Here is a 103,548-nt window from a genome sequence, read left to right on the forward strand (position 1 = left end):
TGGGGGATAGTATTGAAACCTACAAAATACGTAAATGAATAGACTGGGTAGATGCAGGTAATATGTTTCCTTTGGTTGTGGAGTGTAGAACCAGGGGGCACATCCTTAGAATAAGGGAGATGTCACTTACGACCAATATGTAGAGAAATGTCTTTACACAGAGGGTTGTGAATCTATGCAGTTCTCTACCCAAAGGTCTGTGGAAGCTCAGTTATTGAGTATGTTTAAGTTAGAGATTGATAGATTTCTGATAATGTAAAGGGTAATAGGGATCGAGTATGTAAAGGCATTGAAGTGTCTGATTAGCCATGCTCATATTGCATGGTGGAACAGGTTCAATGGGCTGAATGACCTACTCCTTGTTCCTATGTTCCTAAGCAGAAAGCAGTGTATATTGCGATTGCAGTTAGTTATACTTAAAATGTATTGAAATCTGCATTAATTTTAAGTCTAAATACGATTACATTTGGTGTAATTTCTGGATTGGGTTTAATTAGTCCCATCATTTATGACTTGCGAATCTGCTTAATTGCACAAGTCTTTGTACACCTGTTCACCCACTGTGGGGCCCAAATGTTCATTTATCTGTGGTTTCAAAAATAAAACATAGCCATCTTTAAAAATTGCCGAAAGAAAAAAAACTTTTTTAATAAAGGAAGGTGTCCCTGAATAATTTCCTGCAGTAGAAAGCGTGCTGTGGGCATACAATGTGTGTTGGTGTTTGTATACAGGTGCTCCTTACTGCTGAGATTTAATTCCTGATCACAGAGCGCCTCCACTCTCAAGTGAAATAATGACAGATCTTAAATTGTTCGTGTTTTATTAAACAATTTCTCCAGTAAATTTCTCTTTAAATTTATTAAAAACATAGTTTTTAATTCCCTTGATCCTTCATACCTATAAAATTTTTGGATGGCTGAAACTTTTTCCAATCAACTCCCAGTGTAAAGTATGTTCATCGTCTGTGACTTCGCTGTTTGCAATGTTTCTCGGGAACTAAACCCCCTGTGAATGGTGGGGCTTTGCTGTATTCACTTAATTAGGCCAAAGATTCCAGTGCAATTAAATAGGGTTACACCCATGTCATCATTGTGAATTTGTCAGATTTCTTTTTCTGAATTTTCAATATAGCAAGTCACATTCTCTTATGTTTTGAAGATTTGACGAGCTGGATCAATTGTGAATTGTGCATCAGGTTGCAGGAGAGACAAAGAAACACAACACACCTTGGTGAACATTCTCAAAGGGTGCCATGTTTGACTGTGGTTAGAGATGGGCATAAAATTGATTTGAGGGTTCCAAGCATATTTGGAACACAGGAACCAGAGTCAGCCATTCAGCTCATCGAGCCTGTTCCACCCTTCAATGAAATCATGGTTGATCTGTGGCCTAACTCCATATACCTGTCATTAGCCCATATTCCTTAATACCTTTGCTTAACAAAAAATTATCTATCTCCGATTTAATGATAGCAACTGATCCAACATCAACTGCTGTTGGTGGAAAAGAGTTACAAACCTCCACTACCCTTTGCGTGTAGAAGTGCTTCCTAACATTTCTCGTGAATGGTCTGGCCCTAATTTTTAGACTATGCCCCTAGTTCCATCATCTCCAACCAGTGGAGATAGTTTATCATTATCTATCCTGTCTTTTCCTGTTAATACCTTAAACTTTGATCAGATCACCCCTTAACTTTCTAAATTCTAGAGAAAAGAGGCCTGATTTGTATAATTTCACAATTAAACTCATAAAGTTATCATTCTTGTAAACCTACACTGCGCTCCCTCCATGGCCAATATACCCTTCCTAAGGTGTGGTGCCCAAATATGTTCACAGTACTCCAAGTGGGGTCTAACCAGGGTTTTGTATAGCTGTAGCATAACTTTGATATCCTTATACACCAGTCCTCTCGAAATAAAGGCCAGCATTCCACTAGCCGCCTTGATTATTTTCTGCACCTGAAGTCTCTTTGGACATTTACTGTATTTAACTTCATACCTTCTAGAAAGTATCTAAGGATAGAAAGTTATCTATCCTTTTCCAGTCCAAAATAAATAATCTCACATTTGCTTAGATTGAAATCCATCTGCCACAGTTTTGCCCATTCACCTGGTCTATCAACATCTCTGTAATTTTATGCTATCGTCGACACTGTCCAAAATGGAGGATAGGCATTGATGTGGGAGGTGACGAGATATTCAGATATTTTGAAGAGGCAACAGAGTTTGGAGATGAGTTAGACAAAAAAGGAGTGATTAAGGTGATGTATTTTTTATGAAGAGTGTGGTGGTGATAGTTTTGAATGTAGGAGAATAGTGGCTGAAGAGAGGGAACATTTACAATGCTGACCAGCATTGAGGTCAGCAAGGAAAATTCAATGTCTGGTGGTTTATATTGGGAATGGGTAAGAGGGAACAGGAAGTAAATGTCATGACAGGATAAGCTTGCAGAGAGGTGAGTGTCACTGGCTAGGTCAGCATTTAGTGCCCATCCCTAGTTGCCCTTGGGAAGGTGATGGTGAGCTGCCTTCTTGAACTGCTGCAGTCCATGCAGTGTAGGAATACCTACAGTGCTGTTTGGGAGGAAGTTTCAGGATTTTGGCCCAATGATGGGAAAGAAACTTTAGAAACAAAGGTCCAAGACTAGAACTGAAGTGGGATTGGGAGGTTTAGCTTGATGGTCAAAGAAAATAGGAGAACTATGAAAGGCAACAGAATAGATAGTTTATGTATTGATAATGAGGAAACCCATAAACTCCTCAAATTTACAATTGAAGGTGAACAAAACAGAAGGATAAGTTAGAAATAGGGAAAAAGAGCCTGTAGTTATCATTGATCTCCGCAAGTCTTATAGTAGTCACCTTTGGTGGAGAACGGGATCTGGTAATGACATGGCCCAGGCAGGACTGACTGGCTAAGCCCAGTGTATAACGCTACCTTACTGGAGATAGCAAATATGGCCAAGATTGGCTTTGCGGTGATGGTTGAATGTTTTTCCACCACACATTGAGATTCCAACTTTCTTCCCATATTAGATAATGAATGACATGGGACTGAATTGTTGAACTGCAGCTGGCTGTTGTGCTGACTGCCAAGGAGATATTTCTAGGAGGCTCAAAGAATGCAGTATTTTTGTCAGCTTTTAAACCTGTTTTTTTAAAATAACAACTATAGGGTTCGTGGTGGGAGATATAGGAAGGATATCAGAGGTAGGTTCTTTACGCAGAGAGTGGTTGGGGTGTGGAATGGACTGCCTGCAGTGATAGTGGAGTCAGACACTTTAGGAACATTTAAGCGGTTATTGGATAGGCACATGGAGCACACCAGGATGATAGGGAGTGGGATAGCTTGATGTTGGTTTCAGATAAAGCTCGGCACAACATCGTGGGCCGAAGGGCCTGTTCTGTGCTGTACTGTTCTATGTTCTATATAAACATAAGGCAGTGTAATTATCTCACTTCTAATGAAGTCTATAACTGGGTGGAGAACCTGTGGAAATTCTCTGCCAGAGAATACTGTGGAGGACAAATCATTGAATACATTTGAGGAGGAAATAGGTAAGTGTTCTACACTCTAAAGGTGTCAAGGGAAGAATATTGGAAAACGGCATTGAGACAGAGAATCAGCCTTGAGCATGTTGAACGGCAGAGCAGGCTTAATGCCTCATTCTTGGAATATGGGTTTGCTTTGCAAGAGAAGCAATTATTTCCCAACCTTAGTTTCTTCAAGGTGGTGGTACAGATGCTTCTTGGACAGCTGTAGTTCAGGAAGTGAAGGTACGGTGAGGGAGGAAGTTCTTGGATTTTGACATTGACACATAGCACTGACGAAGGCAAAGATGGAATGTGACTTGGTGGGCAGAATTTGGAGGTGATGGTGTTTCTGAGCCCTGTCCTTCCAGGAAGTAAACTTGCAGGTTTGGGACGCACTATCACAGCTAACTTGAAATTGCTGCAATTTATCTTATAGATAATACATTAGGCACAATGCACCAATGTTGGAGGGAGTGGATAATCAAACTGGGGGATGGGCTGCTGATCAAATAGATTGCTTTATCCTGTATGGGTTTGAGCTTCTTGTCTGTTGTTGTCGATACGTCATCCATGCAAATTGAGAATGTTCAATCACACCAAATACATTTGCGGTCAGAATAGTTTAAGTTTCAGGTTGCAGAAAGTCACTGAATTAGAACATAGAACAGTACAGCACAGAACAGGCCCTTTGGCCCACGATGTTGTGCCGAGCTTTATCTGAAACCAAGATCAAGCTATCCCACTCCCTATCATCCTGGTGTGCTCCATGTGCCTATCCAATAACCGCTTAAATGTTCCTAAAGTGTCTGACTCCACTATCACTGCAGGCAGTCCATTCCACACCCCAACCACTCTCTGCGTAAAGAACCTACCTCCGATATCCTTCCTATATCTCCCACCACGAACCCTATAGTTATGCCTCCTTGTAATAGCTCCATCCACCCGAGGAAATAGTCTTTGAACGTTCACTCTATCTATCCCCTTCATCATTTTATAAACCTCTATTAAGTGTCCCCTCAGCCTCCTCCGCTCCAGAGAGAACAGCCCTAGCTCCCTCAACCTTTCCCCATAAGACCTACCCTCCAAACCAGGCAGCATCCTGGTAAATCTCCTCTGCACTCTTTCCAGCGCTTCCACATCCTTCTTATAGTGAGGTGACCAGAACGGCACACAATATTCCAAATGTGGTCTCACCAAGGTCCTGTCCAGTTGCAGCATAACCCCACGGCTCTTAAACTAAAACCCCCTGTTCATAAAAGCTAACACACTAGATGTGCGGGTTAGGTTGATTGGCTAGGTTAAAAATTGTCCCTTAGAGTCCTGAGATGCGTAGGTTAGAGGGATTAGCAGGTAAATATGTGGGGGTAGGGCCTGGGTGGGATTGTGGTCGGTGCAGACTCGATGGGCCGAATGGCCTCCTTCTGCACTGTAGGGTTTCTATGATTTCTATGACACTATAGGCCTTCTTCACAGCTCTATCCACTTGAGTGGCAACCTTTAGAGATCTGTGGATATGGACCCCAAGATCTCTCTGTTCCTCCACAGTCTTCAGAACCCTACCTTTGACCCTGTAATCCACATTTAAATTAGTCCTACCAAAATGAATCACTTCACATTTATCAGGGTTAAACTCCATTTGCCATTTTTCAGCCCAGCTTTGCATCCTATCTATGTCTCTTTGCAGCCTACAACAGCCCTCCACCTCATCCACTACTACACCAATCTTGGTGTCATCAGCAAATTTACTGATCCACCCTTCAGCCCCCTCCTCTAAGTCATTAATAAAAATCACAAAGAATTGGTTTGCTATTGTGAAATTCAATATTATCAAGTTGAATGAGAAGTGTCAATCTTGGTTGCTCTATTTGTTACTGTGCAGAAAATAATCCTCTCATCATTTCAGTTGATGTTCAACAAAATCAGGGGGTTTGTTACCTTACTGAAGCGGTGTTGAATGGGAAGTTTTGAGATTGATGAATCTTAGATGCTAACAGGGTATGTAAAAAATGATGTTTTTCAACAAACTCTGGACTGCAATATGAAAATACACTTACCCTCTTGTTGACTAAGTTGGAACATTTGAAACAGAGAAATCACATTGATAATTTAAAATGATTTTGCCAATGAAATGCCAGGTAAGTAGACCGTGCGCCCCACTGACTGGCTGATTGAAACAAGCAGCACATTCCTTTGGTTGTTCGTAATACGCAAAGTACAAATTGTATTCAACCAGCCTGTGCTTACAAATCAACTGTTAAGATGTGATTCTGCAGTTTGGCAGTACTTGCCAAACAATCCTAAGTGAGCTATTGGCTACAGTAACAACGGTATCTCGAGTCTTGGAGGAGGATCCTCCCCCTTCTCCAATCAGCTTGACTCATGTAGATCAGGCCCAGGACAGGGTGGTTTTGGTCTCCCGTCCTGTCTTGTCAGCCTGGATCTGAAATGTCTCAACTTGTTGAGACTCTGAATTGGATTTGATTTGAATGAATTGGAAAAGTATTAAAAAAAACAACAGTATCTCGGCCTTTTGGCTAAGATGCAAATGAGATCAAGCCTTGGAGGAGGAAACCTCCGCCTACTCCAATCAGCTTGGCTTATGTAGATCAGGCCCAAGACAGGGTAGAGGGTTGCATGCCCTGTCTTGTCAGCCTGGATCGGAAATGTCTCAACTTGTTGAGACTCTGAATTGGACTTGATTTGATTGAATTGGAAAAGTACAAAAAAAAAACAACCAATTTAAGATAATCTGTCAAGTCATAACATGGGTTATTTATGCTTCTTAGAAGTGATATACATTGACACGCAGTGAAACATGCACAAACCTAGAACCATTATTTGAATTACTTGGGAAGCCTAGAATTGCCTGTTGAATTCTCCATGCAATGCCTAAGCCAGAGCTTTCTTGTTAAGCAATCATCACCCTTTCCCGTCTACTACAATTTTACATTCTTGCACTTGTCAAGATGAGTGCAAGACCAATAGCTTTCTTTTCAGCAATATTCAAGTTCACAGAATCGCTGCAATACAGCAGGAGGCCATTTGGCCCATCAAGCCTGCACCAACAACAATCCCAGAGGTCCTATCACCGTAACCCCAAGTATTTAACCTGACAAACCCCCTGACACTAAGGGTCAATTTAGCATGGCCAATCCATCTAAACTGTACATCTTTGGATTGTGGGAGGAAACTGGAGCACAGAGAAAACCCATGCAGACACAGGTAGAATGTGCAAACTCCCAGTCACCCGAGGCTGGAATTGAATCCAGGTCCCTGGAGCAGTGAGGCAGCAGTGCTAGCCACTGTGCTGCCTTGATGGTTCTGTAATACTAAGCGACTGATTTTTTTTTTGTAATTCTAGGATGCAGGGACTGTCAAGTAATCTTATTCCAGATACAAACCGCAGATAAGCTTAAAGACTATAATTAATCCTGCAAACCTTCATTCACAACATATTCAATGCATCATTGTTCATGTCTAAGGGTTGCTGTAGTCTCTTGCATTTGTTCATAACATACAATGTTATTTTCAATATTGGTGCCAATACATAGATGGGTTCCTTCAATCTTAGTCCATTAGCTTGTTGATAGAGCCATCCATCCAGAAATAATTGTAAGTTGCTGATTTTTTTCACCTCCCAAGTTCTGATGACTGTTTGAGAGAGATTGGTATTAAATCTTTGCAGCAAAACAGGACTGGAAGAAAGACCCACCGAACTGGGCAGTAGCCTGATGGTGGTGGAAGACTCTTTCAAAAGCTGAGGTTATGGGAGTGGATAATGTACCCAGACGCAGTGTTTGCCATTTGGATACTGTCATTGGTCAGAAACCAAATTGTAGGGAAAATCAGCACTAATTTGGAACTTGACATTTTCAAAAGTTTGAGATGTGTTTACGTAGCATCTTTCACTATATTGGTGGGTGGGTCCTTTTAAATGTAGTTATTGTTGTAATGTAGGAAACATGGCAGCCAATTGGTAAACAGCAAGCTCCCACACTCAGGAATGTGATAATGACCAGATAATATTTTTAGCAATATTAGTTGCGGAATAAATATTGCCCAGGTGACCTGGAAGGCAGCCTTGCTCTTGTTCCTAAAAGTGCCATGGGATCTTTTATGCCCAGAGAGGGTAAAGGGTACAAAAAAGTTAACATTTCATTGATGGTATCACCTTCAGAGCTGTACGGGAGCATCAGCCTAGATTTTGTATAACGTCTCTGGAGTGAGGCTTGAATCCACAAACTTCTGACTCAAAGCTCAGTATGTTGGTAAGTTTGCCGACGACACGAAGGTTGGTGGGGTTGTGGATAGTCTGGAGGGATGTCAGAAGTTACAGAGGGACATAGGATGCAAGACTGAGCGGAGAAGTGGCAGATGGACTTCAACCCAGATAAATGTGTAGTGGTCCATTTTGGCAGGTCCAATGGGATGAAGGAGTACAATATAAAGGGAAAGACTCTTAGTACTGTAGAGGATCAGACGGACCTTGGGGTCCGGGTCCATAGGACTCTAAAATCGGCCCTGCAGGTGGAGGACTGGTTAAGAAGGCGTATGGTGTGCTGGCCTTTATCAATCGAGGGATTGAGTTTAGGAGTCTGGGGATAATGATGCAGCTATATAAGACCCTCGTCAGACCCCACTTGGAGTACTGTGCTCAGTTCTGGTTGCCTCATTACAGGAAGGATGTGGAAAAGATTGAAAGGGTGCAGAGGAGATTTACAAGGATGTTGCCTGGATTGAGTGGCATGCCTTATGAGGATAGGCTGAGGGAGCTCGGTCTTTTCTCCTTGGAGAGACGTAGGATGAGAGGATACCTAATAGAGGTATATAAGATGTTGAGAGGCATAGATCGGGTGGACTCTGAGGCTTTTTCCCAGGGTGGAAATGGCTGCTACGGGGTAGGTACAGGGGAAATGTTAGGGGGAAGTTTTTCACACAGAGGGTGATGGGCGAGTGGAATCGGCTGCCGTCAGGGGTGGTGGAGGAAAACTCAATAGGGTCTTTTAAGAGACTCCTGGATGAGTACATGGGACTTAATAGGATGGAGGGCTATAGGTAGGCCTAGAAGGTATGGATATGTTCGGCACAACTTGTGGGGCCGAAGGGCCTGTTTTGTGCTGTAGTTTTCTATGTTTCCACTGAGCCATAACTGATAAAGAGGAGAGTTGTCAAGACTAGTATTTTCAACAAAATGCATCAGTGAAGGCCTTCAATTGGATTTCTCTTGTTCTGTCAGTTTGAAGGAGTGGATTATGAGCAGTATAAGAACACAAGAACTAGGAGTGGGCCATTTGGTCCATTGAATCTACTCTGCCACTCAATACCATCATAATTGATCTTCACTGTCAACTCCATTTTCCTGCCCACTCCTCATATCCCTTAAATTGTTAAGACATCAAAATATTTTGTCTATCTCAACCTTAAATATATATGATGGAATAGCCACAATCCTTTGGATAGATAATTCCAAAGATTCCCAATGTTTTGAGTGAAGAAATTTATTCTCTTCTCATCCCTAAATGATAAGCCCTTTACCTGGACACCCGTGTTCTAGATTCCTCAGTTAGGGGAATGTAACCTCTTAAGTTCTACCGTGTCCAGTCCCTTCAGAATCTTGTCTGTTTCAACAAGATCACCTGTAATGTTTCTAAACTCCAGGAGGGTTTATGCCCAATTTACTCACCCTCTTATCATTGGTCTCTGGGATAAGAGGGTTAGTCCAATCTAATAAACCTTTGCTGTACCACTTCCAATACAAGTATATCCTCCCTTAAACATAGAAACCAAAACTGCACAGTACTCCAGGTGTGGTCTCACCAAAGCCCTGTACAGTTGTAGCAAGACACCTTTACTCTTGCACTCCACCAATAGATATGATTATAAACAGACCTCCAGTGCTACCAACCTGCAACCAAAACTTGCTTGTTTTAACCTTGATAAAGTCTGCCTGACTCTGCAACATAACAATCCTGGCATCAACTCAAATTACAATGAGGCAGTTTGTGTAATTAAGAACACTTTTCCATGTCAGAAGCAGAAAATAAATTCATGGCAGCAGACATACCAAAACTTGGTGTCAATTTATTGCTATGGTGATACTCTAATGTATAAAAATTTCAAATGCACCAGAGCTGTAGCCAGCTCGTGTTGTGTATATATAGATTTAAATTATATACAAGATTTGGTCACATTTCTAAACATCTTAAACTTTGGCCAACAAGAAAGTGAGAGACAATCTTGCTGAAAGAAATCAGTCCCTTAATCGATTTCACTGAGCTTTAAACCGCTTCATAATTTTCAATTCTAAAATCTGACATTAAGTAAATTGTAATAGAATTCACAAGTACACAATTTCCCTTTTTTGAACCCATTGTGCTCTGATGTAGTTTTCAAATCACATCATCCTCCACCAGAACAGATTACAGATATCTAAAAAGACTACTTTGTATTTTACTACCGGTGATTTACACATTGGGCTACTGCTAAAAGGTTTTACGAAAGATTTAAAATCTTATTCTAAAAAAAAAATCAGCTGGTAGATGTTGCATTTGGTGTTTCATTCTTGCTGAAGCCATAAGGATTTTGGGATTGCCAATGCCACAAATCTTGACCTAAAATACAAAGAATATTAAAACTCAATGAACAGTCCAGCATTTAACAATGCTATAGTACAGTTCTAAAATGGAGGCTTGAAAAATAGTCACACATTTTTTAACTACCCCAACACACAAATTAAAAACAGAAAATGCTGGAAAATCTCAGCAGGTCTGACAGCATCTGTGGAGAGAGAATAAAGCCAACATTCTGTGCTGATGAAGGGTCACCCTGACTCAAAACGTTGGCTCTTTCTCCACAGATGCTGTTAGACCTGCTGAGATTTTCCAGCATTTTCTGTTTTGTTTCAGATTCCGGCATCCGCAGTATTTTGCTTTTACACAAATTAAAATGTTGCTTTAATATGAAACATCAAAATTACATTAAACTCCCAGACATTTTATTACACTGAGTGCTTACACATCTTATCAATCCCAAACTCTGCCTTCCATCCAAGCTCCTTCTCTGCGAGAGCTGGATTGGCAAAGCAAGAAGCAATATCTCCTTCTCTCCTCGAGACAATCTGATATTTAATCTGCAAAAGATGAGAAAACCAAGATTTTTGTGTTAATCTGTGATTCAAAAATGGATCAATTAAGTGTTTTAATTAATTATCAGCTGAGCCAAAAGGTGGCATTACAGAAGCTCTGATTACCAGCACATACCTCTCTTCCGGAAGCTTTCTCCATCGCTTTTACCATCTGTAGAACAGAGTAACCTGTTCCAGTACCAAGATTATACACCTGGACAGAGAGAACCATATAATGGTTATTGTGAAAACATGTAGCCCTAGTGCAAGTTATGTAGTGCTGAAAAAGGACAAAGTCTTGGGAGAATAGAAGAAAAAGGATGGGGTAAAGATACCAAAGAATTGGAAACAGGGAACTCAAATTGCAGAAGGCAGCAGAGACAATAGTCTTGCAGACTAAGAACAGTGTTAAAGCTGCCCAGAGTGCAGCTTTCAATAACAAACCTTGCAGCTGCATTTCTCTTTAAGCTTCTTCAGTGCAGCAATGTGTCCCTTTGCAAGATCCACAACATGAATGTAATCCCTGACACCTAAACAGCAAGACAAAGCTCTTATTTGCCTGCAATCATGTGCATTCAGATCCATAAACAACTCATATTCCTAGAAACGAGGACAGTTTGTTTCCAGTATCATGGTCATGCTCATCAAAACACCCAGAAAAGCCTTAGCTGCAGTACACAGCATTTTAGATTAGACATCTGCAGCACAAAACGATGTCATTTGTCCTTTTATTTAGACCAGTGGTTCCCAAACTTTTTTCACTGGGCCGCACTTTCGGAATAAAAATTTGCTCGCACCACACCGAATTTTTTATTGATTACATTCAAAAACAAAAAAAAACTCCTAGCAGTGCTTGATTCATAACATAGAACACGACTACTTTATAATATGATCATGGGACATCCAGAAAGTATAAAACAATGCTTGTTTAAACCATGTTTAAATGTTTCTTTGATTGTCCTTGAATCTTCCCGTTTGCCATCCTCTCTCGCCCTTTGGGAACCACTGATTTAGAGCCATCAAAAACTATCCTCACTGCCCAAATTCCTCCCCATAGCCCTGTAATCAGCATTTCAACTTGCATCCATGTCTTGGCATCATCCAGGTGATTCTGTGCTGTTATGGGTATAGCTTTAACATCTTTTCACCCAAAAATGCAGAGTATCTTTATTGTAACCTAACTGTTGCCTTTTACTAATTCATCTTAACCTATTTGCTCCTAAACTCTATTATGACAATCAGGTTTTCTCGACATATATTTGTCTTTGTGCAAATACAGCACTCAGTGTAAATAATATACAGACCCTGATTATCAAACACATTTGCCCAAGATGTCCCGAGTGCAAAAATCCTGCAGAGTACACTTGACCGTGTAAATGTACACGGTAAGACAAGTGCCAATACAGCACCGCTAGCAGTAATAGCAAGTCACCCATTTTCTTCTGCCATGGTGCTTTATTCTCAGAGGTTATTGGCTCTGTAGCTCCTCTGGACATAAACCGACTCCAGCTAATACAAGCATAGATGCAGGATGCTTTGGCAAGCATGTTCACACAGGAATGGATCAATGTGAATGAGTGGCAGAGGTTTCCAGTGGTAATATTATCTGGTCAGTTAAAGACATTGGAGCTGCTCAGGGCAGTTCCCCAATAAATGAAGACACTGGAGGTACAAAAAAAAAGGAACACATACAAGGAACACAATTGGAACAAAAAAAACCCCATTCCACAATTCTCTGAAGACTTTTATCTCACTTTGAGCGACACCCATTATTGAATTTAGTGAATCAGTTTATTCTCCCTCCCCAAAATTTGAAGGACACTTGACTGCATTTGCTTTCTGTTTTAAATAAAACATGCCCAATTATAAATATATATTTTGTACAAAATAGATAAGACAAAGCTGAAATTATCCAGAGCTGCAGAGTATGTGAATCCAAATTCCAACAAAGGAATTTGTGCTTCTCCATAGGAATTCTGCTCAGCACTGTCTTTTAAACTTTGTGTTACGGATAATATGTTTAAGTTTATGGACCCCAGGAAACAGGAGAAGTCACCTCCTTGGTGACAGTGTGAACCCAGAGCCATACACCACACCCTTTTGGAGCATCTGTCCTTTGTGTTACCATGTTGATTGGTGTATACCTGAATCATGAGTCACAAGATAGAGTGATCTTACCTGTGCCATCACATGTCTCATAGTCATTTCCAAACACATTCAGGCACTGCCGACGCCCAATAGCAACCTGAGAAGAAAGACAAACATTTAGCAACATCCATGATGCAGCTGCTAGTGAAAGGTTGAAGCTTGAAGGTTGAAATGCAGAATACGGAGAGAGGCAAGGGAGAAATTGCTGGGGCCTTGAAAGAAATCTTTGTATCCTCACTGGCTACAGGGGAGAATAGCCAATGTTGTTCCTTTGTTTAAGAAGGGTAGCAAGAATAATCCAGGTAATTACAGGCTGGTGAGCCTTACGTCAGTGGTAGGGAAATTATTGGAGAGAATTCTTCGAGACAGGAATTTACTCCCACTTGGAAATAAGTGGACGTATTAGCGAGAGGCAACATGGTTTTGTGAAGGGGAGGTCGCGCCTCACAACTTGATCGAGTTTTTTGAGGAAGTGACGAAGATGATTAATGAGGGTAGAGCAGTGGAAGCTGTTTACATGGAGTTCAGTAAGGCCTTTGATAAGGTCCCTCATGGCAGACTGGTGTAGAAGGTGAAGTCGCCTGGGATCAGAGGTGAGCTGGCAAGATAGATACAGAACTAGCTCGGTCATAGAAGACAGCGAGTAGCAGTGGGTGTGTTTCTGAATGGAGGGCTGTGACAAGTGGCGTTCCTCAGGGATCAGTGCTGGGACCTTTGCTGTTTGTAATATATATATGTATGATTTGGAGGAAAATGTAACTGGTTTGATTAGTAAGTTTGCGGATGACACAAAGGTTGGTGGATTTGTGGATAGTGATGAGGACCATCAGAGGATACAGCAGGACATAGATTCGTTGGAGACTTGGGCAGAGAGATGGCAGATGGAGTTTAATGCATTTTGGAAGGCTTAATACAGATAGGAAATATACAGTAAATGGCAGAACCCTTAACAGTATTGATAGGCAAAGGGATCTGGGTGTACAGGTACACAGGTCACTGAAAGTGGCAACGCAGGTGGAGAAGGTAGTCAAGGCGGCATACGGCATGCTTGCCTTCATCAGCCAGGGCATAGAGTTTAAAAATTGGCAAGTCATGTTGCAGCTTTATGGAACCTTAGTTAAGCCGCACTTGGAATATGGTGTTCAATTCTGGTCGCCACACCACCAAAAAGATGTGGAGGCTTTGGAGAGGGTACAGAAAAAGATTTACCAGGATGTTGCCTGGTAGCTATGAGGAGAGGTTGGAGAAACTTGGTTTGTTCTCACTGGAATGACGGAGGTTGAGGAGCGACCTGATAGAAGTCTACAAGATTGAGGGGCATGGACAGGGTGGATAGTCAGAAGCTTTTCCCCAGGGTGGAAGAGTCAATTACTAGAGGGCATATAGGGTTAAGGTACGAGGGGCAAAATTTAAAGGAGATGTATGAGGCAAGTTTTGTTTTTACACAGAGGGTGTTGGGTGCCTGGAACTCGCTGCCGGGGGAGGTAGTGGATGCAGACACAATAGGGGCATCTGGACAAATACATGAATAGGATAGGAATAGAGGGATATGGTTCCCAGAAGGGTAGGGGGTTTTAGTTCAGTCGGGCAACATGGTCGGTACAGGCTTGGAGGGCTGAAGGGCCTGTTCCGGTGCTGTAATTTTCTTTGTTCTTTTCCTGTTAGTGCAGATTGCAATTGAATTATTAGTGCATATGGTCCACATGGTCAATGTGATGTATCTAGTTTGGGCGAAGATGGTTAAATGTGTGTTCTGCTTTTGTGTTAGTTTGCTTCTCATTTTCAGCCTACACCACTGGCTAGCAGCAATGCCAAAAAAAAAAGCATCAAACATGCAAGTCTCTCCATATCAGCAGGGCGGCCTCTCCACCGGTAGTGCTCAGCTTTACCTCCATGGTGACACCGAGAAACTGGATCCCTCACAGCCCAAAGTTAAAGCCGCTGAAGTACTGGGAGGAGATTTGGCCTCAGACATGTATAACCAAATTCCCAGGACACTTGGGAGACTTGAAGGCTAATGAATTTGGACTCAACCGAGGAGGTCGAGAGAATGACCCTGACATTTGGACAGCCCAGGGCATCTATATATTTTGCTCAGGCTTGCGCCTTGGAGAGGATGCTTGAGTTTCATTGCAGTGTCAACACAACACAAGAGGCAGGGTTAACACAGAGCTGACCACTGCAGTGTGAACCATCATCTTAGGAGACAGAAGGCTGTCACTGTATTAATGTATAAACACATTATCAAATGAAGTTACTCAATGTGCTGTAGTGCAGCAAGTGGAAGTGTCACAGTGTGAGACCGAATAATATCTGATCCCTCACTCAACTCAAGGCACAGAACAAGCTGCAGATATCAGCTCTCTTTTAACTGAAACTTCATCCAAAAGGCACTCAGGAGCCCCCCCCAACCCCAGCAGAAGAGGCGGCGCAATGCCCAAAATCAGAGAAAATTAACAAATGAGCACACCACCACAGTCAGGCTGCTTTCACGAGTTGGTATTTCTCTGGTTCAGCACTTGGGGTGAGATAGGCTACTGAGCAAAATCATTTCACTTTACATTAGAGTGTCAAACATTGTTGAGTCATAACAAAGTATGTCAATAAAAGTAAAGAGCTCTTCCACCGATTGTGTTTTAAGGCCAGCCCTCTTTCTCTGAAGGATGTGAGGGGGATTGGGCAATGGGGCTGCAGGAGACAAAACATCACCGACACAGAAGCTCTTACCCGAGCTCTGAAACTAGCTTACGACTTCCTGCTTCCCTCTTGTAAAATTCACACATGAACAACTTGCTTCACGGGACTGTTTTGTTTGGTTAGTGAGTCACACTGGCAGTCAACCAAAGGTGGCTACTGACACAACAGGCTATTTAAATTGTGGTAACACCCAATATCTTTGTAAAATAGGACTCATTTAAAAAGGTCAAAGATTTATCACTAAACACAGCTGTGGTAAAAAAATGATAATTACATTGTTCAGGACATGGTAAATTGCAACATTGAGAGATTAGGAAATACTTCAGATGATGTGGGGTACAGGAATAAGAAGGAGGGACTTTAAGAACCCTTCTGCACTTCAGAAAAATGTAAACAGCCTAACATCTTATTAGCAGACTTTCAGTTATTCATTGAATTACATCACAGAAGGCTATTCAACCCTTTATGTCTCTGCCTGCATGAACTGGGGCTATCCACTTGAATGCCATTTTTCTCCTCTTGCCTCAGATATGCTGACATATCTCTTAAAATGCTGATCTAATTCTCTGTGGAAGTATGCTGCAGTTGATACCACAACAACAGCTGTGGTAAAGCATTCCAAAATTTTGAGCAGGTTGGAACTTATAACTTCCCCCTCAATCGTTCTGGTACTTCCTGATACTAAATGTCACTCGACTAGTAACCCAGAGGCCCAGGCTAATATTCTGGGGAAACGGGTTCAAATCCCATCATGGCAACTGGTGGAATTCAAATTCAATTAATAAATCTGGATTTAAAAGCTAGTCTCAGGAATGGTGATCATGAAATCACTGTCAATTGTCATCAAAAACCCACCAGGTTCACTTTACAAAGAACAAAGAACAATACAGCACAGGAACAGGCCCTTCGGCCCTCCAAGCCCGCGCCGCTCCCCGGTCCAGGATTGAATCCTGAATCCAGGATCCCCACCCAATTTTCCAGCCTATCTACATACCAATATCCTATCCACCGAGCTGTCCCTCACAGCTACGATGCTTTGTTCATTACAACCTATTAACTTACCCCCACCCCCCCATTCCAGACCATGTGATCTCCAGGGAGAGGCGAAAACCCAGAGTGAAAAACCCCAGGGCCAATATGGGGAAAATAAATCTGGGAAATTCCTCTCCGACCCCCTGAGGCGATCGAAACGAGTCCAGGAGATCACAATGGCCCCGATCGGAAAATGCTTCCCAACCCTAGTCATTTCCACTTCCACGAACACCATATGAATCCCCTGCCCCCGAGACAGGTTCCCAACTATCCGCAGTCTCACTCTGTACTGGCACCAGCAAGATGATCGTAGAATGAAGCCTTGAAACGAGAAACCAGGAACAATTAGCCCGCGCCGCTCCCTGGTCCAAACTAGATCACTCTTTTGTATCCCTCCATTCCCACTCCGTTCATATAGCTGTCTAGATAAGTCTTAAACGTTCCCAGTGTGTCCGCCTCCACCACCTTGCCCGGCAACACATTCCAGGCCCCCACGACCCTCTGTGTGAAATATGTCCTTCTGATATCTGTGTTAAACCTCCCCCCCTTCACCTTGAACCTATGACCCCTCGTGAACGTCACCACCGACCCGGGGAAAAGCTTCCCACCGTTCACCCTATCTATGCCTTTCATAATTTTATACACCTCTATTAAGTCTCCCCTCATCCTCCGTCTTTCCAAGGAGAACAACCCCAGTTTCCCCAATCTCTCCTCATAACCAAGCCCCTCCATACCAGGCAACATCCTGGTAAACCTCCTCTGTACTCTCTCCAAAGCCTCCACGTCCTTCTGGTAGTGTGGCGACCAGAACTGGACGCAGTATTCCAAATGCGGCCGAACCAACGTTCTATACATCTGCAACATCAGACCCCAACTTTTATACTCTATGCCCCGTCCTATAAAGGCAAGCATGCCATATGCCTTCTTCACCACCTTCTCCACCTGTGACGTCACCTTCAAAGATCTGTGGACTTGCACACCCAGGTCCCTCTGCGTCTCTACACCCTTTATGGTTCTTCCATTTATCGTGTAGCTCCTCCCTACATTATTCCCACCAAAATGCATCACTTCGCATTTATCAGGATTGAACTCCATCTGCCATTTCCTTGCCCAAATTTCCAGCCTATCTATATCTTTCTGTAGCCTCTGACAATGTTCCTCACTATCTGCAAGTCCTGCCAGTTTTGTGTCGTCCGCAAACTTACTGATCACCCCAGTTACTCCTTCTTCCAGATCATTTATATAAATCACAAACAGCAGAGGTCCCAATACAGAGCCCTGCGGTACACCACTAGTCACAGGCCTCCAGCCGGAAAAAGACCCTTCCACTACCACCCTCTGTCTTCTATGACCAAGCCAGTTCTCCACCCATCTAGCCACCTCCCCCTTTATCCCATGGGATCCAACCTTTTTCACTAGCCTACCATGAGGGACTTTGTCAAACGCTTTACTAAAGTCCATACAGACAACATCCACGGCCCTTCCTTCGTCAACCATTTTGGTCACTTCTTCAAAAAACACCACCAGGTTCGTGAGGCATGACCTCCCTCTCACAAAACCATGTTGACTATCGTTAATGAGTTTATTCCTTTCTAAATGCGCATACATCCTATCTTTAAGAATCTTCTCCAACAACTTCCCCACCACGGACGTCAAGCTCACCGGCCTATAATTACCCGGGTTATCCTTCCTACCCTTCTTAAATAACGGGACCACATTGGCTATCCTCCAATCCTCTGGGACCTCACCTGTGTCCAGTGACGAGACAAAGATTTGCGTCAGAGGCCCAACTATTTCACCTCTCGTCTCCCTGAGCAGCCTTGGATAGATTCCGACTGACAAATCCCCAGGGCCTTTAGGGAAGGAAATCTGCTGTTCTTATCTGGCCTGGCCTACATCCGACTCCAGACGCACAGCAATGTGGCTGGCTCTTAAATGCCCTTTGAAACGACTTGGCAAGTCACTCAGTTGTATCAAATCACTACAGAAAAGAAATGAAACTGGACAGACCCACCCAGCATAGAGTCAAGCACCGTAAACGACAATGGCAAACCCATCTCTGGCAAGACTGCAAAGTCCTCCTTTCTAACATTTGTTTGTTCAAAATTTGGGAGAGCTGTCCCACAAACCAGTCAAGCAACAGCCGGACATGGTCATACTCATTGAGTCATACCTTACAAACAACGTCGTAGATATCACCATCCCTGGGTATGCACTGTCCCACCGACAGAACAGACCCACCAAAGATGGCGGCCGGTACGCAGTCAGGAAGGAGTTACCTTGGGAGCCATGGGGTTTAGACCTCACAAAGTCTAATGGCAACAAGCCAGACATGGGCAAGGAAGCCTCCTGTTGATGACCACTTACCGCCATCTCCTTCAGCCGATGAATCAGCATTCCGCCATGTTGAACATCAATTAGAGGAAGCAGTGAGGGTGACAAGGACAAAGAATGTACTCTGGGTGGGGGACTTCACTGTCTATCACCAAGAATGACCTGGTAGCATTACTACAGACTAAGCTGGCTGAGTCCGAAAGAACAAAGCTGCTAGGCTGGGTCTGTAGCAGGTGGTGGGTGGTGGGTGGAAAAAACATACTGGACCTCATCCTCACCAACTTACCCGCTCCCGATGTATCCATCCATAACAACATTGGCAGGAGTGACCACCACACAATCTTGTGGAAACAAAGTCCCATTTTCACATTGTGACTACCCTTTCTGGACTGTCAGCAAATTTGGCTCAAAGAGAGTCAGCCCATCCATTCAAGTCATTAATATATATGGGCGGCACAGTAGCGCAGTGGTTAGCACTGCTGCTTCACAGCTCCAGGGTCCCGGGTTCGATTCCCAGCTCGGGTCACTGTCTGTGTGGAGTTTGCACATTCTCCTCGTGTCTGCGTGGGTTTCCTCCGGGTGCTCCGGTTTCCTCCCACAGTCCAAAGATGTGCGGGTTAGGTTGATTGGCCAGATTAAAAATTGCCCCTTAGAATCCTAAGATGCGTAGGTTAGAGGGATTAGTGGGTAAAATATGTGGGAGTAGGGCCTGGGTGGGATTGTGGTCGGTGCAGACTCGATGGGCCGAATGGCCTCCTTCTGCACTGTAGGGTTTCTATGATTTCTATGAAACAGAGCTAAGGAATCCCACAACTAATGAATCAGATCTATGCCCTGTGGTCCTGCCACATCCATGAATGGTGGTGGGTAATTAGACAATTAATTGGAGGAGGTGATTCCACCAAATATCCCCATCCTCAATGATGGTGGAGACCAGCACATGAGTGCAAAGGACAAGGCTGAAGTATTTACAACCATCTTCAGCCAGAAGTGCCAGATGGATGATCCATCTTAGCCTCTTCCGGAGGTCCCCAGCATCATAGATGCCAGTTCGTTTATTCCATGTAATATCAAGAAATGACTGAAGGCACTGGATATTGCAAAGACAATGGGCCCTAAAAACATTCTGGCAATAGTACCAAAGATTTGAGCACCAGAACTACAAAGCTGGCAATATGGAAAATTGTCCCAATATGACATGTTCACAAAAAGCAGAATAAATCCAACCCAGATAATTACAGCCCTATCGGTCCACTCTCCATCAGCAAAGCAATGGAAGGGGCCATCGACAGTACTATGAAGGAGCCCTTACTCAGCAATAACCATTCATCGACACTCAGTTTGGGTTCTACCATGGCCACTCAGCTCCTGGCCTCATTAGAGCCTTAGTTAAAACATGAACAAATGAGCTGAATTTAAGGGGTGAGGTGAGAGCGACTGCCCTTGACAAGGCTGTATTTGGAGAAGTGTGGCGTCAAGAAACTCTGGCAAAACAGAGTCAATGGGAATAAGGGAAAATCTCTCCACTGGTTGGAGTCGTACCCAACACCAACAAAGATGATTGTAGCTGTTGGAGGTCAATAACCTCAGTCCCAGGACATCACTGCAGGAGTTCGTCAGGGAACTCCAAGCATCTTCAGCTGCTTCATCATGGTGGCACAGTGGTTAGCACTGCTGCCTCACGGCACCAGGGACCCGGGGTCAATTCCAGCCTTGGATGACTGTCTGTGTGGGTTTTGTCCGGGTGTTCCACTTTCCTCCCACAGTCCAAAGATATATAGGTTAGGTGCATTAGCCATGTTAAATGCAAGGGGTTCTGGGGATAGGGCAAAGTGGGCCTGGGAAAGGCGCTCTTTCGGAGAGTCAGTGCAGACTTGATGGGACGAATGGCCTCCTTGTGCACTGTAAGGATTCTATGAGATCAGAAGGTCAGAAGTGGGGATGTTCGCTGATAATTGCACAATGTTCAGCACCATTCATATCTCCAGATACTGAAGCAGTCCATGCCCATGTGCAGGAGGACCTGAACAAATTGAGCTTTGGACAGATAAGTGACAAGTAACATTCTTGCCACACAAGTTCCAGGCAATGACTACCTCTGACAAGAGATAAGCTAAGCACCTCCCCAAGACATTCAATGGTATTATCATCACTGAATCCTCCACTATCAACATCCTGGGGGTTATCGTTGACTAGAAACTGAATTGGGCTAGCCATATAAATACCATGGCTACAAAAGCAGGTCAGAGGCTGAGAATTCTGCAGTGAGTAACTCACCTCCTGACTTCCCAAAGCTACTCATATCTACAAGACTCAAGGAGTTTGATGGAATATTTTCCACCTGCCTGGATGGGTGCAACTTCAACAACACTCAACAAAGACAAAGCAGCCCACTTGGCTGGAACCCTATCCATCACCTTCAACATTCACTCTCTTCACTACCCATGCACAGTGGCAGTGGTGTGTACCATCTACTACAGGAACTCAACAATATTCCTTTGATAGCACCCTGCAAACCCACGACTTCTACCACCTGGAAGGACAAAGGCATGGGACACCATGTGCAAGTTCCCCTCCAAGTCACACATCATCTTGACTTGGAATTATATCACTATCGCTGGGTCAAAATCCCAGAATTCCTTTCCTTAAAAGGAAGCATAGACCCAGGTGACCATATGCTGCTCTCCCTTGAGGGGGGAGATCTCATTGGCGGCGATTTAACCCGAGCATCACCACACCTCAAGCAAGGGGCAAGGTTGAGAAGGCATGAATAATCTCAGTCGGTACAGGAATTGAACCTGTGCTGTTGGCGTCACTCTGCATCACGAACCAGTCGGCCAACCAACCGAGCTAACCCACTCCCCTTCCTGTGGGTGTAGTTACAATCATATGTAGTTCAAGGAGACGCCTTACCATCATCTTCTCAAGGGCAATTAGGGATGAGTAATAAATGCTGGCCTAGCCAATGGCATCCAAGTGAAAGTATTTAGAGAAATATATTTTAACATCCAAATGTGGAAGTGCAAGAGGGCAGTGGGAAAACTGGCCTGAGCGGCCATGATTTAATCCTCCAAATTAAAAACATGCACTCCAAAATAAAATCAACTAAGTATATGGGAGGTATTGAAGGGGTTTGAGGACCTTTGTGAAAAGTTAAGGCTTAGTCAATAATGATACAATATTTGTCATCTCCATTAGGAGGAAGTCATGAACATCATAGTTATCTTTTTGAAAGGAGAATTTCACGCCCTCTTACCACTGTACTCACATCCCGTTTGAAACCTTTTCTTTATTACCTACCTGTGAAATGTATGGCATCAGATTGTTGGGAATACCTTGGGGATCTTCACCTATTTTTCCTGATTCATGTGCCCCAATAGGATTGAAGTATCGAAGCAGAACTGCATTCCAATCCTGAATAGACCATGAGTTTGTTAATCGCCATCGCAGACCAGAAATTCAAAGCCATTTGAGAACACCATGTGAAAATAGTGTTTAATTTGAAAAATCATGATGCTAGGCATTCATATTCTACGGTTAAAGAAAACTTTGCAAAAATATAGCAACGGTGCATCTTAAAATAGAAATATTGCTTTCCAATTTACAAGGTTTTTGATAAATAGGATAAATCTAACTTGGTGAAACCCTCAGTGAAATCAAGCCGTTTAGCTTAAAACCAGACAGAAATAGGCCGCGATTGTCTTAGTGCAGCGGGCTGCTGGGAGATTGCCACGTCAGCTGATTCGCGGGGTTCACACATCTCCCAGCGCCAGACTTCCGGCGGCGTCTGATCCACACTGGAAATCGGCGGGGAGGCGCCAAAACCATCAACAATGGCCATTTTAATCTCATTTGAATGTGATTAGTGGGCTCAGGACTGAAGTCTCCGGGCCTGCTGGCATCCAACCCCCGCCAGAGTGGTTCACTCCAGCAGGGATAACAGTAACTCCCCACCCAGAGGGAACTACAGCCCAATCCCGCTGGAGTGAAAGGGGGGGGGGGGGGGGCAATCAGACCCCCTCAGGGGGGGGTCGGGTGGTTGGGGGAGATGTACCCCTGGACATTGACATCCTGGCAGTGCCAGCCTGTGTGCCTGGCATTGCCTATGGGGCAAAGTGCCACTGCCCAGGGGGCACCTTGTGGGGAGTGAAAATCAGAAGGGGGGGGGGGGATGGCAGGTGCGGGGGGGGGGGGGGGGGGGTCATGGGGTTGGTCAGCAATCGGGAGGCCACCACGCCTGCGCCTATCTCGGCACTGACAGATTGGCGCATGTGCAGTGGCCCGCTCAACACGCTGATTTCAGCCGCTCCTGAGGGAATAGGCCCCGCCCCCTGAAATTTAATGATATTCACGCTGGTGGCCTCTGAAGTGTGCAGAGTGTGGGAGATTCTTCTCTGAGCTCCCACTGAAAAAAAGTGTGAATTACTCTAGTTTTCACTTAGAATTCTTTGGGGGGGAATTCCTCCCATACTGTCTGCCATGAACTGTGGGCCAGGAGAATAGAGCTAATTTCTAATTACCTGTTCAAACTACAGCACAGGGATTGCAAGTGAAGCTCAGGCTCAAGCTGAAAAGTCCCAGTCCTTCCAAGGCAGCTGTGGAGAAGTTTGCAGTTTGTCCTAAGAAAGCAGATAACCTTCTAGGCGCAGGCCATAATGGAAAAAGTATGGTTTGAGTTGAGGATTTTAGTCTAAAGTATTTGTGGTTGTGTTTTTTGCTGTAAAGTATTTATCCAATACCATATCAAATTAGTAGTGCTTCTTTTTGTTGTGTGAAGTTTATTCTTATTTAAAAATGTGAAATATTGTGGCATAATTTCTTTCAATTAATTACTGGGTGTTTGAATTTCTCTTTAAACATTAGCGGTTCACGGAGATCATAACAAGACATGGGCATAGCACAGATGGATCACAATAACTTGGACAATGTTACGGATGCATTCTGTTAACACTGTATACAGCTTACTTGCAAGTTTGACAACCTAAACAGGCGCCAATGACATAGAATGGAAAGAAATACCTTTTCTGCATGGCAGACATCTTTGATCATTTCTTCAATGAAGTATTTTGATTTTCCGTAAGAATTAGTGCAGCTACCAACAGGATGTGTCTCATCAATGGGCAGGTAACTGGGGTCTCCGTATACAGTAGCCGAACTGCTGAAAACAATGTCTTTGACACCATGTGTCCTCATTGTCTAAAACAACAAAAGAAAAGGAGTACAAAGCATTCTAAAACTCAATTAAACAGAGCATCCACTACCACCTTAACAGATTCTTGGGTAGTGTACTTTCACATGGCTTCTCATTTCTCAATGACAGGTTTTACCAATTTTTAGTGATAAAAGATTAATGATCATTAATATGCAAACCAGATTGACAAAACATTCTCAAAAAAATTTGCACTGAGAACATGTTAAACAATGTACACCAAACTTAAAAGTTTTAAAGGTTCATTAAAGTATCCTGAAATAAATCTGTAATTGTATCTCTGAACTCATCTGAGGCTCCCGTCACATTTAGACATAACTAAAATCCTGTCCCTAATTACAGTTTCAAAATCACCCCAAACTCTGGTTTTAATCAAGTTTTAGCTATCCAACAGTTTGAAAACCATGCTGCTTAATTACAGTTCAATTATACAGACAGCCTTTGGACTTGCGACACAGTTGGTTCCTGGAAACCACTCCTTAAATCTTCCAAACTTGAGGGAATACAAATCTAGTCTATTAAGCAACCTGTCATCAGAAGCTAACCATGTTAGTTACAGTATCATTCCGAAATCTGTATTGCTGCTCTTCCAAGGCCTATATATTGCTCTTGAGTATAGTGCCCAGAACTTAATGCAGTTTTCCAGACTGGGTCTGACCAGAGCTGTAAACAACTGCAGCCTCTTCACATTTTAGCTTCCTTGAGATAAAAGTAGCCTTTAACAGTGTTTTTGTACCCGTTTAAAGTTTATTTATTAGTGTTACAAGTAGGCTTACATTAATACTGCAATGAGGTCACAAGTAGGCTTACATTAATACTGCAATGAGATCACTCCGGCGCCTGTTCGGGTACACTAAGGGAGAATTTAGCATGGTCAATGCACCTAACCAGCATGTCTTTCGGACGGTGGGAGGAAACCAGAGCAACCAGAGGAAACCCATGCAGACACGGGGAGAAGGTGCAGACCCTGCACAGACAGTGACTCAAGCCAGGAATTGAACCTGCGTCCCTGACACTAGGAGGCAGCAGTGCTAACTATTGTGCCACTGTGCCATTATTCGTTTTTAGTTCCATCGGCTCATGTTTTCAAAAAATAGGTAGTATTTTTTGTTGGGTCCCAAGTGGATGACCTAACACTTGGCCACAGTTTTCCCACCCATTTAATCTATCAATATCCCTTTGGAACATGTCTGCTCCAAGTTATACTCTTACTGTGCCACTAAACTTAGTGTCACCAGTATACTTGGACAGGCTCCACCAAAGCAGGAGCCATTACTTTCTGAAGAGGAGAAAGGTTGGGGAAAGGGGAGAACATTCTATGAACTGAATAATGCTCAAAGTCTGGGTTTTATCCTGCAACGGGAATTAATTCATATCTTACTGACATTGTCAATGGGTAATGAAGAGAAAGTACCTCAACCCTGAAGACTATGCTCTTCTACCCCCTACACAAGTTTACCTTATAGGTGAATGAATCATCACCTTCTGAATTCAGTACACTTACCTCCAGCAGTTTAATTGTTCCTGTTAGGTTGACTTTATAATAAAGAAGAGGCTTCTCGACAGACTCTCCGACAGCTTTCAACCCAGCAAAATGGATCACAGCTGAGAAGCTATGCTGGAAAAATAACATGTTACCCTCATTAGTAAAACAGATTTCACTCAGTTGTTCTCATCAAGTCAAGTCATACTTGGAAAACTCTTTCAGAATCATTCTGAATGGGATTTTGAAATAATACAATGGATAGAAGAATATTAATTTTAATCTCTAAGTAGGATAAAATAGATTTTAACACCAAAACGTTTTTCAATTTGGTATTGAAGATCAAGCCCAAAATGACCTTGGCAAATACAACTTAATCACAACTGAACAAACACTTTTAAAATCCTTGTAGCTGTCAGAGATAGGAGCATTTTTCTACATAAATTTCTCTGCCTTCAAACCCAAATCGCTGAGCAGAAAGGACAGTATTGTAATTCACTGAATCCTCAGCACCAAAATTTAAACCAAAGTAAAACCAGTTTTCAATTTGAAGAAATAATCATGCGCTGAAATTCATGACCTTCTGAGTGTGAAACGTTGTATTGTGCTAAAGGTTTGTGTACGGTCATGCAATTATAAGTAGCACTATTCACAATCTTTGGATCTTCAAAATATTTTATAGCCAATTAAGTACTTTAAATGGAGTCACTGTGTGGTCATAAATGATAATAATGACGGATTTAAGCCCAACTCCCAACACTGCAAGTTTCAAATCTCAAACCAGTGACAAGAGTGTACAAATACTCTTGAGGCATTGTATTACAGTGGTAGTTTGGGAAAGGGGGAGGGAAGTGAAGGAAAGAAGGGGAGAGAAAGGGAAAGGGAGGGGAGGTCAGACATTACCGTGATTAATTTATGATGAATTGCACCTGATGCTTGGATTTTGTATTTCTGACCACACTTAACCAAGGAACAGTTAGCAAAGAAATCTATTTCCAAATCCACTGAACAAACAACTTATACAGAACGCCTTTAACATAATAAACCTCCCAGGCACTTCTCGGGAGCGTTAGAGAACAAAATATGACACCAAACTACATATAGAGATATTAGATCAGACAACCGAAAGCTTAAAGTAAAAGTTTTAAAAATGTATTTATTAGTCACAAGTAAGGCTTACATTCACATTGCAAGGAAGTTACTGTGACATTCTCCTAATTGCCACACTGTGGCGCCTGTTCGGGTCAATGCACCTAACCAGCACATCTTTCAGATGGGAGGAAACCGGAGCACCCGAAGGAAACCCACGCAGACAGCGACCCAAGCTGAGAATCGAACCCGGGGCCCTGGCGCTGTGAGGCAGCAGTGCTAACCACTGTGCCACCCATGCTTGATCAAAGAGTTAGGTTTTGAGGTATATTTTAAAAGAGGAACATGAGAGAGAGAGAGAAGGGAGGGAATTCCAAAGCTTAGGACAACTGTAGGCACAACCACCAATGGTGCACCAATTAAAATAAGAGATGCACAAGAGGCCAGAATTAAATTAGCTCATATTGTGGAAGATTGTGTGGCTGGAAGTGATTACAAAGATAGGCGGGGCAAGACCACAAAGGGAATTGAAAGCATGGATGAGAATTGTATTATCAAAACATTGTTCAACTGGGAGCTGGTGTCGGCCAGTGAGCATAGGGGAGAGAGATGCATGGGACTTAACGCGAGTTAAAACACATGCACCAAAGCTTTGGATAACCTCAAGTTTATGGAGGGCAGAGTGTGGGAGACCAGCTGGGAGTACATTGGAATAGTAAAGTCTATTGGCATGAATGAGGATTTCGGCAGCTGATGAGCTGAGAGAGAATGAAGATATGATGGTGGAACTAGACAGTCTGAGTGATGGAACGAATAGCAATGGACCTCTCCATACATGCTGCTAAACCTTAGCTGAAACCGAAAAGATAGGAAAAGCTGATAATCAGCATTTGGATTCAGATTGGTACCTCCTTGAACAGATTTTGCAGAGCAGATTCATCAAGCAGATCAATTTCTCGGAAGATTACATCAGTTTCTGTGATCTTACTGACACGACGAATGCTTTCAGGAACTCCATCCTCACCTGGATTACAAAAACAAAATTCATGTAACTTTTCCCAGTTACAGATAATCTGATCATCCCCAGCGCACAAGTTCATTCCTTGGATGGAACAGCAAGTTTATCAAGCAAGTTGCTGACCAAAAGTAGGGTTGCAAAGAGTTGGATGTATTCCTGGTGGTTTGATCCTGTTTTATCTGTTCACAAGATAATTGCCAACAGTTTATAAATGTTACCCGCCATTATTGCCTCTAACACACTCTGTTCTTGAGCACAAATTGTCTGCTGACAGTTCCATACAATACCAAGTGCTGTGCTGTTGAAGGTGCCTTTTTTGGATGGGATATTAAACAGAGGTCCCATCAGTCCTCTCCAATGGTTGTAAAAGATTCCATTGCACTATTTTTAAGCAGTGTAAGGGAGTTCTCTGCGGTGTTCTGGCAGATTACTTTGTCATTATCATGTTGCTGTTTATGGGACCGGGCTATCTGCAAATCCATCACCACATTTTTATAGGAGTGCACAAACTTCAAAAGAACTTCACCGGCTGTAAAGTGCTTTAGAATCTTCTGAGGTCGTGAATGACAGTGTACAGGCCTTGTTTTTCAACTTTCATAACTAACAGGAGAGAACAAGTGAAAATAGGCTGCTACTGATAACAGATGACGGAGATCTCCAAACTGGAAGACCTACCTTTGATGGCATTCATGTAACAATGAGGATACCAGTCTTGCCGTGGCACATAAAGGGACTTAATTTGACTGAGGGTTGGAATATTCTGAAGGAAGGAGAAATTTAATTTTGAAATTTGCAGACAATCTAACTGCAATCTTCAAAAAATGAAATTCTCTTCATGTGAAATTATCTGAGAATTACAACAACTTCACATCCAACTGCATTTATTGGAAAACAAAAACAAAACAAAGCAAAACGTTCTGACAGATCATTAGCCTGAAACATTAGCCCTGTTTCTTTCGCCACAGATGCTGCCAGAGGTGAGTATTTCTTGCATTTTCTGTTTTTATTTTTTTTTTAAATAGGAAAATGGGGATGTACAAAACTGGAATAGACTCTAGTCCATCTTGCAACTTCCAAAGACCACTCAGCTGCAATGTGGATCCTAGCAGTACAAAGTAAGTTATCTGGAACATTATTACAGATCTTACAATTCAGGATATTCCAAGCTGTTACAAAATTACTGTGCGAAAATCCATTAATTGCCAACATGAATATACTTCTACATTAAAGAACAAAAATACTGGTTGTCCAAGTATCTTTTCCACCAATTGCTGAATTTCATCTCATCCCAGCTGATGTAAACTCCTTTGGATACAGATAGTCTGGATTTGACATCCGAATTCAAAGTTCTCTACTAACACAACCATTTTCCACATGCAAAGCTGGGCAGTGAACAGCTAAACTAAGGTGGCCATCACAGCCCGATCCTGTCTTTAGCTGATCTGCAGAACAAATTCCACTCGCAATCACTGGACCGTAATCAGTAATGGGAATCCTGTCCATACTTGCTGGTCTCTCGCTCGCTCTCCATCACCCCACTCTAAGCCGAGAGCTAATTCCTCAGATGAATTAGTTTTCCATAAGAAATCAGTGTTGAAACATCGATCTAACCCAGGATCTGCCTGATCTTTCGGAACCACAATAATGCTGTGCTGAGGCAGAAGATTAAAAGCAGTACACTGCTGAGGGATACAGCAATCCACCGCACAGATGCATAAATAAGCTCCATACCACAAATATAAAGAAATACAGAACTTTTTCTACCTCGGATTGCATTATGAAAGTTGTCTATCACAACTGGAACATATCCTGTTTTAATCAACTCAATCACACAGTGGCTACCGATGTAACCAGCTCCACCTGTCACTAGGATCTTCTGCGTTGTCATTTTCTATAAGAAAGCAAAATGATTCAGGAATTATTACATTTTTCATTTTCAATTTTACATTTTCAACTGTAGCAAAAGTTTCTTTAGTATAACCAAGTTTCTCTATGATTGTTAGTGTGAAATGGCACAAAGTGCAGCCATTGAAGAATGCGTTCTTACTTATGGCTTGCTCCTGAAATCCAAAAGGGTCTGAAACATTGAAGTCTGTAATAGATTTGTTCAATAACACTGAATCATAAAGTTTATTTATTAGTCACAAGTAGGCTTACGTTAACAGTGCAATGAAGTTACTGTGAAAATCTGCTAGTCGCCACACTCAGGTGCCTGTTCGGGTACACTGAGGGAGAATTTAGCATGGCCAAAGTACCTAATCAGCACGTCTTTCAGATTGTGGGAGAAAACCCACAAACATAATCATACAACCACGCCTAATGGGTAGGTTCAGGATTCTGAGTTCATTATCTTTGGCCTTTATGGATGCAATTACCCATTACAACCTCAGTTTTTATGTATCAATGAAAGTCCACATGTTGATACGTTACCTTATAACATACAACCTGAAAGAACTTAATTGACATCAATAACTTTAAATTTCCTTACACGCCCAGGCTCACACTGTTGAACTTCTTGCTATCCCATCAATTCTTTCAAGCCTTTTCTGTATAACTGCTAGTCAAACACATGAAATCTTTGTTTCGGTATCTGTAGCAAAAATCATGTATTCTCAAGAGATTTATCTTTGCAGAACTGACCATTTTCAACACTGCGATCAAATGATTAAGGAACCTCCATCGTTCTTTGTTATCGATAAATTGTGGATAACAGCAATAGAATGATATGTAATTTAAAACTTACAGACATAAACAGTGCACTTTAAATCTTTACCCGTATTGCAGCCATTCTTAATCAAAAACTGGCCCTTATAGGGAGCACTTGGATTTACACAGGGCACTTTCTACACTGGCCTTTCTTCAGAAAGGTTAGTCGATTAGCTATGAAAGACATTCCTTCCTCACAGGTCAAGTATGCGAACAACCTATAAAGAGGTCAGACAATTACTGAAACTGGAGGGACGCGCTGGAAGGAATCGCACTCATTTACCAAGTTTACAGCAGCCAGGTTTATTACCCCGAATTACCACGTATTTTCTTCCCGAACAGTCTTTTCATATGTCGATTCCTATTCTAGTTTCCTGTTCAGCCTTTTGGTCTTTGAACAGACTCCCGAGTTCTTTCACACCAGTGAAAGCCCAGCCAGCGCTGCCTATGTGTCCAGCAGTGATGGGGGAATGAATGGACTCGTTGTGCAACTCGTTAGTCACCAGGAAGCAACCTGCACCGTGCAGGAATACTGACGTGGCCGGAACCAGCGCCCAAGGAGCCGGGACTAAGGGACAGAGCTACAGGGAGAACAAGCAGCGGCTCCGATGCCTGGAGAACGGGCACGGAGCTGGAGCCTCCCCCACCCCCCCTGTGCCAGTGATCGCCTTCCCAGGGCAAACCTCCCTCCCCCAAACCACACAGAGTAACAGGCCGCGTGCATAGGGCAGCCCAGACCCCGGGAAAGCTCCGCCAGTCACCCGCCGCCGCCACTCTAATCCTCGCCTCTGGGTTAAAGTAGTCACCGATCCCCCATCAACTCCTCTCACCTTGTCTGCCTCCCCCCGCGCGCACTGCGCCTGCGCAACACCCTCCCTCCCTGCATCCCCCACCAGGAATCGAGGCTCAGCCCACCACGCACGCGCATTAACCTCACTCACGCCGCTACTCCGCATGCGCTAAACATCCCATTGTTCTGTCACAGGGGGCGCTGCAACTCGGGGCCGTCATTGATACACTGGAGTTGCTCAAGTCTAATGTTCACCTGGGAGGAAGAAATTGGCAAAAGGTTTGACTGCACACTTGCACCTTCGTACTGCTGTACCACGTTTCACGCAAACGGGTTTAAATGTTTACAATGGTACCGTAGATTTGACCTGTACTAATAAACAATATTATGACCGTAGATAAAAGCAGAAACAATATAATGACCATCCCCAGGAGTGTGTATAGCTTTCAAAAATGTTTCTTCTTTTACCACTAAATTTAATTTCCTCTCTCTTAAACTCGTCTTCAATACATTACTCAAAGAACAAAGAAAATTACAGCACAGGAACAGGCCCTTCGGCCCTCCAAGCCTGCACTGACCATGCTGCCCGACTTAACTAAAACCCCCTACCCTTCCGGGGACCATATCCCTCTATTCCCTTCTCATTCATGTACTTATCAAGACGCCCCTTAAAAGTCACTACCGTATCCGCTTCCACTACCTCCCCCGGCAACGAGTTCCAGTCACCCACCACTCTCGGTGTAAAAAATCTGCCTCGTACATCTCTTTTAAAACTTGCCCCTCGCACCTTAGACCTATGCCCCCTAGTAACTGACTCTTCCACCATACTTGGTATGGTCCCAGACAGATTATTCAACCACAAGGCAGATTTAAACCAAGTTTGGATATACCAATCTAACATTTCATTTCCATCTCGATGAGAAGGGAGACATTAGCACAAAGAAAATGGTTACTTAAATGGCAACAAGACTTACCAAAACCACAAAGCCAGTACAGTGCAACCTACTAATGAACGATTCCCTGAACTGCCAGCAGGTGGTGAAATTTTAGACAATTCAGTATTTCGAATTAATTGATGTATATTTCAGGCACACATTTGGAAAGCTTTAATGCAAAAATTGGTACAAACATTTAATTATATTTTCTTCGGTTGAAACAAGCATTCAATCTTTGACAAGATTACTGTTAATATTACTTTTGCAACAGTTTGACAATTGAATGCACAGAGTGCCGTAGTTTTGTAACATTTTTATTTATCTATTTTGCTTAAACAGTGAATTTTGAACACTTGAATAGGAAACTAGCCAGAAGGAGTTGGATTTATGGAATTTGACAATTTGAAAAAGATTACTTAACACAGCCCAAATTAAAACCACATGTAAAATTTGGGTCTTTAACCTAAAACCAAATACATTTTCTATACAGACGTGAGGTGGCTTTCCATAGTGAAATGGTCTATAATCATCTTGTAACTAGCTGTGGTTTATTTCACAAGAACCCGCAAAATTCAACTATTACAACTTTTTAAGTGCGTACTTTATTCAAAGAATCCCATTAATGAAGAAATATTCTTCATTTAATAATGTTCACACTTTCATCTGCATTTATAATTTCACAAAAGTAAACAAAAAAATTGCAGTAATGAATGGGTCACTTCACTCAGGACAGTCATAAAGATAGTATGTGAATATTGAACAAGAGCCAAATTGAAAGGAAGTTTGTACACATCAAGCTAAGAAATCTTGTTCTCTATCAAAAATTGAAACACAATCTTGTAACTTAAAGCAAAATTGTCATTTCCAAAGGAAGTGGTTCGCCAATACACTGAATATTATTTTGCCTTTTAATAAAGTAAAAAAGTGCAAATTTCAGTTTATCCAATTCCATCAAAGTCAAAATAGGATGGGGTTGCATCAACCCTCAGTGCATTATCAGCACTCTGTGTCTAGGCGGTAGAGGTTGCTATTGTTGGTTATGGCACTGGGAGGAAATGCAACCAGAGATCATGCTGGGAAAGTATGATACCCTTGCCACTTCTGATAGTCAGCTGTTGACCAATAGTAGCCCATAGCTTATTCTTCCTTTTGTGCAGGAGGGAAAATTAAAGAGGACAGGAACATATACCAAAATGGAAGTTTTCAAAAAAGAAATAAAAACAATTATTGCACTGTGCTGGTCTGTAATGACTCATTTAGTGCTACAACCTAAGTGCATCTATGGACTTTGGAACAAACATATTTTACCCATGACAATTTTGGGCTCAAAACCATCACAGTGATACTAATGGCATGTAGAATTTGGAAAAGGGAGGAATGGGGCAGGAGATTGGTCAACAAAAAGTTTGAAAGGCTAATGGAAGTAATTTGTAGTAATATAGTGTTGCAGTATTCAACTTGCATGACCAGAATTCTATTGTGAAATGCCACGTTCGCTAGAAACTCGTAGCAGTAATTAATACAGCACAAGAGTAAAATATTCAATTAAAATACATTTTCTCTAAGAAATGGACACAGAGGTTCTATCTTAGTGTAATAATTTTGATTGAGAAGTCATTCATTTTGTCTGAATGTGCCTCAGGTTCCCAATTTTATTTAGTTCAGTATTCACAAGTCCAGCAGGGAATGTTCGGTTTACCAGATTCATGTTGTTGAATGTCCCTTTTGCAAACACAAGTTCTGAGAAGTTTGGAAACAACCTCTATTTAAAATGAGTTTTCACTGCATTAAAAAAAAGTATTTCCCAATATATTGTCGAATATAGCTCCCTTTGAAGACTTCAACACAAAATTACTCTTTAGACTTAAATAGCAGCGTGAATTAAGGCATGTTTTGTGAAGTTCTCTGAAGTCATAGAATCCCTACAGTGCAGAAGGAGGCTATTCAGCCTGTCGAGCCTGCACCAACAACAATCCCACCCAGGTCCTATCCCTGTAACCCCAAGTATTTACCTGCTAATCCCCCTGACACCAAGAGGCAATTTAGCATGGCCAATTCACCTAACCTACACATCTTTGGATGTGGGAGGAAACCAGAGTACCCGGAGGAAACCCATGCATATACAGGGAGAATGTGCAAACTCCACACAGTAATTTGAGGCCAGCATTGAACCTAGGTCCCTGGCACTGAGGCAGCAGTACTAGCCACTGTGCAACTATGCCGCCCAACTTAAAATGCATCGGGTTAGTCTGATGTACTTTGTTACATTTTAATTTGGGGTACTATCTGAAGAGGTAATTTTAATAGACTATAGTGTGAATCTTTAACCCTGGTTGGAAAAGGTGTTTAGTTCTCAGGATCACATTTGATCTGCAGAATGTCTGATGCTAAACTTCAACTCATTTACCATATACTTAAAAGGCCTAAATAATACCTCTATTATTTCTAAGCATAAAGTAAAACTACACAAGAATTAATTACTTGAGTTTAAAACCTGTCTGTGACAAGGATTTTGATCTCTATTTACTTTACTTGTAAAAATCTTTTAAGTATACCTCATTCAAAAGATGCAACATGGAATGTGCTACTAAATTAACAATAATAGGAATGCTGACAGGCAACTCTTCATTAATCCATCACCGTATCCCAAAAGTTTAAAAGCCTTTTAGAAAGAGGGTGGATGTTGGTAATGGTCTCTTCCATTACCATCTCAGTTTCCAACTTTAAAACATGCTTGAGTTTTCTTAAAAAAAAAATCCAGCTATATTTAAAAAAACAAAAATGAAAGTAAGCTTTTTGGTCCAAATTTATTTAGGTTACATCTAACAGCCAATGTCACAAGCTGTTCAGTTAAAAGGGGGAACCAGGTATTTAAAAAGTCACAACTTCAATATTCAAGATTTCTCACCGCTTGATTTTGCCTACCTTAGGTTTGGAAGCAGGAGGCTAAGAGAATGTATCAGAAAGCTCCTTCTGGATTAGTGTCGCACATATTATGAAGTGGTCAATTAATAGCAGCAGAAACTTAGGGATATGTTAGCAATCTATACTCTTAGCAAGGGTAAATGTGGGAGATCTTAAAGAGAGGGGATGGGAAAAGTAGTCAAAATGAGGTATGAAGTAGAGGGGTCAATTGCTACAGCATCACTTTCTGGTAACAGCATTCTCTTTTGAAGGGGAAACTAAAATGTACAAAATAACTTTTTTTTAATCCAACATTTTATTTTAAGGGGACAAGAATGAGCACACTTGAACAAGGCTACTTTCAGGCAAAAACACATTATAAATAGACTTGATACATGAAATGGAATTACAAGGCTGTAACCCCATTTTAAAGTTTGATTAACTTTGATAAACCTCTTGAGGTTTCCTGTAGGTTTATGCTAAGTTAGCCAAACCGAAAGACTTCAATTCTCTTCCAATTACTCATTTAATATTTTAAACATAATATTTGTGACCATTTCTTCAAAAATGCACCATGTTGTCTGGAGTCGAGGTACTGCCAAATTTCTCAATTCCTTAGAACAGAGTAACCTTAAGTAGCAAGATTACAACATTATGATGAGATGGATTTTCAATTTGCAGTGTAAGTACTGCAAGATTACACTGTATTTACACACAGGAAATTGTGCAAGTCTCTTTTGGAGGGGGATGGGTGGCAATAAGGATCTTTTGGGTACATCTTATAATTTATAAAATGTCAGAAGTTGTCAGTTTTTCATTTTGCTCAATAAAAATATTGCTGATGGATTCTATCATTAGTACAGATGCACATTTGGATTGGATAGGGATGAGTATTTAGTAAAAGGTAATAAGCTATTCCACTGTGTTGAGAAAATAAGTCAATCAACCTACGCTATCCCCATAGTTCTCCATTGAGAACTCAGCACTATCCCCTAAAATTGCTCAGGAGGGAGATGAAGTCAGTATCATGCTATAAACCTCACCACTGGGGAGATATCAAAGTACTAACATGTCATGCCAAAGATTTTTCCCTACTTGAATTTCTATACAGCAATATACTAGTATTAGCTAAATCAACTGTCATGCAGAGGTGAAATGCCTTCTCAGAGAAGAAAGAGTAAAATTAGAAGTTAACCAAAAGCTCATGACATAAGGTTCCAAGAGTGAGGAACTCCAGTTACATGGATAGAATGGAGAACTTGAGGCTGTTCTTGAAGAGAAGATTTGGTAAAGGTGTTTGAAATCATGAGGGGGGCTGGACAGAGTGTTTGGGAGAAACTGTTCCTATTGGTGAAAAGGTAGCAAACCTGAGGATACCGATTTAAGGTGATTGGCCCAAAAAAGTAACAGCAAGGTGAGTAAAAACATTTTTATGCAGTGAGTGGTTAGGATCCGGAACACATTGCTTGAGGGTGTGGTGGAAGCAGATTCAAATTGTGGTTTTCAAATGGGAATTGGATAATTATCTGAAGAAAAAAATGTGCAGGTTGAGAGCAAAAAAGGTAGGGGAAGTGAGATCAAGTGAGCTGCACCTGCAGACAGCCAGCATGGAAATGGCAGCTGAATGGTCTTCCCCTGCACTGTAACCATTCTATGATTACTTCCTCGTGGTCAGAGTGGCATTTTCAGGTCTGGAAACTGGCTGCTCATCTGGTCATAAAATTGTGGGGAGACATGGGAGGCAGGCATTAAAGACAAAAGCTTTTACATATAAAGTTAGATAGCCAGGCACCTTACCATGCAGAATATAACAGATACATGGACTGATAAAATAGAAACTTACTCAAGTAGTTTCATAAGACATCATGAATTCCCGAGACAAACTTAAAACATTTACAGTAGTCATCTAATCCACCACAAAAAAAAACACTCTTGGTATTCATTCAAAATAAACAAACACACTGTTTACATTTCATGTTAAATTTATGTATGCAGTTCTGGCCTTTTGAGTCTTTTAGCAGTTGTCAAGTCAGGAGATGTGTGACAAGGTTTGCAGGAGAGATTTAACCATTAGGCATCATTACTACAATTTTAATGGCATAATAATCAATCGCCGATTGCTAGAAATTCTACATACAGTATAAGATAAATACATTCATACCATCATACATTAATGGCTCTTTATCACATTGTTAAATATTGTTCATGTCCCCTTAAAATAAATCTGTTTATATTAAGTTCAACACTTTTTCCAGTTTGCTTTGTTTTTTTGGAAATGTCGTACCTGTATTTGCTTTGTGCAGCTCAATAGAGGACTACCATTTTTTTTCCTTCTCCTGTAATGCACCATTGAAATAGCACCACATATATTGGTGAATGAACAGAAACTCAACTTCTAACACATTCATAATAATCACCGCTCTGTATCTTGGCCTGAAATTGGGTTTGAACAGAATTACAATACAGTGCAATGATGTACACTGCTCAACAAAGCTGTTGTGACAACATTCTAATAGACGAAGAAAAACAAATCCAGGCAAATTTTATGAACAGACTGTGGTCTGTTCTTTAATGTGCATGAACCATAGCAAGTGAGCTAGGGTTGGTCTTTTCCACAACTGAATAATACAGAACTTAGTGTTACAGGTGAAATATCCGTCTTATTGTAATGGATAGGTGTCTGCTAGCAGGATCTCAAGTGATTTATGTAATTTCAGAATGAACATTACTGATTTTCACACAAAACGATATTAATCCCACAGTTAGTGAAATGGCCAACCTAGTCACACTTACAGAATAAATAACCTGAAAAGGGCCACAAAAGCTCAGCTGTCCTAATGCCATGATACACATTTGGTAATATGTCTGGCAAAATCCTGAAGCATTGTCTCTGCAGCTATCAACTGCAAACAGATTGTCAATCTTTTTAGGTTGACCACTTCATGCGCTCCCCTTCAAACCTGCTGCTACAAAGAAGTACCCCATCCGTATTAATCTGCAATCACTCTCTTGACAAAAACTCAGCCAACATACATGTCAATGTCACATGTTTACTCACAGCACCAGGACTTTATTAGGAGAAATCATGTTACCACAAAACAAAAAGTCAAAATGGCACTACTTATTTCTCTGACTGCATTTCTTTTCCCACAATGTTAATGTAATTTATGAATCATAAATCCTACCCAATGGGACAACCAATGTTAAAATGCCTGAAACGCTGTATAGCATGAAATGCAAAAAAGATTGGCACAATAGTAAAAGAGATAGAGAGAGAATTACGGGAAGAACATTTAAAACCAATACTGCAACATTAATATTGTCTAGGCCTCAAATTCATGGTCATTAAAATCAACTTCTCTTTATGATGACAATTTAAAAATGTAAAGGATTTTTAAAATAGAATGATTAAACTTTGTGCAACAAGACTGGCCCAAGTGTTATTTACACATGAATATTCTAGAGGGGAAATAAAACACTCAGTGCCCCAGTAACAAGAGCTTACATTTTTGCTTCTAAATGTAAAATAATAAAATATTTTTAAAAATAAGATGTAATCCATAGACATCATTTCAAGCACACAAACTGTCTTTAAGTTCTTGGTATTGCAATTTGTACCCTTGTGTTCTTGAGCACATAAAATGGCTCAGAATAGGACCAGTTGATACATCACTATTCAAGGAGCTGGTGATGTCACTGTTCCCTCCATCTTTCAACCACTCATTTTATCTTCGACTAAAACGGTTCTTGAAAAATTTTATTGTTTTTGCCATCATTGGTGCAATTTCTGAAAAAAAATAAAACCAAGGTCAAACGTAACAGTAACTTTCATATAAACTGTGAGATTTTGCCATAAATGTTGCCCAACAATATTTCAGTTTTTGCTCATCCTCCAATTGTTTAGTTTAAAAAGTCCAGCATCATTCTCTGGTGGAATGCATCTAGGCCTCTTCCAATACAATACAGTCTTTCGAGCAGTTACTAGGTGAAGTACATCCAAAACCCAGGGTGACCCCTGCTCTTCCCGAGCAGCAAATGGTTGATTTCTGCTCAGTTCCTCTCACCTCCCATAACTGATTGGTACCAACATCCTCTGCTACTCACATTAGAAGTGTCACCAGTCAATACAATTCCAAAAATAATTCATCGTGTAGGTACACTGGCACTTCGTTGTAAAAGACACTGGGCGGAATTTTCCCATCCCATCCGCCACAGGAATCGTAGCAGGCAGGACATGGACTATGCAAAGGTGCATTGACCTCGGGTGGGATTTTCCAGTCTTGGGGGCGAGCATGGCCGGAAAATCCCGCCCAGTAGCTGTCGAAATGAAAATTACACTTGCATTTCTCCTATTTAAAAAAAATGAATTCCATCACTTTTTACAGCATATATTAAATACATGGATATTAAAAGTTCATTAGATTTTTAAAAAAAGTATGCTTAAACAGTAACCGATGAGGGGTGCAGCTAATGGGCTAGACTGCACAAGTTATTGGTGCCCGCAGTATTAAGGAACTATGGAAGACACAAATTGTTGAAGCAACTAAATTCGATGACTATATATTTACAGACATTAGTTCAACCAACTCATTGTCAGGTCAACGCTGTTCCATGCAAAGATCAACAACTGTGTAAATCAAAAACATTCAAATAGAAATAAACAGTACAATGAACAAAAAAAGATGTTACTCAGTCACAGTTCTTTCAAACTGATGTTTTAGGGAAAAAAAAGAGCCTAGTGATGAATTTTAATTATAATCCTAATTTCAGAATATCCCTATTTTGCTTGTCACTTTTTAAAGTCACCAAATACCTTCTGCCACCCAACTCTTTTAGACACAGGTACATCTTTGCCTGTGATAATGTTTGCAACTCTCTCTAACTGGTCAAGACAATCAATATCTCCACTGGAAAAAGAATTGTCAAAACTTCATTTACAAGTGAAAAACTATTTCCACTGAAGCCATCATGCTGGCGTAAAACAGTGAGCTCCTTATCTGGCAAACTGCGAGTGCTCTGAAGAGCTGCTGATTCAGTGTTAGTGAAAGGCACTGTTTGCCCCTTTCTCAAAGCTTTTAATGTTGTTTTTCTGAAGATAGTCCCTTTTAGTTTCATACAGTTCCAAAGTCCAAGCAACCAGGTATGCCCCAGTCAAGTGATAATTTATTCATGAGTCAATCAAGTCAGTGAATAGGAGAGATGCAGATGAGGGACTGCACGGTGGCACTGCTGCCTCACAGCGCCAGGGACCCGGGTTCGATTCCCGGCTTGGGTCACTGTCTGTGTGGACTTTGCATGTTTCCCCCGTGTCTGCGTGGGTTTCCTCCGGGTGCTTCGGTTTCCTCCCACAGTCTGAAAGACGTGCTGTTTAGGTACATTGACCCGAACAGGTGTCGGAGTGTGGCAACTAGGGAATTTCACAGTAACTTAATTGCAGTGTTAATGTAAGTCTTACTTGTGACTAATAAATAAACTTTAATTTTACTTTATCTCCAACGCTGATCCCATCTTTACCCAGCATCCACATACATACACTTTCTAGACTGTTACTGTGAATAGCAATCCATAGCGATTTTCCTCTGATAATGCATAATTTCTGCTCCAGCTGAGACCATATGAACTCAGATCTAGGTGCTTACAGGTTTGAACAGCTGTGTTACACCTTGTAATGTTTCTCCATCTGAGCTATCGGGGAGTCAGACAGAAGTTCTTTATTGCCTAAGACAGCAGAGTAACTCAACAGAAAGAGGTGGATCTGGTTACTATGCTATGAGTTTCCATTCCTCTGCCATTGTTCTTTACTCAACAAACACAGAATTCACTATTAAAACAAAACGGAGGGTCCTGGAACAGCAGAAAAATATATTTCTTTGGAACTTACTTTTGACTTGGGGTTTCTTGGATTCATGGATTCCCCCTCCACTATTGGGGGGTGTCAGACTTGATGATGTGGAACCATGGCTAGTGCTAGGACCATCAAATGACTGGTTTCCTCCCCCACTGCTACTGCTTACTGCTTGACTATGCATCTTTATCCTATAGAAAAAAAGTTTAAAGAAATAAAACTTTCTGACGGTCGAAACAGAATTTCACAATATGAAATAATTTCTCTAGATATGATTTTTTTCAGCAGCTTTTTGACACCAAAATATTATAGAGTAGAATAAAAATAAGAATAAAGTCCAAAGATCTGCAGATTAGGTGCACTGGCTAAATTGCCCCTTAGTGTCAGAAAAATATCTGGGGTTAGGTAGATAGGGCCTGTGTGGGATTGTTCTCGGTGCAGGTTCAATGGGCCAAAAGGCCTCATTCTGCACTGTAGGGGTTCCATGATAAACCTAAGAGTCCAAAAAAATTTCTTATCCTACCAACAGGCTAAAAATGAATGCTGTGACTAACAGATCAAAGGGCACAATAATTCTAAATGAACATTGGACATTACCTTGGAGGCGCTGAAATCGATATTCCAGTTCCATGCTTCTCCTGTCTGCGCCTTACATCTCTGGGTGGCTTTACCTCAGTGTTTAGGAAGGCCAGCTTTGCCTGACGGCCTGTTTTTAAAACATAAGCCAGTCAGTACTTGGGAGTTAAAAAGGGCACATGCTGCATATTTCTTGGTTCCACTGAAGCATCGCAGAACACATTCCATGAATTGGTACTTGTGATGCAGAGCCTTGCCTATCAGGAATGCATTACAGGAAATCGGGAGTGCAATTTACAATTTTCTGTCATTTAATTCTAAGAGACAAAGGATCACGGTGGGGAGTGTGCTTGCACCCAAATTTCCAATATGCACGCCAGGTGGCTGAATTTAGAAAATTACCCTTTCTAAATCAGGGCAAAATTATACTTGTCAAAATCAATCCAGTTGTTCTTCCCAAGGCCAATAGAAAATATAGATCAAACAGCTTGGATGAATGAAAACCTCAAAGCTGAGTCAAGAGGCAGTACGTCTGAAGTACTCTCTCACAGGTCAAGTTTTGATCCAATTTTTGAAGAGTTGCAGATGGTACAAACTTAACCAAGCACTGCATCCGAGGTCTGCAAAACAGGCTGGTAATTCTGCACCAAAAATACCAATCCTACATTTACAACAACAATATTTATGTAGCACCTTTAGCATGATAAAATGACTTAAGGCACTACACAGGAGCATTACAAGACAAAATATGACATTGAGTCACATAAGGGGATACAAGACACCTTCCTTTGCGATCACAGAAGGTGCAACACCTGTCCCTTTACCTCCTCACTATTCAAGGCCCCAAGCACTCCTTTCAGGTGAAGCAACATTTCACTTGCACCTCCTTCAATTTGGTCCACTGCATTTGCTGCCCCCAATGTGGTCTCCTCCACAGTGGGCAGACCGAGTGACCACTTTGCAGAACATCTTTGTTCAGCCTGCAAGCATGATCCTGTTGCTTGCCATTTTAACTCAGCATCTTGTTCTCATGCTCGCGTCTGTCCTTGGCCTGCAGCAATGTTCCAGTGAAACCCAACGCAAACTCGAGGAGTTGCACCTCATCTTATAGCTCTTAGGATTCAACATCGAGTTCAACAACTTTAGATTATGTCCCTTCCTCCTCCATCTGTATCTTTTTGATATCCCAAAAATTTTTTTGTTCCTATGCAAAAACCCTCCCTCCCCACCAGGCCATCTGTCACTTGTCCTCAAGTTTTGCTGCATCTTTGTTGAAATCTCTCCCAGCTCCCACTAATCACTGTTCCACTCCATTAAGTATAAATCACAATCTTCCTTCTCTTTAGTTTTGAAGAAGGGTCATGCAGACTCAAAAAGTTAACTCTGTTTTCTCTCCTTGTGGATGCTGCCAGGCCTGCTGAGTTTTTCCAATTTTCTCTGTTTTTTGTTTCAGATGCCAGTATCTGCAGTATTTTTGTTATTTTGAGATACAAGATCGGATGACCAAAAGCTTGGTCAAAGAAGTAGATTTTAAGGAGTGCCTTAAAGGAGGTGAACAAAGCAGAGAGACAGAGAGATGTAGGGAGGGTATTTCAGAGCTTAGGGCCCAGGCAGCTGAGGGCATGGCTACCAATTTGAAAAGATCAAAATCGGGAATATACAAGAGGCCAGATTTAAAGGGCAACAGATTTCTCAGAGGGCTGTGGGGATGAAGGAGATTGCAAAGATAGGGAGGAGTAACGCAATGGAGGAATTTGAAAATAGGAATAAAAAAATTAAAATCAAGGCATTGCTTGACCAGGAGTCAATGCAGGTCAGTGAGCACACTGATGGGGAAACAGGAGCTCCTTACTAACATCAGGGAGGCCGTGCTAAAGTATCACAAACAAGTCAAGCCTGACATAGTCATACTCTCAGAATCATACATCTAATTCCCCAGACATCACCATCACCATTCCTAAGTATTTTCTGTTCCACTGGCAGAACAGACCCAGCATAGGTGGCAGCACAGTGGTACACAGTCGGGAGGGAGTTGCCCTGGGAATCCTCAATATTGACTCCGAACCCCATGATGTCTTGGCACCAGGACAAATATTGGCAAGGAAACCTCCTGCTGATTACCATGAACCATTTCCCCTCAGCTGATGAAGCAGTACTCCATGTTGAACACCACTTGGAGGAAGCACGGAGGATAAAGAGGGCACGGAATGTACTCTGGGTGAGGGCTTCATCAAGAATGGTTCAGTCGTACCACCACAGATCAAGTTGGCCAGATCCTAAAGTACACAGCTGCTAGACAGGGACTGTGGCAGGTGGTGAGGGGAACCAACAAGAGGGAAAAACATACTCAATCTCATCCTCACCCATCTGCCTGCCACGGATGCATCTGTCCATGACTGTAGTGATAAGAATGACCACTGCACAGTCCTTGTGAAGATAAATCTCATCTTCACATTGAGGATGTTGTGTGGCATTACCACTGTGGTGGATGAGATAGTCTTCAAACAGATCTAGCAATTCAAGATTGGACATTCATGAGGCGCTGTGCATCATCATCTGTAACCTCACGTCCCGGCGCAACTCTCATTCTACCATTACCAATCTGTAGGGGAAGCCAGGGGATCAACCCTGGTTCCTTGAGGAGGGCAGGAGGGCATGCCTGGAGCAATGCCAAGCATACCTAAAAATGAGGTGTCAACCTGATGTAGCTATAAGCACAGAACTATTTGGATGTCAAACAGCATAAGCAGCAGGTAATAGACAGGGCTAAGCGATCCCACAGCCAACATATTAGATCTAAGCTCTACAGTCCTGCCAGATCCAGCCATGAATGGCGGTGGACAATTAAACACTCACTGGAGGAGGAGACCCCACAAAGATCCCCACCCTCAATGATGGAGGAATCCAGCACATCAGTGCAAAAGATAGGGCTGAAGCATTTGCAACAATCTTCAGCCAGAAGTGTTGAGTAGATGATCCATCACGGTTTCCTCCAGAGCCAATTTGATTCACTCCATGTGATGTCTAGAAACAGCTGAAGGCACTGGATACTCCAAAGGCAATGGGCCCTGACATTATTCTGGCAATAGTACTGAAAACTTGTGCTCTAGAACTCGCCGTGCCCCTAGCCAAGCTATTCCAGTACATCTACACCAGCATCTACCCAGCAATGTGGAAAATTGTACAGGCATGTCCTATACACAAGAAACAGGACAAATCCAACTCTGCTAATTATCAGCCTATCAGTCTACTCTTGATCATCAATGAAGTGATGGAAGGGATCATCAACAATGGTATCAAGTGACACTTACTCAGCAATAACTCAGCGATAATCTGGGCGACATGGTGGCAAGCACTGTTTCTCACAGCGCCCGAGATCCAGGTTCAATTCCCGACTTGGGTTACTGTCTGTGTGGAGTTTGCACATTTTCCCCTTGTCTGTGTGGGTTTCCTCCCACAGTCCAAAGATGTGCAGGTTAGTTGATTGGCCATGCTAAATTGCCCCTTAGTGTCAGGGAGAATAGCAGGGTAAGTATGTGTGGTTACGGGGATAGGGCCTGGGTGGGATTGTCGTTGGTGCAGGCTCAATGGGCTGAATAGCCTCTTTCTGCACTAACGATTCTGTGATTCTATGAATAACCTGCGCAAGGACACTTAGTTCCTGACCTCATTACAGCCTTGATCAAATATGGACAAAACAGGTGAACTCCAGAGGTGAGGTGAATGTGACTGCCCTGGACAATCAAGACAACATTCGACTGAGTATGCCATCTAGATGGCACAGTTGTTAGCACTGTTGCCTCACAGCTCCAGGGACCCAGGTTCAATTCCGGCCTTGGGTGACCGTGTAGAGTTTGTTTGTTCTCTGTATCTGCATGGATTTCCTCCAGGTGCTCTGATTTCCACCCACAGCCTAAAGATGTGCAAGTTAGGTAGATTGACCATGTTAAATTAGTGTCCCAAGATGTATAGATTAGGTGGATTATCCATGGGAAGTGTGTGGGATTACGTCGATACTCTGACACACAGTTGGTGCAGACTTGATGGGCTGAATGGCCTCCACTGCAGGGATTCTATGAAGAGTCCAGCAAAACCCAAGTCAATGGGAATCAGGGAGAAACCCCTCCCTGGTTGGAGTCATGTCTAGCACAAAGGAAGTGTCCTATAAAAATATAGATAATTTGGACCACAGAAACAAATCACTTGGCTCCAATGATCAATATAGATGTTTAAACGCCACATGAGCCTATTTCCCAGGCTGGATCTTATTTTTATGTTTTGTTTAATTTTGGGATTAAGCTGCCATCTTCAGCTGCCTCATCAATGAACTTCCTTCCATCATTGAGGCAGCGCGGTGGCCCAATAGTTAGCACTGCTGCCTCACAGCGCTAGGGACCCGTGTTCGACTCCTGGCTTGGGTCACTGTCTGTGTGGAGTTTGCACGTTCTCCCCGTGTTTGTGTGGGTTTCCTCCGGGTGCTCCGGTTTCCTTCCACACTCCAAAGATGTGCAGGTTAGGTGAATTGGTCATGCTAAATTGCCCCTTAATGTGAGGGGACTAGCTAGGGTAAATGTATGGGGATAGGGGCTGGGTGGGATTGTGGTCGGTGCAGACTCGATGGGCCGAATGGCCTCCTTCTGCACTGTAGGATTCTATGATTAGGTCAGAAGTGAGGATGTTACTGATGACTGCACAATGTTCAGTGCCATTCCTGACTCCTCAGATACTGAAGCAGTTCATGTCCAAATGCAACAAGACCTGGACAACATCCAGGCTTGGGCTGATAAGTGGCAAGTAACATTTGTTCCACAATGACAAGAGTGAATCTAACCTTTTCCTCTTGACATTCAATGGCATTACCATCACTGAATCCCCCATCATCAACATTGACCAGAACTAGACCAGCCTTATAAATACTGTGGCTACAAGAGCAGATTATAAGCTGGAAATCCTGTGGCGGGTATCTCACCTCCTGACTCCCCAGAGCCTGGCCACTATCTACAAGGCATAGGGCAGGATTGTGATGGTATACTCTCCACTTGTCTGGATGAATGCAGCTCCAATAACATTCAAGAGGCTCGACACCATTCAGGATAAAGCAGCCTGCTTGGTTGCTACGCCTTCCACAAACAAACATTCACTCGATCCACCACCAATACACAGTTGCAGCAGTGTGTACAATCTCCAAGATGCACTGCAGGAACTCATCAAGGTTCCTTAGACAGCACCTTCCAAATTCATGACCACTACCATCTAGTAGGGCAAGAATGGCAGATACCTGATGAGCTGAGACAGGAGCAAAGTTGAGCAATGTTACAGTGATGGAAATAGGCAATTAGCAGAAAGGCTACATTTAAAGAATATGCAGAAAACAATATGCCACAACTGCTGTAGTAAAGTGTGTTCACTGGCTAGTTTCATGAGATGTGTCATTCAAGGAATTGAGAACAAATTAGCAGGAATTTGTTTTAAAAACACAAGTGAAATAATAAAACCATACTGAACAGAAGGAGGTCATGCAGCACAATGTGTCTGTGCCAGATCTTCAAAAGAGCTCATCAATCATTTCCCCGTAGTCCCGAAAATTCTTATTTTTCAAGCCCCCCTTTAAAAGTAACTTCCGAATCTGCTTTCACCACGTGTTCAAACAGTACATTCCAGCTCATCTTAACTTGCGAAACTATAACAATAGTTGAATCTTTCATCATTCTGTATTATGCAAATGTATACCTTCACTTGGAAGTATTAGAAACAACAAATCTTTCGACATCTGAAACATAATTTGTTCATACATTATATTGGCACAACTGAACATAAATCGGGGACGGGCAATAAATACTGGCCGAGCCAGCAGCAGCCACATCCCGTGAAAGAATTTTAAAAATTGATGTGACTGGCTGACAGCACTGCATTCACTAAAATTGCTCTTTACCCTTTGGTTTGCTGGCATGAGCCGAACTAATGCTTTGTGTTATAGCTCGCAGTTTCTGCTCTCGCTCATCATGAAGACGCAGATACATTTCACGCCATGACTCAAACTCCTGTCGTTCCTGGTTCTTAAAGTCTCTCTTACAATGTCGCAGCCACAGATGGTCGGTTTCTTCAACAAAAGTCTGTTTGGCAGCAAAAATGCACAATTAGACACCTACGAAAAAGGTTACAGCCAAGTACAAAGGAAAGGCTTAGAAAATGTTGTTAAGGCAAAAGTGATAAAATTGATAAACTCCATGACATCATATCTTGTTACCATAACTACCTGCTCTTGGCTAAAGTTCTCCTTTACCCAAACAGTTACGGATATACAACGAAACTAATTGATTAAAAACTCACTGCATAGATAAATTAAAATTTGCCTAGTGTGGTGGCTAAATGCACTGCTTACTGTATCTGTAATTTAAATGTTTCCCAAAGTGTTATCTTGATTGTTGTGACTGCTAGTGGAACCCATTTGCTGATATTAGCATGTTGCTTAATGTGATTAAATAGCTGCATTTAAATTATTCACCTCCATAACTAATTTCCCTCTCCTCCAAAATCAGTCTTTACTGAAGCTATACTGTATCTTTATATTATAAACTAATCACAAACACAATCGGCCTGCACCTAAATTAGTTAATCCCCGATTCAATTCCTACAGTGTTGATTGACTTTATTGCAATCAATGCAAGACTAGTGGTGATGCCATCTACTGCCATGCCAATGACCTATAGTGGGTGTGTGAAAACTTGCAGAGTTTGTGCTTTGATAATTGTAGGACTGTACTTAACAAGGAGTGAGGGAAGCAAAATCTGTCCCAGCGAAGCAGCACTGGGGAAGGGAGAAAACCTTGCACAAAATCTTTCCATTTTCACAATGTATTATTCACAGGTGTTTATATGTGTACAGTAAAATCAAATGACCAAAAAAATACAATGAGTAAAAAAGGTTATGATGTGCAGAAGTCAGAAGATTGCATGTAAAAACACACATGGGAATTATGTAGCAGCTAAGAGCTAACAAACCTTTTGAAGTAGGGAAAATAAGTTGCCAAAAAAATTTCAGAAATGTTGAACACGTGTGTAGCATTTTTACACACCCCAATCTGGTCTGACCTTGGGTGTATGTGATGTATGACAAAAACATTTGAAAGAAGATGTCAGGTTCAGATCACCTGATCATTCTGGCAGCTCTTTCGAAAACAGTAACCTCATCCTTCGTATCTGTCTGTGACATGTAGCTGTGAAACCTGCACCAGCATGAGCTATTTTAGTGTTTAATAGACAGCCACCTGTGTCCCAAAAGTTTTCAAACCTTCAGCCAGTCTGACAAAAAGCCACAGGAAACAGCTCTACCACAACTTTATGACTTGGTTTCCACAATGCTTGTGGTTGCTCAACATGCTCCAAGGTTCTCCCTTCATATATCATACCCACCCTATACATAGAGTCATACATCAAGGTTTTACAGATTCTAACACTTACACCTCAAAAGCCAACATTTTTGCCTTAACATCAACGTTGGCCAACTGATTAATGGCATTATTAAGGAATGTAAATTGCTATTTATAAATGCATCTTAGATCAGAACTGAAGTATCTGCAGCGTGTTTGCTCAGTGTTCCATTTTTACTTCTCTCAGATCAACAAACTTACCCCTGCCACTATTCCTCAACTTGCTTCAGTTGATATTGCTGTACAGCATGTTCTACAATTATAGTTCTCTTCTAAGTATGGAGCGCATCCATCTCTTTTTCCAATGATAAACATTCATGTCTTAAAATAAAACTTGATCCTTCACAGTCCTCCACCAGATCCTCTGAATACTTCAGTCTTGAGTTAACACTGGACTTGATGTTCATACTTTCTAAACTAATTACTGACCAACACAGCCAACCAGGAAAAGACCTGAATCTGGATCCAGCAGCCATATCAGTATTATTGTTACTTTAATGTATGTCATTAAGATGTGTACTTACCTACCATAAATAATGTTTTTTTTCCCTCAATCTTATTAAATGCACATTTTTCAAAACATCGTACCTCTGGGCCAGTTAAGCAATTTTAATTCTGTTCCTCAGTCAAAGCTTCTTTGTTTTGGAAAATAAATAATTAGCAAAATTAAGAACCCCAGTAATTCTGATTAATTTTCATGAGAATCATAGAATCCTACAGTGCTGAAGGTGGCCATTTGGCCCATCGAGTCTGCATCGACCACAATCCCACCGAGGCCCTATCCCCATAACCCCATACATTTACCCTACCTAGTCCCCCTGACACTAAGGGGCAACTTAGCATGGCCAATCCACCCAACCCGCACATCTTTGGACTGTAGGAGGAAACCCAGGCAGACAAAGGGAGAACATGCAAACTCCACACAGATAGTGACCCAAGCCGGGAATCAAACCCGGGTCCCTGACGCTGTGAGGCAGCAGTGCTAATCACTGTGCCACCGTGCCGCCTTAAAACAATTACTAAAACAACTGAAATTTCCTTTATCATCTTAGTAAATATCTTCACCCTTTCCAAGACCTGGATAACCTCCTAAAGCTGAGTAACTCAAAAGTGCACACAATATTTTAACTGCAGTTTAACCATCGATTGCCAGAGATTTAGCATTAACCCCTTTGCTATTGTATGCATTGATAATTCCAATTTCTTTTCCATGCTGCCACATTTTAATTTCATACTATGTTATTTATTAATTAGCCTGCCACACAACACTAAGATCCTTTGAGAATATACATGTACACAATACTCTCTCATTTCTCAAAGAATCTGATTAACCTTGGCAGTCACAACTTGTATTTTATAAATCAATGCAGGCAGTGCTAAAGTTAGCACATCTTTCTAAGTATTCATTTTATCCCCATTACAATGGCCTCTCGAAGCTTACTACTCATGTTAGGCTGGTCCATAGTTAACCGATTTATCTTTTTGCGCTTTTTAAACAACTGTCATAATAGCAACCATCCAGTCTATGGATACAACTTCTATGTCCAAAGATGCTTAAATTTTGTGATCAGATCCTCCACTATTTCTGTTCCGATATTCCTCAGTATTCTAGGATGCATGTCATCAGGCATGGTCATATTTGAGTTCCATGAACTTTCTATGCCATTTCCTCACTCAGTTAATCGATCTAAACCCTCCTCCTTTTATTCCCAACATTAGAAGCTCCAAAACTCTATACCTCCATGAATGTATCACACATAAGTGACTATTCTTCATTGTGAACCCAGAAAGCACACAATAGTAAACAATTTGACCAGTAGGGGCATCATTCCCAAGTTTGATCTTGTTCACATTTGGCACCACTCAGATCCACTTCCAGCCAGGGGTTATCAGCATCTGGAATCCGCAGCCTTGGTTTACTTTCCCTTCTCAATGCTGTGGGTACTGAGGCCAATGTCACACTACTATAGCTGCTTTGGGGTAGCATTAGCTAATCCAGCACAATTGGGGATCCAACAAGAAAGATACAGCAACCACCATACCAACTAGGTGGCCTACAGGGAATCTGGCTCCAGGGGCTAGAATATTCCCAGTCTGCAGTCATAGCTCACTTAAAATGCACCAGCAACTCTCTCTGGCAGTTAGCTGTCTGAAGAGCAGCAGGGTAGTTTTTCCAGTGTCCTGGAAAATATTCAGCCCTCAACTCCCATCACGAAAACAGAATACCTGGTTGTTTATTTCTGGCCCATAGTTTTATATGTATGACATTGCTGCGGACAACCACATGCCCGAACATTATAACAGTGACTTTATTTCAAAAACATTTTGTTGGTTGGGTGGTGCTTTGGGAACTGAAGTTAAGAACGCACAAATATTGATGCAAGGCCCTCAGCACCAGGGACCAGGTTCAATTCCAGCCTTGGGTCACTGTCTGTGTTGAGTTTGCACGTTCTCCCAGTGTCTGTGTGGGTTTCCTCTGGGAGCTCCAGTTTCCTCCCATAGTCCAAAAGATGTGTGGGTTAGGTTGATTGGCCGTGCTAAATTGACCCGAGTGTCAGGGGGATTAGCAGGGTAAATGAGGGTTATGGGAATAGGGCTTGGGTGGGATTACAGTCGGTACAGACACGACGGGCTGAATGGCCTCCTTCTGTACTGTTGGGATTCGATGATTCTATGGAATTGCAAAGGTTTAAAAACCCTGACTGTAATACAATAATTTGTACCTTTGAGATAGTGAATCATACTTTCAATACCTTCTTTGGGAAATTATATAAATAAAGTTAGGACTACAATGTAGAGCAGAAAATTATTTTTCTATTAGTGAATGATAGAGCACCACAATGAGCAGCTCCTGTACCTTTCTGTTAACTTCCATTTTAGGAGTCAGAGTGTTGGCTTACCGGATTGCAGTCCTCAATTCGATATAGCTGTTCAGGGGTACACCGCTCCAGCACAGGTTCTAAGATTTCAAATGGCACTCCTCCTACTTCATGAATAGCTGCAAGAAAAAAGACACAAAACAAAGTATATGCAGGACCTTCTTGAAGTAACACCACTTGAAGGAGCAATTCTGAGGAATTTCATGACTATAATGTTGCAAAATGGTGTGGATCACAAAGGGTTATTAAGTTTGATCCAAACCATTTCTTTGATAGCTGCAAAATGCTTCAGCGCCACGGTTAAGGTGAAAAAGAAAATCAGACAGGATTCTTTCTACTGAGCATTATCCAGTACTCACTGCTCAGGTGCTGAATGATGATTGGACCAGGCACAGTTGTGATGCTCCTGCATGGTCAAGAAGTCTGTCATTACTGACAATCTAGGTTCACATTTACAAGTGTTTTTCACATTCAGACAAGAATTCTGGTGGATGACTAATACCTACGAACGTCATCTCAGCAGGAATCGATGGCCTGGATTTTCAGTGAAGTAGCAATTATCATTGGATTGCTGTTCCGCTCAAACTTTCCCTGCCTTGACTTTGCTCCACATTTCTTGCCGGCTCTTCAGAGCTTAGAAATGCAGGCAGACGGCATCCCCCAGAGAACTGCTCACAGTGTTCCGGTGTCAGGGGGAGACAGGACACTACTGTGGTAAGCTTAAATGTCCAGTATGATTGTGGGGAGGGGGGGGGGGGGGGGGGGCAGGTACTCAGGTTGGTCAGGTCAGGTTGGGTCGAGAGGTCAAAAGGTTTAGCCAAGACAGGGGGGTTAAGTCAGGCTAGACACAGTAGTTGAGGGTGGTGGGACTAGGTTTTAATCTGTCGAACACTTCCTGGGTAACTATTCAGGGAATTACATCAGAACTGTCTGAAGTCTCCGACTCTAACTCAAGTTGGATACATTCAAGGAGGATCCATCAGAGGTTCAAATCTCCCAGGCAATTCCCACGGAGGTCAGTGAGGGGTTCTGATGTGCATCTTAGGTCGTACATCCAGTCTCTGACTACCTTGTCTGCACTATACAAAACATAACGTTCATAGAGAAGGAAACGAGAGAGTGCAGAATGTAGTGTTACAGTCATAGCTAGGGAGTAGAGACAGATTAACTTAATGCAAGGTCAGTCCATTCAAAAGTCTGATGGCAGCAGGGAAGAAGCTGTTCTTGAGTCGGTTGGTATGGGACCTCAGACTTTTATATCTTTTTCCCGACGAAAGAAGGTGGAAGAGAGAATGTCTGGGGTGCGTGGGGTCCTTAATTATGCTGCCTGCTTTGCCGAGGCATCGGGAAGTGTAGACAGAGTCAATGGATGGGGGGCTGGTTTGCGTGATGGATTGGGCTGCATTCACAACCTTTTGTAGTTTCTTGCAGTCTTAGGCAAAGCAAAAGCCATACCAAGCTGTGATACAACCAGAAAGAATGCTTTCTATGGTGCATCTGTAAAAGTTGGAGTGTCATAACTGACATGCCAAATTTCCTTCGTCTTCTGAGAAAGTAGAGGCTTTGGTGGGCTTTCTTAACTATAATGTCAGCATGGGGGGACCAGGACAGGTTACTGGTGATCTGGGCACCTAAAAACTTGAAGCTTTCGACCATATCTACTTCATTCCCATTGATGTAGACAGGGGCATGTTCTCCACTACACTTCCTGAAGTCGATGACAATCTCCTTCGTTTTGTTGACATTGAGGGAAAGATTATTGTCGTCGCACCTATCGCCATCTCATTATTGTTGGAGATCCAACCCACTACGGTGTCATCAGCAAACTTGAAAAATCGAGTTGGAGGGGAGTTTGGCCGCACAGTCATAGATGTATAGGGAGTATAGTAGGGGGCTGAGAACACAGCCTTGTGGGGCACCGGTGTTGGGGATAATTGTGGAGGAGGAGTAGTTGCCAATCCTTACTGATTGCGGTCTGTGATTTAGGAAGTTCAGGATCCAGTCGCAGAGGGAGGAGCCGAGGCCCAGGCGACAGAGTTTGGAGATGAGTTTCGTAGGAATGGGTCTGAGCTAATGATTCAACAGGGAAGCAGAAGGAAAAAAGAAATTCCATCAAGGCTTTGATGGCACGGTGGTACAGTGGTTAACACTGCTGCCTCACAGCGCCAGGGACCCGGGTTCAATTCTGACCGCAGATAACTGTCTGTGTGGAGTTTGCACGTTCTCCCCATGACTGTGTGGGTTTCCTGCGGGTGCTCCAGTTTCCTCCCACGCACCAAAGATGTGCAGGCCATGCGAAATTGCCCCTTGGGGGATTAGCAGGGTCCATTATTGGGGTTACAGGGATAGGGCCTGGGTGGGTTGTTGTTGGTGCAGGTGCAATGGGCCAAATGGCCTCCTTCTGCACTGTAGGGATTCTATGGTTCTAAATTATACATCTCCTTGCCTTATGATTGGGGTGCTTCCAGTTTCCTCTGATGATCGACAAGCAATATCAGCAAAGTGAATTGAAACACTAATGTGCTGTCCTTACTTACTTCTTGTGTGTTTAAGGGAAATGAGTAAATGGAATCTGGTTACTGGTGTAACTATAATGGCATATCAGTTATTTAATGTGACCTGATTGCTAAAGTTGAGTAACAGGCAAAACCTGTATTATTCCTTCAATGTGCCCTCCAAAATATTGCAGATACTGGGGATCTGAAATAAAAACTGAAATATATCAGATTTGAAACATTAACTTTATTTCTCCCCCATAGATGTTGCCAAACCTGCTGAGTTTTTCCACCACTTTGTTTTTATGGGTGTCCTACTGTACTGATTGATAAACTATTTATAGAGAATTAGAATGAAGAATTTATCTCATGTAATCCATATAAAATTCAGAACCAAGTGTAAGAAAGGGTTGTGGTTTAGTTGTACTGGTGTGACAGATAATGGCATCAATACTACACATTGACCAGTGTTTATGCAACAGGAGCCTATAAATCACGATTCTATTTTTCTGCCTCCTTCAAAACCAGATAAGACCGGATGCACAACAGAAGATGCACGTTGGGACCCTGCAAAGGTCCCAATGTGCTGAACTTATGGGAATTGCCTGGGAAGTCTGAAGTTCCAATGAGCAATTCCCCTGCTTCCTCGCGAATGTCTCTGACTTTGAGCTCGAGTCCGAGAATGCTGACTGTTCTGTGGTACTTCCCTCAACGGTTTACCAGGAAATATTAGACAGAAAAACATAGTTTAACTCCTGGGTAAAAAACTGTCCTCCCCCTCCCACATGACCCAACATGATTACCACATTCCCATCTACACATTCATCCTTTGACCCATTAACTAAAGTTCACACTGGACATGTAAACTTACTATACAACAGCTAGGGCCATAAAAAGGGAGCATGTCTCATCTTCCCCCACAACACTACAGTGCTGCAATGATGTCCTCTGAGGGATGCTTCATTTCGCATTTCTAGAGAAGCTGGGGTTGGAAGACCCCACAAGAAATACAAAGCAATGTCGGGGCATGGAAGAGTTTGAGCTGGGAGGCAATCTGACAAGGAGTGCCGCTTCACAGAAGATCAGGGCCCTCATTTTAAGATGTTCAGGCTCCCCTAAAGTAAGTGCAGAAAGTTTTGGCCTCAGTCATTGCCAAAGTTGAGATCCCTGGTTCTACAATCAGCTGCATATGGCGCTTATGCGCAGTCACAGAAATAACACCGTAATTTCCCATCCTCCACACCAGTGGGCGATGCATCCAATATGTGGTAAAAATTGCTGCTTGAGATCATGCAAGTTCAAAAATCAAGTCAAGGGAGGCACACTCCAACACGTCACCATATTCAAGCTAGGAAAAAAGGTCACACAAGGCTGGAATTCAGAAATATGACATTGGGGATGCACAATTATTGATATAGAAGTCTGGACATCTGCTGCCTCCACTGTCAAGTAGCTTTCCAAAGTTCATCATCAAGATTAATAATGTCCTCAGTCAGGTAAGGAGGTGAAAATCCTGGCACCTGTGCAACATATCACAGCAAGGAGCCAAAACCCACAATAAAGTGGGAAGAAAACCTCTGGTCACGAAAAGAGTCCTTGCATAAATGACATTTAATGTTACTCCATGGTTAGAATATTTAATTCCTCCCAATAAGAAAGTAGGGCAGTTTGCAATGTGGACTCCTCTACACCTGTCGGTTGGGAGGCACAAATCAATCTGCTGCATCATGGATCGGTGTCAAAGATTTTCACTTCTCTAAAGCACATTGTGCGGTCATCAAACAGAGATTAGGTTCTTTCTAAGAAAGGGAGGAGCTAGAGCATCACGCAATCCTGGAACTCAACATGGAGCTACTCTCTTAATAGGAAGAAAATCATCGAGTCTTCATATATTTTGCATACTCCAGCAAATGCACACCTTTGATGATTATTTATGACTTACAATCCACATTGTTTTGTAGAACTCGAATACACTGTTCATAGAGTGACATCATCTTTGGGAGGTAGGCAGTCTTTGATCCTGAATACACCTGCATCTTGGAGTTAAACCGGCGACCAGTAAACCCCAGGTCCTCCTCAGACAGAACAGATACAGCTGCAACCAAAAGGAAAATATTGGTTACTTCTAAAGAACTTCAGGAATTCTAATCAACTGCATCAAAGAACAGCAAGCCTCTCCACCCACCCTACTCGCCTATCCACCCCACACACACACACACACCACAAACAACCACACCACAACCCCAAATCTGCACCACACATCTCACTGCACCCTACCCACACAAACACACCATGCAGAATCCCCCACCCACACAAATCCAACCTACCCCAATGCACTTCTCCCTCACTCCCCCAACACGTAAACACACTCTTCCCACTTTCTTGAGATCATACAATCTCCACAACCAGAACACTTGTTACACACCTGGCCAAAAGACTAAATGATTCAAATTGGAGCGAAGGGAGCTAGCAGTGCCCTTCTCTTCTCCCCTTCACACCCTAGATCACACCTCAATTCCCAGATTGGCTGTCCAGGGTCTTGATGGAAACTTAATTCAACACAACTGACTGAAGTTTACAGACCATCGTGTCAAGTCGGAAATATACACACATCAAAGCAAATTTATTTAAAAGCCACAAATTGACAGTACTTTTCATGGGAAAATTGTGAAATAACACAAGTTGGTCATTCTGGCTGGAGGTGGGGGTTGAGGATAATGGGATTTGGTGGCCACCCATTGCCTGTGGTGGTGAAGGTGACCATGGTGTTAAATTTTTTACACCTCAGATTTATTCCAGAGATTTTCTGGGAGACGTATGTGGAATCTCCCAGTCTCTCAGAAGTCCATTGCTGCACTAAGCAGATGACAGGTGCCACATAGGCAACACATTAGGTATCACGCCAATCAGACCAATCAGTTCCAAAGAGCAATAAGACTAGGGACCATTGTTGGTTTCACTCAGATTCAGGAGATAGTTGACTGCATGCAAGGTCATGGAGGCAACTACAGAGCAACTAGAGCCTTTGTGAACAGGAAGACTTTCCACTCACTGAATGATCAATTTGTCCACTGTTAGGGTATCAGGTCAGAAACCCCAACAAAGAAGCCAGATGTAGTTTATTAATTCCTTTGTTTGTTCTGGATCTTAGAACTTTAGAATTATCTTCATCATCATTTCCTGCACATTCTTCACTCCGAGCTGCAAATAACACATCCCCCTCTGTTTTCCTTCCCTATCAAAATACCGTTTGAGCACATTAACATGGCACACTCTGTGACTGTGACTTTTCCTTCTATCTGGTGTTCTTATCAAATAATTCGCCTCACTCAATTTCCTTTCCATTTGATAAGGCCCAGCGTTAAAGCTTGATTTAATGGTTCAGTAAGGCCACTGCTAAAGCTTGGTTCACCTACCACTGATAATCATACAAATACTTTATCTCCACAGCAAAACTATGAATTTTTGATTTCTTATCCGCTTCTTTTTTCAATCACATGCTGTGCCACCTTTAAATGCTGTCTGGCCAACTCACCAGCCCTAGTTAATCTTTCCCTGAAGTTTGACACAGAGTTCAACAACGTAGTCTCAGAACACTGACTCACCAATTTCTCCTTGATCAATTTAAGTGGTCCTCTTACCTCATGACCAAAAATTAATTTGAAGGGACTGAATTTAGTTCATTCATTAGCTGCACCCCCAATTGCAAAAAGTACAAACAGAATTATTTTATCCTAATCCTCTGGTTAACCCTGACAATTAACCCTCAACATTGTCTTTAAAGTTTGATGCCATCGCTCTAATGCTCCCTGCGGTTCTGGATGATACGCAATTGATTTAACTGCTTCACTCCTAAGCTATCCATAATTTCCCTGAATGACTGACATAAAATTGGATCCTTTATCTGATTGGATTTCTGTGGGTAGTCCATATCTGGCAAAAAAAATTAAGTAATTCTTCTACATTCCTTTTAGCTGCAATATCATGCAATGGAATGGCCTCCGGATATCTAATAGACATATCCATGATGGTCAACAAATATTGATTCACATTTTTCATTTTAGGGAGGGATCAACCACAAAGTTAAAAAGGTTCTTCAAATGCCAGAATGAGTATTAAGCTTGCTGGTTTGATTATTGCTCAAGATTCTCCTATTACCCAACATGTGCGACATGTCTGGCAAAATTCAACTACATCTTTAGGTCAATAGAAAATGTTTTTGTATTTTTGCTCGAGTTTTCCTTGCTCCTAAATTACCTCCCACTAGAACCTCGTGCAACACCTCGTTTCTATAACCCACCGGTAATATAACTTGATGAACCTCTGTCCATTTTTCATCTGTCTGAATATGTAAAAGGTCTCCATTTCCTCATGAAGACATCATTTTTAATGTAATAACATTCCAGTATACACTCAGATTCTTCTTCTGTGTATGCTTTCTGATACAACTGCTTTATCTCTACATTTTCGGTTGTAATTCTGCCAAGTTTCCTGAACTAAAGATATCCACTTCGTCCTCTACCTTGTTCTTGTTCTTTATTAACCATCTGATCAAAGATTGTTTCTGATAACTGAACCTCAGTCTCCATATCTTTACTCCTTGATTTCTCCTTCTCTTGTCTCAACCTGTGGCTTTGTGGTCTTGTTTCCACACAGTTGGGAAACATCCCAGGATATGCTTCCTGCAGCACCTCAGTTATTTGATTTTCCACTGGCTTTTCAGCCACAGTAAGTATCACTCCCACCTGTGATTCAGCTATATCGTTACCCAGGGTAAACTGTATCCCTGAAAAGGTAATTTCCCTACTACATCTACCACCACTTTTCACCAGATTCTCCAACCTTACCTGTCAAAACAAAAACATTTTCACTATTAATTTCATGTATTTCCACCATTTCTGGCAATATTCCATCCAAACTACATATCTCCTCATCTCTCACCATTAAAAATTGACTTTATCCTGTAGCTCTTAAAATCTTAATTTCTTTACCTACTCCTTCTGGTACACATGAGTAAACTTTACCTACGTAAATGAATTCTTTAAAGAGATCTGGCACTTGCTTATCAACAAACCTCTGAACAGGCTGTACATTCTTTGGCACCTTTACAGCTTCAACCATGGTTTCCTTTGCCACTTAAACTGCACTGGCTTATCCTGTTTTACCACGTCTGCCTTCCCAATGCTTTTCTTAAGTCACCAACACTGCAACTTTGTGTGTCCAACTTTATGACAATGAAAACCTCTAAGATTTCTTATTTCTCTTCCACCCTCATATGTTTCCTTTTTTAAAACTATCCTTACCACCTCCAATGAGATCCCCTTTGCCTTTACCACCTGAGGATTTTTCTTTTCCCCAGTTTCTATTCTTCACAGATTGAAATTGATGTCGAAAACCAAACCTTGGTTTACAAACCAATTCAAAATCATCTGCCAGACAGTCAATGGAAATGCATCCACTGGTCCAAAGTCAATGGGCATTGACACAGGTGTACATTTCTCCTGGGAGACCACTAAACACTCCCAGAGACAAATCCATCTTCTCCCCATGAGGTCTTTGGTGACCTATCATAACTCCCTTATCATCTGTGGCCCCAACATTACATAATTCCAAAGGCAGTTGGGGGTCTTCCTCAACATGGAGACCAGCTGTTGAACCCTGCAGAGGTCTCCCAATTGGGCACTCTGCGGCCCACGGAGTGCACAATGACCCCCCCCCCTCATCCAGCATTGGCTGCTCCTGTGGCACCATCCCCCAAACTTGTCAAGGCCTGCCTGATTGTTCTTGATGACATCCAACTGCACTCATATTGCATTGGCAGCTCCTGCTATTGAGCCCTCAAATTGGAAGCGCGGGAGCCCTGACGGCATCATTGATGATCGTAAAATGCAGCCGGGGTTTGCTAAACAGCTGAGGCATAGTCACTCCCGACTTTCTAGCTCGTCATTGTAGCCCCACCCCGCCCTGACAAAGTTCAACCCACTGTGTGCAGTGTGTATGAAGGCTGCCGATTGCTCTTTAAATATGGCACCTCCCTTTGACATGCTGAAACTTCCACCCCTTATTGGCTGGTTCCTCTACCAGCCAGACCACTTAGCCAAAATGGGAAAATCCTGTGCAGCCACTTGAGCCATTGGCATTTCCTATCAGTTGGGAAAATCCCACCCAAAATTGTTCACAATCTTGGCCTCTTATTTGACGGAGCTGAGCTTCCAACCTCATATTCTCTTCATCAGCAAGACCATCTATTTCCACCCTATTAAGTCACCTGCCTCAGCTCATCTGCTGCTAAAGCCCTCACCCATACCTTTGCTACTTTTAGCTCTGATCATTCCAATGGTCTCGTGGCCAGCCTTCCAACTTCCTCAACTCATCCAGTTCAAGTCTCATTCACTCACAAGATGACCATATTCACATTTTCAGCCTACATTGGAGTAGTCTCACCTTTCCTTTTTGGTGGTGATATTGGTGTTATATCCATAGATGGAAGGGGTCTGTAGTTGGGCTGGATAAGTGGCAATGGGATATCTGGCAATACAGGTACCACATCAATCATCATCTATCGAAAGAGGAAAGGAAAAGCAAAATTAAAATTTCAGTATTTAAGTGGCAAACTACAATCAATAATTTAAGGGAAGCACAATGGCATATGATATTGGAGGACCAATACATTGTACTACAGGCTAGTATAAAACGGAAAACTTAATTGCTTATATTTCTACATTTTTCCTTGTGTGTGTGATGCTAGTGTGCCTTTAAGAAATGTTTTTTTTTTAAACCATGTTCTCTGCAGTTTTTAAGCAGGCCTTTTGGTTTCATTGTGGCACCAGTTGCCTGCTTAGAAGTACTTTTATTGCTGCTTCAATGGTTTAAATGAGGTTTTGTTTATTTTTACTCTGGGCTTCATGCAGTGTCTGGGATTTTACTACGTTTTGAATTGTTAGGGGGAAGATTGATCGACAAGTCAAAGTCAGGTGGTTCCTTCCCAGAAGAATCCAAGGATTCACTTGCAGTTTTGGTTCAGAGTCAGAACCTGTTCTGGTTGTCAAGTTGCAGGCAGATTTCCTCTCTCTCTGTACTATAGGTTCTGCTGGCTAACTGGAAGCAGCTCTTCTTGCCTTCCTGGAATGAAAATTCTATCTCTTGCAATGTTTTGCTGGCTGAAAGCTAGAGACAGTAAGAAGTCTCACAACACCAGTTTAAAGTCCAACAGGTTTATTTGATAGCAAAAGCCACTAGCTTTCGGAGCTGCTCACAGGAGCAGCAAGCGCTCCAAAAGCTAGTGGCTTTTGCTACCAAATAAACCTGTTGGACTTTAACCTGGTGTTGTTAGACTTCTTACTGTGTTTACCCCAGTCCAACGCCGGCATCTCCCCATCATGAAAGCTAGAGGCCAGCAGTGGCATTATCTCTACCTCGAGAGCTGCTGGAAGTTACAAGGCTGGAAAGTCAGAGTTTCAATTCTCCAACCAAAGGACTAAGTTCCAGCATCACGTGAGCATTCATATTTTCTTTGCTAAACCAGTGGCAAGGGTATATTTTAAGGAGGTTTGTTTGGAAGGAACATTTCATATATTTGTCAAGGGTTATACAATATCATGGGTTTTTTTTATTGTTTGTAATTGGTAAAAGTTGTTGCTATATGTTAGCTGTATTCTTAAATAAACTTTGTTTGATAAAAGCTCCCTACTGGGTCATTTGAATCATACCTGAAGTGAAACGTGTTTACCCTAGCCAAATTCAAATTGCAAAACTTATGATCCAGGCAGTCCTCATAAAACACTTTGGAGTTTCTGACCGGAATTATAACAGCGATTTCCCTTTTAAGGCAATTTTTTTCTTTTATTCTTTCATGGGTGTGGGCATCATTACAAGGCCAACGTTTGTTGCCCATCTCTTATTGCCCTTGAAACGAATGGCTTGCTTGACCATTTCAGAGGGCGGTTAAGAATCAACCACATTGTTGTCGGTCTGGAATCACAAGTAGGCCAGTCTGGGTAAGGATGGCAAATTTCCTTCTCTAAAAGGGAGTTAGTAAACCAGATGGGCCTTTACAACAATCAACGATAGATTTATGAGCAGCGTAAGTGATACTAGCTTTATATTCCAGATTTTATCAATTGTAATTAAATTCCACCAGCTGCCGTGTGCATTAGCCCAGGCCTCTGGATTATTAGTTCAATTGCATTACCACAACACCATCATCTTTGACTGAATAAAAAGTGTTGCTGAAGATGCTGACAGTACCACCATTTCTCATTACCTAGTTATTAGAATAAAATTATGTTCCATTATCAAAAAAAAGAATTTCTCAGTACCTCTACATTTCAACACTCAAATGTTGAATTTCTGTGGCCAAAGGTCTGGCACTTTAGGCCGTTTCCAAAGCCAGTCTGTGGTTGGGCAGTTGGGTCCCTGAAAGTGACACAACTGACAGGAATTGCTACTTCCTCACCCCCAGAGTAAATGGAAGGTCTGTTAGAGTTAGTTTATATCATAGGCTGCAGCAAATAAAATTTCCAAATTAATCTGGAGGGGATTTATATTGTCTGCTAATGATAAGTCACACATGCTTTTTAGTGTTATGGACAAATACGAGGAGTCATTTACTCTGAAATCTTGAAGATATAAATATACCTACTTCCTATAATTTTATTGCACAAGCACAAACCCCAGTCAATTTTCTCCCCATATTTCTTGAACCTGATAAACTTGTACCACGCACTGCAAGACAGTAAATACCAAAGTCGAACTCAGAGGACAGCTTGTTTTAATGTAGAATTCAATCTGATCATGTAACTGGAGACTCGTCAGTGTTTCCAGTTTTTATAACCAACTGCAGTCAGGGTTCAGTGGGGCGAAAATGATTTTTGACATTTATAATTCCTCATTATATTGAAGTTTATTTATTACTGTCACACGTAGGTTTATGTTAACACTGCAATGTTGTTACTGTGAAAATCCCCTAGTCGCCACATTCTGGCACCTCTTCGGGTAACAGTGAGGGAGAATTTAGCACAGCCAATGCACCTAACCAGCATGTTTTTCGGACTGTGGGAGGAAACCGGAGCATATGGAGAAAACCCATGCAGACACGGTGAGAACGTCCACACAGACAGTGTCCCAACCCGGGAATCTGGATCCCTGGCGCTGTGAGGTAGAATATGCAAGTTTACATAATTGTCTTCTCAGTGGAGTTTGTGGATTCATGGCTCAGCTAAAACACTAACGTTTAATGGCTAATGGCCACGTAGATTCTTCTTCCAAACATACAACTACTTATCAATAATGGCCAATGGGAATAAATGGCTGAGATTTAATTTCTTAGTAATTTTGTCAGTAACGTTTTGACTCTCAGTGGTTGGGTTTAAGTTTAAAAACAGACAGACATCAAACCATTAATGCATAACCCAAGAGTTCAGAATCCAATCCATGTTCCAGTTTTCTTTTCATTTTCAAAGAGAAGTACAGTAACTTTCATTCAGATTCATTCACAGATTCTTGCTCTTGTCAAAGAGCTCCAGGTGACGTGTTGACCCAAACATTTTTTGTTTAAAAGCATTAAGTTTGACTTCACTTTGCTCCATTGTCCAAACACTTGGTTCAGAGGAGCAGTGGATCAAACTTTTTGGCTTAACTCCAAGCCTCAAAACTATTGTGGCCAGGAAATGGAGCCACCTGAAAACATCCACCAGGGTCTCCAAGGTACTTCTATTAATAGACTGACTGACAGTAGAAGAAATCCCAAATACATAATAATGAAAGAAATCCTATCTCTGTGCAGGTTTCTATCAAACAGGTACAACATAATAGATTTCTTTTTAAAAAAAAGGAAAAACAAATTATTCACCCAAGAATCCTGCCATAAGTACAATTTGAAATAAAGATAATTATTTTACTATGTTTATGATGATAGGACTTGAGGCTCAAATTTGTACTTTTTCTTCTCCTATTCTCTTTTTATCCCCCACAGGCATTCACCTCTTGCTGGGTAAGATTCTGTGGGAGTAAAAAAATAATGTAGTGCCTTCAGATTTGGTCTCTTTGTGCAAGCTGGCCTCTGCTCTTTCCTGTCCTTGATTACCCAGTGATCAGCTTACACAACAGAACTGCGGTAATGAATCCCATGTTGTCACACTCAGTAGCGCAATTAACAGCACAAATGCACACATGCAAAGATCAGAAGGACTGAGTTTCAACCTACGCAAAGGAGATTATTGTTAAACTTCTACAATCTATAACATACTTTTATTCCTCAGTATCAATTATAATCTTAAGTAATCTAATTTAATTTTAATGTTACCTTTCTGGGTTTAACACTCGGCATTTTCTCAATGTGCCGTTTGGATTTCTTCTTTTCCTCCGCATTCTGTTCTCTATAGGAGTCTGAGCTCCTGGAACCAGATTTTGACAGAGGCTTATTTGACCCTTTGGATTTGTCTGGACGAGTCTCTTTTACCTTCTCAACAGGTTTGTTAATCTTTTTCTTTTTTTTCTGTGGCTGGTCATAGCTAAGGTAGGACTCAAAAGACATTGTTGGTTCTTCAAAGTCATCAACCACTGTTGGTTTAATAGAGTCCTTATGGGAAGAAACAGACTGATTTTTTTCTGTAGATTTTGATTTTTTCGAGTCTGGCGTTTCTTTCTGTTTACTTGATGTGGGTTTCTCTTTGGGTTTGTCCAGTGTATTCCTTGGTTCTTCACGATCAGATTTTCGCTTGTCTAAGTCCCTATGTTTATATTTTCTATCATCTAACGCTTCCTCAGGTTGCAGGCGAGGTTTCTTATGACTGGAACTTATTGATGCAAACTCTCCTCGGTCCCTATGATTATGCTGTTCCTTTGAAGAAGGTTTATTCATTTTATCTTGCATTTGAAGTGAGGAAAATGTATACTTTTCATCATCTTTTGTAACCGATTGCTGCTTTTCCTTGTGTGAAGACTTGTGTTCCCTGTCACGGCCTGTACTCACTTCCACTCGTGAGCTGCGATGGTCCCGAGGAATTTTATGGAAACTTTTCGGTGGTTGCATAGGTTGCTCAACATCTTCATCAGAATAGTCATTCTCCTCATCATAATCCTCCACAGGAGGAGATTTAGTCCATCTCTCGGCCTCCTCTTTAAAATTGGATTTTGAAGACTGGTAGCCATGGCTACCAGACCTGAAAGATTTCTCACTCTCCAGCAAGTGTCTCCTTTTCTCATGAATCTGTTCATAGTTTGGTTCATAGGGCTCTTTATGAGGGATCTGGAATGTCTGTCCACAATTTTCTTCTGGAGAAAGGTCCCTGTGTCTCCTTTTAGAAACCCCTTTATTATTAGCACACTCTCGCTCTTCTAGTGTATTTGTAGATCTGAACAAAATAAACATACAATTAATGATAAGAAAATTTTAATTGACATTGTTATAGTATTTAGACAAAAGACTATTTTTAATAAGGACATTCAAAGTTCTTTCCAATGACACAGCAGATAGAAACATTGGCCAACGTGGAACTGAGCCACAAAAATTAGGCAAATCCCAGGTCCAATCTCTGGTTTCTATCAGCTAGAAGGGACAACAATAGGTCCCATGCTCAGTGAAAAAAATCAGACAGAACTTATGATCACTAACTACTAACATTTAATGGAAAGTATTGATTTGTGCATGTATATGTACAGATCAGAATCTGTGAGAGGTCCTATAATCAAACCTGCCAACAGTCATGGCATAAGTTCACAAAAGAGGAATGCATAGTTCACAGGAAAGCACAAGTGAATAGTTATTTGAAAATCAGCATAGATAAACAAGATCAAATTAACTTCTTCTACTGTAAAATTCTATGCTTCAATGGCTGAGAGGCAGGATAAATCATCACTGGTCCAACAGTAAAAACTTCTGCAAACTAGAGACAGAATTAAAACTTCAATCTTTAATTAGATGGGAGAGGAATATAAACCATTTGCCATCCCCTCCCAGTGAATACAAGCAAAATATAAACCAACATGGTAATATTTACACATTGTAGCAGGATGATTGAGGGCTGATATGTCAGCTGTGGCCTGATGAGGATTCTGATCCCTGAGTAAGTATGGCCCTTTAAAGAACCCTACCTTTCATAGATAATTGCATTGCAGTGCAGGGAAGGCTAGGTGACTCAAAGATGATGGGATCATGTAACAATCTATTTGAGTGGAAGATAGCCTGTCAGTCCAACTCATGCAAGTTAACATAAATTCCAATTATTGTATCTGTATAGAACAGCATGATGTTTTAAATGAACTTACCAGAAACAATTGAGCCAACAGTTCAAACTCTTAATCTTGTAAAGCGTAAAAGATGATGCCATGTTCTTATCAATCAATTGTCAGAGACCTTTTTTTGTGGGAGCATTGGGTGATGAGGCAAAGGTGAACTACTTCAATCAGTTACCTTTTTGACTGCAGACTGGAATCGCCGTTTTGGTAACATTAATATGTTATCCTACATTATTCTGTATCTTTGGCACTATGAGACATTGCATTGAGCTTGTCCATCTTTAAAAGACAAGGACATTCATAGGAGAATGATGTGTTGTTTAACTGAAATTGGAATACCTGGAAGTTCAGATTCCTGATCACCTTGGTTTGGGATGCTATTTTCTCTATTTTACCATGAATATCTAAACCAAATCCATAAACAAAGAAAAGTCCAGTCACAAAACTGGTAGCAGGAGAGTTTTTCTCTAATTTACTAACTGAAGAGCTCAAGTTGAGGGCCAATTGAAAGTGACAACTTCAAATTTCACACTGCCATATTTAGGGAAGAAGAGTTATTTTCAGCTTTCTATTATCATTACACAAGATAGATAATTCTTTCTCCTCCGAACCCAGCTTCCAGAATTGGCTTGTTACGCATTAAACATTGTGACGCTAGTGTACCTTTAAGAAATATTTTTTTAAAATCATGATCTCTGCAGTTAAGCAGCTTTGGCTTTTTTTCATTGTTACCGAGCTGTCTGCTAAAAGTCCTTTTATTGCTGCTTCAGTGGTTTAAATGGGGTTTTATTTATTTTTACTCTGAGCCTCAGGTACTTTCTGGGATTTATTTTAATGACCCTGCATTTTAAGGGGAAGAATGATAGACAAATCAGGTGACAGGAGTTCTTTCATTTTCAATTTGGCTACTGTTTTAGAAGGTGTTTGGACATCAGACTGAAAAGCAGTGTTTCTCTCTCTCCCTAATGTTGGAAATTCTGCTGGTTAGCTGGAAGCAAGGCTTCCTGACTTCCGGGAGTGAAAATTCTGCTGTTGATGGTTTGCTAATTAGTACCTAGAGCCTCTCTCTCTCTCTCTCCCTGGTGCTTTGGGAAGCTGTTCTGACTTCAAGCTTGTCTGTGTGTGTATCAAGAGAACTGCAGCATCCAACCACAGGACTAAGTTCCAGCATCACGTGAGCATTTGTATTTTTTGTGCTAATCCTGTGGCAAGGGTTTTGTTTATGGGATTTGTTTGGTTGGAACGCTATTTAGCCATTAAGATTTAGACAATATCATGGCTGTTTTTTTCCTTGTTTGTAATTGGTAAAAGTTATTGCTAATTTTCTTTCCATACATGTTAACTGTATTCTTAAATAAACTTTGTTTGACAAAGGCTCCCTTGTGGGTCATTTGAATCACACCTGAAGTGAAACATCACATGCTTACCCTAGCCGAATTCAAAGTGCAAAACTTATGATCCAGGCAGACTTCATAAAACACTTGGAGTTTCTGACCTGAACCACAACAACATAATCAGGGAAAACAAACGTATATAGTGCATAACAACAGCTTTCACTATTTGAGCAGAGAGGGCTGTTAAAATACCGTTCTACTTCCTGGGGTACCAGTTTCTTCCACTTTGAGACTAAGTTCTTAGCATTATCTCCAACCACATCGTGCTTCCTGAATCCATTCACAGTTTTTCCTATTCCTGTATCCTGTTTACAAAAAGAACAGAAATAGCAATGAAACCAATTTATTCAGCCTGTGAATTCAACACAAACACAAATACGAATATACAAATTAGAAGCAAGAGTAGGTCACTCGGCCCTTTAAACCTGCTCTGCCATCCAATAAAATCATGGGTGATCGGATTATAACTCAATTCCACATTCCAGCCTTCCCCCAATAAACTTTCACCCCTTTGCTTATCAAGAATCAATCTACCTCTGCCTTAAAATATTCAAGACTTTGCTTCCACCCCTTTTCAGGAAGAGAGTTCCAAAAGTTCAGAACCTTAAAAAAAAACAATCCTCACCACCACACTCCAAATCTACATGAAAAGGTAAATTAGCCATAATTCCCACTAATAATCCAGCAATTTATTAAGCATAAGGACACATGGAATTTCAGGTGAGAACAGGAACATCCTCGCCACATATTGCTGTAATTGAATATCCTGTCTGGTTTATACATTAGTCATTTGAAGAAGGCATCAGGGACAATCAATACAAATGGCACCTTGACCTAGCAAGTAGTTAAAAACACCTTCAGAAGCAGAGGGAAGAAAGGTAAGTCTTGCCTCACAAATTTGATTGAATTCTTTGAGGAGGTAACTAAGTGTGTAGATGAAAGTAGAGCAGTTGATGTTGTATACATGGATTTTAGTAAGGCGTTTGATAAGGTTCCCCATGGTAGGCTAATGAAGAAAGAAAGATGGTGTGGGACAGAGGGAAATTTGGCCAATTGGATAAGTAACTGGCTATCTCATAGAAAGAAGTTTAACAACACCAGGTTAAAGTCCAACAAGGTTTATTTGGTAGCAAAAGCCACACAAGCTTTCGGAGCTCTAAGCCCCTTCTTCAGGTGAGTGGGAATTCTGTTCACAAACAGAGCATATAAAGACACAGACTCAATTTACATGAATAATGGTTGGAATGCGAATACTTACAACTAATCAAGTCTTTAAGAAACAAAACAACATTGTTTTGTTTCTTAAAGACTTGATTAGTTGTAAGTATTCGCATTCCAACCATTATTCATGTAAATTGAGTCTGTGTCTTTATATGCTCTGTTTGTGAACAGAATTCCCATTCACCTGAAGAAGGGGCTTAGAGCTCCGAAAGCTTGTGTGGCTTTTGCTACCAAATAAACCTGTTGGACTTTAACCTGGTGTTGTTAAACTTCTTACTGTGTTTACCCCAGTCCAATGCCGGCATCGCCACATCATGACTATCTCATAGAAGACAGAGGGTGGTGGTGGTGGATGGAAAATTTTCAGACTGGAGACCAGTCACCAGCGGTGTACCACAGGGATCAGTGCTGGGTCCTCTGCTATTTGTGATTTTTATCAATGACTTGGAGGAGGGGGCTGAAGGGTGGGTCAGTAAATTTGCTGATGACACCAAGATTGGTGGAGTAGTGGATGAGGTGGAGGGCTGTTGTAGGCTGCAAAGAGACATTGACAGGATGCAGAGCTGGGCAGAAAAATGGCAGATGGAGTTTAACACTGATAAGTGCGAGATGATTCATTTTGGGAGGACAAATTTGAATGCGGATTACAGGGTCAACGGCAGGGTTCTGAGGAGTGTGGAGGAACAGAGAGATCTTGGGGTTCATATCCACAGATCTCTGAAGGTTGCCACTCAAGTGGATAGAGCCGTGAAGGCGGCCTATAGTGTGTTAGCGTTTATTAACAGGGGGTTGGAGTTTAAGAGCGTGGGGTTATGCTGCAACTGTACAGGACCTTGGGAGACCACATTTGGAATATTGCGTGCAGTTTTGGTCACCTCACTATCAGAAGGATGTAGAAGCATTGGAGAGAGTGCAGAGGAGATTTACCAGGATGCTGCCTGGTTTGGAGGGTAGGTCTTATGAGGAAAAGTTGAGGGAGCTAGGGCTTTTCTCTTTAGAGCAGAGGAGGATGAGAGGCGACTTAATAGAGGTTTAAAAGATGATAAAGGGGATAGATAGATTGGACGTTCAGAGACTATTTCCTCGGGTGAATGTTACTAGGGGGCATAACTATAAGGTTCATGGTGGGAGATATAGGGGGGGATGCCCGAAGTAGGTGCTTTACTCAGAGTGGTGTGGAATGGACTGCCTGCTATGATAGTGGAGTCGGACACTTTAGGAACTTTCAAGCGGTTATTGGATAGGCACATGGAGCACACCAGAATGATAGGGAGTGGGATAGCTTGATCTTGGTTTCGGACAAAGCTCGGCACAACATCGAGGGCCGAAGGGCCTGTACTGTGCTGTACTGTTCTATGTTCTATGTTCAAGCTAGCTGAGAAAACTGGAAAGAAAAAGAAAAATCGTGATCATGACAGCCACAGTAAGCTTTTCATTAGACATCACAAACTCTATATATGCAATAATAATTTGGAGATTTTATTAATTCTACCATGTCAAAATAAAGATGGAGATTGCAAATTTAAACACTATAACTGACAATTACAGTTCTTGTTGCTTATAATTAATGAATTGCCACATTAACATTTCTTTAAAAATCATATACACAATATTATATGTCATGTTATATTGTCAAAGCCTCCTTATTAAATAAGCAAAGAGGGGCAGAGTCATTGATGCGTTTATTTTGAATAGTTTCGCCATTTGTCTCTAGACAGATAGATACAAATGTTCAGTAGAAAAATTAAAAATTGTATTTTTCTTAATAAATACCTTTGTTTTTTTTCATAAAGCAGCAAGTCTTCCTCTGAAGTATGTTAGTCCCCTCATTACATTTAACCAGCTACATCTTTCCTGCAGGTTTTTTTATTTAAACACTAATAGAATAGCTCGGATTTTGCAACAGGAATAACAATCAGGCTATTATGGAGTAAACTGGATAGCGACTTGCAATGTCTGCACATGTAAATAAAATGCAAAAGTCTATTGTCAGAGATAGTAATTCCTCCACAAACTGCACTATAACAGAACCTTTCTGATAGACTCGAAGCTGAAATCAATGCAAGGAATGATATGGAGTACTTGTCCAGTAGCTCTACACTAAAGAAAGTCTCTGCTCAAACACTTTGTAAGCAGCTATCAGCAAGATGAATAGTGAATACCTTACTGCTGCCAGTAACTGCAAAGTCCAGGCCATTGCTTTTAACCTACCAGAGCAGTTCCATTTACTTGCAGAAATTCTGGAAAAATTATTTTACATTTGCACAAGTGGTTGTAAGAACAAAGATCCACTGATCAGCTTCCAGAGCAAAGGATGGAACAGTGAGTTATTTCTATCATACAAATTATAATTGTCGAATGCTAAATTGGATTGGAGCTCGCTTTGTGACCAACATCGTCTCCTGCTCCGTAAGCCATCACCATTACCTCTTCCACCCACTCAAAAATCAGGAAAGTGAAAAGATCATAACTTACTGCTAAAATATCCACAGTGATTGGAAGTTCATTCAAACGCTTCAAGGTCTTCAGGATCTAATCCAAAACAAAAGTTGAAAACATTAACCCTCAGTGTTCTATTTTCCATACACCACATATCTACGTATTCCTATAATTTGATTCTACTATCAAAATATACCACAAAAAAAAAGCTCAGCGCAGTGTAGATGAGACAGTAAAGTTTGAAAACAAGCTGGTAAACAACAGAGAAAACTGTGGGACTGCTGACAAATGTGACTAATGTCAAATGTGTCTATTTCCCTCATTTTCATGTTGTTGCTAGGTGCTGTAAGGAGCTGAAGCCTCCTAGGACTTTACACAAATGCCCATTGTACATACACCAGTCTGGAGTGACTACACCATCAGGATGCTTTGCTATTTGTTTTGGAAACTACATTTGGAACAAAAAAATCAGAATTGCAAATCTGAATTTTTTTTTAAAAAACAACAGGAATACAAACAAATGATTCTACTCTAAAACAGTGTAGTCATTTTAGTGAGCAAATAAAAGTTTTGTTGTAGATTTCTTTTAAAATCTCCCTGTGTTTTAAAAGCACAGAAAAATTTAACACCAAAGATAACCAAATACACAAGACAAATAAAATATTTCTCAAATCATAGGGCATTAAAGGTGACAAAATTCGGAGTGTTATTTCTGGATGTATTATTCATCCCTGTAATATTAACAGTGTGTCTACACCTATTTATAGATACCTAAACAAAAACATTTCATTAGGCATCAGCTGTGGCTCACTGGTAGAGAGCTCTCACTCTGGGACAGCCCATTCAATTCCTATTCTACAGTCTCAAACACAGTCATTTCAGTGGCAGACTGAGAGACTGCTGCATTGTCAGAGGTGTCATCTTCTGGATGAGATTTTAAATTGAGGCCCCATGAGGCTTCTCTGATGAAGGATCCCATGCCACAACACACGCACCCCTTGAATGAATAAAAACATTTTATTGCAAGAACTGCAGGGTAGTTTTCCCCTCGGTGTCCTTTCCAATATGTATCCCTTAAATCACTAAAAAAGATTAATCGTATTGCTGTTTGTGGGACCTTGCTGTGTGCAAATTGGCTGCTGCGCCTCTAATACAACAGTGGCTAAATTTCAAAAATTGATTTGGAACATCCAGAGGCCGTCAAAGGTGCGATATAATTGCAAGTTATTTATTTTTATTTACAGCACTCTTTGCACAAACATGCTTGCGTAAACCCTGCTGAGTAGCACACTTATTCCACAGACTAATCGTTTAAATAAAATGGTTAGCATGATTATGTTGCATTATGGAGCAACAAAGGGCTAAGTGGTAGGAATAGGCAGATCCTCCACTTAACTAGGTATAACCTTCAGCCATGCTGCTGTGGGGAATCACTAAGCAGAAGATGGAATGAAGGGTTATTACCAGACAATTTTCCTGGCTTAAGAATTCCACAGAGCACAGCTCATTTTGCCTGCTCTGCAAGAATCTCGGCCGGTTGAGACTTTAAACTAAAGAACTGAAAAATTAAATCACCTCCCAGGAATTACTTTCATTCGCAGAAGAGTTTAGAAGTGCTGCAATGTAAGTGTGTAAAAGGACTCAAGCCAGTGGGCCAGAGTTTACGCTCAAATTAGCCATGAAGATAATTTATTAAAATGTGAAAACAATATCCAGTGATTGCAGTTGCACAGTCAAACATGGAAATTGGAAAGCTGCTGTCCAAGGTAACCTGCTCCTCCAAAAGTGGCATCTTAATAACAGTATCTCACAGATATTCTACAAAAAGATAGAGAATCTGGTGAAATGGTGTGATGACAATAATCTCTCCCTCAATGTCAGTAAAATGGAAATATTCATCGACTTCAGGAAGCGTAGTGGAGGACATGCCCCGTGTCTGCATCACAGGGATGAAGTGAAAATGGTTGAAAGCTTCAAGTTTCTAGGTACCCAGATCACCAACAATCTGTCCTGGTCTCTCCACACCAACACTATAGTTAAGAAAGCCCACCAACACCTCTACTTTCTCAGGAGCTAAAGAAATTCAGCATGTCCGCTACGACTCTCACCAATTTTTATAGATGCATAGAAAGCATCCTTTCCAAAATGTATCACAGCTTGGTATGGCTCAGGCTCTGACCAAGACCATAAGGAACTACAAAGGGTTGCGAATGTAGTCCATCACGCAAACCAGCCTCCCATCCACTGACTCTGTCTACACTTCCCACTGCCTTGGAAAAGCAGCCAGCATAATCAAGGACCTCACTGATTGGAACGTCCTATTGAAGGAGACTTAGCAAGTTGCTGCAGTGCATCTTGTAGATAGTACAGGCTGTGGCCATTGCACACCGGTGATGGAGGGATTGAACGTTTAAAGTGATGGATTGGGTGCCAAAGAAACAGGCTGATTTGTTTTGTATGATATTGGGCTTCTCGAGTACTGTTGGAGCTCCACTCATCCAGGTATTTGGAAAACATTCCAACATACTCCTGACTTGTGTTTTGCTGACAATGGACAGACATTGGACAGTCAGAGGCAAGTTACCCCCTGCAGAATTCCAGCCTCTGACCTACTCTTGTAGCCACAGTATTTATATGGCTGGTCCAGTTCAGTTTCAGGTCAACAGTAATCCCAAGAGTGCTGATGGTGGGGAATTCAGTGATAGTAATGCCATTGAATGTCAAGGGGCAATGGTTAGATTCTCTCTTGTTTGAGATGGTTATTGCTTGGCACTTGTGTGGTACAATATTACTAACCACTTTACCAGCCTATGTCTGAATGTTGTCCACCTCTTGCTGCAAGCAGGCATGAACTACTTCAGTATAGGAGGCATTGTGAATGGTATGGAACACTGTGCAATTCATTGAACATCCCCACTTCTGACCTCATGATGGAGGGAGGGGATGCTGGATATGATTCCATGGATGGTAGTCATCTTATGTTGGGCACATTCAATGGGTGCCAATTATTCCCTTATAAGATATTCTTTGGAGAGTCGATGCAGACTTGATAGGCCGAATGGCCTCCTTTTGCACTGTGGGGATTCCATGAATGACCTGATAATCTTATTTTTAGTGACAGTGGTTGCAGAGTCAGGGAGGTCTTGTGGCACAGTGGGTAGCGTCCCTATGTCTGGGCTCCGGGTTCAGGTCTCACTTCAGGACTTGATGGCCACAGAAAATGCGTTCATAATGTGGCCAAACAGGTTGATTATCAGCCTGTAAATACTTCTAAAATGCCTGATGGAAGGCAGTAAGCCTTTCCTGACTAGCCATTCTGCAAGAGGCAATGGCAAACTGCTGCAATGTTTTTGCCAAGGATAGTTGTGAACCAATACAACGGAAGTTCCTGATCGCCAATGCCCGCTTAGGGCATGGTGCCGGAAGAAGGGGGGAGGTTGTTGCAGGACTAAATGTTGATGATACCTACCCTGTTCTTTTTTGCGTAGTGTCATGGTATATTTTATCTTCAGTATCACACTGATGTGCTCAAGTTTCCTGAGTGGGATTTGAATCCACAACATTCTGAACAAGAGGCATGAATGCTACCATTGCGTCAAGGCCCACACAATCATAAAGAAAATACTTTGACTTGTCCAGGTTGGGTGACCAAATGCTTCAAGAGTTGTTTGCGTGTTGCAGGTGAGCCCACATGCTGCCGCAAGGAGATTGTGTAGAAACTACAACAGGGCAAAAGCACAGCTGCTCTGGTACCATATATGGCAAGCTGCTGATGTTCCTGCAGTGAACTTTGGAATGGCTGAACTTGCACTGACATCAGTTTCCATCTATGGGAATCTCACACTGAGTAGTTGCTGATGCCAGTTATAAACAGCCACTCTGACATGGCACAGTTGCCTAAACGGCAAAAATAGCAACCACCTGACACTCATATCATCTTAAGGGTGACAAACAGACACAATTCACCCATCCTTCCATGCTGTTGAGTTTTTTTTTTAAAGTTTCAACAAAAACCACATGAAATAATTAGCGCATTAAAATAGTAGTATATGTCCCAACAGCAGTGCACAGATTATTGAATTGGATGCAAACCTAATTCTAAGCATTACCAAACTTTGCTGCAGAATTCAATGGCCAAAAACATTTCTTATTCATTCCCCTTACTAAAAAGTTGCAGGGTCAAATACAATGTGAATAAATACAATAGTATTCAAAATAAAAACACATCAAATACACAAGCAATGTTACAAACTAAATATTGAAATTATGTAACACCATTAATGTAGAAAATCATCTTGTAATGTTTGTGTCAAGAAACAGCTAAGCCTCGAGACTCAATATCATGTTGAACCTTGAAACATTGGAAATGGTAATAATGGTAAAACAAATTCTTGTTGAGTATGCTATACATTTAAAATAGAAGTCTAAATTTTCATTTATATGTCACTGCCATTGATATTTGCAACATCATGTTAACCTTTTGCTGCTGCCCAGTTATACATAAGACCTAATCATTAATCCACATAGTTCTGATTAAATAATATAATCCAGGAAATTCTTTGTCTATACCACTGTAAATTCATTGCCCAATTTCAGTCAAAAAAGGGTGATTTTATTTATTTTTATTCTCTTCACAAATCCCTCGATTAAATTTTCAACTAACATACATATCCTGGCAGAGGGAAAGAGAGAGAGAGGCATAGTTCATCCCATCCTATGGGAGAGGTCTCTGCTCAACACCACCCACTGACAGGGCAAATTGGATTAGGACAGTGGTTCCCAACGGGTGCGGCCACACTGGTGCGGCGAGAGAGGATGGCAAGTGTGGCGGGAAGATTCAAGGACAATCAAAGAAACATTTAAACATGGTTTAAACAAGCATTGTTTCATACTTTCTGGATGTCCCATGATCATATTATAAAGTAGTTGTGTTCTATGTTATGAATCAAGCACTGCTAGGAGTTGGTTTTTTTTGTTTTTGAATGTATTTCTTATTCAATAAAAAATTTGGTGTGGCGCGAGCAAATTTTTATTCTGAAAGTGCGGCCCAGTGAAAAAAGTTTGGGAACCATTGGATTAGGAATACAAGGCAAGGAAAGTCAAGGCACAGCACGCACATGGGTTGAGCTATTCCAATTGTAAAATTCTGATTTTAGCACAGATTAGTAGCGTCTTCCACTTTTTGCAACAAATTGGTGGTAGATGACCTTAAATAAGCTACAAAGTTGCAAACATTGTTTTTCAAAATGCAAACTATATTTTTCAAATAATCATGTGCTTATTTCAAAAGTGTGCAAGAGAACCGCTAAATGGATTTCTTTGTCCTTTTAGGGGCGAATCGTTTGTGTATCTTTTTTTAAAATGGCAGTAAGTCAGGTCCAAAATGGATTTTAGAAGCTGAATAGAAACTGAAAAGCATACTTAATGACACTTTGATTCACAGCTTGAGAATACATTTTGATATATGGATCCCGCTACTTGGATCCCTCCGGAATAGAGTGGATAAAAATGCAATTTGCTATCGTCATGCTTGTGGAAGCTCTTGACCTTTGTTGTTGCTGGCGCAAGTGTCTGTATGGTGAACAATCACCCTGAAGGAACAGTATTGCAAACAAGAGAGAGAGAGAATTTGTTGCTCATGAGTAGATCCATATCAGGAGCAAACCATTCCATTGGGATGACAGGAATCATAATCGCTTCCACAATTCACGCACACTAATCCTCGACCCACAAGCTGGAGAGATGACACTGAAATTTTGGAGCAAAGAAGATTGGACTCGGGATTACAGACTATTCCGCAAGATCAATAGCTGAGGAATATGGAGCCTTTTTAAAAATCAAAAAAACTATTGTGCTGCTCATTACCATGACATCACATTAATCTTCTGCAGGGGAAGAAAGCAGGCTGTTCCTTGGATTATCTGGCTATAACAAATTTCTAGGCCGATTCATTATAAACGTATTAAAACTGTTAACAGTTTGGTAATCTGATTTCTTCTATTTTTATCTCAAAGAGAAAATATTCTTACAAAATACAGCAATCTTCAGTTTATCATTTCAACATACCAACCATTGCAGACAGAGGTAAAACCCCACTAAAAAAAAGTGTTCATGTATCAGAGACTCAGCTGATAGAACTACTGACTTTTAAAACAGCTGCCATGATGGATACTTTAAATTGCTGACTGTTGCACAGCACTTTGTCTACCTTTTTACAAATCATTTTGTCTGTTCAATCAATCTTGACCGTAGCTTTGGCTGTGTAATGCATTAACATTCTACTTTCTGTCATCTGAATTCAGGGAACATGGGTGGATTGAGCATCTTGGATGCTTATCAATATGCAAGGTTCTCTATTGGACATTGAGATGATTTACCTATGGAAACTGTTACCAAGCTGATCACATGAAAGAAAGGAATTGGGGGCAAAAAGCCTGGTCTGTAACAGAATACCCTGTGCCTGTAGTAGATTTCCCAATCATTTTGCAGTAGTATAAAGATTTTTGAGAAAACACAGCAGCTTATACATTCCCAGCACTGTTCATCAAGGGCCCAGCTCCTTGTGTGCTACTGAAAGACAGCAGCTTAAATTTATAGAATTACTGCATTTTTTTTTTTTACACAGCACATGGCCGCATATTGCTTTTCACTAAGAAAGGCTGTGTTCAAAAAACAGTGTACCAGTTGAAACCAGCTAACTAGTGTTTAAACAAAACACATCTCTTCCAATCACTTCCAATTACTCGCATCCTAGTCAAGGGATTATTAATGTCGATGAAAAGCCATAACCAAGTAAGTACTTCATAATCATGTTCTATCTACATAGCAAATCAAGAACAGAACGGTCTTTGTTCTGTGGAAAAAATTAAAGGCTGTTGATAGCAAGATATGAAACTCACTGCTAACGCCAGAAACCACTCATCAATAGGGCATTAAGGACAGGAAGTGTGTGTAAAATGACAGAAAACAGCCAAGATGGAACAGTCAAAATAGCAATAGGTGAATACATGTCATACCATAACTCAAGATAGCAGATTTCTTACTGAGCTCCTGTACCCAAGCTAGCAAGAGGGAGGCCACTTTTATGAAGACTTGAGAAATAGAACATTTTTCATGAGAGCTAACAAGGTGACCTGATAAAGATTTTTAAGATTATGGTTATGACAAGGTATACTAGAAAAATATTGTTTAGACAGGTCAATAAGCATTGTAATAAGAGAGCACAAATTTAAAATGACAAAAAGAATTGAAGGTTGCACAGAAATGTGCAATTTTCAGTGCAAACCATTAACGAAGCAGGTTAGCAAAGTATCTAGCTCAATTATAATAACCCCATCTAACAGCCTAAGCCTAGACATATACATAGAAGTTATATTTGACCATAAGGCAATTAATACCATCAGAATACCTTGGGGCGGCATGGTAGCACAGTGGTCAGCACTGCTGTTTCACAGCTCCAGGGGCCTGGGTTCGATTCCCGGCTTGGGTCACTGTCTGTGTGGAGTTTGCACATTCTCCCCGTGTCTGTGTGGGTTTCCTCTGGGTGCTCCGGTTTCCTCCCACACTCCATGCTAAATTGCCCCTTAGTGTCCCGGGATGCGTAGGTTAGAGGGATTAGCGGGTAAATATGTAGGGATATGGGGATAGGGCCTGGGTGGGATTGTGGTCGGTGCAGACTCGATGGGCCGAATGGCCTCTTTCTGCACTGTAGGGATTCTATGATTTCTATTCTATGATTTCTATGATAATAGCATGGGAATGAAGAGGAAAATAATGATAACAAACAACATATACCAGTGTAAAACTGTTAAACACTAAGAACTGGGGATTCAATGCATTTTGGTTAACGTTTTGAGAACATAAAACCAATTTAATTATTGACAAGGGATTAAATATTAACAACATAGAACATCCAAGTACGTATAGTACAGCACTATAATGTGAAGTTCAAGTTCAGAACCCAGTAACAAATAACATTTACACTCAAGATTCTCCAGATACAGCGGCACAGTGGTTAGCACTGCTGCCTCACAGCACCAGGGATCTGGGCTCAATTCCCAGCTTGGGTTACTGTCGGTGCAGAGTCTGCACGCTCTCCCTGTGTTTCCTCCGGGTGCTCCAGTTTCCTACCACAGTCCGAAAAACGTGCTGATTAGGTGCATTGGCCGTGCTAAGTTCTCCCTCAGTGTACCCGAACAGGCACCGGAGTGTGACGACCAGGGGATTTTCACAGTAACTTCATTGCAGTGTTAGTGTAAGCCGACTTGTGACAAAAATAAATAAACTTTTAAAAGGTAATAGGGTTTGTTAGATACAGCTTCAGCAATTTGAGGGGAAAATGACAGAGGGCAATGGAGGGCTGACAAATGAACAGTATCCAATCTGTGGAGGTCACACCCTCTCAGTAGGGCATGGGAATATGGTTACAACTTGACTTGGCTTGGCTTTAACAAGGAAAAACTGGAAAGGAGAAATTTGACAAAATGAAATCAAAAGGATCTCTAACTGGTCAACCTCTGGCATTAGTAACAAGTACACCAAGTCTGTTAAAAAGGATGATCAGATTAAAGGTCACAGACCTGAAACATTAATTCTGTTTCTCTCCACAGATGCTGCTATGACATGCTGGCTATTTCCAGCAGTTTCTGTTTTCTTTCCAAGAAAAATTAATCAGGTTCATAACTGCTATTCCCTTTACAGTCAATTTCTAATCACAGCTGTATTGTAATGGGAGAAACTTAGCCACAGGGAAACAAAATGTAGGAAGATATCAACAGGCCATTAAGCGGAGATTGCCATCTACTGTACTTGGAATCTCCTGAGTAAATAATAAATTTACAAAGTACATTATAATAAAATTTATACTGTCAAACAAGTGATAGAAGGATTTTATTCCATCAAGCTGAGCAGAGTTGAAAATAGATCCCAAACGTGTGGGACACAATGGTAACCTTGCTTCAGCCAATTACTCTCCCCTCTGCCCATCCCCAAAAGCAGAAGTGTTCTGTTGCTACATTGCGTGGGTTTACTGTTCCTGAAATTTCAACAGCAGCGTCTAATAGTCAGGCTACCAAAGGCCTTGAATATAAAATGCTTGATCATAATATCAAGCTCATAAAACAAAGAATATTTTTTGAACATGTGTCAGTAATTAAAATATTTCAATATACTATTAAGCTCCAAAGGAATACAAACAAATCAATTACAAGATGGAGCAGATGAGACAACTATTGAGAATACAACACTATCCTTTGCTGAATAAACAGGAACTCTGTACAGTCAGAACAAACATTATGTCCAGTGACTTAAGCATTAACAATAAAGCATGGCTATAGTCTGCTTATTATACATGATCTGTGTATTAAATTTATCATGCACAGAATGAGCTGCCTGTCAGGATCACACCTGCTCCTCAGAGTACAAGACTTACTGAGTTCACTAGGTGGTCTATTTTTCAAAAGCAGGACTCTATGAAAAGGGAAGAGGGAAGGGGAGATGCAGTGGGGAGGAAGGGAGCAAGGGAGGTTCGCAATCTTGTTACTCAGTCAGTGCACAGCTTGATACGGATTGTTAAAAATGTCAACATGATTGGCTAAAGCAAGCTCCGAGGCATCAACTAGATCCCAGTGAAGGGTGGAGGGAGAAATCAAATCTTCAAAAATTTGGAAAATAAAAAACAAGAAATAAGCCCTATGAGTTACCATGCAAAGCAAAAAGAAAAGCACTTGGGGCACTACTGCCTCATCATAAGTGGGTTGTATTTAATATTGAGTAATAAAGATTCACTGATAATCTGTTTATATCGGAGGCAACGAGCATCTGTGGTATCTCAACTTACACAGAAATGTGGTATCTAACATTAGTAAGTTTTAAAACAAAATATTTTGCCTTTTAGAATAGTAAAATAGTGCTGCCCACAAAACACACATTCAGAATTACAATCTTACAACTTGCTTCTGAATCTCCCTTAACATGACATTTCCTTCACCGTCACTGCATCAAAATCCTGGAACTCCCTTCCTAACAGGACTGTGGCTGCTCCTACAACAGTTCAAAAAATGGCAGCGCACCACCACCTTCTCAAGGACAATTAGCGTTGGACCATAAACGTCGACCTAGCCAGCAATGCCCATGAACGGACAACAGAAAAAATGTCCCATTGTAATGAAATTGAACTGTTTAAAGCACAACATATTGTTGCTTCAAATGGGGCTGAACATCATGAACTCCACAAGAAACTGAGTACAAGTAACCATCACCACAATCAAACCACAGGGAATGGAAAATATCATAGAATTATTTTTTGTAAACAGCGCACAAAGAAAGATTCTGATTGATCACCTCAGAAATAAGAGTAAGCTTATCTTCAAAATTTGACCCCAATTCAATTTCAAATTGTCCTGGCCACCATTTATCCCTCAATCCACAATCTTTAATAAAAACACAGATTATCTGGTCATTATCACATTGCTGTCTGTGGGTGTTTGCTGCGCACAAATTGGGGGTTGCATTTCCCACATTACATCGGTGCCTGCACTTCAAAAAGTACTTGAACAGCTATACAATGCTTTGGACCACCCTGGGATTGTAAAAGCAGCCATGGAACTAAAACAAGAGATCACCCAACACACATGCTTATGTTTTTTTTACAATATTGAGAACGTGGAAGCCAGGGCATATTTCCCGATGTCAGTAACTTCTCTCCTCTAAAGGGTGTCAAGACAACCACAGCACCAAAAGCAGAAAACTCAGTACATCATTAATTGACAGAAGACATCCTCTGTTCACAAAATACTGCACACTGCAAAAATACCCAGAAAACATTAAAGAAAAGCAAGTTGTACAAAATTTAGTGAAAATATGCAGTCTCTCTCATAATTGTACACCTGATGCCATTACAAGTTTAAAACCAGATTTGCTTTTTAGAAGGATTTGCTCCCAAGGTCTTGGGATTTCTAATTGATTTACTAAATCAAGCGAAAAGCCAAATGTACTTTCTGTAACACTTCACAATAGGCCAAGAACAGTGGGATAGCACCTCCCCCCTGATAACCTATCACTTTGCCTTCTCGTCAAGTGGACATTGATAATTCTACAGCACGGTAGGGAGGAATGGATACTTTCGCTCATGTAATGCTATAAATTAGGTCTACTGACTAACTACCTAAAACTAAAGGCACACGACTGTAGATGCTGGAACCCGAAACAAAAACAGCTCTGAAAGGGTCATCCAGACTCGAAACGTTGGCTCTATTCACTTTCCACAGATGTTGTCAGGCCTGCTGAGTTTCTCCAGCATTTTCTATTTTTGTTTCAACCACCTAGAACTACTTGCCAACAAACTAGAAGAGAGGAGCATTTGGTTTGATCACTCAACCCAAGGCTTAACATAGCTGTTCACTGCTTTTCTGCAGAGTAGTCATGATGTGGAGATGCCGGCGTTGGACTGGGGTAAACACAGAGTCCAACAGGTTTATTTGGTAGCAAAAGCCACACAAGCTTTCGGAGCTCCAAGCCCCTTCTTTAGGCGAGTGGGAATTCTGTTCACAAACACGGCATATAAAGACACAGACTCAATTTACATGAATAATGGTTGGAATGCAAATACTTACAGCTAATCAAGTCTTTAAGATACAAACAACGTGAGTGGAGAGAGCATCAAGACAGGCTAAAAAGATGTGTATTGTCTCCAGACAAGACAGCCAGTGAAACTCTGCAGGTCCAGGCAAGCTGTGGGGGTTACAAATAGTGTGACATGAACCCAATATCCCGGTTGAGGCCATCCTCGTGTGTGCGGAACTTGGCTATCAGCTTCTGCTCAGCGACTCTGCGCTGTCGTGTGTCGTGAAGGCCGCCTTGGAGAACGCTTACCCGAATATCAGAGGCCGAATGCCCGTGACCGCTGAAGTGCTCCCCAACAGGAAGAGAACAGTCTTGCCTGGTGATTGTCGAGTGGTGTTCATTCATCCATTGTCGCAGCGTCTGCATAGTTTCCCCAATGTACCATGCCTCGGGACATCCTTTCCTGCAGCGTATCAGGTAGACAACGTTGGCCAAGTTGCAAGAGTATGTACCGTGTACCTGGTGGATGGTGTTCTCACGTGAGATGATGGCATCTGTGTCGATGATCCGGCACATCTTGCAGAGGTTGCTGTGGCAGGGTTGTGTGGTGTCGTGGTCACTGTCCTCCTGAAGGCTGGGTAGTTTGCTGCGGACAATGGTCTGTTTGAGGTTGTGCGGTTGTTTGAAGGCAAGAAGTGGGGGTGTGGGGATGGTCTTGGCGAGATGTTCGTCTTCATCAATGACATGTTGAAGGCTCCGGAGATGCCGTAGCTTCTCCGCTCTGGGGAAGTACTGGACGACGAAGGGTACTCTGTCCACTGTGTCCCGTGTTTGTCTTCTGAGGAGGTCGGTGTGGTTTTTCGCTGTGGCGCGTTGGAACTGTTGATCAATGAGTCGAGCGCTATATCCTGTTCTTATGAGGACATCTTTCAGCGTCTGGAGGTGTCTGTTGCGATCCTCCTCATCTGAGCAGATCCTGTGTATACGGAGGGCTTGTCCGTAGGGGATGGCTTCTTTAACATGTTTAGGGTGGAAGCTGGAGAAGTGGAGCATCATGAGGTTATCCGTGGGCTTGCGGTACAGTGAGGTGCCAAAGAGGTGAGGAATTCATCAGGCAAATGAGGCTGAGGGAGTTCTTCCACAAACCCCAAGAGGCCAACAGCGAACACAATGAGACAGCCAATGAACCGGAACAGCCGACAGAGAGATCCGCAGTGCATCCGAAGAGGAAAGAGTCGAATTGGACTCCTCCGGAAGGCCGCTGCCCTCGACTTGACATGTATGCCCAAGCGGTCAGGAGGTGCGTCAACGCCAAACTCATCAGCCACACTCACAAGACAGCCCCGAACATCACCCAAGCACAACGCAACGCCATCCACGCTCTCAAGACCGACCGCAACATGGTCATCAAACCAGCAGACAAAGGAGGGGCCATCGTCATATTGAACAGAACGGATTATTGCAAAGAAGTGTACCGACAACTAAAAAATGAGGAACACTACAGACAGTTACCCACAGATCCGACCAAAGAACACACCCGTCAACTCAACACTCGGATCAAGACCTTTGATCTGGACCTTCAGAGCACCCTCCGTGCTCCCATCCCCGTGCTGTACTCCCCGCGTTGGAGATCTCTACTGCCTCCCGAAGATACACAAGGCAAACACACCCGGCCGTCCCATTGTATCGGGCAATGGGACCCTGTGCGAGAACCTCCCCGGCTATGTCGAGGGCATCCTGAAACCCAAAGAACCCCCAGCTTTTGTCGCGACACTATGGACTTCCTACAGAAACTCGGCACACATGGAACAGTTGAACCAGGAGCACTCCTCGTCACAATGGATGTCTCGGCCCTCTACACCAGCATCCCCCATGACGATGGCATTGCTGCAACGGACTCAGTGCTCAGCACCGACAACTGCCAGTTTCCAGATGCAATTTTACATCTCATCCGCTTCATCCTGGATCACAATATCTTCACCTTCAACAACCAGTTCTTCATCCATACACACGGAACAGCCATGGGGACCAAATTCGCACCTCAATATGCCAACATCTTCATGCACAGGTTCGAACAAGACTTCTTCACTGCACGGGACCTTCAACCGATGCTATACACTAGATACATTGATGACATTTTCTTCCTTTGGACTCATGGTGAACAATCATTGAAACAACTCTATGATGACATCAACAAGTTCCATCCCACCATCAGACTCACCATGGACTACTCTCCGGAATCGGTTGCATTCTTGGACACACGCATCTCCATTAAGGACGGTCACCTCAGCACCTCACTGTACCGCAAGCCTACGGATAACCTCACAATGCTCCACTTCTCCAGCTTCCACCCTAAACATGTTAAAGAAGCCATCCCCTACGGACAAGCCCTCCATATACACAGGATCTGCTTGGATGAGGAGGATCGCAACAGACACCTCCAGACGCTGAAAGATGCCCTCATAAGAACAGGATATAGCGCTCGACTCATTGATCAACAGTTCCAACGCGCCACAGCAAAAAACCACACCGACCTCCCCAGAAGACAAACACGGGACACAGTGGACAGAGTACCCTTCGTCGTCCAGTACTTCCCCAGAGCGGAGAAGCTACGGCATCTCTTCCAGAGCCTTCAACATGTCATTGATGAAGACGAACATCTCGCCAAGGCCATCCCCACACCCCTACTTCTTGCCTTCAAACAACCGCACAACCTCAAACAGACCATTGTCCGCAGCAAACTACCCAGCCTTCAGGGGAACAGTAACCACGACACCACACAACCCTGCCACAGCAACCTCTGCAAGACGTGCCGGATCATCGACACAGATGCCATCATCTCACGTGAGAACACCATCCACCAGGTACACGGTACATACTCTTGCAACTCGGCCTACCTTGTCTACCTGATACGCTACAGGAAAGGATGTCCCGAGGCATGGTACATTGGGGAAACTATGCAGACGCTGCGACAACGGATGAATGAACACCACTCGACAATCACCAGGCAAGACTGTTCTCTTCCTGTTGGGGAGCACTTCAGCGGTCACGGGCATTCGGCCTCTGATATTCGGGTAAGCGTTCTCCAAGGCGGCCTTCACGACACACGACAGCGCAGAGTCGCTGAGCAGAAGCTGATAGCCAAGTTCCGCACACACGAGGATGGCCTCAACCGGGATATTGGGTTCATGTCACACTATTTGTAACCCCCACAGCTTGCCTGGACCTGCGGAGTTTCACTGGCTGTCTTGTCTGGAGACAATACACATCTTTTTAGCCTGTCTTGATGCTCTTTCCACTCACGTTGTTTTGTTTCTTAAAGACTTGATTCGTTGTAAGTATTCGCATTCCAACCATTATTCATGTAAATTGAGTCTGTGTCTTTATATGCCCTGTTTGTGAACAGAATTCCCACTCACCTAAAGAAGGGGCTTGGAGCTCCAAAAGCTTGTGTGGTTTTGCTACCAAATAAACCTGTTGGACTTTAACCTGGTGTTGTTAAACTTCTTTCTGCAGAGTACCCAAGGTACACTCCCAGGAAAAATAAGGGCTCCTCTACAACTGGTAATGGAGGGATGTAAAGCTAACCCCAGCAATTACAAGCCAATCAGTTTAGCTACAGTGGTGGAGAAACTTCTAGAAACAATAATTCAGGACAAAATTCATAGTCACATGGACAAATACAGATTAATTAAGGACAGCCAACGTCCATTTCGCAAGGAAAAATCATGTTTAACTAACCTGCTGAGTATTTTGCAGAGTTAACAAATGTTAAATGTGGATTACAGGGTCAAAGGTAGGGTTCTGAAGACTGTGGAGGAACAGAGAGATCTTGGGGTCCATATCCACAGATCTCTAAAGGTTGCCACTCAAGTGGATAGAGCTGTGAAGAAGGCCTATAGTATGTTAGCTTTTATTAACAGGGGGTTGGAGTTTAAGAGCCATGGGGTTATGCTGCAACTGTACAGGACCTTGGTGAGACCACATTTGGAATATTGTGTGCAGTTCAGGTCACCTCACTATAAGGAGGATGTGGAAGTGCTGGAAAGAGTGCAGAGGAGATTTACCAGGACGCTGCCTGGTTTGGCGGGTAGGTCTTATGAGGAAAGGTTGAGGGAGCTAGGGCTGTTCTCTCTGGAGCGGAGGAGGCTGAGGGGACACTTAATAGAGGTTTATAAAATGATGAAGGGGATAGATAGAGTGAACGTTCAAAGACTATTTCCTCGGGTGGATGGAGCTATTACAAGGGGGCATAACTATTGGGTTCATGTTGGGAGATATAGGAAGGATATCAGAGGTAGTAGGTTCTTTACGCAGAGAGTGGTTGGGGTGTGGAATGGACTGCCTGCAGTGATAGTGGAGTCAGACACTTTAGGAACACTTAAGCGGTTATTGGATAGGCACATGGAGCACACCAGGATGATAGGGAGTGGGATAGCTTGATTTCAGATAAAGCTCGGCACAACATCGTGGGCCGAAGGGCCTGTTCTGTGCTGTACTGTTCTATGTTAACAGGGAGAGTTGATGACAGCAATGCTATGGATATGGTGTGCATGGACTGACAAAATGCATCCATACAGTGACCCGCAGCAGATTTTTCAGCAAAGTTATCGCTCATGGACTAAAAGGGACAGCAGCAAAATTATGACAGGAAGTGGCTAATGGGTGTTTTTCAGGCTGGAGGATATATATATATATAAGACATTAGTTCAACCTCAATTAGAGTAATACGTTCAGTTCTTGGTGCCGCACTTTAGGAAAGATGCAAAGGTATTAGAGAGAGTGCAGAAAAGATTCATGATAATAGTTTCAGGAGTGAGAAACTTCAGTTATGGATATAGATTGGAGAAATTGTGACTGTTTCACTTGGAGAAGAGAATGCTGTGAGGAGATTTGTTAGAGGTATTGAAAATTATGAGGAGTCTCGACAGAGCAGATTGGGAAAATCTTCCAATCCATGAAAGGATTGAGAACGAGAAGGCACAAATTTAAAGTAATTGGCAAAAGAAGAAAAAGTAACACGAGGGAAAATATTTTCAGACACCAAGTGATTGGGGTCTGGGATGCACTGCCTGAGTGTGTATGGAGGCAGGTTCAATTGAGGCTTTCAGAAGTGAATTAGATTGCTTTCTATAAAGGAAGAAAGTGCAGAGTTAGGGGGAAAGGGTAGGGAATAGCAGGAAGTGAAATGCTCACTCGGAGAGCTGGTACTGACACAATGGGCTAAATGGCCTCCTTCTGCACTGTGATTCAGAGAATTAACAAACCAACAAGAATTCTACAGCTTAGATTATCATTCCACATGAAGTCTCAAAGCAATTCCTATTTCAAATGGGAAAGCCTACAGGCACTTCAATTTGAAACAGCAAGACATTGTGATCATTTAAAAGGTTTGACAAAGGAAACCTGGTTATGAGCATATTGACACAGTGATATAAAGCATTATTCCTGTGACTCCCCAGTGTGAGAGGCATTGAACTCAATTAATGCATAAATAAACAAGGAATAAAGCTGAAGAATTGAGGATAAGGCTGCTCGCACACACTTACTGGCAGAGAATCTAGGAGTTGAAGGCAGTTACTCAGACCAGCAAAAAGTGGTGTTCCACAAGGATCTGTGTTGGACCATTGTTGTCCACCATCTATATAAACAATTTGGACTCAATTTGTGTATGACACTAAATTGGGGAGTATCATTAATACTAAGGAAGGTTATAACATTGCACAAATAAACATTAATTAGCTTGCGGAATGAGCATTTAACTGAAAATTAATTTCAAGATAGGCAAGTGTGAAATGTTGCATTTTGGTTAGAAAAATGAACAGGCCACATACCTCTTGGAAAACAAGTGTCTTAATAGGATAGATGAGAAAGTCAACTAGTGAACAGGTAAACAAATTACTAAAAATTGCAACCAAATCTCTGATGTTCATTTCTAGAACAACAGTTAAGTGGGGAAGTTATGTTAACTTCATGCAGAACATTAGTCTGACCACACAAATAATGTACACAGTTCTGGCCCCAATATTATTTAAGATACAGCGGCACTAGAGAAGGTGTCAAAAGGATTTACACAGGATGATACTAGAACTGAGATATCATACTGATTGGGAAAGACTGAATAGACTGCTGCTGCTTTCTCAAAGAGAAACGGGTAACCTGATAGAGGCCCTTAGGATTATGAAAGGGTTTGATAAGAGTAGAGAAGATGTTTCCACTTGCAAGGGAAACTAAATCTAGAAGCAATGAATACAAGATAGTTGCTAATAAATCTAAAAGGGAATTCAGAAGAAATTTCCTTACCCAGAGAGTAGTGAGAATGCAGAACTTGAGGCAAGTAGCGCAGATGCATTTAGGAAGCTAGATAAGCACATGAAAGAGAAAGGAACAGAATGGCACATTGCAGCATGATCTTAGGTTTGCCTAAGTTTTTCATCAACACTCTCTCCCTGGAGACATTGACTATTTTTTGGGTATTGTTCCACAAGCACTGGTCACCAAATAATCATTCTTTTCATACATGCCCAGAGTGTGTCAACAGGCTATTCAACTGGAGAACACATTCAGCCAATTCAACATATGTATCTCCAGGAGACAGCCCTGGATGGCAATCAGAGCAGGAACATGGAGAGTTCCCCTTTCCTAGTATACAGATGCTAAGACTATAGTACCCAAATCACCACCAATCATGTCAACTAGCTCAACGGGGAGGCAGTGGCATAGTGGTATTGTCACTGGACTAGTACTCCAGAGACCCAGAGCAAGATCTGGGAACCCAGGTTCACCACGGCAGATGGTGAAATTTGAGTTCAATAAAAAATCTGGAATTAAAAATCTAATGATGAAACCATTGTCAATTATTGTAAAAACCCATCTGGTTCACTCATGTCTTTTAGGGAACGAAATCTGCCAACCTTACTTGGTCTGGCCTGCATGTGACTCCAGACCCAAACCAATGTGGTTGACTCTTAAATGCCCTCTGAGGGCAGGTAGGGATGGACAATAAATGATGGCCCAGCTGGCAACGCCCACATCCCGTAAGTGAATTTTTAAAAAAGAAACAGTTGCGGCCAAGGGGTTGAACCTACTGAATCCTTCATAGTAACTGATTACCCAACTTGGTCAAGAGGAATTACTGCTTATATCATTTAGGTTCAAGAGGTGCCTATACTCAGAATAAACTAAGAAACCATGATTTTTGCAGACAGGAAATAATAACACAACCTTGCATTTCAAAACAAAAAGTCATAGGTTGTGCAAAGATAACTGCTGTGGAAGTGAGAAGTGATGATGTGATTTGGGATCAGAAGGAGTGCGTCATCTGAACCCTGACTGTACGCCAACTTGCAATTTCCTCCTAGTTATCCAGTTGTCTGTACATATTATTCTATTACATTTTGGAAAAATCATCAATTTTCCAAGAAGAAACCCCACATAAAACTGGAGTGGGTGCACTAATGCAAAGGTATTTTATGCTTAGACCAAGTAGATGTTTATCAAGACTTCACCTATACAGACTAAATAGGGAACGGTAATTCTTCAATCAGAAGTCCCAGGGACACAGCTGCTGAAAGGTCCCTTGTGAACAAGTATTCACAAGTGGATAACTTTTGATCATTTATATTTAGAAAGTATCCAATAATAAAAGAGGAAACAAACAATGTTAACATTCTAAGACTAAAAACAGAAACAGCAGGTCAGGTAGCATCAGTGGAGCGAGAACAGAGTTAATGTTTCAGGTCAATGACCTTTCATCAGAACAGAAGTTAAAACTCTTGACAGGATACTTTGTAATGTAAAAAACTGTTAAAATGTTCTAAATTACAGAATTTATAAATACACCAATTTTTTTCCTCCTCAAAATCTTGGTATGGCATTCATTGGTACCAATAAACCATGTTGCCTTCTCACTTTGTAGAAAACATTTAGTCTCCATGTCGTTTGAACTGCAGCTATGCACCAACTCAGAGTCAAACCTACAATGTCTACCATGGGTACAGTGGGGTAGTGACAATGTTACTGGTCTACCTAAACTGAGAATGAGTTCAAAAATAATTCCGTTTAAAAAAACTGAAATCAGTAAAAAAAAACAATAAATTACAAAGTTATCAGATTGTCATAAAAACATAAATATGTGATGATTAACTGTTTTTTGAAGTGGTCTTGCAAGTCACTGTGTTATTAAATTGGTACAAAAGAAGGCTCACTTAGCTTTTCTCAGGGACAGGACAGGTGGACAGCCAAGATATATGAAAATGACAAAGTTACTCCCAGGGCCCATAAAAATCACAATTAAGCAACCATTAAATTTTCTTGTATGAAACTGTAATGGTTCAAGGCCCTTTACAAATTGTTGGTACTTCTTCAAAATGGCCAGCTGATTTTGAGCTTAGATACAGACATCTTAGAAATTCAGAAAGTACCTTTTGACTCCAGGTTTGCCAGCTGTCCAACACAGCAGTGGGATTAAGACTGAGCAGAAGCACCAATGCAATTGCGATAAAATGTTACCCTTTAAATGGCAAACTAAATTCAGTTTAGTTTAAACTGATCCAGGGCCAATTTGATTTTTATGCCCTATTTTACAGTATCTAGTGGCAAAGTAGGTCTTATAATGCCAATCTGCATCAGATTGCAGTTTGTACTTCTTGTTAGGACATATTACGTCATAAAGCTAAGCATAGAATAATACATCTAAGTAAGCCCGACTTGAATCAAACAAGGTAACTTCAAAGGAGGTTTTAGTCTGCAATTTCTGACAAATAGAAACGACAGAAAATCCAAACTGAAGGTGCAATGAAAATCTATTGTAACATTTACCACAGCATAGATCTTAAGAAATTAAATTTATCTTTAAAAAGCTTCATGCTCTGCCACATCTCAGACAGATCCAACTATGGCAAGCTGCTTTTAAAACACCAGTCTCTAATTTTTTTACAACCAAAGCACAATAGCCATTTACAAAAACTTGTATTTATATAGCACCTTTAACGTAATAAAACATTCCAAGGCACTTTGCAGAGGTATTATAGAACAAAATACGACACCAAGCTACAAAGGAGATATTAGGACAGTTGACCAAATACTTGGTCAATTACGGCCATTTTAAGGAGCATCTTAAAAGGAAGAAATAGAAGTAGAGAGATTTAGAGAGGGAATCCCAAAGTTAAAAGTACAAAACTAACAGTAGTGAATGAAAATAAGGGTACTCAGGAAGCAGGAATTTCTGAGGGTTATGGGGCTGAAGGAGATGAGAGAGATAGGAAAGGACCAGGTTATGGGGGAAAACAAGCATAAGATTTTGAAAGTCAAGGTATTGTTTAACCAGAAGTCATTGCAGGTCAGCAAGCAGAGAGGCAATGGGTGAATGGCACTTGGTGAGAGTTAGGGCATATGCAGACTTTTGGATGACCCTCAAGTTTACAGAGTAAAACACAGGAGGCTGGACAGAATTGCCTAGCAAATTAAGGTGTACCTGTTTGCTTGCAATTATGACTGAACAACTGGCAGCATTATATAACATCTAATAATTCAATACAAAACAGATTAGCAGAATTCAGCCAATCAACAAGTTTAAGAGAGGAAGCTCCACACCAAAACAAAGTACTATTTATCCACACCACTTCCTTTATACACAACCTATATTGCTTTGAGAACCATAAATGCAGCAAGGTTTCAAAATTATCTGCCAGCATCATTTCATACATTTACACTAGCCACTGGCCATCACTTAACCCCATTTCCAAAAATTATTTTGAATTCCACAAAAAGTCTGGATGGTTTGTAATACAAAATCAAGTATAATATTTAAAGTCAAAGTGACATCAAAGCCTTTAAATTCTCTTAAAAATAAATCTGGCCAGTAAGTTTAAAATAATTAATCGGGGTTCTTCAGATGTTCAAAGAGTGCAATGTCATCACTTTCCCATACTACAGAGTAGAAATTCTTACACACGCATATTATTCGTTAATATAAAACAGAAATCGAATACAATTAAAAAATAATAAAACAAGCTCATTAACACCTCACATAAAAGATAAACGTCCAGGCGTAGGACCCTTGGCCTGACCCCTGGTTCCCCAATGATCTGATTGCATTATTCAATAGATCGATCACTGGTTTCCCAGGTGTTAGTCAAATGTAGTAAGATTTATTTAGCCCGTTCCTTGAGATGTAGCCCCATCTCGAAACGCCGAGGTGATTTAAAAGTGCAGAGACGGGTGATTCTTTACCTTCTTGGGTTCCTGAGTCTCTGACAAGCGAGATTGCAGCTTTAAAACCTGCTCCTGCACCCCGTCAGCAGCCATGATTCCCACCGTCTCTGGCCCAGCAACCACCCGGAAGTAGTTCCGCGCATTCAACCTGGAACTGAACAGCTGCCCATTGGAGTTAATAGACCTTATTCACAACCGCCATCTTGTTTTGACACGTGGCTCAGCAACTTCCACTTTGTGGAAGCATTCGGTTATGGCGCTGTCAGGAGTTCCTCGTCTCGCAGCACGAAAAAAACATGTGTACAAAATTTCTAGTTTTCATTAAAATAAACAGCGCTCAAAGAATCCGTACAGTGCAGAAAGAGGTCATTCAGCCCATCGGGCTTGCACCAACAACAATCCCACCCAGTCCCTATCCCGTAACCTCACGTGTTTACCCTGCTAATCTCCGTAACACTAAAGGGTACCTCAGCATGGCCTATCAACCTAACCCACACATCTTTGGGAGGAAGCCCATGCAGACATAGGGAGAACATGCAAACTCCAAGTCACCCAAGGCCATAATTGAACCCAGGTCCCTGGCGCTGTGAGGCAGCAGTGCTAACCACTGTGCCACCATGCCGCCCAGCATTGATATTTAGCCATTTAGCCAAATATCACCTTATGTGTCTGGTGTCAAATTTTGTTTTGAATTTTTCCCTGTCCCCATTAGTTCTTTGCTATCTTTAAGAGATCTAAGTGAAATGGATCTGGTCTGCCCAATTACTAGTAGGTATAAATTCATAAAACAAAACTTCCCTTAACTGTAACTGAATGTTGGAAATACAATGCAAAACTAAAAAAAACACAAAGAAAATGACCCTTTCCTGAAGAGGCAGACTAAATGTGCTTTAACCTTAATATGATTTGAATTTTGCCTGTCCTGGGAGTGCTCCATCTTGATGCTAAAGGTGCATAAGCGTTTATTTCACAAGCACAGATAACCCTCAATTTGATAAGCATAAAATTCAACAAAAGTACAAACAAAAGCAAAAGTATCACCATGCCTCTAAAACACATACTGCTGTAATATATCTGTTTGCAACATTGGTAACATATAATCCAAGATGGCGCCAGAGCGAGGCGACTTCTTGCAAGCTGTGCCCAGCGTACCTTCTAATTCCATCTTTTATTCTGCTCTATGCTTCTAAAACTCTATTCTAACTCTTTTCTTTCTCAACACCCTAGCTATGACTCAAACACTACATTCTGCACCCTCTCCTTTCCTTCTCTGTGTAAGCTTTGTCTGTATAGCGCGGAAGAAACAATAGTTTTCACCAATACATGTGACAATAAATCGAATCAAATCAATTTTACCCCAAGTTGAACTTCTGACCATATATTCACACATTCACTTAAACAATTTCCAGCTCCATAACAGCACCGGAATTGACCCACTTCACCTCATATGCTGCCGAAACTGTCATTCATTTTTTGTTACCTCTCGACTTGACTATTCCAATGGACTCCTGGCTGGTCTCCCACATTCTAGCCTCCAAAGGTTTGAGGTCATCCAAAATTCTGCTGCCCCTCTTTTAACTTGCACAAAATTCATTCAACTATCACCCCTGTGCTCCAAGATCAACATTGGCTTCTGGTCAAACAATGAATTGATTTTTGAATTCTTATCCTTGTTTTCAAATCTCTCCATAACCTGGCCCTATTCCATCTCTGTAATCTCTTCCACCCCACAACTTTCTGATACATCTCCACTCATCTAATTCTGGCCTCTTGAATCTCCTTGATTTTGATCACACCACCATTTGCAGCCACGCCTTCACTTTCCTAGTACATAAGCTCTGGAATTCCCTCCTTAGGCCTCTCTATCTCTCTAAAATATTTTCATCCTTTAAGGCACTCTTTAAAACCTAGCTCTTTGATAAAGCTTTTAGTCATGTGACATAATATCTCCTCATGTGGCTCAGTGTCACATTGTGTTTTATAATTCCTCTATGAAGATCTTTAAGACATTTCATTTAATCAGAGCCTCAGTATGGATATAAATTATTCTTATTATAAATTAAGTTTACATCTCATCGGAGCATGTGATCAATATACCAAAAAATTAGCCAAAATATATGTTCCGCTGAAATGTCACTATAATAGAGGTAATTTACTAATGTATGTCAGTGAACAATAGCAACCAGTGATATTAGCAACTAAGATACTACCCATACTGTTCTATAAATTTGCAGCATCATATCCATATAATATTCCTTAAAGGTGTACTTCTTTTTGTTATATATATTGCTGCATTAAAAAATGAAACAATTTTACCACTCTTCCCATTGTCCAATGAATTTATTAATCCAGTAAATATCTAATCTGTACAGACAATGAAGATAATGGTTTCAATCATCATTCTATGCTAAGTAAGCTGACATCAGCAACTGTAATTATAGGAGTACTGCCATTGATTTCAACAGGAAGGGAAGAAAAACTGGCTATGGTATCCATTATTAATCTTTTTAAAATGTATTTTTCATGAGATTTATTGCCCATTCCTAATTACCTTTGAGAAGGTGGTGAGTTGCCTTCTTGAGCTGCTGCTGTCCATGTGGTGTAGGTACACCCACATTGCTGTTAGGGAGCGAGTTCCAGGATTTTGGCCCAATGACAGTGAAGGCACAGTCAGGATGGTGTGTGGCTTGAAGAGAAACTTGCAGATAATGTTGTTCATATGCATCTACTTCCCTTGACCTTCAAGGTGGTAGAGGTCACAGGTTTGGAAAGTGCTGTCGAAGGAGCATTGGTAAGTTGCTGCAGTGCATCTTGCAGAGGGTAAACACTGCTGCCATTGTGCATTGGTGATGGAGGGAAAGAATGTTTAAAGGCGGTGAATGGAATGTCAACAATGGGCTGCTTTGTCCTGGGAGGTTTGTGATTAAATGCAATCTATTATCAAGTTTCAAGAGTGTTGTTGGAGCTGCACATAGCCAGGCAACTGGAGAGTATTCCATCAGACTCCTGACTTGTGCCTTGTAGATGGTGGAAATGTTTTGGGGGGTCAGGAAGTGAGTTACTCCCAGACTTTGACTTGTTTTGTAGCCTTGTATTTTGACAATGGTAACTTCCAGGATGTTGATAATGGGGGATTCAGTGATGGTAATGCTATTGCATGATGGGCAGATTTTCTCTTCCTGGAGATAGTCATAAACTGGCACTTCCATGGTGTGAATGCTATTTGCCACTTATTAATCCAAGCCTGAATATGGTCCAGGTCAATTATTAATAATTATTATTTAGTGAGCCATGTTATAAATGCACTTGTTTGGATATCAATTGATAATAGATTGCATTTAATCACAAACCTCCCAGTTTGTTGAATGACCTGCTAAGACCCCATGTTAAGGCACATTTTTTATCTCGTGAATGAACTACCATTACAGTTGCCATCTGAAATGAGAAATTTTCTTTTTTGATTTAGGCATCATGGCAACTACATTGTTTAATTAGCTAAGCCCCTTGCTGGGAACCCAACCCTCAATGAAGTCACAGAATATTATAATTTGTACAATGTCACAATCCCAGTTGATGTTTAACTGGACAGGAAGATTCCAGAATGGAACCTGGCTCAAAAGGCTGTAACTTTTATTTAAAAAAATTGTGGAGGAACAGAGTCACAGGTCCGCTAATTAGCTTTGACAATAAATAAAAGTGATTAAACATGAAAACATTGGATTATGATACAATATCCTTTACCCCCTCTCACCCACCCCCCTCCCCTCCCCCCCACACCACCACCCCCACCCCTTTAGCTTAACAGATGCACACATATTTTAAGATTAACATGGATTGCAAAGTATATCTCAAGCTACAACGGTCTCAGTAATACAACATCTGTTTAAGCACACAGATTGGCTGCAGTCAAATACACACACTCCACTTTGATCTCAAGTTAGTGCCTGTGGATTTCTCCTCAGAATTCCCCCAGATTATTGTCACACGGGAGTTTCCAAACTCCACTCCCAAACATACTTTAAAATCTTATTTCCATTAATGGTTTGCATTCTAAAATCCCAGTCCAGGTTTTCCAAATGACCCCTTTAAACAAAGCATTTGCTTCACTTTTAACAGTTGATCCAGTATCCGGGATTTACATCATTCCGTTCAGGATTTCTTTGTCTTGGCTGCTGTACATCTCTTGATTCCCAGACTCAATTAAAGTAGCATCAAACTTTTGATTTACCTTTGAAGTCTTCTTTCCCACTTTAAATCCGGTAACTGCAATTGTCTCTTTAATGCAGAACACTTTGTTTACTCTTCCTTGAATTCTTCTGGACAATACCTTTGTCTCTGTTCTCTTAACCTCAGTCACCTTAAGACATTCTTTCTGTCCTAATTCCCTGGTTATCTGGACAGTAACCGGTTCCTTGGGAAGCCTGCCTCTTTGCAGTTCCCATCCTGTCCAGGCTTTCTCCTGGCAGAATTGAGAGATTTCACTCCCTGGTGTCTTTCTTCAATTTCCCACAAATTCAGCTAAACTAAGAACAAAAAACTTTCTACATTAAAAGGGCCTCCAGATGCTAAGCAATCACTGCTACTTTTATCAGTCTATTTACTCTTAATGGCATAACCCTCGCTACGCACAATAGAATCATAGTTGGAATTGAAACCAACCCCCATACATATAAACACCTTTGTCCAGCATAAATCTAACTACAGGTTTTACCCTTCCAGGCACAGAAACATTAAATTAAACCCATTTAAAACTATACCTTATTTCTAACGTTTACCAAGTCACATATAAATCCCTTAAAACTACTTTTGCTTTTCTAACAGCACAGAAGGAGGTCATTTGGCCAATTATGTCTTTGCCAGCTCTCCATAGGAGCAACTTACCTAGTGCCACTGCCTGGTCAATTCCAACATTTAATGTTCCAACATTTAAGGTGAAGTGGTTGGGTGATCCCCATTGCTCAAATCAACTTGAGTAAAAATGATTCTAAAATGCTTAATTTGCAAACTAATTTATCCTAAACAATATCTCAAAAAAGTTTATATCATGCAGTAGCAAGCTTACGTTAGGGAGCTCAATTTAGCTTTGCAGGAACATTATAATTTTAATTGAAACAAAATCTCTTCTACATCAAACAGGTTAACAATTTTAAAATACTACTGGCATGCTTTGATATCTTTTGGCCATTTTTCAATAGAAAGGATTTAAGGAGTTACTTCAAGTGGTGCATTTTAAATTATGGTACTATCATGAAAATTAAAAGGAATCTGAGATGATAGGTAGTTAAGATGTACTAGCTTTGATGTTGTTTTCTCAAGATTGGAAATAATGTACAATTAGTTGACTTGACTTTGTATTGTATTGATAAACATCATTTTATCATGCAGTGCTGGTTCCAGGCACTTAGCAAGAAGTCCAGTAGGCCTTCCCTTATTTGGCTGTGAATAGACAGAGACAAATAAGGGACAGACACAGCCAGAAAGCTCTTTGAAACAGGAAGGCTGCAAAGGCAAGTTAGGTTTCTTAAACAGAGAACTGCAGAGAGTTTTGCTGAAGCAAAAAACTTAGATTCCCCAACCTTTCAAATCTGTCCTCATTACCCACTCATAAAAATATTCACCCTTGCCCACCATTCATTTTCGACCTCCTTTTCCTTTCCCAGGCTCTTCATTGAGCATGTTGTCACCTCCCAAATCTGCTTTTCTTTCCCATGCCTCCATGCATGAACTTTTCCAATTAGATTTCCACCATTACAACATTGACCCCAATCAAAATCACAAATAGCATCCTCTGTGACTGTGACCATGATACATTAATCCCTCCTCCAACTGGTTCCACTCTTATTCAGTCATGGCAAGTGCATCATCTGCAAAGCCTTCTCTTCCTGCATCAGTAACTCTAGGGATTTATCCTTGGCCTCCACAGATTTTCATCTACATACTGCCCCTCACCATTATCATGCAAAGACAAGGTATTAGGTTCCACATTTACACTGACAACACCCACCAGCACCACTTCTTTTGACCCCTTCCACTGCCGCTGCATTGTCAGACTACTTATGATATCTCCAGTCTTAGATGGGCTGAAATTTCCTCCAATTAACCATTGGGAAGACCAAATCCATTGCTTTTTGTACCCACCAGAAACTTCATTCAATCATCACTGATTCCATCCCCTTCCCTGACCATCTTTCCTTCCTCCTTTAAGGTTTTCCTTAACACCTACTTCTTTGACCAAACTTTTAATCACCTGCACTAATATCTCCTTCTTTGGCTTGGTGTCAGTTTTCTCTGATTAGGTTCCTGTGGGATGTTTTACTACATTACTACACACTTGAATCCAAGTTGTTTTAAAGTTTATTTATTAGTAACAAGTAAGGCTTACATTAACACTGCAATTAAGTTATTGTGAAATTCCCCTAGTCGCCACAATCCGGCGCCTGTTCAGGTCAATGCACCTAACCAGCACGTCTTTCAGAATGTGGGAGGAAACCAGAGCAGCCAGAGGAAACCCACACAGACACGGGGAGAACATGCAAACTCCACACAGACAGTGACCCAAGCCAGGAATCAAACCCGGGTCCCTGGCGCTGTGAAGCAGCAGTACTAACCACTGTGCTACCATGCTGCACCTTATATTAAGTCATGTAAGATGGCCCATTGATATGGGATAGTGAGGCACGCACTTTATTTTGTAATATAACATAAAAATACATTTAGCAAATTGATTCTGATCATAACAGCTGTTCTGCACTTACTTTATAGTGAAATAAAGCAACTTGTCAATTCATAATTGAACTAATCCTTCAGTGTTTGGTCAGACTGCCTTCTGAGAGATTGAAAAAGCAAGTGTCTGAGATTAAATGCAGGCTACATCTCAGAATCCATTCAGTGATACAGCAAGTTGCTGCTTTGATGCATATACTAATTACCAAATTAAGAAATACTTGGTACTGCTAGTTAAAAAAAAGCTTATCAAAAACATGTTTGATTAAATGGACTACAGAAAGCATATCTGGAGATCAGACTTGAATGGAGCTGAATTGTTGCATAGTAATTACACATTTTCTGGGTTAGTGATCATAGCCTTGCAAATGTTAGCGCAACTCTCTCATACTGTGAAAGCTCTGACGAAGGGTCATCCAAACTTGAAACATTGGCTCTATTCTCTCTCCACAGATGCTGTCAGACCTGCTGAGATTTTCCAGCATTTTCTGTTTTTGTTTCAGATTCCAGCATCTGCAGTATTTTGCTTTTATCTCTTAGAGCTTGAGGGTGTGCATGTTGCATCTAGCACATCTCTGTCATAGTCCAGACATCACATTAAATATTACTCTTCATTACAGAGGCAAAATAGTCTTAAAGATAAGAAAGACAGTCTTGACCTAAACTGTAAACTGTAAAAGCATGTCCATCTAACAATTAAACATTGATTGGTTTGTGATTGTTTTTACTTCATTCGCAGGATGTGAGAGTCACTGGTAAAGCCAGCATTTATTGCCCATCCCAAATTTCCCTTGAGAAGATTGTGGTGAGCTACCTTCTTGAGAACTGAGTGCTTTTTTAGGCCATTTCAAAAGACAGTGAAGAGTCAACTACATTGTTGTGGGTCTGGAATCACACATAGGCCAGATCAGGTAATGGCAGCAGATTTCTTTCTCTAAATGAAATTATGTGGAGATGCCAGCATTGGACTGGGGTGGGCACAGTAAGAAGCCTGACAACGCCAGGTTAAAGTCCAACAGGTTTATTTGGTATCATGAGCTTTCAGAGCGCTGCTCCTTCATCAGGTGAGTGGAGAGTTGGGTTCACAACAGGGCATATATAGGCAAAGATTCAATTGAAAGACAATGGTTGGAATGCGAGTCTTTACAGGTAATCAAGTCTTTACAGGTACAGACAAAGCGAGTGGAGAGAGGTTTAATCATAGTTTAAAGAGATGTGAATTGTCTCAAGCCAGGACAGTTAGTAGGATTTTGCAAGCCCAGGCCAAATGGTAGGGGTTACAGGTAGTGTGACATGAACCCAAAATCCCGGTTGATGCCGTCCTCATGTGTGCGGAACTTGGCTATCAGTTTCTGCTCGGCGATTCTGCATTGTCGTGTGTCTTGAAGGACGCCTTGGAGAACACTTACCTGAAGATCGGAGGCTGAATGCCCTCGACTGCTGAAATGTTCCCCGACAGGAAGGGAACACTCCTGCCTGGTGATTGTCGAGCGGTGTCTGTTCATCGATTGTCGTAGCGTCTGCATGGTCTCGCCAATGTAGCATGCCTCAGGACATCCTTTCCTGCAGCGTATCAGGTAGACAATGTTGGCTGAGTCACATGAGTATATACATGTACCTGGTGGATGGTGTTCTCACTTGTGATGATGGCATCCGTGTCGATGATCCGGCATGCTTTGCAGAGGTTGCTGTGGCAGGATTGTGTGGTGTTGTGGTCGCTGTTCTCCTGAAGGCTGGGTAGTTTTCTGTGAACAATGGTCTGTTTGAGGTTGTGTGGTTGTTTGTAGGGGTGTGGGGATGGCCTTGGCAAGATGTTTGTCTTCATCGATAACATGTTGAAGGCTCCGAAGAAGATGTCGTAGCTTCTCTGCTCCAGGGAAGTACTGAACGACAAAGGCTACTCTGTCGATCGTGTCCCGTGTTTGCCTTCTGAGGAGATTGGTGTGGTTTTTCACTGTGGTACGTCGGAACTGTCGATCGATGAGTCGAGCACCATATCCTGTTCTTATGAGGGCATCTTTCAGCGTTTGTAGCTGTCTGTTGCGTTCCTCCTCATCTGAGCAGATCCTCTATATACGGAGGGCTTGTCAATAGGGATGGCTTCCTTAACATGTTTAGGGTGGAAGCTGGAGAAGTGGAGAATTGCGAGGTTTTCTGTGGGCTTGCAGAGCAGTGAAGTACTGAGGTTACCGTTCTTGACAAAGATGCGTGTGTCCAAGAATGCAACCGATTCTGGAGAGTAGTCCATGGTGAGTCTGATGGTGGAATGGAACTTGTTGATGTCATCATGTAGTTGTTTCCATGATTCTTCGCCGTGAAATTTGGAAAGATTTTTTCCTCTGAGGGTTGTGGGTCTGAGGCACTCTTTTTCCCTGAGAGTGATGGAGGCTGGGTTCGTGAATATTTTTAAGGCAGAAGTCGATACGATTCTTGACTTACGAGGGAGTCAAAGGGTATTGGAGATAGCCAAGATATAAACATTGAGACCACCATCAGATTAGCCATGAATGGCAGAGTAGACTCGAGGGGCCAAATGGCCCACTGCTCCTAATTTGTATGTATCTTTTGGTTATTAGACTAATTGCAATGCATCTGCATGTCTCAATGTTGTTTACTGTTAGTTTCCTTTTAGTTGCCAGACTACATTCTCCCTAAAGATCCAGTTGCATATTCTATTCAATCACATTTGATTCCGAGGGTCTGTTTGTATATTTATACAGCAGCAAACTGCACTGCCATATACCATCATAAATTGGCGGTGCCACAACTTACCAATCAATGGTTTACGTTCTTCTGCCAATATTGATACCCACGGGGTCATCATGGCACTTGAGACTCCAGGTGGCCTTTCTCAAAGGAATCTGGCAGCAACATTCTTTATATTAATGAGCTAATGCCTTGCCCTCTGGCACAGAAGTGTACTGATGCTGTACCACACCAATTCCACACAGTGCCAACTTAATGCCACAGCAACCCATATGTTATTCTCTGATGGACCACAGTCCTTGCACTAATGCTGTGTTTGGGAAAGTATATTAAGTGTTCACTAAACTTTGCTTCTTACTGAGGGTTCAGTAAATCTCCTGTAACTGAGGAAGCTCGACTTCTTTACAGCCCTTACTTCAGCTGTCATTTTGTTTGAGCTTTGTTGTGAAATTTAGAGTTGGCAGCCAAAACAATTCCTCTGATCGTGTGTGGCTTCTCGAACAGAAGCTTCAGGAAGCCTCTGGGCGGGGGAAGCCACAAAGACAACAGCAAACAGAAAGTGAGCCATTTCTTAAATTGCAGCTGAGGCACCCTTGAGAAGACTTAGAAATGTACAGGCCCACTGCATCGCAGGATACTGTTCATAAGATCATGAGAAAAGGAGCAGGAATAGGCCATTCAGCCCATCAAATCTGCTGTATGTGCTATTCAATAGAATCATGGCTAATCTGATTGTGCCCCCGCTATAACCTTTGACTCCCTTGTCAGTCATAAATTCTGTCTAACTCAGCTTTGAATATATTCAATGATCCATAGCTCATTGGGGA

At 41.6% G+C, this 103,548-nt stretch overlaps 2 protein-coding genes across 10 annotated transcripts; both read right to left on the minus strand.

The window, feature by feature from the left end:
- Positions 1-6,286: 6,286 nt before the first annotated feature.
- On the minus strand, positions 6,287-93,345 carry gale (UDP-galactose-4-epimerase). 7 transcript variants are annotated; one of them, XM_078237873.1, is made up of 12 exons: positions 31,202-31,243; positions 30,409-30,589; positions 29,430-29,556; positions 27,556-27,671; positions 25,580-25,693; positions 23,886-24,062; positions 22,167-22,280; positions 12,834-12,900; positions 11,100-11,185; positions 10,792-10,869; positions 10,547-10,661; positions 9,581-10,143 (listed from the first exon to the last, which is right to left on the minus strand). In XM_078237873.1, exons 2-12 carry the CDS (start codon positions 30,412-30,414, stop codon positions 10,061-10,063), a joined length of 1,083 nt encoding a protein of 360 aa, XP_078093999.1. In that variant the 5' UTR covers positions 30,415-30,589; positions 31,202-31,243; the 3' UTR covers positions 9,581-10,060. The 7 variants fall into 7 exon arrangements, with proteins under 7 accessions (XP_078094002.1, XP_078093999.1, XP_078094004.1 ...); XM_078237876.1 differs by lacking the exon at positions 30,409-30,589 and having other exon boundaries at positions 6,287-10,143; positions 31,158-31,211; XM_078237878.1 differs by lacking the exons at positions 30,409-30,589; positions 31,202-31,243 and adding an exon at positions 93,311-93,345.
- Positions 38,037-93,417, minus strand: eloa (elongin A). Of its 3 annotated transcripts, XM_078237868.1 has the most exons (13): positions 93,311-93,401; positions 71,552-71,608; positions 70,850-71,032; positions 70,336-70,460; positions 68,048-68,160; positions 64,528-65,578; positions 60,669-60,783; positions 56,167-56,319; positions 51,751-51,848; positions 47,354-47,534; positions 41,443-41,551; positions 40,882-41,036; positions 38,037-38,787 (listed from the first exon to the last, which is right to left on the minus strand). In XM_078237868.1, the coding sequence occupies exons 3-13, from the start codon at positions 70,863-70,865 to the stop codon at positions 38,726-38,728; spliced, it is 2,178 nt and encodes a 725-aa protein (XP_078093994.1). In that variant the 5' UTR covers positions 70,866-71,032; positions 71,552-71,608; positions 93,311-93,401; the 3' UTR covers positions 38,037-38,725. The 3 variants fall into 3 exon arrangements, with proteins under 3 accessions (XP_078093994.1, XP_078093996.1, XP_078093997.1); XM_078237870.1 differs by lacking the exons at positions 70,336-70,460; positions 70,850-71,032 and having other exon boundaries at positions 93,311-93,417; XM_078237871.1 differs by lacking the exons at positions 40,882-41,036; positions 70,336-70,460; positions 70,850-71,032 and having other exon boundaries at positions 93,311-93,417.
- Positions 93,418-103,548: the final 10,131 nt, after the last annotated feature.

The sequence above is a fragment of the Mustelus asterias genome, chromosome 21, assembly GCF_964213995.1.
Source record: "Mustelus asterias chromosome 21, sMusAst1.hap1.1, whole genome shotgun sequence".
Classification (NCBI taxonomy): domain Eukaryota; kingdom Metazoa; phylum Chordata; class Chondrichthyes; order Carcharhiniformes; family Triakidae; genus Mustelus; species Mustelus asterias.

Excerpts from the sequence above, each read along its gene's own strand:
- gale (XM_078237872.1), bottom strand. Across the intron at positions 12,901-22,166 it reads TGATGCCATACATTTCACAG|GTTGCTATTGGGCGTCGGCA; the intron begins GTAGGTAATAAA and ends CTTTCTTCTCAG. Across the intron at positions 10,662-10,791 it reads AGAAAGCTTCCGGAAGAGAG|ATTAAATATCAGATTGTCTC; the intron begins GTATGTGCTGGT and ends CATCTTTTGCAG.
- eloa (XM_078237868.1), bottom strand. Across the intron at positions 60,784-64,527 it reads CGAGTGTTAAACCCAGAAAG|ATGATGATTGATGTGGTACC; the intron begins GTAACATTAAAA and ends CTCTTTCGATAG. Across the intron at positions 38,788-40,881 it reads CAAGAAACCCCAAGTCAAAA|AAATTGCACCAATGATGGCA; the intron begins GTAAGTTCCAAA and ends ATTTTTTTTCAG.